This window comes from Hyperolius riggenbachi, chromosome 9, assembly GCF_040937935.1.
Source record: "Hyperolius riggenbachi isolate aHypRig1 chromosome 9, aHypRig1.pri, whole genome shotgun sequence".
NCBI classification, from domain to species: Eukaryota; Metazoa; Chordata; class Amphibia; order Anura; family Hyperoliidae; genus Hyperolius; species Hyperolius riggenbachi.
This window is the reverse complement of record NC_090654.1, coordinates 139,936,429-140,074,215: the sequence shown is the minus strand read 5'-3', so window position 1 is coordinate 140,074,215 and position 137,787 is coordinate 139,936,429. Positions and strand designations below refer to the sequence as shown.

The 137,787-nt window shown below is 45.6% G+C and overlaps 2 protein-coding genes across 6 annotated transcripts; one reads left to right on the top strand and one right to left on the bottom strand.

Annotated features, from left to right (window-relative positions):
* Window positions 1-35,512: 35,512 nt before the first annotated feature.
* On the bottom strand, window positions 35,513-108,675 carry LYSMD1 (LysM domain containing 1). Of its 3 annotated transcripts, XR_011023976.1 has the most exons (5): window positions 108,197-108,675; window positions 103,302-103,618; window positions 92,613-92,798; window positions 38,271-38,342; window positions 35,513-35,531 (listed from the first exon to the last, which is right to left on the bottom strand). XR_011023976.1 is itself a non-coding variant. In XM_068253584.1 (4 exons), exons 1-3 carry the CDS (start codon window positions 108,365-108,367, stop codon window positions 92,618-92,620), a joined length of 669 nt encoding a protein of 222 aa, XP_068109685.1. In that variant the 5' UTR covers window positions 108,368-108,675; the 3' UTR covers window positions 82,407-82,905; window positions 92,613-92,617. The 3 variants fall into 3 exon arrangements, 2 of the variants coding, with proteins under 2 accessions (XP_068109685.1, XP_068109684.1); XM_068253584.1 differs by lacking the exons at window positions 35,513-35,531; window positions 38,271-38,342 and adding an exon at window positions 82,407-82,905; XM_068253583.1 differs by lacking the exons at window positions 35,513-35,531; window positions 38,271-38,342 and having other exon boundaries at window positions 92,441-92,798; window positions 108,197-108,674.
* Window positions 108,676-108,730: 55 nt separating this feature from the next.
* Window positions 108,731-137,543, top strand: SCNM1 (sodium channel modifier 1). Of its 3 annotated transcripts, none has more exons than XM_068253580.1 (8): window positions 108,731-108,815; window positions 112,492-112,562; window positions 114,514-114,602; window positions 117,766-117,863; window positions 118,007-118,104; window positions 124,265-124,404; window positions 125,091-125,226; window positions 134,340-137,543. In XM_068253580.1, exons 1-8 carry the CDS (start codon window positions 108,765-108,767, stop codon window positions 134,434-134,436), a joined length of 780 nt encoding a protein of 259 aa, XP_068109681.1. In that variant the 5' UTR covers window positions 108,731-108,764; the 3' UTR covers window positions 134,437-137,543. The 3 variants fall into 3 exon arrangements, with proteins under 3 accessions (XP_068109681.1, XP_068109683.1, XP_068109682.1); XM_068253581.1 differs by lacking the exon at window positions 108,731-108,815 and adding an exon at window positions 113,515-113,618 and having other exon boundaries at window positions 112,501-112,562; XM_068253582.1 differs by lacking the exons at window positions 108,731-108,815; window positions 114,514-114,602 and adding an exon at window positions 108,825-109,224.
* Window positions 137,544-137,787: the final 244 nt, after the last annotated feature.

The window sequence follows — 137,787 nt, the reverse complement described above, 5'->3', positions numbered from 1 at the left end:
CCTCCCCCGCACATCTGTGCTGCTCCATTTGGCCTCAGATTCAACAGTCGGTGCATAAAAAATATACAGATTCAGTCTCAAAAAAGTATAAAAAGGTACAAATAGAAATCCTCACCATAGTCAGAGCATTCAAAAACAACCCTCCGCCTCCTTACATTGCAATGGAATACGTTGTCAGCCTGTTGGCTATGTCTGTACGGCCTCGGGCCAGCAATGTCGCCCAAAGGATTGGGTCCCAATCCCCGTCAGTTGACAACCTAGCATGTGTACGGGTCTTTACATTTACAGTGTGTTATAACCTAGCAGCCAGAGACATTTGCAGCGTGGTGTGTAAATATTGTTTCAGCTGCTGTCATCCTGACTAGGCCTCCAGGTACTTGTGGGAGCAGTTGCTTTGTGGAGAAGGCTGGTGAGCCTTAAGTAGGATGAGGAGGAGGGGCTATAGACAGCTGATGGAGTAAGTGTACTTTATAACTAAACATCAGATGGTGGATTCTATAAACATTGAATCCAAGCAACTCTGTTAAGACCCTCTCAATTAATGTTTGATCAGTTTTCCTATTTATTGATGTTAAGAGAAGTCCACTTTTTATCTAATTAAGAGTGCAGAAGTGTGTGGGGGGAGGCTTATGGGCATGAATGGTACATTGGTACATAGATAATGGCTTCATGTTCCTATTCTAACTTGTGCATTATTTGTTAAAGTGAAGCATGAACTATAAGAAGTTGTGTCCTGCCTAGCTCTGCAGGAAGGATGAAATAACTATTCTTTGCAAAGGGTACTGTTGGGATAACATAAGTCCCTTTCAATTCAAAAACAGGGGAAAACCTTTGGGAAAATAAACATTTTGACAAGTTTACTATTAAAGGATAGATTAACTTACAGAATGCAGTTATCCTAAATGCTTCCCTTAAAGCGGAACTGTAGATACAAAATAAACACATTGTTTCACTTACCTGGGGCTTCCCTAAGCCCCCAGCAGCCGTCCTGTCCCCCGCTGCTTCTCAACGAGCCTCCGTTCTCCCGCCGCCAGCTACTTTCGGTTTCGCCGCCGGGCCACTGCGCCTGCGCAGCTCTGGCCACGCGTATCCTTTCTTCGTGTTCCCCGCTATTGCAGAGGGGAACGCGAAGAAAGGATACGCTTGGCAGGGCTGCGCTGGCCTCAACTTACAAGTCGAGAGACAGAGCGGCGGCGGGGGAACGGAGACTCCTGGAGACTCGGCGCGGGACAGGACAGCTGCTGGGGGCTTGGGGAAGCCCCAGGTAAGTGAAACAATGTGTTTATTTTGTATCTACAGTTCCGCTATAACTTCCTGTATGCCAACGGTACCTGAGGCCACCTTGTATGCACCTAATGTTACTAGTAAATAAGTCATTTGGAACGCAGGGACCCATATGCAATTAACTTTTCCTCCTGAGATATCTCCTAGGAAATAATTTTAATATTCTCTTTAAAATAACATTTCAGCATTTTACAACTAAAAAACCCAAACGTTGGTGAAAAAATGTATTATCAAAATAATTTTGAGTATTTTCTTGTTTGCTGGTGGTTTAAAAGACATTTTATGATAAGTTGTGAAAATATCACCCGGTCAAAAACTCAGAAGAAAAAATGAATTGCATATGGGCCAAGGACACAGTTTACATTCAGCACTACACCTTCCTCTACTCACTAGGTGGTGGTGTGGATCTTCAAGGATGGTTTACTTTGTACTGAAAAATAGACCCACCAGCCTAGGTGAAGCAGTGACTCTGGATACAAAGTCCTGGCTTTTGGGATACCTCAGTTTGCAGTTGCAGATGTGGTGGAAGCAGGTACTAGGGGCCTGGGTGACATTCAGGGGGTTGTGGGAGCACTGTGGGTAACTGGGCTTTATGTACAGGGTTTTTTGTATGTATTTTTAAGAAAACCGCATGCTTCAAACTCCAGCTTGCTACGAATAATTTAAAGAGAAAATAATTTTTATCAAATCTTTTCTTGGCTTTGTTGTTGTATTAATGATAATTCTGTAGATTTATTTGAGAGAACTGTCCCTGTCATTTGTTCATTAACTGTTGACACTTTTTTAACCTGTGACACACATTTTTATGACAAATATTTTGTCCTCCTGTGTGATAATGAACATAATTCCCAGTGCTATAATAAACATTTCAGATGTATTTTGTAATCTTTCTGAGGCAAACAAAAGATGACACCAAAAATATTCTTTACAAACCTTCCCATCTTGTAAAGGCGAAACACGAAAAATTAGAATATCGTGCAACAGTCCATTTATTTCCGTAATCGGTGAAGAAGAGGCAAAACAGTGGAGGTGATGCCAGCAATTACTTTGACTTTTCAGACTTTGACTTTTATTAATTTTAGCTTCAGATTTGCTTTAATCTGAACACCTTTTCTTGTGTTATCCAGCCATTTGAAAAAAAAATCCTGCAGGTCACTTATACCTGTTGCTAACTCCCTTGTACTCCTACCTGCCTCCATTCTGATGACTCATGCTGTCTGTTTTCCACTTAGACACCATGCATCACCAGAAGGTAGGAATGATAAATGATTGCATGTGAGATAAGTTCAACTGTGACTTGACTACTCAGCAGTCGGTTTTAATTGCACGATTTTCATATAGATACATAAGACAAGGGAGAATATTTCCTGTGTAAAAAATAAAGTCTGTGCTTTTAAATGCGAATGTTTTTAGTACAGAAATGGTAAACACAGTTCATCATCACACCAGTAGTAGTTTCAAATGCACCGCATTTTTATTGTGCAATTATTTCACAGTTAGTTCCGACAATATTTTAGGGGGCCTTACAGGGTCCCCCTTTCTCAAGGCATGTGGTATTATACCACATGCCTTGAAAAAGGGGCACTCTGTGAGGCCTACAAATCAATTGTCAGCACTAACTGTGGAATAATTGCACAATAAAAGTGTGGTGCATTTTGAAACTACTATGGTGTGATGATGAACTGTGTTTACGATTGCTATGAAAAAGTGACTTTGCCATAGTTACCCCATCAAGCACCCAGAACTTGATGGTGTGCCTGCTTCACTGCAAAACTGTTAGTACAGAAATGGGCGATTAAACAATCCATATATGCCCATATTGTGCTGATAGAATGGCACATATTAGCATTAAACACCTTACAATGCCACATGAGGCACTTGTAAAATGATATGAGCCATTCATAGGTAAATATTCAGATATAAAAAAAGAGCAAGAACAAATAACAGGAAAAGAAAAGGGTTAAACAGTCAAAGGCAGGAAAGGGTTCCATCATACAAAATAAACCATAAAATGAAGGGCAATGTAATCTGCATAGGAAATCTGAGGGTCCCAGGTTTTCTGGAAATGTTAGATCTAGTCATGACTGATGGCCAACATGTGTTCATGTATCATAATCTGATTCACTCTTTGTATAACAGTTGACACAGATTGTGGGGTTTCCACTGGGAGTCTACCGTGGCACACATTGCAATAAATTGATTTAAAGAGGACCGGAGGAGGGTTTGTGAAATCCTATTAGGACACAGAGGCATATTCTGTATACAATGACCAGCCTCTGTGTCCTTCTATATATAGTGTCATCACTGTAAGCCAATACCATTGGCTTACATTGATGGACAGTGTCAGGAACCAATGAAAGCGGGTCCTGACCTGTTCACACATCTCTGCTGTCATGGGGACAGCAGAGAGGGGGACCTGAGGCGATGGGAGAGCGGTGTGACCGGCGGATTATTGCGACGATTCGTCGGTAAGCTCAGTTTTACCATACAAGCAGTCTCTGGTCCTTAACCTTCCTGGCGGTAAGCCCGAGCTGAGCTCGGGCTATGCCGCGCAGGAGGATTTCTCAGGCCCTGCTGGGCCGATTTGCCAAATTATTTTTTTTGCAACACGCAGCTAGCACTTTGCTAGCTGCGTGTGCATTCCGATCGCTGCCGCTCCCAGCAGATTTGCCGCCGAACGCCGTGCCGCCGCCGCCCCCCACCCAGGGGTAAGCCCTCCAGGAAATCCCGATTTCCTGTTCAAAGATCGCCGGAGGCGATCGAAGCGGGTGGGGGGATGCCGCTGCACAGCGGCTATCATGTAGTGAGCCCTAGGCTCGCTACATGTTTTAAAAAAAAAATAATTAAAAACCGCTGCTGCGCTGCCGCCTGGCGGTTTCTAATAGACCGCCAGGAGGGTTAAGGGGGCAGAGACTGCTGGTACGGAAGTAGTTAAATAGCCGTTTAATTTTTATACAGTCAAAACTTACCTCACTTGGTTGGGGATCGAGTGTCTGGGGCTGAGAGAACAGCTCTCTTATGTGGCTGGCTGAGCATGCTGCTGCGAGTATTCCATCTTGGGAGGCTGTTTGGTTAAGTCTGAACAAGGCCGGGATCGTTTCTTCCAGCGGATACGTCCCTTTGTCAGCAGTATCATGCTTTCTCCCACCACAAGTCATTAATGGTCAGAGTGGCTCCAGAATGGGGGTAAGTCTGTGAAGCTGGTGTGTATGATCACTGCCAATGGAGACAGAGCTGACAGCATTTGCATACTTACACTATGATGTCGTGCATGTGCCCTCCAATGCCTGTGCTTTTAATTAAACTTCTGTTTAAGGATATAACAGTGGATTCCTATGCATATGCTATTTTAATGTGGGATTGTGCAAAGCTGGGGTAGGGCTTAAAATACCCAGACTATAGAGTATTAGTACAATCTTAATGTTTACATGCTAATTGTGAAGCTTTTAGGAAATCATTTAGTATAAAAATTAAAATATAGTTGGCAAACTAAATGTGACTGGATGTAATAAAATGCCATCTATAAACCTATCAACTGCAAAAAAAAAAAAAAAAAAAAAAAAAAAAAAAAAGGTTGGTTGTTGGGTATACACGTAAAACATACAGAGACACACAACAGTCCTACAAAAATACTGTATTCAAGTGGAGCAATAAGAATAGTTATTGGTAAAAATGATTTTTTTAAATTTGTTTTATTATAGAAAATATATCATACAAAATATTGCACAGGTTGAAGCACAGTTGTAAAATAGTAGCAGGTTACAGATATACATTGTGATAGTAGATTCACATGCAAATGGCAATTATTAGTCATTAGTCTTGGAGTCATAAATACAACTAAATATGCTTGATTACATAAATTAATCAGACATACTTGTACAACACTAAAATAGCAATTATACCATAAATAACCATATATTGCAAGTAAAAACCCTATAAATAGGGAAATAACCAAACTTCCATGACTATAAGTCATGAAAATAACATGAGCAACGGGCTCAAGTGGCCAGTTCGAGGGGAGGAGAGGACATACAGTGAGTTGAGATCACAGAGAAGGGGACAAGTGATCCACACTTTAATTGTAGTCTGGGAGTCTATCCAGTTCTGTCAGAGCTTGCTAAATTTTGCTGGGCACCTGTCATGAAAATACAGAACCTTCTCCAACTGTATTACTGCTAGAACTAGTGTTTTCCAATGTGAGATCTGTGGTAAATCAGGAGAGTGCTCATTGGTAAATTTAACAACAAACAATAATAACAATAACACAATTACCACTTTGGGCCATGTGGTGGTGGTTCTAGTCAATAGGCATAGGAAATGTGATGTTGCTGAAGGCCAAAAGATGCCAAGGAAAGCCTTGAAGGAATGAGGACCTTTCACCGGTGAGCATTTACTGCATTACTATGCAATACTTCCGTACAGTGCGAGTTGGCAGAGCAAACATACAAACCAGGGCACAGAAGACACACAAAGAGAGCAGTGGAAGCATATGGGGTTCAGGAGACCCACAAAGGAGGCAGGAGAAGCACATGGGGCACAGATGAGGTACAGAAAGGGCAGAGGAAGCACATTGGGCACAGGCACATGTATAATACTATATAAATGTGCCTGTTCCAGTTTACATACAGTACATATTCTAATTAAGATCAATCCTACAGTCCCTAACTCATTCATGACCTGAGGACCAAATGTAGAGCGAAAGTAGCAATGTATGTTTTGTAAACCTTTTCACCAGGGTTGCTCGAATGTACCCAAATTCGATTTGAGTACATTCGAATCCGGGTCAAATCCGGATTCGGCCATGATTACGACCATAGAATTTGATTCCAATTCGAGCCATGATCACGAACTGAATTCGGATAACGAGTTGTGATCATGAATTCAAATGGCCTCTTGTTTTTTTTTTTAAAGGGCAAGCGCATATAATTTTTTTTCTGTATTTGTTTGTTTATTCTTCTTCACTGGCACCTGGGTTCCTCCTCCTTCCTCCTTCTTCCTCCTCCTCCTTCATCCTCCTTCTTCTTCTTCTCCTCCTTCACTCTTCTTCTTCTTCTCCTCCTTCACTCTTCTTCTTCTTCTCCTCCTTCACTCTTCTTCTTCTTCTCCTTCACTTTGCTTCTCCTCCTTCACTCTGCTTCTTCTCCTCCTTCATCCTCCTTCTTCACCCTCCTCCTCCTTCGCCCTTCTTCTTCTTCTCCTCCTTCACTCTTCTTCTCCTCCTCCTCCTTCACTCTTCTTCTCCTCCTCCTCCTTCACTCTTCTTCTCCTCCTCCTTCATCCTCCTCCTCCCTCCTTCACCCTTCTTCTTCTTTTCCTCCTTCACTCTTCTTCTTCTCCTCCTCCTCCTCCTCTCCCTCCTCCTTCATCCTCCTCCTTCACCCTTCTTCTTCTCCTCCTTCACTCTTCTTCTCCTTCACCCTCCTTCTTAATAGTTTTTTTGTTCATATTCTTCCTCTTGTACCCAACTTAATGTTTTTTCCTTTACAAAATTGTTTTAAAAATTTGTCTTCAACAGCATAGCTAAATTTGTGGCGTAATAGCTAGTGGCTCACCTCCTGGAACACAGACAGCAGGAGGTTAAATACAGCAGCAGGAGGAGGAGTGATGTGTGGCAGCAGGCAATGTAACAGGCCATGGTACCTAGCATTGGTACCACGGCTGTAATAAACACCATACAGCAGGAGTTTCCAGACAGCAGTCGTGAAGCCCACATTGTGTCCAATACACAACTGGGACAGCACAGTTTTCAACCCAGACACCTCAGAATATATTTTTTTTTACCAAAAAATGTAGCTATTGTAGTGGCGTAATAGCTAGTGGCGCATGGCAGCAACGCATAATTCTGTGGACCCTGGTGGTGGGAGGAGGTGGAGTGACGTTTGGCAGCAGGCAATGTAACGGGCCATGGCACCTAGCGGTGGTACCACAGCACCTACAGAAAAACCAGGCCACATTAGCAGGGGACTGAAGGTTGATGTTGTGAAAAAATAATTCCCAGGCACCTCATGTCCTCTCGCAGACAACAGGTGCCTGGAACGTACCTTGAATCCAGGCCTGGTTGATCTTCAAAAATGTGACAGAGGCGCTGGGCCAGACCTTGATCCTACGTAGTGTTCTCCAAATATTTTGCGGGATATTGACCCGTGAAACGCGGTGCACACTTGGAGATTGTTAAATAAATGTTACTGATGTTCTAGTAACGTCTCATAGTTCGATTATTTCTCGAGGGAGGTGAGTCCACCTACTTCCCCCCCCCCCCCCTTTTTAGACGGATTTTAATTATTTTATACTTTGTTGGCGCCTCTGTTCGTTTCCTTCATTAAAAAAATGTGAGTCTGTCCACGGACTCTGGGGACAGACGAGAGCGCTTCTCTGTGACCACGCCACCGGCCACACTGAAGCACCTCCTGGACAGCACGCTGGAAGGGGGGCAAGACAGGACTTCCAGGGCTTACAGCGCCAGCTCACTCCAGATCTGCAAGCGCTCGACCCAGTATTCCAAGGGGTCCACAGGCTCCTCGTCTGTGTCAAGTCCGCTGAAGGACCCCATGTAGTCAGCCATCATCCGGGTCAGGCGCTGGCTGTGACTTTGGGAGGAGGATGCTGCTGCACGCACCTCCTCTCTCGGCTGCTCTACCGTCATGTAGAGTGTCTTAGTCAGGGACGGCAGGTCTCCTGGGCGCCTGATGCTGCTGGCTGCAGGCACTGGCTGCTGTGCTGGCTGGACAGGGACTGAGGGGGTGGAAGGCTAGGGGAAGGCTTCCTCCAATACAAGGAACTGCTGCAACTCCCTTGTTCGCTGCTCAGTGTTTCCAGCAGGCAGGAACTGACCCACCTTTCCCTTCAGCCGTGGGTCCAGGATCATGTTGATGCAGGCGTCCTCCCGAGCTTGCATCTGTTTCACCCTGGGGTCTGTGCACAGGCACCGCAGCATATGCGGTGCTATGGGGAACGGGGTGGTCCATCCAGCAGATACATCAGGGTCAGTGGCCACAACGCCGCCGCCTCCAACATCTCAATATCCTGCGCAGAAGTGGACTGTGCAAGCGGCTGCTGTTCAAGTTGGATCAGGGCCTCCTCTCCCACATCTACCAGATCACAATGTGCCCTGTCCAGCAGACAAACGGCACCCATTGGCAGAGGGATGCCCACTCCTTGCTCACCAGGTTGGTTCCCTGCAGGAAGGGAGCCAACACCAAGCAGACCTGCTGCATCTGCCCCCACTGTGCGTTGGAGAGGAGCTGGAGTTTAGTGGTGCCGGCGAGGCTGCTATCAACGATGTGGCGGTTGACAGCCTTCCTCTGCTCAACCAGTCGCTCCAACATTGCCAGGGTGGAGTTCCAGCGAGTTGACACATCGATGATTAGCCGGTGTCATGGCAGGCCCTCGCGCTGCTGCATATCAGCCAGGTTTGCTGCGGCAGCTGCTGAGTGGTGGAAAGTGCGCACAATTTTCCTTGCCGCTTCCAAAAGATTGTCCATCCCCTGGTAGGTGCGCAGGAACTTCTGTACCCCCAGGTGCAAGACGTGGGCCAAGCAGGGGACGTGGGTCTAGTGTCCCCTGCTGATGGCAGCCAGCAGGTTTGCCGCATTGTCGGACACCACCAATCAGACTCTGAGGCATCTGGGGATCAGCCACGTCTTCTCCTGCTCCCTCAGGTAGCGGAGCAAGTTGCCTGCAGTCAAGCTGTTTTTCCCTACACTGACCATCTCCAGCAGCGCTTGGCAGTGGCGGGCCTTCACGCTGCTTTTGAGGTGAGGTCGCTTGGTGGTGGAAGCTGCTGCTTCTCACATGACCCTGTGTGGTGGCACCACATAGTGGGCTACTGGTGCCGCTGATGCGCCCGAGGAAGGACCTGCTGCTTCCTCGCTGGCGCATTCCACCAGGCTTACCCAGTGGGCCATGAAGTACAGGTAGCGGTCTGTCCCAAAACGGCTGCTCCATGGTGACGTGGATCCGCTCACTCACGGCGTGATAGAGCGAGCGGCCCACGTTCGCAATAGCAAAGCGGTGCAGTGCTGGGATCGCCGAGCGGGAGAAGTAGTGGCGGCTTGGGATTTGCCACTCCGGGATCCTGTACTGTAGGAGCGCTCTCATGTCACTTCCCTCCTGCACAAAGGAGTATGGCAGGAGCTGGGAGCACATGGCCCAGCAAGCAACTCGTTCAGCACTCGGATGGACTGGCTGCCCAGGGGGAGCAGTGTGTTTCTGTGCTCCTGCAGCTGATGCTGGATGAGCAGGAGGGTGGGATGCTGCTGCTGCTGAAGGCTGTGCAGTGGCTGTCTTGCTCTGACCACTGCCTGCGCCACTGTCCCTCAGCCTCGCAAACTCAGTGTAGGCTTCGAAATGTTTACTCTGCAAGTGGGTCTGCAGGCATGAGGTACCCAACTTGTTCAGATCGCGACCTCTGCTCAGGCTGACACCGCAACTATGGAAAATGGCATGGGGTCTCATCGTCATTGCACACAGTGAAGTACCCCCAGACATGGAATTTTAACTTGCCCTTCTTGCTTGAGGGCTGAGGAGGTTTTTTGCCTTTGGACTTGGAGGGCTGTTTTTTTTTTTTTTACCTTTGCTTGGAGGTTTGGTGCGGGTGGTAGCGGCTGAAGCAGCAGGCTGTGGCTCCTGCCTTCCACGCCCTGTGCCAGCTGCCATGCCTCTGTTCCTGAGACGCCTCCTCCGATGACGAGCTGCCTTCACCTAACTGTGGTGGTGGCACATAGGGACGGTCCCCCACCTCATCATCATCATCCCCAAACATCTCCTCTGAGCCCCCAACCAAATCTTCTGCCCCAACATCCCCTTCACCAGGCCCCTCCTCCTCCTCATGAAGTTTTGGTTGTTGTGCGCCAACAACACACTCCTCCACCTCCTCCTCCTCCTCGCATGCCCCCATCATCTCCTTCTTAAACTGTTCCACAACATTCCTCAAAATGCTTGCGGTCCCTGGGGTGAAGAGTGAGCTCAGTGAGGGCAGGCTGGTCGCTGAGGTCGACGTGACCTCAATCGGTGGTGGAGGCCTGCTGCGGACCGGAGTGCTGGTGGTGGCACTGGTCTCGCTGGTGCTGGAGGTCTGGCTGGAAATGGTGGCTTGCTGTTCCGCCATCATTTCCATGACAGCCTGTGCCTGATTCTCCGCAATGGGTCGGGGGCGATGACCCGTCTCAAAGATGGGCACAACACACTGCTGTTGTAAACTTTATTAAATAGTCTGGGTTGGTGGCGAGTGACAAAAAAAAATTAAAGGTTTTTTTTTTTTTTTAAATAGTAGTACTACTACTACTAGTAGTGTAGTCTACAGTAGTCGATAACTAACTAGTGTGACAGACAGTGATAATCAAAGTCTGTCACACACGGACGCAATCAATAGGGTCAGGCAGACGCCGGTCACAGATCACAACAGATGCTGGCCTGTAAAGTAACTATTACACAGTAGTGAAGCTGTAGTAGAGATGAAGCCGGCACCATCCGTTGTATTTTATTGCTCTTTTATTGTATTTAAAGCATCACAGCAAATAGGTAACGTTTCAAGGCTGCACGCCTCTTTGTCAAGCTATGCTAGTCAATCTCATGTCAAACAGAATCACATGGGTTTAAATAGTATGTATGGTTCAGCAGCAGCCAATAAAATTCAAACCATTTTCCTCCAATCATAATGGTCCTCCATAAATCGGACCTGATGGGGAACTACTTTGCTGCACTGCTATAGATACAGAGAAATTCAGTCCCTCCCTCCCTCCGACACCTGCCCACATTGGGTCTCTGCTCCCACTTCCCTTTGTCTGCCCCTCTCTCTGCGCATCATACTCCACATCCCCACCCTAAGCAGACCTGATGGGAGCCTCGCAGTGTGACGCAATAAGGGCAGCACCAAGTGCCGTCCTCATGCGTCTAGGCGGACATGCGGGGATGTAAGCGGCAGGCACCTGATGTTAAACACGGAAGCCGGAGCGGGTAGCCAATGAGCTGGAACCACATACCTGGATGCGACGAGAACATCACATCATACATATTAATTAGTGTGACCAAATAAAGGCATACTCTCTCCTGAGCACATGGCTAATCAGCATAGATAAAGAAAGCATATTTGTCTCGGATGCAATGTTATCGTCGCATCAAGTGCTCAAAACAAATGTGACCAGGAGAGGGCACACATCCTCTTCAGAACACAAAGCCAATCCAAAGCAAATAAACAAACATGTTCTCCCCTCAGCTGCAATGCACATATATCAGAAAAATACACAAATCATCCATCTGACAATATAAACCATAAAAGGAGCACAGGGGAAAGATAGCAGAGAGGAGGTACAGATTTTACTATCTAAATAAAGACAAGTGAACATGCTTCACTTTTTGATATGTTTCACTGCTAGATTAGTGGTTAGTTTCTCTCCTGTTGGGGCACGTCACCGCCGTAGGAGAGTCTATTAGGGATCATTTGTGCACGCCTTATGCTGAAGCTAACGCCCCCTTTACTGTACCTGTTTTGAATGCAAGGTGTGTAACCTGCCCGTTAGTCGAGCTCTGCATACTTCTGCAGGTAGTCAATTCAGGTGCAGCGTCTGTTTGGAAGCGCTGCCATTTCCTTCTGCTGTACAAGTCTTACTACTAGTGATGATAAAGTGGGCTTAATCAAAAAGTAGGACTCAGCAAAGGAGTAAGTCACAAAATTGAGGGGAGGAAAGGAGGGGACGGGAAAGGAAACGAAGGGGGAGGGGGTGGAGAGGGAAGGAAGGGAAAGGGAATTACAAAAAAGGTAGCAGTTCAAGTTCTCTATTGAGGCCTCTCGGCTCCATTGTGTCCAACCTCTTTATCCAGTAGGCCTCCCTCCAAAGTAATTTCTTAACCCGGTCCCCACCCCTTCTCAATGGTCCCACCAGCTCTATCACCATAAATCTGAGCTGACTAACATGATGACCAGTTTGGGCAAAATGATATGCCACTGCCTGATCTGGTAATTGCTCTCTAATAGCGTGTTTGTGTGAGGACAGACGTTTCTTACGTTTCTGTGTAGTCTGTCCAACATACAATAGGCCACATGGGCATTTTGTACAGCAGAAGGAAATGGCAGCGCTTCCAAATAGACGATGCACCTGAATTGACTACCTGCACAAGTATGCAGAGCTCGAAAAACGGGCAGCTTACACACCTTGCATTCAAAACAGGTACAGTAAAGGAGGGCATTAGCTTCAGCATAAGTTGTGCACAAATTATCCCTACTAGACCTACGGTGGTGACGGGCCCCCACGGGAGAGAACCTAACCACTAGTGTAACAGTTAAGCATATCAAATAGTGAAGCATGTTCAAACAGTGAAAATTATCCAATCAAAGGGTTAAAACCTCAAACTAATGTAACAGTGAAGCATATCCAACAGTGAACCCTAGCTAGTCTAAAATTAAAAACCTAATCCTTACCTGGTGCAGCTAGTCATAAATGGTATACACATTTGTTCAAAAGACTAGCTAGGGTTCACTGTTGAATATGCTTCACTGTTACATTACATCCAGGCACAACTCTTATCCCTACAGCTAAGTTAAAAGCCGGGGTTTTAGTTCACAGAAGAATGCATTCTTATGCTTAGTCACCTATACTGCGCAGAAGTACCCAGGTAAACATAGGTGTCCTAACTCTGGCCCTGTAACATGCATAGTGCAGACATGCAAACACATTCATTGCATCAAACCTATCAATGGATTAGGAGCACACATCCTGATGTCCTCTCCTGGGACAGACAGTGCATCTTACCAATCGCACAAGGGAGCTAATGTTATGTGTCCATGTGCACCATGCACATACACCAGCATAAGCTGTGTGCATGCTAAAAAAACACATACAGGGGAAGGAGTATAGGTGACTAAGCATAAGAATGCATTCTTCTGTGAACTAAAACCCCGGCTTTTAACTTAGCTGTAGGGATAACAGTTGTGCCTGGATGAGTGAATCTGTGAATGCATTTGTTTGAACATTTGCATGCGAGAGTGCGAAATGTTAATAGATTTTTGCTGTTTTCTAGCCACACCCCCTTCAGCACCTCCCTTTCCCCAATAACTTATTTAATGTCCTAACTAGAGGCGATGTGCCTGGATATATGTATTTTTTTCTTGTTACTGACCCCTGTGGCTAGGGTCTAATTCAGTGCACTCCCTCCTTCCCCTGTATGTGTTTGTCAGCATTCCTTTAGAGATTTCGCCAGTACATCCTAGGCTGGCTTCAGCATGTAGTGTTGGGCATAGCTGCCTTCAAAGCAGTTGACCTGGGTTCGATTCCTTGCCAATATATGTAAGCTGGCTTTTGACATCCTACACATCCCTGGAAGACAAGATGAGGGAGGAGGGGAGGAAGAAATACACTCCCTGATTTATGTATACACATGCAAGATGTTATAAAGTAGTTTAGGCCTGCAATTTAGCATTGAATGTGATGTCTGCCCTTAAAACACTGCTTTGCGTCAAAACCACATTTTTTTCAGCGACTTTTGACGTCTATCCCACTCAACCATGTCTCCCTCCAGGTGTTAGACCTCTTGAAACATCTTTTCCATCACTTTTCTGGCCAGCATAATTTTTTCTGATTTTCCAAGTTCGCCTCCCCATTGAAGTTTATTGCGGTTTGTGAAAGTTCGCGCAAACCGAACTTTAGCAGTAGGTTCGCGAACCTAAAATCGGAGGTTTGGGCCATGTCTGCTTACCTTGGGAGGGAGAAGCCTCTGGATCCTAAAGAGACTTATCCAGTCATCCTCAGCAGAGGGGATCCAGCACTGGCTCCCCCAAAAATCCCCTTGTCTGTGCTTGTCATGAGCCCTGCACAGGTGTAGTATCAGCTTCCCCACGGGCTGAGCCTAATCGGGTCTACTTTACTGTGCAGGTGCAGATGGCTCAACCCTGTACAGTAAAGCACTCCCGATCCGTCTATGAAATTTCTGCTGGAGCCTGAGCGGAAAGCTGCCAGCGTAAATACAGCTAAGCCCCTGTTATCCAGAACTCAGGCAACCATAAGTCTCAACTAACCGGTATGTCTGAGGGGGATAACGGGAACAGTGATTTGGGGGGTTTGCAGGGCATTGTAGGGTAGAAACTACTTACTAAGCCTCTAGGCGCCATCTTCTACCCATCCTGCAGCTCCCTTAAGCTTTCTGACGTCCATGCATGGCTCATGACCTGATGTGGGTCAGGTGACGCGCTGGGAACCGTACACAGAGGATGTTGGAAAGCTGCTGGGAGCTACAGGAAGTGTAGAAGTGTGCCTGGAGGCTCTGTAAGTCTTTTCTGCTGTGGGGGGTGGGGTAGGTTTGTGCTTTCTTTAGCTGGTCACTCGAGCAACCGGCAAGCACACATATCCAGCATCAGGCAGTCCCCGCCTGTGCTGGATACTGGGGACTTTGCTGTATTATGGTGGCCGTTTTTCCAGGGGAACCAGCGCTGGATCAGGGCTGCAGAGGAAGACGGGATTTTTTTTTTATTTTTTTTTTAAGTAAAGTCACAGGTGTACGTTAAGTTCCTTTCACACTATGGGTTGTATGCAATAAACTGCCTTTAGCAGAATAAAGTGCGTAAAGTCTCTTACCGCAGGATGAGTAGAGAAGAATGAAATAAATAACATCCAATGTTCTACTCTACTCTACTGTTGCAAACTACAGAGGCGGAAGAGTCTCAATCTTCTAACTGTAATATTAAATACTTAACGCAGGAAGAAGTGAAGGCAAGACTAAATAAATTAAAAATAGACAAGGCACCTGGCCCGGATGGCATGCATCCTCGGGTCCTAAGGGAATTAAGTTCAGTTATAGCTAAACCCCTTTATCTTATTTTTTGTGACTCTCTTGCAACTGGCAGAGTCCCAGTGGATTGGCGTACAGCCCACGTTTTCCCATTATTTAAGAAGGGCAAAAAAATCAGATCCAGGAAATTATAGACATGTAAGCTTAACATCAGTTGTATACAAACTATTTGAGGGGTTACTAAGAGATACTATACATGACTTCATAGTAGAAAATAATCTTATTTCTCAGCATCAACATGGGTTTACTAAAGACAGGTCCTGTTTGACTAACATGCTCAGCTTTTATGAGGTAGTGAATGCTAATATGGATATTGGGAATGCTGTAGATGTGATATACTTGGACTTTGCAAAGGCCTTCGACACTGTTCCCCACAAAAGTCTGGTGCAAAAGCTGAGGATGCAAGGACTGGGGAAGAGTCTGTGTTCATGGATAGGGAACTGGCTAATGGACAGAAAACAAAGAGTTGTGGTCAATGGGTCGTACTCAAAATGGTAGACTGTTGGCAGTGGGGTCCCACAGGGGTCTGTTCTGGGTCCAGTGCTCTTCAATTTATTTATTAATGACCTAGTAGATGCAGTAGTGAGCAATGTTGCTATTTTTGCAGATGATACATAATTGTGCAGAATCGTCAACTCTCAGGAAGATAGTGTCATATTGCAACAAAATCTGGATAGGATGGCTATATGGGCACATACATGGCAGATGAAATTCAACGTTGACAAATGTAAAGTCATGCATTTTATTTTGGACGTACTAATGGACTAGCACCATACAAAATAAATGGGATACAGTTGGGGACATCAAACTTGGAGAAGGACTTAGGAGTACTCATTGACAACAAGTTAAATAATCGTACTCGATGCCAAGCAGCTGCAGCTAAAGCTAACAAAATTTTGGGATGCATTAAAAGGGAAATAAAAACTCGAGATGCGAGCATAATATTGCCCCTGTTTAACTCTCTAGTAAGGCCACATCTGGAATATGGAATTCAGTTCTGGGCACCACATTACAAAAAAGATATTGCAGTTTTAGAGCAGGTGCAGAGGCGAGCAACAAAATTGATACGTGGGATGGAAGGTCTCACTTATCAAGAAAGGTTAGATAAACTGGGTTTATTTAGTCTAGAGAAAAGACGCCTTAGAGGGGATCTAATTAACATGTATAAATACATCAGAGGGCAATATAATAGCTTGGCGGATGAGCTTTTTGTCCCTAGGCCTTCTCAAAGGACTAGAGGACATTGTCACAGACCGCGAGCCGGTCTGCGGGTGGGGTAAATCGATCAGCGTCAGAAATCCTCTTACACGGTCATTTGTTCATCACGAAGGGTAACCCGCATTCGCAATTTGATGAACTGACTCGCGAAGGGAGCGTTCTGATACCAACCGAATCACTCCACACACATATACAATTCAAAGATCTGCCACCAAGCGAGTTACACAGCCCGCTACTGTAATTTTACTAGGACTTCGAGAACGCTATATTAACCCTTAGCAGTATGCAAGAATCTGGGTCAGATCGTTATGTCTGGGCCGGGTTCTCGCATACGGGTTAATAAATGTGTACTTCTATTAAACACAGGGTAGCGAGTTCAGGAGAATAGGTACGATTGTGTATGTTCAGCAACAGGTCATAACCGCTAAACGATTTTTAAACGTTTAATAACACAAATGCATTACATACAGTTATATACACCTATTAACATATAAAACACAGAGCTTAAAAATAAAAGGAATAAAACAGAAAGTTCTTACTTAGTTAGCTGAGCAGTCCATTTGAAGCATGAAGAAAATAGTCCAGTTTAAACGTAGGCATTCAGCTTAAAAGTCCTTTGTACACAACATGCGCCCGGTTCTTCCGTGAGCACATGTCTGGACTTCCCTAGTCGATGTAAATTGAAGAACTGGGAGGAGTTCCTTGCAAACGCTTTTTACTGACCAGAGTTTTGGGGCGGTCACTACCTGGAAAATAGGTGTGTTTGAGGCAGGGTTACCTCCTAGCAGTCCGGTTACCACCCACAGACTTGGAGCAAGGAATGTACCAATTATTAATAATTTGTGTAATTCCGCCCCAGATGGGTGCATCGCAGATCCGAGACCATATTCATAAGCAGCATGCGACTCTGTATTAAATGAGACTATACACGCCTAGTCTAACGAATTTGCTCTACGCATGCCGGATAAAGCGGTTTCTCAATTGATTCCTGATAGCTAGAGAATGATAATTCATGTGAATTATAGAACTGATTTCTGGGTATCAGGAAATGTGTTTGTTGTCTTTCTGTGCCAAACCCATCTTGAATTATTAATAAAGTAAAGGTTCTCATTGTGTGAAGCTATGAGCTTGGAGGGAAATGTGAGTCTCAACCAGTTTGAGCTGGTTTGGTGGAACATGAGCTATGTGACCAAATGTCTGCTGTCCAGGTGGTCTGGCCACGTGTGAATTCTTTCCTGACCTGAACAGGATGTGGGGGGAAGGTTACTGTTCTCAGTAAGAGAGAGGGAAATTGACATCTATTGTGCATTTACCCAAGACTGACAGGGACTGCGCACGACTATTGCGAAAATCGCTGGCGTTTACGCGCACGACTTTCGCAATATCCGTCACATCTCTCCCCTACCAGACGGACGCACAGAGTGGGTCTGCATGACCCGCTCTACGCGGCGCTTAGCTACTGAACGGGTTCTCGACTTCTTATCTGACTGCCCGTTAGACAACTCACCAGAAGCGTAAGGCCTCATGGTCCGGTGTGTCCCAGTGTCCGCTTTGCGGACGGTGCGAGGCACACCAACAGGCTTACCTCTAAAGGCCTGGCTGGGTTTGCATAGCGCTTCCTGTAAGGGAGAGAGTCGTTGGCTGACATCCGGGTCACTTCCTGACTCTCGGGTGTCAGCCTGCGAATCTGGAAGCAGCGTAGCATACCCCTGCTCTAACTGACTACACCTTGGCACAACATTTTGGTCAGCACAACCTAGGTGAACATTAGAGCACAATTTTAAAAACGAATTTGCCTTCACCTGGGTGGCGAGGCTTGCCCCTTCTCCAGGAAGGATAGAGGGTGGAGCTGTGGGCAGTTTTGCACTGGGTTGCTTCTGCAAGGGGAAGACATGCAAGGGTGAGACAGGGAAGGAACGGCCTGTCTCCACCAGCTGTTTGTTAACAGCAGACAATGGTGGAGCACTCTGGCTGTCATAGCAGGAGGGGAGGTCTAGGCCCCCAGCTGCCTGCTCTGACACCTGGCCTGCTTCCACTGCCCTGGACGGATATGACCCAGGCAAAACAAGACTGTTACCTCTTAGATTAGAGACTGTCACATTTAAACATACATCATTTTTAGCACTGTGAGATTCCGCATGAAAGCTATTAGCAACATCTGGTACAACATTAACATCACAGTTACGTTCATTTTTCACATGTACACAGGTATCTGGAACAACAGTGACAGGTTTAGAGTCAGACAAACCGTGACTAGACAGCTGTCCATTAGAAACAGGTACCGCTTCCTTCCCTCCTTCCCTAGGAGGGCTAGGTACCATTACCCTGGCTGCCTCCCTCTGTCCCACCCCAAGCTTGTACAGTACCTGAGTGGGTCCAGACTGGCAATCCGGGGTGTTGATCACAGGTTCATAAAAGGATCGTAGGGTGCCAAGATCGGTGCCCAACAGCACAGGCACTGGGATGTCATCTGTCACCCCCACAACTTTTGACTGGCGTCCCCTTCCCCAATCGAGAACAACACGAGCTTTGGCGATGCGTGCGCGTGCGCCACCAACTCCCAAAAGTGTGACATGCTCATTAGGCAGGAAATTCTCCCTGGCTACAAGATGAGAGCGAACCAAGGTAAGCTCTGCGCCTGTGTCGCGGAAACCAACAGCGATCTGGTCGTTAACTTCCACGACTTGATGATTTCCGGAAAGTCGAGGATTTGCTGCTCCCATGACGAGGTAGGCGTGTGCAGTAGAGGATGCGCTAGCCACTTCTGCGCTAGGCTCTGGAGACGGCGTCCTCACCTCGGGGCAGGCAGACTTGAGGTGTCCTCGCTGTCCACAGTGGTAACACTTCGGAACATATGTGGCATCAGGCGGATGAGTAGCAGGTGCAGCATCCGGCCTCTGTGGCTGTGGGACCCGATTCCCACGGTTAGCAGGGGGAGGAGAGCTGGGTTGCATAGGTCTCCCCCCTCTCCAGCTCTGGGCTGGAGGTTTGCGGCTGTCTGGCACACGGGTGGCCACAAAAGTGTCTGCAAGTTCTGCGGCAGCTTTGGCGGATTCAGGCTTCCGCTCCAAGACAAACTGCCGGACATCTGGAGTGCAGCAGTTCAGCAACTGCTCCTGCACGATGAGGTCCTCCAGACCTTGGTGAGAGTCTTTTTTGAGGCCCCGCGACCACTGCCGGAACACGGTCAGCAGGCGACTCTCCAGGTCGGTGTAAGAGTCGGTGTGGCCTTTCTGCAGGGAGCGAAACTTTTTGCGATAGACCTCTGGGGTCAACTGGTATTTGGCGATAATTGCAGCTTTTATCGCCTCATAGTCATTGTCCTTGTCAGCGGGTAAGTCCACAAACGCCTCAAGCGCTTTGTCCCGCAAGTTGGGTGTCAGATATCTCGTCCACTGCTCCTGGGGCAGATGATGCTGACGACAAGTCTTTTCAAAGGAGTGTAAATAAGTGTCCGGGTCGGTTCCCTTCTCCATTTCTGGGAATTTAAACTTTGGAGTCCCAAGCGGGCCTGCTGTGGGCCGGGGTTCCGGAGCACTTTGCGAGGGATTTTGGCCTTGCGCTCGCAGGTTGGCCATTTCAAGGTCATGTCTGCGTGCGGCTGCTCTCTCCTCTCTTTCCGCTTCTCTCTCAGCAAGCCAGCGGCGCTCTGCCCGTTCCGCTTCTCGCTCTGAGGCTTCCATTTCCGCCTGGCGCTGGCGTTCTGCACGGTCAGCATTTTCCCTGACAATCTGCATGTACAGCTCAGGATTTGTCTCCAACAGCCTTTGTAATCCAGGTTGCATTCCAGCATCAGGAACACAGAACAGGTTGGCATGGGCGGGCTCCTGCCGGCCACCATGCTCCTCAGCAGTTACAGCAACCGGTTCAGCCGCGGTACCGTTTTCCTCTGGGTCTGGAAGTGGGTTGCTTTGCTCCAACCGCTCACTTTCCTCTGCCCCAGTTACAGCACCGTCTGAACCAGGAGTGTGCTCTCCCAGCATCTGCTCCGGCTGGGTATTCAGTCGCAACAAGTCCTCGATCAATTGCGATTTCTTTTTTCTATACGTCATAATGCCTTTTTCCTCACACAAGTTTACTAGGTCTGCCACTGACATTTTCTTGTATCTTGCTGCAGCCATTTTTGCCAAATAAAAGATAGGATAGGAAAAGAGATTGGGGGGAACTCTGTGCTACACGTTTAGTCTATATAAATGGTAATGCACCGGTTATCGACCACAGATTTTTGATCTGTTCTGGCAGGTTAATCAAATAACGTTGCCGTTGATGTTCTGAACATACACAAATCCCAAAAAGCTGCCAAACAAATGTCACAGACCGCGAGCCGGTCTGCGGGTGGGGTAAATCGATCAGCGTCAGAAATCCTCTTACACGGTCATTTGTTCATCACGAAGGGTAACCCGCATTCGCAATTTGATGAACTGACTCGCGAAGGGAGCGTTCTGATACCAACCGAATCACTCCACACACATATACAATTCAAAGATCTGCCACCAAGCGAGTTACACAGCCCGCTACTGTAATTTTACTAGGACTTCGAGAACGCTATATTAACCCTTAGCAGTATGCAAGAATCTGGGTCAGATCGTTATGTCTGGGCCGGGTTCTCGCATACGGGTTAATAAATATGTACTTCTATTAAACACAGGGTAGCGAGTTCAGGAGAATAGGTACGATTGTGTATGTTCAGCAACAGGTCATAACCGCTGTACAGGACCACTTGGACAGGTCCTGGATGGACGGTACATTTCTCCTGCCTGTATTGTTTGGTCTCAGTGAATCCTGTCTGTATCCGGAAATGAGTCCAGGATTTTTGATTAGCAACCAAGGTTGCTATCTTTGATAGCAGTTTCAGGGCTGGACTCAGGAGTGAGAAGGATGGAATGGGTGGGCCGCTCACTCCACCCGGATACAGACCAGATTTTCCTAAATGCCCAGCAGGAAGGACGGTAATAAGTCAGGTGCAGACCTGTGCACTCTGGCTGAGTGTGTGCAGCAGTGAACTGCAAGCCTGTGTGTGTGCTGCAAGCCTCTGTGTGTGCAGCAGGACTACACCCCTATCTGGAGTAATATTCACAGCTTTCCGTGAGGAAACAAGGCTGGACTGTGCAGAATTTCTGGACTTTCTTTACCTGTGGACTATATGTTTGCTGTGGACACTTGGATGCTCTCCTGTGGCTGAAGTAAGCCTCTCTTTCTGTGATGTTTCATGCTGATTAATGAAGCCTATTTGTTGAGCATTCAATAAATAAACTGTGTGCTTTGAACTGACCGTCTCCTGCGTGCTGGCTGTGCAGAGGCGGGACAAGGTCCTCCAGCACCCAAGGCTGAGACACCAAAGTGCGCCCCTCCATCCCTGCCACCCCAGCTGTCACACACTGATTGCTATTAGACTAAGAGGTGCCACAGGGCCCACAACCTCCCCAACACCTTAATATCTAGTTATCTGGTTTGCAGTCACTGCTATGTATGTCCTTTTCTTATTTCGTTCTGCTTCAAACACAATTAGGAATGACAGTTGAATGAATTGTGCGCCCCCTCCTACACTGCGCCCTGAGGCTGGAGCCTCTCCAGCCTATGCCTCGGCCCGGCCCTGTGGCTGTGAGTCCCAGTCCCCCTGAATATCACAACTGGTGCTCGGATGCGGGCAGCAGCACTGCAGTGGGGAAACAGTTCACATTTACGTTTAAAAAGTGACATTTAAAGGGCCAGACACTCATTATGGAAGAGTTGGTTCGGCAGCTTGCAGTGACCTCAGTACAGCTGCAGCAAAGCATGCTGGCCCAGCAGCAAGCCACAGAGGCACAGTTAACGGCCCTCAGAGAAGCTACATCCGCCCAAGCCACTGCCTTGCGGGAGTCCACAGAGGCACAGTCTAAAGCACTTGCTGAAGCTATGCAACAGCTTGCTCAAAGCCGAGAACCTGCTGCTGTTGTTCCTAGCAACCAGGCTATAATGAGGGCCAGCCATTTTTTACAAAAACTGACATCTACAGATGATGTGGAAGCTTTCCTGATGACCTTTGAAAGGACTGCAGAGCGGGAAGGTTGGCCAAAAGACAAGTGGGCTGGTCTGATTGCACCTTTTCTGACTGGGGATCCGCAAAAGGCCTACTATGACCTCTCCCCTACAGATGCGCTGAACTATGATCGGCTGAAAGCAGAGATTCTCGCCCGACTGGGAGTAACCACAGCGGTCAGAGCGCAGAGAGTGTACGGATGGAGATATCGTTCCAACCTTCCACCTCGGTCGCAGATGCATGATCTTATACAACTAGCTACGAAGTGGCTGCAGCCTGAGCTACTGACGGGACCCCAGATGGTGGAACGGTTTGTGGTTGACCGGTACTTGCGATCCCTTCCAGTTGAGCTGCAGCGGTGGGTTAGTCATGGAGACCCTAAAACCGCAGACCAACTAATCGAGATGGTTGAGAGATACACAGTCGTGGAGGATCTATTGTCGACAGCTGGCAGTCGGGGTCCAGATGCAAGTCGGAGAGCAAGATCTTCCCTGTCTGAAAGATTCACTTTGCGGAACCCTGGAACCAGCGTTGAAAAGTCAAGTGATGTGTCTTCATTGTCTCCTCGAAAGCCGCAACCAGCAGCAGCTGCCCCGCAAAGGCGAGATCCCCTTCAATGCTGGCGATGTTCTGCCTGGGGCCACACTAGGGCTCAGTGCCCACTACAGGAGGAACCTATGCAGTGTGGAGTAACACGAAGAGTGTCATTCTTTGCCCAGGAGGTCTGCATTGCTTCTCCTGGAAATGTCCAGGAGTGTTTTGAGTGCCTGGTTTATGTGAATGAGGCCCCTGCCAGGGCTTTGCTGGACTCTGGCAGTATGGTAACACTGGTACAAGCTGGGGTAATCGCAGAGGTGGAAACTGCTGGGAAACCTCTCAGAGTGGTTTGCATCCATGGAGATACTAGAGACTACCCTGTTGTGCCAGTTTCCATCACCACCTGCTGCGGAACAATCGCCCACAGCGTCGGAGTGGTAAGAAACCTGGTCTGCCAGGTAATTTTGGGGCGTGACTTTCCAATGTTTTGGGAACTGTGGAAAAGGGTACGGGAGGGATTGTCTTGTGATGTGAAAAATGACAATGTTCCCGAACTCTTACAAGTTGAGGCTGACAGGCAGCCATCTGGTCAGAGTGTCCCTGAAAATTTAAATACAAGTATTGTAGCTGGAGATGAAAATGTTCCTGATAGTTCAGGTTGTCTAGAGAGGATGGAATGTTCCCCATTACAGGTCATGCTTGGGGAAGATGATGTGGAAACATTTAATAATACGGTGGATTCTGACCTGGATGTATCAAGGGGAGAATTTAGCACCGCTCAGATGCGGGATCCCACTTTTATGAATGTTAGATCTCAGGTTTCTGTAATTGATGGTGTACCCCAGGAATCCGGAGCTGAGGGCCGGTTTCCCCATTTTTCAATTAATGGAGGCTTATTGTATCGGGTTGTCAAGGTTCGTGAGGAGATTGTGGAACAACTGTTAGTACCCCAACCATTCCGGCGCATGGTGTTAGATCTGGCTCACAATGATGCATTGGGGGGCCATTTGGGGGCTGAGAAAACGGAGGCACGTATAACTGACCGATTTTACTGGCCAGGGCTGAAAGCAGATGTCAAGAGGTATTGTGCTTCCTGTCCCACCTGCCAGTTAACTGCCCCCGTATCACATTTTCGCAGCCCTTTGGTGCCCCTGCCCATTATTGAGGTGCCTTTTGAACGTATTGCCATGGATATAGTGGGACCACTGGTAAAGTCTGCCAGGGGTCATCAATATATCCTGGTAATACTGGACTACGCTACTCGCTACCCGGAAGCGGTTCCCTTGAGAAAAACCTCGTCCAAGGCAATTGCTCGTGAGTTATTTAATATGTTTACCAGGACAGGTTTCCCTAAGGAGATCCTTACAGATCAAGGTACTCCATTTATGTCAAAGGTGATGACCGATCTATGCAGACTGTTTCAGATCAAGCAGTTGAGGACTTCTGTCTACCATCCTCAGACTGACGGTCTGGTAGAGCGGTTCAATAAAACTCTAAAGATGATGTTGAAAAAGGTGGTACAGCAAGATGGAAAGGACTGGGATTGTTTGCTTCCCGCTGTGTTGTTTGCCATTCGGGAAGTCCCACAGGCCTCCACAGGGTTCTCACCATTTGAGTTGGTGTATGGACGGAGACCTCGGGGACTGCTTGATCTGGTGAAGGAGACGTGGGAGAGTGAGACCAGCCCCCACAAAAGTGTTGTTGAGTATGTGACTCAGTTACAGGAACGGATTTCTAAAGTGATGCCTCTGGTTAAAGAACACATCTTGCATGCCCAAGAAGCACAAAGCAGGGTATATAATCGGTCAGCCCGGGTAAGAGATTTCCAGCCTGGGGACAGAGTGGTGGTACTGATACCGACTGTGGAGAGCAAATTCTTGGCCAGATGGCAGGGTCCATATGAAATAGTTGAGAAGATTGGGGATGTAAACTATAAGGTCCACCAACCTGGGAGACGAAAACCATATCAGATTTACCATGTCAATTTGTTAAAACCCTGGAAAGAGAGAGAGTCCATGTCTGCCATGGTGGGCATGAGTATAAAGTCCCAGGTCGATGTAAGTTGTGTAAAAATAGCGCCCACCCTTTCCAGATCACAGACCCAACAAACCAAAGAGTTCCTTCAGAGAAATCGGGAATTGTTTTCTGAGTTGCCTGGCCTCACTAATCTGATAGAGCATGATATTGTCACTGACCCCAGGGTAAAGGTGTTTGTAAAACCCTACCGTATTCCAGAAGCCCGTAGAAAAGCTGTTTCAGAGGAGATAAAAAGGATGTTGGAGTTGGATGTCATTGAGGAATCGCAGAGCGAATGGTCGAGTCCAATTGTATTGGTACCAAAGCCTAACGGGACTCTGCGATTCTGCAATGACTTCCGGAAACTAAATGAAGTCTCTAAATTTGATGGGTATCCTATGCCAAGAGTTGATGAGCTGATCGAAAGGTTAGGCCCTGCCCGGTATATAACCACTCTGGACTTGACAAAAGGGTACTGGCAGATTCCCCTGGCCAGAGCGGCCCGGGAAAAGACTGCATTTTCCACTCCAGAAGGTCAGTTTCAGTATAAACGAATGCCATTTGGATTACAGACTGCTCCAGCCACCTTTCAGAGAGTCATGGACAAACTGTTGCGTCCACACCAAAATTATGCGTCGGTTTATTTAGATGACATAGTTATTTTTAGCATGGATTGGGAGTCTCACCTCCCAAAATTACAGGCAGTGCTGGATTCTTTAAAAAAAGGAGGCTTCACGTTGAATCCAGAGAAGTGTGCGATCGGGATGGAGGAAGCTAAGTATCTTGGATACATCGTTGGTCGAGGGTTGGTAAAACCCCAGGTGAACAAGATAGAGGCAATTCAGAACTGGCCCCGCCCCCTCACGAAAAAACAAGTTCGGGCATTCCTGGGAATTGTGGGTTATTACCGAAGGTTTGTTCCCGATTTTTCCACTATCGCCGCTCCCCTGTCTGACCTAACGAAAGGGCGAAAACCGGTCATGATTGACTGGAATGCAGATGCAGAAAAAGCATTTTTGGAATTAAAATCTGCATTATGTCACCATCCTGTGTTGGTAGCGCCTGATTTTTCTCGGGAGTTTGTCGTTCAGACTGACGCTTCTGATGTTGGGGTTGGAGCAGTTCTGTCACAGGTGATTGAGGGAGAGGAACATCCGGTAGTTTTTCTCAGCCGAAAATTGACAGCTGCTGAGAGAAACTATGCGGTCGTGGAGAGGGAATGTCTGGCCATAAAGTGGGCGCTAGACTCTCTGCAATATTACCTTTTGGGGAGAAAATTTAGGTTGGTCTCAGATCATGCTCCTCTATCGTGGATGAGGAGAAATAAGACCACCAATGCCCGGGTCACACGATGGTTTCTCTCTCTCCAGGAATTCAATTTTGTGGTGGAACACAGGCCAGGCAAGGTACACCAGAATGCAGATGCCCTTTCCAGGGTGCATTGTTTGGGGTCTTATGGTGCCTCCACCCCCATGGGGTTGAGGCAGAGGGGGGGGATATGTACAGGACCACTTGGACAGGTCCTGGATGGACGGTACATTTCTCCTGCCTGTATTGTTTGGTCTCAGTGAATCCTGTCTGTATCCGGAAATGAGTCCAGGATTTTTGATTAGCAACCAAGGTTGCTATCTTTGATAGCAGTTTCAGGGCTGGACTCAGGAGTGAGAAGGATGGAATGGGTGGGCCGCTCACTCCACCCGGATACAGACCAGATTTTCCTACCTGCCCAGCAGGAAGGCCGGTAATAAGTCAGGTGCAGACCTGTGCACTCTGGCTGAGTGTGTGCAGCAGTGAACTGCAAGCCTGTGTGTGTGCTGCAAGCCTCTGTGTGTGCAGCAGGACTACACCCCTATCTGGAGTAATATTCACAGCTTTCCGTGAGGAAACAAGGCTGGACTGTGCAGAATTTCTGGACTTTCTTTACCTGTGGACTATATGTTTGCTGTGGACACTTGGATGCTCTCCTGTGGCTGAAGTAAGCCTCTCTTTCTGTGATGTTTCATGCTGATTAATGAAGCCTATTTGTTGAGCATTCAATAAATGAACTGTGTGCTTTGAACTGACCGTCTCCTGCGTGCTGGCTGTGAGTCCCAGTCCCCCTGAATATCACACCGCTAAACGATTTTTAAACGTTTAATAACACAAATGCATTACATACAGTTATATACACCTATTAACATATAAAACACAGAGCTTAAAAATAAAAGGAATAAAACAGAAAGTTCTTACTTAGTTAGCTGAGCAGTCCATTTGAAGCATGAAGAAAATAGTCCAGTTTAAACGTAGGCATTCAGCTTAAAAGTCCTTTGTACACAACATGCGCCCGGTTCTTCCGTGAGCACATGTCTGGACTTCCCTATTCGATGTAAATTGAAGAACTGGGAGGAGTTCCTTGCAAACGCTTTTTACTGACCAGAGTTTTGGGGCGGTCACTACCTGGAAAATAGGTGTGTTTGAGGCAGGGTTACCTCCTAGCAGTCCGGTTACCACCCACAGACTTGGAGCAAGGAATGTACCAATTATTAATAATTTGTGTAATTCCGCCCCAGATGGGTGCATCGCAGATCCGAGACCATATTCATAAGCAGCATGCGACTCTGTATTAAATGAGACTATACACGCCTAGTCTAACGAATTTGCTCTACGCATGCCGGATAAAGCGGTTTCTCAATTGATTCCTGATAGCTAGAGAATGATAATTCATGTGAATTATAGAACTGATTTCTGGGTATCAGGAAATGTGTTTGTTGTCTTTCTGTGCCAAACCCATCTTGAATTATTAATAAAAGTAAAGGTTCTCATTGTGTGAAGCTATGAGCTTGGAGGGAAATGTGAGTCTCAACCAGTTTGAGCTGGTTTGGTGGAACATGAGCTATGTGACCAAATGTCTGCTGTCCAGGTGGTCTGGCCACGTGTGAATTCTTTCCTGACCTGAACAGGATGTGGGGGGAAGGTTACTGTTCTCAGTAAGAGAGAGGGAAATTGACATCTATTGTGCATTTACCCAAGACTGACAGGGACTGCGCACGACTATTGCGAAAATCGCTGGCGTTTACGCGCACGACTTTCGCAATATCCGTCACAGACATGATCTGCGCATGGAGGAAAAACGTTTTAGCCATTTATTTAGGAAAGGGTTCTTTACAGTAAGAGTGATTAAGATGTGGAATTCATTGCCACAGGAAGTCGTTATGGCAAACTCTATACCTGCATTTAAAGCGGGCTTAGATGCTTTCCTTGCGTTGAAAGACATCCAGGGCTACAATTACTAGGTAATGCCTAATGATGTTGATCCAGGGATTTTATCTGATTGCCATCTGGAGTTGGGAAGGAATTTTTCCCTTTAGGGGCTAATTGGACCATGCCTTGTAAGGGTTTTTTCGCCTTTCTCTGGATCAACAGGGATATGTGAGGGAGCAGGCTGGTGTTGTACTTTATACTGGTTGAACTCGATGGACGTATGTCTTTTTTCAACCAAAATAACTATGTAACTATGTACTCGTGCACGTAATTCTGCTTAGTTTATTGTGTATTGGTATACGCAGTTTATTGCATATACCTCTGTCTGTTACAGTGCATCGTGGCGCAACGATCAATATAATTGCATTGAAAAGCAATGCAATTCAATGGGGCCTTTTGACACTTGTAGTATTGCGGTGTGATGAGGCCCAACGGGACAATGCACTACATGCAAAGCGTTACCAGGCGACGCACGTGGTGTCTATGGGCTGTATGTTGCACTGAACAGGTCACAAATGTAGGCTGGATGCACAAAGCAACATACACAGGACTTGATTCACTAAACCATGATAACTGATATCACGGTCGCGCTAGCGTTTTGCGCGCACTTTAACGTGTGTAACGTTTTTTGTGTGCAATCAAATTTCCGTGATTGCGCATGAAAATTTGCGATTGTGCGTGAAAACCGTTACGCATGTTATAATGTGTTCAATACGCTAGCGCAACCGTGATATCAGTTATCATGGTTTAGTGAATAAAGACCATAGTGTGAAAGGAGCCTTAGAGGGTTACCCTTCCCAGCTCCCAAGATGTAAATCTGGCACTACTATCTCTCTATCTTACCTCTAATTCTAGTTCTCTGTCTGTTTCATATCTATCATTAGGAGTGTTTATTGTGGCAAGTTATGGAACACTAAGTGTCATTTTACACTTAAAGGGAACTTAAACTGAGAGGGATATGGATTTTTCCTTTTAAACAAAACCAGTTGCCTGGCAGTCCTGCTGATCTCTTTAGCTGCAGTAGTGGCTGAATCACAACCCCGAAACAAGCATGCAGCTAATCCAGTCTGACTTCAGTCAGAGCACCTGATCTGCATGCTTGTTGAGGGGCTGTGGCTGAAAGTATTAGAGACACAGGACCAGCAGGGGAGTCAGGCAAATGGTATTATTTAAAAAGGAAAAATATATACCCTTCTCAGTTTAGGTTCCCTTTAATCAGTTGATAGGCGTTTTTTTTTCTTCTTCTCCATAGCAGTGCATTATGAAAAATCTTTCAGTTAGGGTATATTTCCACTATACACAGATTGGATGCAGAAAAACTGACTCCAATGAAAGCCTATGGGCCTGTTTCCACTAAACGCAATTTTTCTGATGCAGATTTTCCCATATGCATTCATTGGAGTCAGTTTTTCTGCATCCATTCTGCATCAATTCTGCGTGTAGTGGAAATAGGCCCTTAACGCGTACAGTGTGAACTGTGCCATAAGGAAAAATGAGCATTACTTTGAAAATCAGTTGTCTTTTCAGTTATAACTGAGAGCAACTGATTAAGTGTAAAAGGACCCTAACTGAAAACAGACAAAGTAAAGAATGCTGTTTTGGCAAAGACTTTAAATTGAAACAAGATGGCTGACAGTTGAGTAACTATGAGCAGAGTAAACAGATGAGCCTGACAGGATCCTCAGACAAATTGCTTTGTCATGTCGGACTGTAGAATAATCTATAGACATAAAGACCAAGCTTTGAAGGGTATATTACATTCATAGATCAAGACCTTGTGCCTGGAGACCTAGCTAATCTCTGTTTAATAGAAGTGTGGTACTTTTAGCTCCACAGTAGCCATCTTGGGAGTCCACCTCTCCCAGCACTGCCCTACCATCATGATAAATATTTAATAAACAACCTCCATTACAGTTGAAGGGAAATCAATGTACAAAGACAGATGGGTTATAAAAACAGTACTGAAAATACGTAAATAAATCAAAGTTACTGCTGTGTATGAGGGCAGCAGCACCTAACAGTACAGAGTAGTTCAGTGCCACAGGGCTTCCGTACAGATGTAGCGGCATAAAATATATGGCACTCAGGAACTAAAATATCAATGCAGTGATTTAGCTGAAGTCAATATTAGCCTGTATATTTTCATAGTTTATGTGATGTCATGAAAGCCATTGATGTTACTAAAAACATGTTTATTATTGTGTACTCACAAAGAGTCAGTTTTCTTAAAGGCCACATCCACCCAAAGTGGATATTTGTTTTACAGCTGGTTTCTGTAACGATTGTGGAATTCTCTCCGTGGTCAGTGCACAGGATGCGTGCTGACACTGCGGAAATCCTCTACAAGCGTATAATCTGAGAGAACCCAGCAAGAGGTGCAATGCACCTGTAGAGGGGAATTCCTGCCGACAGATGGAGCCGTGGAGTGCAGAGGAACAGATCCTCTGCACAGCCACAGATGCCATGATAGGAATTGTACGAGAGAAACCAAATGAGAACGCAATCGCAAGAGCTGCGATTGCCAATGTCTGTGCACCAATCCAGTCGCCAACCCGCGATGGTGAACACACAACAGCAGAAACAAAGTAGGAACGCAATCGCGAGAGAAGCGATTGCCAGAAGCGACACAAGACTGAGCAAGACAGAGCACGAGAGTAGCAAAGGCACAGCAAACAACAATGAGACGACAAGGAAAATAACAAACGCTAGTTAAACGCGAACACCGCACTAATTCGCAACAGCGAATGCGTTTACGGCGCGGTCTCCGCACGATAAGCGCAACAGAGACAAGCACGCCACCCTAACTAACCAACGCCACACAAACACGAAACAAGGAACGCTAACGCTTGCTTAACGGTTACCCCACCGAGCCTACAGCAAGCGTTCGTATCAGACAAGACAGAGAGAAGGAGCAGCCAGCAGCAACCGCAACTCTGGCCTACACTCCCAGACAGAGTACAAAAGGAACCACCGCTGCTACCGCTAGAGCGAGTGTGATCCAGACAGACAAACGAACAGAAACAGGAATAGGTCAAATAAGATCCACCACTCTTCCGCCAGAGCGAGTGCGATCTAGGTTCAGAGACAGGACAGGAAGGATCCACTGCTCTTTCCGCCAGAGCGAGTGTGAACCAAGTAGGGAAGCAGAGTTAGCAGGATGCACTGCTCTTTCCACCAGAGCAAGTGTGATCCAAGTACAGAAACAGAGCTTAGCAGGATCCACTGCTCTTTCCGCCAGAGCAAGTGTGATCCAAGTTCTGGAACAAATGATTCACCATCGCCTACCGCTGGCGACAGTGCAATCGCAAGGACAAACAGAAGACAGAACAGGCAATACAAATAATACAACCTGACTGCACTAGAGGAATGCCTAATGTAGTCCCCAGGAATACTCTAAGATAATCTTTAGCAAACAATAGCAAGGCTGACACTCCAGGAGTGTATTAACAAACCATCATGACCAGCAAAGGATTGTGGGAGAACACGGCTTTTATACTGCCAGCCTTTAAAGGAGGCAGGTAGGCGATTTGCATAACGAATGTATGCAAATTCCTCAGCAGCAGAACAGGTCTGAAACCTGCAAAGCAAAGACCGGTCTCTCTTCCAGAGACCTGCAGCCCACAGACTTGAGGAATGGTGAAACAGCTGTCTGCCTGTGCAGCCAGCTGAGCGGATCATTACAGTTTCATTTAGACTTAATCGCTAATTAACTTTGCATGTCATTCAAGGACTGTGGTTACTCAGCCGTGGATGGTCAATGAGATGCTATTTTAATGTCAGTTGTATGCAGCTTGGAAATAGGCAAATGCCCTTCCTGCCACTTGGGATTGGCCCAGTCTCAAGCTGCATACCGTTTTCTAATGATGTTGATGGAAGAAAAAAACAGAAAACTGAGCTCAACCCATAATTGTGAAAGGGAAACCTAAGGTGAGAGGAATATGGAAGCTGACATATTTTGCCTGATTGTTCTGCTGATCCTCAGCCAGGGGTGTAACTAGAAATCACTGGGCCCCCCTGTGAAACTTTGAATGGGGCCCCCTCCCGCCAACCCACCCCCGCTTTCTGCACAACTAAACTGAGAACCAATGTTATTCAATTGGCTAGAGCATGTTTTGCCCATGCAGATAAAAACTGACAGCAGTGAAGGATTGCAGGCATTTTCTCTGTCAATTACATTAGTTGTGATAAAACGTGCATGTTTTCACTCATACAGACACACATGGTGTACAGAAAACGCACACGGAAAACTGACAGACGAGAGTGCTCCTAGCTGCAGCTTATTACACTCGCTCTGTCCATCTCTGATGGAACAGAACTGGCTCTGCAGACTTCTCCAGCATCACTACAGAACACAGCACTTGGGGAGGGGTAGAGAGGTTTTGGGCTGGGCGCTGTACAGAGGAGCCTGCTGCACACTGAATAGGGACTATCTACAAATCTCTGTCTACAACACTTTGTATGATTTGTTATCAGTAGCTGAGCAGATGCAGTCATTAGAACAGTTGTGCAGAGAATAGAAAAGTTTTACTCTCTGTACCCTTAGTTGTCAGTCTCTCAGGAGGGGGCCCCCTGTGGCTTCTGGGCCCCCCTGCGGCTGCATCCCTTGCAGGGTCTATTGTTACGCCCCTGTCCTCAGCCTCTCATACCTTTACTTTTACCAGAGACACTGAACAAGCATGCAGACCAAGTGTTTCTGCCAAAAATCTGACAAGATTAGCTGCATGCTTGTTTCAGGTGTATGATTAAGACACTATAGATGGTGGAATGATCAGTGGGACAGCCAGTGTGAAGTTCTCCTGTAGGCGAGTCCAACTCTGGCCAGGCTTCTCTTCCCGAATCTATATAGAGTATGTCACAAAAGTGTATACACTGCTCACATGTTTATCCACTTCACCACGGAGGGGTTTTACTCCTTGAACACCAGAGCAATTTTCACCTTTCAGCGCCCCTTCCATTCATTCGTCTATAACTTTATTATTACTTATCGCAATGAAATGAACTATATCTTGTTTTTTTCGCCACCAATTAGGCTTTCTTTGGGTCGGACATTATGACAAGAATTATTTTATTCTAAATGTGTTGTAATGGGAAAATAGGAAAAAATGTGGGAAAACATTATTATTTTTCAGTTTTCGGCCATTATAGTTTTTAAATAATGCATGCTACTGTAATTAAAACCCATGAAATGTATTTGCCCATTTGTCCCGGTTATAAAACCGTTTATATTATGTCCCTATCACAATGTTTGGCGCCAATATTTTATTTGGAAATAAAGGTGCATTTTTTTCAGTTTATTGTGTAATTGTGTAATTACACAATTTATTGTGTAAAACTAATGTATTTGTATCTGTAAAATGCTTTAGAGTGTAGTTTTACTACTTGGCCACAAGATGGCCACAGTGAGTTTGTTGTCATGCGACCTGTAAGCGTCCGGAAGGACGCTTACAGGAAGCAGTACGAGGCTGGAAAAATCACAATGATCGCGCTGTTTCTAATAGAAGCAGCAGATCATTGTGGGGGCTTAGATCAACGAACGGGAATGGATTTTCCCGTTCATTGATCTCCAAGCGAGCGGCGGAATTGTGTAATTGTGTAATTGTGTAATTACACAATTTATTGTGTAAAACTAATGTATTTGTATATGTAAAATGCTTTAGAGTGTAGTTTTACTACTTAGCCACAAGATGGCCACAGTGAGTTTGTTGTCATGCGACCTGTAAGCGTCCAGAAGGACGCTTACAGGAAGCAGTACGAGGCTGGAAAAATCACAATGATCGCGCTGTTTCTAATAGAAACAGCAGATCATTGCGGGGGCTTAGATCAACGAACGGGAATGGATTTTCCCGTTCATTGATCTCCAAGCGAGCGGCGGGAGCGCACGCACGAGCGGCGGGAGCGCGGACAGCGGCGGTAGCGCGGGAGGTACGGATTTTTCCGTCCCTTGGTTTTTTAGAGGGGGGAAAAAGGGACGGAGAAATTCGTACCGCGGGGGGTAAAGTGGTTATACATATTTTATCATATCTTTTCATGGGACAACAGTGAAGATATGACACTTTGATACAATGAAAAGTTGTCTGTGTACAGCTTGTATAACAGTGCAAATTTGCTATTCCTTTAAAATAACTCCACACACAACCATTCATGTATCAACTGCTGGCAACAAAAGTGAGTACACCCCTAAATGCAGAATGTCAAATATCTGCCAAAAGTTTTGGTATTTTACAGTGCATCGTGAGTATTCAGAGCACATCACTTTTTCCACATCTTGTTAGTCTTATTCTAAAATGGATTAAATTCATTTTTTTCCTCAGCATTCTACGCTCAACACCCCATAATGATAATGTGAAAAAAGTTTGGTTGATATTGTTGCAAATTTATTAAAAATAGAACATTGAGGAAGCACAGGTACATATCTATTCATAGCCTTTGCCATAAAGCTCAAAATTTAGCTCAGTTGCATCCTGTTTTCCCTGATAATCCTTAAGATGTTTCTTCAGCTTAACTGGAGTACACCTGTGGTAAATTGGACATGATTTGAAAAGGCACATGTTTGTCTATATAAGATCCCACAGTTGATAGTTCATGTCAGAGCACAAACTAAGCATGAAGTCAAAGGAATTGTCTATAGACCTCCAAAACAGGATTGCCTTTTGAGGAACAAATCCGTGGAAGGTTACATAACAATTTCTGCTGCTTTAAAGGTCCCAATGAGCACAGTGGCCTCCATCATCCATAAATGGAAGAAGTACAAAACCACCAGGACTCTTCCTAAAGCTGGCCAGTCATCTAAACCCAGCGATCAGGGAGAAGGGCCTTAGTTAGAAAGGTGACAGAGAGTTCCTCTGTGGAGAGAGAACCTTCCAGAAATCCACCAATCAGGCGTGTATGGTAGAGTGGTCATCGGAAGCCACTCCTTAGGAAAAAGCACATGACAGCGTGCCTGGAGTTTGCCAAAAGGCACCCGAAGGACACTCAGAGCATTAGAATGAAAAATTCTCTGGTCTGTTGAGACAAAGATTGAACTCTTTGCAAATGCCAGGCATCATGTTTGGAGGAAAACAGGTACTGCTCATCACCAGGCCAATACCATTCCATTATGCATGATGTTGGTGGCCGAATCATGCTGTGGGGATTTCAGTGGCAGGAACTAGGAGACTATTCAGGATAAAGAGAAAGATGACTGCAGCAATGTACAAAGACATCCTGGATGAAAACCTTCTCCAGAGCCCTCTTAAACTCAGACTGGGGTGACGGTTCATCTTTCAGCAGGACTACGACCCTAAGCATCCAACCAAAATATTAAAGGAGTGGCTTCAGGACAATTCTGAATGCTCTTGAGTGGCTAGCCAGACTTGAATTTGATTGAACATCTCTGGAGAGATCTTAAAATGGCTGTGCATCGACGCCTCTCATGCAACCTGATGGAGCTTGTGAGGTGCTGCAAAGAGAAACTGGTGATAAATATGATGCCGGCACCATCCATAGTAATTTTCTGCTCTTTTATTATCATAGAAGCATTACAGCAAGCCCAAGCAATGTTTCAAGGCTAAGCGCCTCTTTGATTTTCAAAAGGTTTTTATTATTTTCTTTTAACAAGGTAAACAGGATTATCAACAGGAACATGGCATGTTGGCAAGAGTTTTGCCCGGTAACAATATCACATAAAAAATAAACCAAAACAGTCAATGTAACTGATATAAACAATAGTGGTCTTAAACCGTGGAGCAACTCATGTTACCATGTATAACAGAAGAAAGCCAAGTCAGAACTGAGAGCGAGAGGAGTGGACAGAAAGGGAAAAAAAGATGCACAGCTAATAAAGTTTATGTAATCTGAAGGTTAATAACCAGCTCTGCAATTGACTGTATCTGGAGCACACTGCAGGTAAGACCATTTGTGGTTTAATCCTCCCTGCTGCATTTTTTGGTGCCAGTGCTTTTTTTCTCTCCAATTTTAATAACCAGCTATCTGGAATTTGTGCTATGGTCAAAGGTCAGTAGGGGAAGAGATACCGATAGATATAGGAGGAAACCGGTACCGTACCGGTGGAGGTTTGCCCTATGCAGTGGGCTAAACCTTGCTCAAGACAAAGCTTATGGGTAAAGTGGAGGGGAAAGAGAGAAAGAAAATGAGATAGTTGAAGAGAGAGAGTGGTAGCAAAGGCCTAGGGGGGTCCATCTCACAGCCTGGTCACCAATGTGTCCTCCATGGTAGGGTGTTGTAATTGTATTCAGGGTTCACAGGTTCTCTCAAACTTTTTATGGTGATCTTTTAGAATACTGGTTAGTTTCTCATTGATCATATAGGAATCCAGTCTAGTTTTAACCTCATTAAAATTGACGACAGGTTTCTTCCAATTTCTGGCAATAGTCATGGTAGCTGACGAGATAAAGGAAGCTAGTTTATTCTGCAGATTAGTTAGTGAGTCTATTTTCTGATGCAGAAGCGCCTGCCAAGGGTTTTTAGGAATAGACTTGCGGAAAAGGGCCGCTAAAGTTTGTACACCTGGCCCCCAAATCTGATAAGTCGTGGACAATACCACCAGGTGTGTAACATATTACCAGGCACTCTACAACCCCTGAAGCAAAAAGGGTTAGCTGAAGAAAAGATCTTAGCTATTCTAGTGGAGACCAAGTACCATCTGGTCATGATTTTGTAGGCTGCTTCCACTGTATGGAGGTTAGTGGAGCAACTGGAAACATCCCCATATATTAATCCAGTGTTCCCTATCCCTGTGATTTGACAAGTCAGCCTCGCAACTAGTGACATAGGTATGCTGTACTGGTCGTTCAGGACAAGTAACAAAGGAGTAGATTGTGAAAATTAGGCCTCGAGTATTGGGACGGCAAAGACAAATGTTCTCATATGGAGTAAGATTTTGTGATATATTTTTATTCTGAGTAAGTGACGTGATCCAGTGCTTAATCTGGAGATATCTAAAAAATTCTCTCTGAGGAGCTTGGAACTTCTCTTGGAGGTCAGGCCACGTGTACCGTATTTTCCATCATATAAGACGCACTTTTTCTCCCCAAAAATGGTGAGAAAAAGTCCCTGCGTCTTATACGATGAATACAGGGAATCCCCGACTAACGAAGGACCGCCGATAGGATTCCCTGCATTGGCCCTGTTATGTTGCTCTGGCCCCAGTATGTTGCTCTGCCCCTGCTGCCCCGGCATGCTCGCATGTTCCTGCTGCCCCTCCCCGTGTCTCTTGCTCTCGAGTACGGTATGTTGTGCTGCCCCCCGTGTATATGCTGCACTGCCTCTGCATACCTGTATGTTTCTCTGCCCCCCTGTATACCGATGAATAAGTGGCAGTAAGTGGCTAACCTCCTTCAAAGTTCCTGCAGTGACAGCAGACTTTCATGTCCCGTGCGGCTCCCCGTAGTGAAGGCTTCTGCTGTTCGTGTCATTAGCAGAAGCTTTCACTACGGGGAGCCGTGTGGGATATGAAAGTCTGCTGTCACTGCGGGAACTTTGAAGGAGGTTAGCCACTTACTGCCACTTATTCATCCGTATACGGGGGGGGGGGGGGGGGGTGCAGAGGATCATACAGGTATGAAGAGGCAGTGCAGCATAAACACAGGGGGGGAGGCAGCGCAACATACTGTACTCGGGAGCGAAAGACACGAGGGGCAGCAGGAACATGCGGGGGCAGCATACGTGTAGGGGGCAGAGCAACATACTGGGGCAGGGGCAGCATACATGGAGGGGGCAGAGCAACATACTGGGGGCAGTGCAGCATTCATGGAGGAGGCAGAGCAACATACTGGGGGCAGCACAGCATACATGGAGGAGGCAGGGGAACATGCGGGGGCAAGCGCAGCATACACAGGGTAGTGGGAGACACTGGGGACAGACACAATGGGATCAGAAGATACACATGGGAATATAAGGGGATACACTGGGGACATATGGTGGACAGAAGGGGACACTCTGAAGACAGAAGAGGACACACTGGTGACAGAAGGGAATGCACTGGTGACAGAAGGGAGTACATGGGGGGCCGAATAGAGCACATGGGGGACACAATCATTAGTAGAGAACATCTGCAAGACGCTCCTGGAATATGGATGCTCCAGGTTTAGAATATTTTTTTCCCCTGGTTTTTGCCCTCTAAACCTGGGTGCGTCTTATATTCCAGAGCGTCTTATACGGCGAAAAATATGGTAAATACCTCTATGCGTAAGAAGATGGGTCACCTGTGTCAGGCCGTGATCTGTCCACCAAGAGAATGCTTTCGGGTTGTCTAGGCCGGGAGGAAAAAGAGGATTGTGAGTCAATGGTAAAAGGGACAAATGGGTAGATTGTAGAATTTGGCACTATATTGAATCGTGTCCCAAATCCTCAAATTGTGTAGCAGAGGAGGACTGAGAGTAGAGGGTCGCATTTTATGTGGAAGCCAGAGGAGCATGCTGGGAAGAAGGGGGGGCTCAGTCAAGAATTTCAAGGAAGACCCATAGGGGTGTATCCTGGAATTGAAAAAGAAGTGTTAACTGGCAGATAGAGGCTGCTTGGTAATAGGAAGAAATCTGTGGAACCCCCAATCCACCGTCCCATTTATGAGCATACATTGTAGATCTTTTGACCCTCGGGCCTTTCTGACCCCATATAGAAAACATTATTTTATTCTGGAAAATGCGTAAGTAATGGTTAGGAACTATAATTGGCAAGGTCCAGAAAAGGTAAAGTAGCTTGGGAAGGTACTTCATCTTAATTGAGTTGATTTTGCCTAGCCAGGATATGGGAAATGTAGACCACTTATTTGATAAACCTGTTAATGACTTCAAAAGGGGGGGATAGTTCGCTGAGAAAAAGGAGGCATACGATGGAGTCAATGCAGGGGCGTCGCTAGCCCTATTTTGGGGGGGCACGTGCCCCCAATCTGTCCTGGGGTGCCACGGATCTCCGCCCGGCCGCCCCCTCTAGCAGCGGCTCCCTCCAGCTGCCGCCGCCGCGTCACTCAGACCTCAGGATCAGGCGGCGAGCCGGCGACCAATCGTGCGGGCGCTAGGACCCAGCGCCCGCACTGATATGCGGAAGTGACATCACTTCCGCATATCGAGCGGGTGCGTCCAGCGCCCGCTCTTACTGGTCGGGTCGCCGCTGATCCTGAGGTCTGCTACAAGGTAAGAGGGGTGGGGGGAGCGGCGGCGGCGGGGCCTCCCTGGCACTCACTCACTCCATAAAGGGGCTCCCTGGCACTCACTTATTTCCTAAAGGGGCTCCCCCTGGCACTCACTCACTCTCTAAAGGGGCTCCCTAGCACTCACTCCCTAAAGGGGCTCCCCCTGGCACTCACTCCCTAAAGGGGCTCCCTGGCACTCACTCACTCCCTAAAGGGCCTCCCTGGCACTCACTCACTCCCTAAAGGGGCTCCCTGGCACTCACTCACTCCCTAAAGGGGCTCCCCCTGGCACTCACTCACTCCCTAAAGGGGCTCCCTGGCACTCACTCACTCCCTAAAGGGGCTCCTTGGCACTCACTCACTCCCTAAAGGGGCTCCCTGGCACTCACTCACTCCCTAAAGGGGCTCCCTGGCACTCATTCACTCCCTAAAGGGGCTCCCTGGCACTCACTCACTCCCTAAAGGGGCTCCCTGGCACTCACTCCCTAAAGGGGCTCCCCCTGGCACTCCCTAAAGGGGCTCCCTGGCACTCACTCACTCCCTAAAGGGGCTCCCTGGCACTCACTCACTCCCTAAAGGGGCTCCCTGGCACTCACTCACTCCCTAAAGGGAGCCCTGGCACTCACTCACTCCCTAAAGGGGCTCCCTGGCGCTCACTCACTCCCTAAAGGGCCTCCATGCACTCACTCACTCCCTAAAGGGGCTCCCTGGCACTCACTCACTCCCTAAAGGGGCTCCCTGGCACTCACTCCCTAAAGGGGCTCCCTGGCACTCACTCACTCCCTAAAGGGGCTCCCCCTGGCACTCACTCACTCACTCCCTAAAGGGGCTCCCTGGCACTCACTCACTCACTCCCTAAAGGGGCTCCCTGGCACTCACTCACTCCCTAAAGGGGCTCCCTGGCACTCACTCACTCCCTAAAGGGGCTCCCTGGCACTCACTCACTGCCTGAAGGGGCTCCCTGGCACTCACTCAATACCTAAAGGGGCTCCCTGTCACTCACTCACTGCCTGAAGGGGCTCCCTGGCACTCACTCACTGCCTAAAGGGCTCCCTGTCACTCACTCACTGCCTGAAGGGGCTCCCTGGCACTCACTCACTACCTAAAGGGCCTCCCTGTCACTCACTCACTGCCTGAAGGGGCTCCCTGGCACTCACTCACTGCCTGAAGGGGCTCCCTGGCACTCACTCACTGCCTGAAGGGGCTCCCTGGCACTCACTCACTACCTAAAGGGCCTCCCTGTCACTCACTCACTGCCTGAAGGGGCTCCTGAGTCCCTGGCACTCACTCACTGCCTAAAGGGGCTCCCTGGCACTCACTCACTGCTTAAAGGGGCTCCCTGGCACTCACTCACTGCCTAAAGGGGCTCCCTGGCACTCACTCACTACCTAAAGGGGCTCCCTGTCACTCACTATCGGGGTCCCTGTCACTCACTACCTAACTGGAGGCGCCTGTCACTCACTAGCTAACCTGGGGGTCCCTGTCACTCACTACCTAACTTGGGGGGCTACCATATTAAGGGGGCATTCTGCCTATTTATGTGAAATGCTGTCTATTTATGTGCCTCATGACTGCTGAATTTGTCTTGTTGGGAACCTTATGATTTGTTGGGGGCCTCAAGATTGCTGAATTTGTCTTGTTGGGGGCCTCATGATTTGTTGGGGGCCTCATGATTGCTGAATTTGTCTTGTTGGGGGCCTCATGATTTGTTGGGGGGCCTCATGATTGCTGAATGTTTCTTGTTGGGGGCCTCATGATTTGTTGGAGGCCTCATGATTGCTGAATTTGTCTTGTTGGGGGCCTCATGATTGCTGAATTTGTCTTGTTGAGGGTCACATGATTGCTAAATGCGAGACTATGGGAAAAGCTGAATCCTTATCATATGAGACAATAGCATTAAACCTACTTTTTTAGCTTTTTAAAACAGAAAATAAAACTGGGAGGTTCTAAAAAAATAAATACATTTTTCAGGAGTAGGATGGATGAAATTGTTTATCTTCACAGTTTATTTTCAACTTGGATTTTCCATAATGTTCATGTATGAGTTAAAACGTTTGTACAGTATTTAGTTTAAATTGCGGTTGCCACTTTGCGATAGATAAGTGACTTTTGGATTGCAGTTTGGGCACTCGGCCTCCAAAAGGTTCGCCACCACTGTCATAATCTAATGTCCCACCATTGCTAGGTTCATGTAAATTTGTCTCCACCCGGCCGTTACCACACCTATATTCTGGTCCATGGCCCACCCATTTTTCGGTGCGGCACGATAAGCACGCCACACAACATGATCCTCATATTTTTGGCACGCTAGCTGCAGTGTGCTGAATTCTGCTGCCTACAGTATGTACAGTATACGCTGTTCTCTAGTGCCTGCACTGTGTGCGGATTTACCTCCAGTGTGTACAGTGTAAGGTGTTACTCTGTGCCTTTACTGATTGTAAACCAGCTATATTGTATGCTGATCCCTGCTACTTTCAGTATGTACAGTATTAGCTGTAAAGCCTGGTACACACATATAATTTTGATTAGCCAATTTTAGCTCTGTTCATAAAATTAATTGCCTGTTGGCTCACTTACTGCACGGGGGTGGTAAAATTGGGGGTCAGTGATTGACCAATCAAAATTGTATGTGCGTATACATCTTTGATCTATGCCTATACTGATTGTAAATTATCCAAATAAAGGACAGGGGGCTCCATCCAATATTTCGATGGGCAAGCCCGTTATCTGTAGCTTACACCGCTGCTAAGTTCATGTACATTTGGCCCCACCCATGGCCACGCCCACTCACCTCATGGCCACGCCCATTTTTTTTGCAGCGGCGCATATACCTCCCCGTCTGGTGCCCACAGGTGCCCCCGAATCGATCTCCAAGGACCCTAGAAACGCCACTGAGTCAATGTCACACCCAGATAAGGGAATGCTTGTACCCATTGGAAGGGGCTATGCTCTTTAAGGGCTGTGTAGCATTGTGGATCTAGGGAAATGTTCATGGCCTTAGATTTAGCTGTATTCATTCTTAAGCCTGATATCTTTGCAAACTTGTCAAAGGCTGCTAAAGCGTTAGGAATGGAAACATGAGGTTGGGTGAGAAAGAGTAGGGTGTCATCAGCAAAAAGTAATAGCTTATGGTGAATACCCGCTCCCTCTCCCTATCGAGAAGCTTTCTGAGCTATGACCTAGGTGTCTCACGACCGCTGATGGGTGTGAATAGATTCCCTCAATCCAGTTTAGGAAGTTTGCATCAAAGCCCCATTTGAGAAGGGTATGTTTAAGGTATGTCCAGGAGAGGGTATCAAAGGCTTTTAAAATGTCTAGTGATAAGGCCACTCCGGGAATTTTATGATGCTGCAAGTAATGAGTTGAAAGCACTGCTCGTCTGGTGCTATCTTCCGCTTGTCGCCCTGGAACAAACCCCACCTGGTCCCTATGGATGAGGGAACGAAACCATTTATTTAACCAGAGAGCCAAAATTTTACCTAATAACTTAAAATCAATGTTGATTAAGGAAATTGGGCGAAACTGATGGGCTGCGTGATATTCTTGCTCTTCCTTGGGAATCATGGAAATTTGTGTCTTAAGCATGTTACGTGGGGGGAGCTTTCCTTCCCTGATTTCGTTAAAGCAGTTAGCGAGTGTTGGGGCAATTAGGTCTACTGTCTTCTTATAGTATTGGGCCGAAAAGCCATCTGGGCCAGGGGTCTTGTTAATTTTAAGGGTTTTGATAGCTGCTTGGACCTCGATAGATGTGATGGGGGCTCCGAGAAGGGTAGCAGTTTCTGGAGTGAGTCTGGGAAGGGAGACTAGATCTAAAAAGGCGTTGATGTCACTGTCTGTGGCTTCAGATGTGTTGGAGTATAAGTTAGAGAGAAATTTAGCGAAAATGTCCACTATCTTGCGGGGGTTAGCAGTGGCTTGGCCTGAAGGATCACATACTTTAAGAATATTAGGATAGAGAGGGCGGTTTTTTAGACTCCGTGCCAACAAAGTAAGAGGTTTATTGGCATTATAATAGAACATCTGTCTCCGCCATCGTGGTTGCCGCTCCACTTTATCAGTGAGTAAAAGATCAAGCTCTGATCGGACCAGTTCCCTAATTAATCTGTTAATGTGGGTAGGGGCCTGCTTCCATTTCTGCTCAGCCCTTTCTAGTCTGGAGGAAAGTTCCTCAATTTTCTGATTCCTCTGACGTTTAAGCTCAGATGCCATGCTAATCAGGAACCCTTTTATTGTCGCTTTGTGAGCTTCCCATAAAGTGAGGGAAGAGGACACAGAGCCTGTGTTCTCATCAAAGTATTCTTTGAGTCTATCTTTGAGGCGATGTAGGAGTTCTTCTTTAGTCAGCATAAAGTCATTAATACGCCAGAGGAATTCACTACGAAGGGGGAGTCAGATTGAGCAACAAATGGAGACAGGGGAGTGGTCAGACCAAGGAGTATTGTGTATTCGTGCTGCAGGGACTAGGTATAGGCAATATTGTTGGACAAAAATATGATCGATTCGGCTGAAGCTATCGTGGGCATGCGAATAAAAAGTGAAGTCTTTAGATGTAGAATGAAGTTTCCTCCATACATCAATAAAGCCGAACTTATCTAGGAGTTGTTTAATTTTGGTGTCCTGAATATCAGAGGCTTCAGTGGGGGAAGCAGAGGTAGTGTTCCTCTGCCTATCCAATTTAGGGTTAAATGTTGCGTTCCTGTCCCCGGTGACAATAAGCTGTCCAACCCCATGTTGTGTGAGGACTTGTAGGAAATGTGAGCAAAAATTGAATTGATGGGCATTTGGGGCATAGTAGGAGGCTATTGTGATGTCTAGATCGTAGAGGGAACCAATGAGGATGAGTGGTGAGAGGATGATGCCAGTGGGATCTGCCATTTGTTTAGTACAAATGAAGGGAGTTTGTCTCTTAAAAGCTATTATGACCCCTCGGACTCTGGTTCGTGCACAGGCGAAATACGCTGTTGGGAAATGTCGGCTCAGGTATTTTGGGCAGGAGGATTTAGCCAGCCTCGTTTCTTGCAGGCAAACCACGTCAGCATGACAAGAATTATAATAATTTAAAGCTTTCGACTGTTTATGAGGAGAGACAAAGCCCTGGACATTGTGAGATAGTATTTTAAGTGTAATAGCCATCATGGAGGAAAAAAAAGAAAAAAGAAAATGAAAGCTAGGACTGTCCAGACTGTGAGATGAAGGACCCAGAGAAAAGTAAAGGGGGAGAAGGAAGAGAAAGAAAAGCAAAGGCAGAGTTGGCAACCTCTCCTGAGAAGGGAGGCACCAGTAATGGTAAGGTACATGTAGTCAATTAATGGTCTAGTGACCATAGTGCTCATGTATGTTGACCCGTAAGGGGTCTGTATCAGGGAACACCTGATACGGATGGAGATCACAAAAAAAGGGGTTCCATAAGAGACTATGGGGAACGTGTCAGCTGACTGCCCCACCAGCTATGACAAAGCACTTAGGCAGCACAGGCATAATAATAAGTATTTCATAAAAATGTATAGTGAGAGATGGATAGGGGGGGGGGGGGGCATATAGTCAACCGCTGTACAGAAAGGAGAGAGCAGATGCCTATAAAGCCTAAGTATGAGCCCCTCGCGAAAATTGATGATGCCGCTTTAGGTGGAGTGTTGGGGGGGGGGGGGAGCAAAACTAGAGCCAGGGATAGAAGAGGACCAGGGGGGTTACCATATAAAAATATAAACACATTTGTGCCCATACATACAGATGTACATAAACATATTATATTATTGGGCTGAGAGCTGGGTCTAGGCAGCACATAAATATATTCATATAGAGGCATTCACTGGGTCTGGTATTCTGAGTAGAAATGTTTTAGGGTTCAAAGGACTATAGCACCATCTAGTGGCAAAAAGTATTCCTCGTACGAGAGATTGATGGATAGTTTACAAAAACAACCTATATGTGTTAGTACTACCCGCCAGGGCCGGCCTTAGGTTTCACGGCATCCTGAGAAAAACCTGATTTTCGTGCCCCCCTTCATCCTCTTCACGCGTGCGCACACACACACGCACACACAAACACAGGCCCATATGTAATTGACCTTTTCTCCTAAGATATCTCCTAGGACAGTGGTTCCAACCTTTTTGATGGCGTGACACATCACGCCAAATGCTCAGATCTCCGTGACACATCACATATGTATAATGGAATAAATACTATTATGGATGGAAAGAGTGCATTATCATACCTCCCAACTTTTTGAGATGAGATAAAGGGACACTTAAGCCACGCCCCTGCCACACCCTCACCACGCCTCTAGTCCCGCATACCATAAAGATTTCATAAGAAAAATGTTGTTTTATAAATCAAACCACACTGGTCCTTTCTATCCTGGCTCATTTTCCTTCATATTAACATTTTAAAATTAGTATTCTATCAATTTAAAGGATGGGAATAAAGTTTAGAGTCAATCAAACACATTTTTAGTATAGAAATATATGTATTTACATAGAAAGATGGACAAATGAGGGTGAAAGAGAGACTGTCCCTCCAAAAAAGGGACAGTTGGGAGCTATGGTATATGTAGTCAGGTGTATATGTCCCCAGTATATGTAGCCTGAGGTATATGTCCCCAGTATATGTAGGCAGGGGTATATGTCCCAGTATATGTAGCCAGAGGCATTTGTCCCCAGTATATGTAGCCAGGTGTATATGTCCCCAGTATATATAGCCAGGGGTATAGGTCCCCAGTATATGTAGCCAGGGGTATAGGTCCCCAGTATATGTAGCCAGGTGTATAGGTCCCCAGTATATGTAGCCAGGGGTATATGTCCCCAGTATATGTAGCCAGGGGTATATGTCCCCAGTATATGTAGCCAGGGGTATATGTCCCCAGTATATGTAGCCAGGGGTATATGTGCCCAGTATATGTAGCCAGAGGTATATGTGCCCAGTATTAGTGTTGTCCGGATCATGAACGATTCGGATCTTTGATCCGAATCTATTTTGTGAGTCGAATCATCCGAATCATCAAAATGAGTGATTCGGACCGCAAAAGGGGCGGGGCCAGGAGCGACACGCCCCCTCTCAGCGGGCAGCGTAGTGGAAGCAGAGCAGAGATGGATCGCTGAGTTGGAGGGGACTCAGGGGAGCCAGCCTTGCAAGGACAGCCAGGTAGATGAGAGAGAGGGGACATGAGTGCCACTGCCAGATATGTGTAGAGCACACATACTGGCTATAATGTGCTGCTCATTATAGGCTGTCTGTTCCGTAGTTGTGCACAGTGAACACATTGGAAGCTTTTGGCTCAGCATAGCTCAGTAACTTTGCAGGCACTGTGATTGCAGCGTAATATGATCCTCCTGCACTCGGCACAGCTGCACTTATCTTTGGGGAATGCTTTCTTTCACTGTGTGATGTTTCCATTCAAGGTATACAGATTAACATGTAGGTGAAATATATGTAATATGATTGCAGCATGTGGGTATTGTGTGCAAGCAAACATTTCTGCTCTCTGCTTCCCTCCTCCCTTCTCTGTCCACTCCCTGCCCTCTGTGCATCTTCTCCCCTTCTCTGTGTGTCCACCCCCCCTCTCCTTCTCCTGCCCTGCTAGTCATTTCAACCCCCGAATGCTTCGGTAGTAAAATGATCCGAGATTCGGATCAAAGATCCGGATCTTTTCAATGATCCGATTCGAATCATCCGGATCATTGAAAAGATCCGAACTTCCCATCTCTACCCAGTATATGTAGCCAGGCACATTTATTGAATGCACAACATGACAATTGTTTCGGGGCCGCGGAGGGTCCCCTTCATCAGATAAGTGCAGACATATGTCTGCACTTATCTGATGAAGGGGACCCTCCGCGGCCCCGAAACAATTGTCATGTTGTGCATTCAATAAATGTGCTTGGGAACTTGATTGGTGTGCCGACCGACCTTGAATCGATTGTACTGAACTGATGTTGCTTCTACATCAAGGTTGTGCACCCAACTACTCACGGCAAGGTGTGCCTTTCCTAAATCTGTTACCGTATATGTAGCCAGGGGTATATGTGCCCAGTATATGTAGCCAGGGGGTATATGTCCCCAGTATATGTAGCCAGGGGTATATGTCCCCAGTATATGTAGCCAGGGGGTATATGTCCCCAGTATATGTAGCCAGGGGGTATATGTCCCCAGTATATGTAGCCAGGGGTTTATGTCCCCAGTAAATGTAGCCAGGGGTTTATGTCCCCAGTATATGTAGCCAGGGGTATGGGGCAGAAGAGGAAAGAAAGGATCGAGGCACCAGCCGCAAAACAGTGTACTAATGCGGCGGGGAGCAGAGCGGACATCACTCCTTCCTCCCTCTTCATCATGCCCCCCTCGTGAGTCCCCATCATGAAATGCAGAGATCGTGCGCAGCGGGCAGCGGGTGTTTAGTTTACATACCGTTCCAGCGGCCGGCTTCCTACTTCCTGTTTCGCGGAAACATGAAGTAGGAAGCCGGTCACCGAACAGTATGTAAACTAAACACCCGCTGGCCGCTGCGCAGGATCTCTGCATTTCATGATGGGGACTCACGAGGGGGGCATGATGAAGAGGGAGGAAGGAGTGATGTCCGCTCTGCTCCCCGCCGCATTAGTACACTGTTTTGCGGCTGGTGCCTCGATCCTTTCTTTCTCTCATCACGCCTCACCTCTGCCTGCCGGGACACAAGGGGGGGTAGCCCGGGACAGCGGGACCCCTCCCCCAACCCGTGACCGTCCCGACGAATCCGGGACGGTTGGGGACCCTGGCATTATCCTGAATATACTTAAAAATAAAGGCTACAACCTCTCAAGAATATTAACAAAAACAATCTGTGGGAGAGTTAGCTGCCCCCCCCCCCCAATTTAGAATGATAGCACAGCACTGACAATTTGCACCACGCGTTATAGCCGCAGTGCGCCCACTACCCGCCCCCCCAAATAAACGCCCTCAGACTCAGTATAGCCAGGTTTAGGCGCACCAAGTATAGGATCTCATGTGTAGGTGCCCTCAATATAGATTGTCAAGTATAGGTGCCCCCAGTAGAGGAAGTTAGTTTAAGGTCTCCATTGCCCCCATAGGTAGCCAGGCGTAGGAGCCTCCAGCATAGGTAGCCAGGTGTTAGTGCCCTCAGTAAAGGTAGCCAGCTATAGGTGCCCCCAGTATAGGAAATCAGGTGTAGGTGCCCTCAGTATAGGTAACCAGCTATAGGCGCCCCCTTGGAAGCCGGCGCCCTGAGCGACCGCTCCGGTCGCTCAGGTCAAAGGCCGGCTATGCTACCCGCAACCAGCTCCCATCGCTGACTTTAGGCATGTAACCCACCTGGTTATGGTTAAGTTTATGTGGTTTATGGTTATGTTTATGTGATGAAGTGATGTCTACTATGTTCTATGTCCTGATGCCTCTTACGTTTCTATGTATACGCCCTGTATCCATTGTGATGTCTCTTACGTTTCTATGTATACGCCCTGTATCCATTGTGCCAAGCCCAATTTCGGGCACAACCCAGTCATGCTTGCCGAAATAAAAGCGATTCTGATTCTGATCCCAGGTGTTGAGGGTCAACCTTTTAATGATAAAAACTCTCAGGATGGTTTAAGTAACAAAAATAGCATGTGCCTAGGTTACAAAGATGGGCTCATAGAGTTAGTATAAAAGAATAAGGGAGACATTTTCACAGAAAATATGGAGTATGGAGTGGATCCAGGTATTTTACAAAGAGGGGGAGAATCGTCGGGTTACATCGTCCCAAGCTGTGTGCCATGACCCCGCGACACTCGCTCTTTGTAATTGAAATTGTATGAGATTTTGGAGCTTAAGTTGAAACCAGCCATAAGGCATAGTGCCAATAAGAAAGCGAGTACAATTGGCGAATGATAACACAGCTCGGTCTAGCATGTCCAGGCAGAAAGGATCCATTTAGAGTAGGAGCATGAACAAAAGTCCTCAGCAGTATAACGTACAGTGCAGAGCATACAATGTAAATTAAGGGAAGGAGGGTAAGGAAGGCTCAGTGACGGAGGAACATTTATCATGCCCCATGATATAGACGAGGTAAGGACAGGGAGGAAGGGGGGAGAGGGGGAAGGTGAACCTGATTCATATTTGCACATCGTATACAAGTGTTTAACATACGTTAGCTCAATCAATGAAAGATAATACATCGCTCGCAGTAAAACATCTTCAACCTTAATGTAACCCTCAGAGGGAAAAGGACTAACATCAGGGCCGGATTTACAGCTCAGGAGCCTATAGGCACAAAACTCCTCCCCTTAACACAGACCACACCCTCCAATGCCACACCCCTTTTTCTTATTTTAAAAAAACCACACAATGTAATGTAGATATCCAGATAGGTAGGTGGGAGAGCCCAGCAGGTAGGTATAGAGGGCACAGAAAGAAGTCAGTGGGGGTAGGTAGGTGGGAAAATTCAGTAGGTAGGTATAGACAGCACAGAGAGAAGTCAGTCGGGATAGTTAGGTGCAGGGGCGTAACTAGAAATCACTGGGACCCCCTGCGAAAATTTGGATGCCCCCCCCCCCAATAGGTGCCAAATAATCGTAATGGGGCAGCGTTTCACTATAAAATAATTGTAATGGGGCAGTGTTTCACCATAAAATAATCATAATGCTGCAATGTTTCACCAGAAAATAATTGCAATGTGGGCAGCATTTCACCAGAAAATAATCGCAAGGGCTACCAGGGCTACGGGAAGATGGAGCCCGAAGCCCTGTACTGGAGACACAAATAGTCTCCAGTGCAGGGCTTCGGACGCCATCGTCCCGTAGCCCTGCTCTGCTTCCCGGAAGAGTGCTGCAGGCTAAGGGGAGCTGCGGGTAGCTGGGGAAAAAAACTGGCGCGGTGTCTATTAGACGCCGTGGCCAATTCAACACTTAAAGGGATACTGTAGGGGGGTCGGGGGAAAATGAGCTGAACTTACCCAGGGCTTCTAATGGTCCCCCGCAGACATCCTGTGTTGGCGCAGCCACTCACCGATGCTCCGGCCTCGCCTCCAGTTCACTTCTGGAATTTCTGACTTTAAAGTCAGAAAACCACTGCGCCTGCACGCCCGTGTCCTCGCTCCCGCTGATGTCACCAGGAGTGTACTGCGCAGACACAGACCATACTGGGCCTGCGCTGTGCGTTCTTGATGACATCAGCGGGATCGAGGACACGGCAACGCAGGCGCAGTGGTTTTCAGACTTTAAAGTCTGAAATTCCAGAAGTGAACTGGAGGCGGGGCCTAAGCATCGGTGAGTGGCTGCGCCAACACAGCATGTCTGCAGGGGACCGTTAGAAGCCCCGGGTAAGTTCAACTTATTTTCCCCTGGCCCCACTACAGTATCCCTTTAAGGAGTCCCTCAAACGGGCGGCAGCGCTCCGCCCGCACATGGCGCTTCTGCTGCTGGTAAAGAGAGCACATGCAGAGAGCAGTCAGTGGAAGGGTTAAAGCGGACCTGAACACAGAACTTCCGCTCTGCTCTAAAAGATACACAACAGCATCAGGGCTGTGAAGTTGGAGTCGGAGTCTAGGAGTCGGAGCAATTTTGGGAACCTGGAGTCGAAGGTTTCATAAACTGAGGAGTCGGAGTCGAAAGATTTTTGTACTAAATCCAAAGCCCTGAACAGCATAATAACCTTTAAAGATCCATTACAGCTGATACAAATCCTGCAATAACTCTGCTTTGTGTCTACTTCCTTCTTTCATGGAAGCAGACATAGGCTTAACATCCTGTGCTTTCAAATGATGCTTAAAGAAGTCAAACAGATAATGCTACCCCCAGTACTACTTACAGGGCTTCCTCCAGCCCCTCACAGCCGCTATCTCCCTCGCCGCAGCTCCGCGCTTCGCCGCTGGCTCCCGGTCCCTGACGGTGCCTTGCCAGCGTCCTCTACTGCGCCACTGTCAATCACCTCCACATGGTCCGGAGCGTACTGCGCAGGCGCAAAACTACTGAGCCTGCGCGGTACACCCCGGACCACGTGGAGGTGAATGACAGTGGCGCTCGCACAGGTGCAGTAGAGCACGACCTGGAGGTCTGGGACCAGCGACGGAGAGTGGAGCTGCAGTGAGGAACATAGTGGCTGGGAGGGGCTGGAGGAAGCCCTGGGTAAGTAGTACTGGGGGTAGCATTATCTGTTTGATTACTCCTTTAAAGAGACACTGAAGCGAAAAAAAAAATATGATATAGTGAATTGGTTGTGTACTGTGAATAATTACTAGAAGATTAGCAGCAAAGAAAATATCCTCATATTTTTATTTTCAGGTACACAGTGTTTTTTCTAACATTGCATCATTCTCTAATATGTGCAGATTACACAACACTCAGCATTCAAAATGATTCTTTCAGAGCAGTCTGTGAACTAATGACCTCTCCTCTGGCAGAGAAAAAGTAATTAGTTCACTTACAGTTGAGATAATAAAAGTCAGATAACAGCCCTCTCCACGACTTTGAAAGTCGTAGAGATTAATGGCTTTTTTGCATAGAGATAACAACTAGAGTTTCTTAACTCTTCCTGTACTAGAAACAATTAGACTGATATATCTGATCTTAATGTTTTATTTCTTAGCTGTACTACACATACAAATCATAATATCATCATTTTTTTTTTCGCTTCAGTGTCTCTTTAACTACAGTGACAGTCAGGTGACACGGGGAGAAATAACAACTTGTGATTAGACACAGATTAGCGTGAATTAGACTAAACTCTCGAATCAATACATATACTTCCCAACATTTTGAGATGAGAAAGAGTAACACTTAAGCCACGCCCCTGTCACATCCCTTATCACACCCCCGTCACACCCCTAGTCACGCATACCATAAAGATGTCCTAAGAAAAATATGTGGTTTTATAATTCAAACCACACTGGTCCTTTCTATCCTTGTTCATTTTCCTTCATATTAACATTTTAAAATTAGTAATATATCAATTTAAAGTATCTCCCCAGTATATGTAGCCAGGTGTATAGGTCTCTCCAGTATATGCAGCCAGGTGTATAGGTCTCCCCAGTATATGCAGCCAGGTGTATAGGTCTCCCCAGTATATGCAGCCAGGTGTATAGGTCTCCCCAGTGTATGTAGCTAGGTGTATAGGTCTCCCCACATTTGTAGCTAGGTGTATAGGTCTCCCCAGTATATGCAGCCAGGTGTATAGGTCTCCCCAGTATATGCAGCCAGGTGTATAGTTGTCCCTAGTATATGTAGCTAGGTGTATAGGTCTCCCCAGTATATGCAGCCAGGTGTATAGGTCTCCCCAGTATATGTAGCTGGGTGCATAGGTCTCCCCAGTATATGCAGCCAGGTGTATAGGTCTCCCCAGTATATGTAGCTAGGTGTATAGGTCTCCACAGTATATGCAGCCAGGTGTATAGGTGTCCCCAGTATATGCAGCCAGGTGTATAGGTCTCCCCAGTATATGCAGCCAGGTGTATAGGTGTCCCCAGTATATGTAGCCAGGTGTATAGGTGTCCCCAGTATATGTAGCCAGGTGTATAGGTGTCCCCAGTATATGTAGCCAGGTGTATAGGTGTCCCCAGTATATGCAGCTAGGTGTATAGGTCTCCCCAGTATATGCAGTCAGGTGTATAGGTGCCCCCAGGAAGGGAGGCAGCCAGTGAAAGGGAGCTGGTGGAAAAGTGGTGGAGAAGGGGGGGAAGTCTCCCCCCCCCCCCTTCCCTCACCTTGGTGCTACCTTTCCTGGCTCTCCCTTCCGGATCAATGTGTCTCCTCCGATGGCGCAGCGGCAGAGTGATAGCGGGCGGGGAGGACTTACCGATGTCCTTCCATCCGGCAGAGGGAGCTGTGATCTGTGCGCCGCTAGTCTGGTCTTGAGTAGACCAGACTTGCGGCGCACAGATCACAGCTCTCTCCGGAGGCTGCGTAACACCGGTATGTCCTCCCTACCCGCTGTCAGCCGATGCGCCATCGGAGTGAGACACATTAATCCAGAAGGGAGAGCCAGGAAAGGGAGCACCAAGGTGAGGGAAGGGGGGAAGTCTCCCCCCTTCTCCGCCACTTTGCCACCAGCTGGCTTTCACTGGCTGCCTCCCTTCCTGCGCAAACAGTCCGCCCCTGCATCTGACCCCCCAGCCAGCCGGTGTTCCAACATTTTAGCATACCCGACAAAATAGCATACAAATGCTACTGAGCATGTGCAAGGTCATGCAGGTCATTCATTAACCCCATAATGCCCATCAGCAGCATGAACCTTTGCAACCCCAGTTAGCTGCCTGGGTGCGGATGTGCAATCTCCACTATCCAAGTGTACATAGAGTTAGAGTAAAAAGTTGTCCGAGCGAAGCGAGGCAAGGGGCAAGGGGACACTGATTCTACTAAAAAACGGAAAATTGTATACTTACCTGACGGTAATTTTCATTTCCTGTACAAACTTCACGTCAGCATACTATGGGTCAGCCCCGCCCACTTGACCCCCTCAGGACATGTAACTATAAATTTTAAGATGGCTGCCTCAATCGGTGCTTTTTGTAACTAGGACCGGTCCCCGCCTTTAATAATTACATAAGAACGGGTGGGTAATCCCGTATGCTGACGTGGAGTTTGTACAGGAAAGGAAAATTACCGTCAAGTATACAATTTTCCGTTTTCCTATACAAATCCCCGTCAGCATACTATGGGATTTAACTATTACTTCTAGACAAAAGACTGGGTGGGAATCAATAGTGATGCTAGTATAACACTTTATTCATTCAAGTAAACTATTAAATCATACGTGACGCAGTTAGGACCTTTTTACCAAACTCTACAGTAGTTGCTGCTGTAGGGTCTACCTTGTAGTGGGTAATAAATGTATTAATAGACGACCAGTTGGCCGCCCTACAAATTGTTTCCGGGGAAACTCTGGCGTAGGCCGCCCATGAGGCAGATATCCCCCTGGTAGAATGAGCTCTGATTTCTTGTGGCGCTTCAACGCCCATTGCTCTGTATGCCACTCTAATAGCTTTCACCATCCAAGTGGCTATTGTCCTTGGTGATGCGGGATGCCCCTTTCTGTATCCTGTTGTAATTGTGAAGAGTCTATTGGTTTTCCGTAGTTCCTCAGTACGTTGCAAGTATGTGGATAACAGAGACGGAATGTCCAGTGATTTAGGGTATTGCATTGATTCGTCTACGAAAGTAGGTAAGTTCCATTCCTGGCTGAAGTGATAAGTGGTTACCACTTTAGGTATAAACTCCTGCACGGGTCGTAAGGTTATTCTGTCCTGAAAGAACTGCAGAAATGATTCCGTGCAGGCTAAAGACTGTATCTCGGAGCTGCGCCGAGCAGATGTGATGGCTATAAGGAAAGTGATCTTTATGGTGAGGTTGTCCAGTGAACAGTCCTGTAATGGCTCAAATGGTGGCTGCGACAGGCCCTGTAGAACCAAAGGCATATCCCACTGCGGGTATAGATTTTTCCTCGCAGGTCTAAACTTAGCTACTGCTTTTATGAACTGTATAATTAAAGGTTCTGCGGACCATCTTTTATCTGTTAATGACGAGACCGCTGAGATATGTACTTTTAGTGTGTTCAATCCCAACCCCAAGTCTAGGCCCTGTTGTAGGAAGTATAAAATATCCGTGACCTTAGGGTTGTACGGATCCACCTCTTTTTAGGTCATTTTTTCAATGTACTTAAACCATATTCTATGGTATGTGGTGTTGGTGGAATTTTTCCTTGCCTTGATTAGAGTGTTAACTACCTCCTCTGTGCATCCTTTCGCTAACAGTTTTTGCTTCTCAGCTTCCAGGCCATCAAAGAGAGTACTGCTAGATTTGGATGTACTAGCTCCCCCTGTGTTAGTAGCCTCTCCCGGTATGGAAGAGGAATCGGTGGTGCGATTGATAACTCGCGTAGAAGCGGGTACCAAGGCCGGCGAGGCCAGTTCGGAATTATCGCCAGTACCACCGTTTTCTCGTGCTGTATTCTCATCAGTAGATGGTAGATTAGTGGTGTTGGTGGGAAGGCATATGCAAGGGTGGCATTCCAATCTGTTGTTAATGCATCCCACCCCACAGCCTCCCTGAATCTGTAACAGGAGATGAATCGACTGCATTTTGTGTTGCGTGGTGTCACCATGAGGTCTATTTGGGGTTGCCCCCACACTCTGCATATCGAATTGAATACTTCCCTGTCCAATGACCACTCGTTGTTGTCGTACCTGTATCTGCTGAGGCTGTCCACTATCACATTTTGGATCCCTGGGATGTGTATTGCTTGTAGGTGAGGTAAGTTCTCTTGCACCCAAATCATAATGGGACTTACCTCTCTCAATAGGGTTTGGCTGCGTGTGCCCCCCTGATTTTGTATATAGGCTACTGCCGCTGTGTTGTCCATTTTCAGGAGTACACACCTCCCTCGTATTATTTTGGCGAAGTACTTTAGCGCACTGAAGGCTGCTCTCAGTTCCAATATGTTTGCCGATACGTCCCCGGACGGAAAAGACCAATGTCCCTGGGCGTATTGTTGTTTAAGATGTGCTCCCCAGCCCCTTTGACTCGCGTTGGTTGTCAGAATCAATGGAGTTGGTTTCTGGAGTCTGTGGCAATTCTCCAGATTGGTCGGGTTCATCCACCATTCCATCTGGGCTTTCGCTATGGGCTGAATTGTTATTATCTGTTGCATACTCCTGCCATCCCATACTTCGAGGAAATTCTTTTGGACTAGTCTGGTATTCCACATTGCCCATCTCACCATCGGGATTGTAGACGTCATGGTCCCCAAAATTTTCAGCCACTCCCTTGATTTCAGACTGTTTCTGTCGTGTACTGCCCCTATTCTGGAGATTATATTGTCGACTTTGTCTTGCGGAAGTTTCACTGAATTCTGATGCGTATTGATCTCTGCCCCTAAAAATATTATCGACTGGGACGGTGTTAGACTGCTCTTCTTCCAGTTGATTAACCAGCCGAATTGTTGTAGCGTCTGAAGAAGAATTGACTTGTGTTGCAACGCTAACTGTCGTGAGGCCGCTATTAACAATATATCGTCCAGATAAGCATGGACTTTCTCCCTCAAAAGCGCCACTATTGCTACCAGTACCTTCGTGAATGTTCTGGGGGCCGTAGATATCCCGAATGGCAAGACCTTGAATTGGAAGTGCTGTGACCCTATTGCAAACCTTAGATATTTCTGGTATGAATCGAGTATTGGGATGTGCAGGTAGGCGTCTGCCAGGTCCACTGATATTAGCCAGTCTTCCACCTGGATTGAGGGTAGTATCGTTTGCAGCGACTCCATTTTGAATGATTCTAATTTTATTTGGATGTTCAGAAGTCTCAAGTCCAATACTGGACGTAGCTCCCCGTTCTTCTTGGTTACAAAGAAGAGCGGGGAGTAAAATCCTGCAAACTCCTGGTGTTGCGGGACCCTGATTACTGCCTCCTTGTCTAGTAATTCGTTTACATATTGGAAGAGAATTCCTCTGCGTTCCTTTGAGTTGGGTATTCTGGTTGACTGGAAATTATCTGATGGGGGTTCCTGTTTGAAAGCCCATACGTGACCTCTGTGTATTGTATCGAGAACCCACTGATCTACTATTAATTCCGCCCACACTTTAAAGTATTTGGTAAGTCTTGCCCCCACTTTCTCCGCGTGGACGGGCGTAACTTCAGAAAGATTTGGGGGCTTGGGAAGCTGAAGAATTGACTCTCTGCTTACTATATTTTAAGACATTGGCCTGGCCTGCGCGCCATTGTCTACGAAAATTCCTGCCTCCTCGATTTGAGTTAAAGTCCCTTGAGCGTGACTGGTAGTTTCCTCTGCCTAACCCTGCACTTTGTCTTCTCGGACGGCGATCTTGAGGGAGTAATCCCGACCTACCACCGGTGACTCTACTAATTGCTGAGTCGAGTTTAGTACCGAAAAGATTTCGCCCGAACGGTATCTTACACCATGTCGATTTAGAATTAGCGTCCGCCGACCATGGCTTGAGCCATAGTGCGCGTTTCGAGGTTACGGAATGTAAAATACCCCGAGCGGAAGAACGCATGATATCGAAAGACGCCTCACCGATAAAATCCACCGCTACTCGAAAATCCTCTAATGCTAGCACCAGTGATTCTCTATCTTGGCCTCCCAGGATAGCTCCCTCAAGATTCTCCGTCCACGACTTCATTGCTTTTGCAACTGAGGTTAAGGCTACTGCCGGACGGCAGGCACCGCCCACATCCGTATACACTTTCTTTAAATCCTGATCTATCTTTCTTTCCATAACGTCCTTGAATGGCACTGAATCCTCGGCTGGTAGGGTCATGTGTCTAGCCAGACGAGCTACCGATGCGTCCACTACTGGTAAGTTTTCTAATTGTTGTAGTAATTCCCCCTCTAGCGGGTAAAGCTTTTTAAACCTGTTACCTAACGGGACCTTTTTCTCCAGTTTGGACCATTCCTCCTTAAACAAATCCATTACTTCCTGCATAACCGGAAAAGTTGGGCCGGACTTTCGTAGGTGGGGATAGTAACACTTGGATTTAATGGGAGGTTCCAATTGATCTTCCCACTGAATAGCTTCCTTAATGGAAGGAGTTATGAGGGCAAAATCAAATCCCATGCTAATACCGCCCTCTTCGGATTGTTCGTCCTGATAAACTATGGGATCATCTTCATCATATACTACGGATGTAGATGTAGAGGCTGCCTGCTCCAAAAGAGTTTGTTGCACAATTTCTTTTACAAGTGATGGCAAGTCGGGGCTGGGGGCATTCTTCTCCTTAGGTAACGTGTAAAAGCAGTCCCCACATACTAGTTTTCCTGGTAGCGGATAGTCTCCGCATGCCCAGCAATAAATTTTGTTTTTATCTGGTAACTGTCTCTTCCTCGTGTCTGTGCCCGAGGATGATTTCCTACTTGACCCCGAAGATGATTTATGAGTGTTTGTGGGTTTAGGGGTTCCCCTAGAAGTACCCGCCTCCTGAGGTCTAAAGAAAAAAACAAAGAAACAAACAATGCTACTATCAGTACTGAACCACTCTTTTCCTACCTATACTTACAATGCTAACAACTCTTACCCATCATTATCAGGCTGGTCTGTACTATGTTGGGCCTCCGATTCCATCCCGGCCACTGTGCATCAACCTATAAAAAGTATACACTACTTAGTATGTATATACAGAAGCAGGAGTTGTATATGCATCCATGAAGCATAATAAAACAAACCTGCAAACTCTACCTCCTGGGCACGGCTGAACAGGCGCTTCACTGACTTTACTGTGTAAGTAAACAAAATAAAGCATATCACATACCCCTACAGTAAACAGACGTTCCAGCAATTGGGTTTTAAAAAATATGAAAGGATGGGAGTTCGTGTTCTCCCCCTACCTCCTTCGCCCGCTCTCCACTGCTCGCCGTTCAGCGCTGTTCCTGTCGCTGGCCCCAGATTAAATATCGTGGGTAGCGTCTTCCGGGTGTCACTGCGCATGCGTGTGACGTCCTTATGTCATGCGTCCATGCTCTGGGGCGCACAGCTTCTCCGATTAGCTTCCTGTTTACATGCTGCCGACCTCCAGGTTCCAGTACGCATGCGCATGGCATCCGTGCGTGAACCACGCCTCCAGAGCGGCGCTTTGGTACGCAGAAAGTTCCTTATGGAACGCATAGTCCAGCGATGCTCCCCGCCGTCTAATATACAATTTGACCCGACGGAATGCACCTAGCCGGCCACGAACAAGCAGGAGGTTAGGTCAGCCACCCCACAGACCAGCAGAAGGGGGGCCCCCCACTAAAACACTCATTTAGAGGTTATACAAGTGGGGGCCTCACTCAGGAGAGTGGCAGAACCTGAGTGGCGGCTGCAGGAAATCAGCCAGGTAAGAGTAAAAGAAAAAGCCATATAACTGTATATTCCTTGGATCTTTCTTCCTTCTTTAAAATTTGTCCTGAGGGAATCCGGACAGGTGAAAAAAAGCACCGATTGAGGCAGCCATCTTAAAATTTATAGTTACATGTCCTGAGGGGGTCAAGTGCGCGGGGCTGACCCATAGTATGCTGACAGGGATTTGTATAGGAAAGGGGTATATCACTTTAAATGTATGCTGTTTTGTCAATGTATGATAGTTAGTTGGAACACCGGGACACTGGGGGGTCATAGCGGGATAGCGGGAGAGCCCTCCCAAATCGTGTCAGTCCCGACGAAAATGGGACGGTTGGGGACCATGAATACATACCGTGCACTTCTACATGTTTTCCTTCTGTCCTGTTCACGAGTTCAGATACAGGCAGGAAGTGCTCCTAGGAGTCGGAGGGGGCAGAGCCGCAGAAACTTCAAGTCCCTCTGCTCCCAACTGTGCCGCGCGGCTCCAGACAGCGGCTGAGGGGAACTTGGGGCAGAAGAAAGCCATGCAGAGGAGACCGAATGGGATCCGGAGGAGCGGCGGCCGCGCAACACCCTCGGCGGTAACAGGGATGATGCACACCCCTCCATGCGTTCCAGGCAGCTAACATCACTCCGGAGCAGCGCCCCCTGCATCCTCTCCATGGTTACACACAGCGTGACATGGAGAGGATGCAGGGGGCGCTGCTGAGGAGTGACATCAGCGCTGGGTCTGGAATGCAGGAACCTTCATTTTACATGTGCCGCTATCCCAAGGATGGAGCCGCTACCTGCTGCGCTGCCATATTTTTTTAACAAAGGGAGGGAGGAAGAGAAAGAGGCATATTGGGTGGGCAGTGTTCCGCCCGCCCCTCACAAACGGCTCCGCCCCTAGCCATGAGCCTACAGTGCCTAATGGTAAATCCGGCCCTGACTAACATGCTGACCCCAAAAACCGCCCCAAGTGGAAACGGCATACAATGTTACCCCACAATTATGATAACCAGGAGTGCCCATCAGTGTGCCGAGAAGCCAAATCAGATCCAGGTTGCCCGTTTTAAAGAAGGGGAGATTGACATGAAAAATACAGTCATAAACCGGGAAAAGATGGCGGGAGATTCAAATCTTGCACGGGCATTTTGAATAGTCTAAAGCACGGGAAGTTCGCATCTGGAGTCTTTAATCTTGAAAAAAACAAGTTAAAAAGTTCCAAACAAATAATGAATAATAATTTAAAAAAAGTGAAAAAAGAGATGCGTATAGATGTCCACATGGTTAACAGAATGGGCAGTCAAACTAATTAAAAGTCAAATAACATCAAAAGGGGGGTTAACCTGAAGCAATGCGGGGTAAAGCAGATAGCCTAACATGTTCATAACCGATAGCGATAAAGGCAATTCATGGGTCTTTGATTGTGAATAGATAGCGCTCCGCTTCAATTGTCTGTATATCTATGGAGGGTCTTACCCAACCTTGAAGTGAAAAGTGGATCTTGATAACGGAAAAGATGGGATCCAGTCCTCTTCACAAGGAGTAAAAGTAATTCACGCAAAGCGGAACATCATGGCGGTGCAGAGATCGCGGTGCAGAGATCTCGGTGTTGTTGGACGATCTCGGAGAGGCTCTGGTTGAAGCTTTGGGTGAGGTATCTTGGCGCCATGTGTCTTGTAGGGTAGGCAATTTCTGGTTCTGTGCCTTGGAGGGAGGACGCAGGGGCGTAACAATAGACCCTGCAAGGGATTCCTCCGCAGGGGGGAACCAGAAGCCTCAGGGGGCCCCGTGGGGGAAAAAGTTTGAGAGACTGAGAAGCAACTAAGGGCATGGAGAGAAAACTTATTCTACTCTCATACCATTGATATGTTGACTGCATGTGTCCACTACACAGATAAGGAATCATACACACTTTGGAATTTGTACACTGTCCCTGCTCCCTAGGGTTCGTAAAAAACATCTGTCTCACACTGCAGCAGTTCTGATTACTTCATGTACAATATTACAAACAAAGGAGTTACAGTTGGAAAAAAAGTTGTAGACTGTCCCTCAGAAGAGATTCCTAGATTCTTATCTCACACATACAGGCTAGTGACCTTATGGTGTCTAATTACTGGACAAAGTGGAATGGGTAAGATTGATGTCGGACTGACTGTCGCTGCCTCATTGAGAGCTTGTTGTCTTGTCTCATACTGAGATTGAGTCTAAGATCCTGTAATAACAGTATCAATCAGTGACATTCTGAATGCTTTGCCAAAGTTACAGTGAATATATCTTATGTTCAGCATGTCATTATTCTTCCTCCATATAGCATGTGTTCTGTCTCATGTAGTAAAATAATACAGCTGTGTTTGTATGTATGTACTGGGAACAGAGCTGCGACAAGTCCTTGTCGGCTGCAAGGGGCTGGAGGAAGCCCCAGGTAAGTAGATCTGGGGGTAGCATAGAATGCCTGACATTTCCTTTAAGTCTAAAGGTGGCCATACATGGTACAATTTTTCTTTTTTTTTTTTCGATTAGATAATTTAGTTCGATTATTTCGTTAGATCAAATATAAAGATTTTTCTATCATGTCCGATCTGATTTTTCTCGAAAAAACAGGATAATCGTTCAAATTTCTTGATCGAAAAAAAAAATATTTTCAACTTTCATTTGATTCGATCATTTAGATAGAATAAACGGGATAATCAAACGTTTTATTGTACCATGTATGGCCACCATAAGTGTTTTTCTCTGCATGGGGAAAACACATTGGTCCTCAGTTTTCCTGTGCAGAAAGCGAGGGGGGTGGGGGGCCCCTTCCAAAGTTTCACAAGGGGGTCCAGTGATGTCTAGTTACGCCCCTGCGAGGACTGTTGGGATCCGATGGGAGAAGTAGTTGCAGGCGCTCCAGAAGCTGCTGTGCCTCGTCGGTTGTGGAGACTGCATGCGAGCGGCCAGCGGCAATGAAGATTAACTTGAAGGGGAAGCCCCATTTGTATTTAATGCCATGAGATGTGAGAGTCATTGTGTATGGTTTTATGGCTCGCCTCTTTAGAATCCTAGGAGCTAGATCTGCGTAGATTTGGTATTGGAAACCTTGAAATGACAGGGGTTCGTTGTCTTTCGCTGCCTGTAAGATGACCTCCTTTGTTCTGTAGAAGGTAAATTTGATTATAACATCTCTCGGAGAGCCATCCGCCATTTTGGGGCCCAGAGCCCGGTTAATCCGGTCAAACTCGAGGCGCTCGATGGGTATAGCTGGGACCAGCTCCTGAAACATAGCTGTGGCAGTTGTTCAGGTCCTCAATGGTTTCCGGGAGCCCGCGGATTCTGAGGTTGCTCTGGCAGGAGCAATTCTCGGAATCTTCCAGGTGAAATTTAGTCTCGACTAGCTCTGATTTTACTTCAGTCAGCTCCTTATCATGCACATTAAGGACAGTAGAGGCCTTATCAACTTTCTCTAGTTCTCCCATGTGGCTCGCCAGCTCTCGAATCTCCTTCTTAAGCTGCTGTGCAATTCTGTTAGCCACTGTGTCGAGCTCTCTGTGAAGCATCGTTTTGAATTTGTCCAGGAGGAGGGAGTCTTTGGATGTCCAACCCGCCGCTTCAGTAGGGCCTCCCGACCCTCGTGGGGTGTTCTTGGAGCGTTTATTTTGCGATCGAGGGTAGGAGGCGACCGTGATTCCGGAGCATGAGGAGGCCGAGGACGCCATGCTGTCCTGTCCCCGACGGCATCTATTGCTCGAGCTGGCGTGGAGGGCGAGTCGTCCCGTTTATCATTTGAGGTGCAGCCCATCGGTGCTTCGGGGTAAGCTCTAGGTCTGCAGGGGTAAGCCGGAGTGTTGGGGTGCCTGTAGCTGTAGATCTTTGGCAAAGGCAGTCAGCAGTGCAGAGCGCAGCTAGAAAGAAGCCATCTCTCAAGCGCGCCAGCCACGCCAGGCTAAGCACCTCTTTGTCAAGCTAAAAGCAAAGAGGAATGGGTGAAACAGGCCAAAGATAGGTGTGCTAAGCTTGTGGCATCATATTCAAAAAAAAGACTTGGGGCTGTAATTGCTGCCAAAGGTGTATCAACAAAGTATTGTGCAAAGGCTGTGAATACTTATGTACATGTGATTTCTCCGTTTTTTTATTTGTAATACACTTGCCAAAACCTCAACTAAACTTTTTTTCACGTTGTCATTATGGGGTGTTGTGTGTAGAATTCTGAGGAAAAATTGAATTAAATCAATTTTGGAATAAGGCTGTAACATAACAAAATGTGAAAAAAGTGATGCGCTGTGCCAATGAATACTTTTTGGATGCGCTGTATGTATCCACCATTATTTTCCTGCACCACCTTAACTCTTCTGGCCATGGAGTTCACTAGAGCTTCACAGGTTGCCACTAGAATCCTCTTCCACTCCTTCATGATGAAGCTGGTGGATGAAAAGCTATGTACCCACCTGTAAATTTTCCCAATGATTTTCCCAACGACCGGCGATTTTTACAGAAACGTCACCAGGTGGGTACAGAAGCACAATTGCGAACACCGCATATCGTCCCGTGGTGACTAAAGACCAACCTGGCGGATTGGATGTTTCAGATCCCCGACGACACCACGCAAAGTACCGCATTCACTGGAGGTCTCACTCACTCTGCCGTGTACGCTGCGTGACCTCGCACTTAAACTGCCGTCAGGAAGAGGCGTCGCTAGTGACCGTCGTCAAGGGGATGTCGCAGGACCCGTTGAGGGGTGAGTACGCAGCTTTAGAGACCTTGCGCTCCACCGCCTTGTTTAAAAATGCCTCGCAGGTGCTTAATAGAGTTTATGTCTGAATAAATGCTTGGCCAGTTCAGCATCTTTACCACCAGTGAACTCTATGGCCAATACTTCCTCTCTGCCCATGCTCAGGAATGCCCCCTCCACTCGCCTCTAATAGTTCCAATGTGCAAAGCGCGCTGGGGAGCTGCACTGTGTGCGGTCTTGTGATAATTTAGGTCAGAATGATAGTGTGCTCATAGCTGTATTTGCACTCTGCACATAGGAACTATTTGGCGGGGGATTTCGGTTTTGTCGGTTTTGTAATGTGGTCGGGACACTTATCAGAAGTTTTTTCAGATAGATGGTCCGATCTGATTTCAATCGTTTTTCTGATCGATTTTCTAATAGAAGTGAATGGAAATCGATCAGAAAAACAATCGGAAAAACTTGGAAAGTGAATCTGCCCCAAAAAAACTCATCGTGTATTTCCAGCATCAGGCGCCCATACATTGGCTCTAAGTTAGCCAATAAATGGTATCATCCTGATTCAAAACTTCATACATTGGCAGATTCTGCAGTAGATTTGTACAGAGAGGGATGTATTGCTGCCACACTTCTGCACACAGATTTCCAATATATTTCAGCATGAAATATGTGCAACCAACCTTTGCCGGCCGGGCCCCTCTGGTCTCCCCCATGTAATGTGTACTCCACTGGACCTGTAGTGAGTATTGTTGTTTTGGCTCATCCGTTCACCATAGGACTTGCTCCTGTGCTCAAGTCTTTCACCAGTGACGTGGGATCACGGGGTAAAAGCACACTGGCACTAATTAAGAGAAGACACAGGACACAAGAAAAGGCACGCTGGTGACAGGTGAGCCAAAACTAAACTGCAACACTTGCCACAGATGGGGTGGGGAGGTACACATTACACAAGGTAGAGACCAACCAGGCGTCAGTTAGTCTACTGCTGCACACCTGACTAAGTTCTTTCGAGCGAGATCTTTCTAGTATGTTGTATTGATCATTTCGAGCGGTTTCTGGACAGATTCGTTGCAGAATCGATCTTTGACAGATTCGATCATCATGAAATCTACGGGATGGAAATGCCACAAACCAAATGATGTATGGGCACCTTTAGTGTTTCTTTATTTTAGTTTGCGGAGGGGGGAAAAAAGGATATGGTGAGATAATTCACAAGAAATATTTTTGTGAATCAGCCTCCTGTAAAAAATGCTGTAAATATTTTGAAAAGCAGACACTATTTATAAAAAAAATCTATTACACCCCTTCAGAAAGCTTTTCTAAAAGCATTGCTTGGTACTCAAGTAAAAAATACACATTACAACATGTCCCTGAAATATTTATTTTAGCAGTTTTGATACAAGGCTCATTTTTGGCTTTGCTCCCATTCTGTAACATGTGGCATATCTCTATCAGCTGTTTGTTACTTTAGGATTAGAGTTTAAAGTTCAATACAGAAAACAGACAATTGAGGAATTAATATATAATGCTAATTACAACAGAGAGAAAATGTGTGCATCAACCAAGTGAACCTGACAAATCTGGCTTTGCAAATTTGGCCCATTGGCTAATCACGAGACATTGCTCATGCAAATATGTATTTGCCTTCGCATGCCTAAATATGCAGGGTCAAAAACCAAAAACCGCAAAACAATTGCCCTGTGGGAATTAGTTCATGCTACATAGCACTATCCAGGGGCGCCACGAGAAGGCTTCCCATTGCCCCCATACAACCGGGGGCCGCGGGGGTCCCAGGCTCTCTCACCGCCTGGAACCCACACAGCGGCACCCCGGAGGTAGAGGCTGGGGGTGCAGGCAATCTCCCCAGCGTGGCCAGCGCCGGGAAGAGCCGCCCGCACACACCTCCCAAGATTAAAAACAGGTACTTACCTTAACATCCATTGCGTTCTGCTATATGTGCATGACCTGGGCGCGACACATAAGGGGAGGACAGGCGCAAATAGCCTGCTCCAGGGCTCTCACCTCCTAAAACAAGCCATTCACCACTTGCCTCCAAAGAAAAGAAAATGCAATGCTAATTACAACAGAGAGAAAATGTGTGCATCAACCAAGTGAACCTGACAAATCTGGCTTTGCAAATTTGGCCTATTGGCTAATCACGAGACATTGCTCATGCAAATATGCATTTGCTTTCGCATGCCTAAATATGCAGGGTCAAAAACCGCAAAACAATTGCCCTGCGGGAATTAGTTCATGCTACATAGCACTATCCAGGGGCGCCACGAGGAGGCTTCCCATTGCCCCCTAATTGGGGGCATTGGGAAGCCTCCCCGTGGCGCTCCTATGTAGCATGAAATAATTCCCGCAGGGCAACCGCTTCGCGGTATTAGTTTTTGACCCTGCAAAGTTTGGCATGCGAAAGCAAATGCATTTTTGCATGAGCAATGCCTCATGATAAGCCAATTTAGCCAGATTTGCACAGCCAGACTTGTAAGGGTTAAGCTTGGTGTTGAGCACGCATACATTTTCTTGTAGTAAGCATTTTGCAATCTCTACCCTTTGGAGGCAGGTGGTGGATGTCTTGCTCTAGGTGGTGTGAGCCCTGGAGTGGACTGTCTGTGCCTGTTTCCCCCCCCCCCTTCTGGAGTGATGTGTGCGAGCCAGCCCTGAGCCCTCAGCTTGGGGTGACCCATACTTCATTCCTTTCCCATGCAGTGCCCCCAAGTTTATGCGCAGTAGCAGAACGCAATGGACGTTAATGTAAGTGCCTGTTTTTAATTTTTGGGAGGTTGGTGCGGATCCCCCCCCCCCCGGCGCTGGTCACGCTTGGGGGGGTCGTCCGCTCCACCCAGCCTCCCCCTCCGGGGTAACACTGTGGTCCCTAGGCAGTGAGAGAGCCTGGGGCCCCGCAGTCCCCCCGGTTGTATGGGGGCATTGGGAAGCCTCCCCGTGGCGCTCCTGGATAGTGCTATGTAGCATGAACTAATTCCCGCAGGGCAACCGCTTGGCGGTATTAGTTTTTGACCCTGCAAAGTTTGGCATGCGAAAGCAAATGCATTTTTGCATGAGCAATGCCTCATGATAAGCTAATTTAGTGTAAATATCGAAGAAAGAAGCGGGTTGGCACTACTTAATGAGCGGGTGCTCTGCAGTGGTCCTTCACTGATCCCTCTTCCAGCTGAGCGTGCTCTGGTAACAAGATATATATTGTGGCATGAAGACAAAACGTGAAGAAAACCGGCACTGCTGCAAGCTGACTTTAATAAAGCATCAGATTGTAGTACAAAGTTATGCAGTGTGGCATATCGCGGTGCTGCAACAGTACAGTAGTATAACGTTCATAAGGGATACCTTGTGATGTGGTGGGTGCCGGGTGGTTCTATGCCTGACGGCCGTTTCGCGCACGTCTGCGCATCTACGGAGGCTACGAAGTGGGGAGGGCGGGCTACTGTAATTTGTAACCCAATGTACGTAGCGGTGGTGTTCCGCCCGTTTGCTCCGCCCTTCAACTTCCTCCTCTAGCTAGAAGACGGCTGGGACGCAAGGCGTCCCCGCAGCGTCTGACGTCGTGGCGGCGGATGCGTACTGAGTCAATCGCTCAGTCTAGCGTCCATTACGCTTAGCCGCACGCCTTAGACACAGTCAGGGCCGATCTGGCGCCATCTTGTGTCTTAAATTGAGAAGGCATCTCCAATGAGGCATCAGGGGACAGAAAGTGCAGTGCAAAGAAAGAATAGGGAAAATCAGCGCGAGGAAGGTGGAATATAGGGAAAAGGTAAAAGTTATGAAAAGGAAATTAAAGTGCCCTTGTTGCATCATTGTAGGATGCTGCCCAAATAGCAGCAATTACGCATGTGAGATATATGCATCGTGAAATTAGGTAGCAAAATGCCACTAGACATCTGTTTAGCTAAAAAAGGGAGGGGGAAGGTGATTAAAATCAAAATCAAAACAGGGTTGGTTGTCTATTGTGACAGCCCCATTGGGATGGCACAAAAAGGCAACCAAAACCCTCTTGGGGAGATATGAACGGAAAAGTAGACGCAAATAAGGGACAATAAATACATTGGTTATAACTTAATGTGGAACTAAAGGGAAAAAGGAATATCAAAGATACTCTATAGGGACATATCAGGACCACGAAGCCAGTCTGGTATCACATCCCAAAGGTTCACAAGTCCCGGACTAGCCCTCCTGGTCGGCCCATTGTCTCTGGCATTGGGTCGGTAACGGAGAGACTGTCCAGGTATCTGGACCACATCCTCAGGCCCCTCATGGGGGAAATTCCCTCCCACCTTTTCGACACGGTAGATGTTTTAAGAGGCCTAGAGGACCTCACGTGGTACGAAGGCGATTTACTGGCGACGATCGACGTCGAGAGTCTATACAGCCGCATACCCCATAACCTGGGAGTGCAAGCCGTGAGACTGTTTTTGGACAGAACTGATAAAAGTGATGTATGGAAGACATATGTGTGTGAATGTCTTACATTTGTTCTGACACACAATGCCTTCCTGTTTGACAAAAAGTGGTATTGGCAGGTGTCGGGCACCGCCATGGGCACAGCAGTCTCCTGTACCTATGCCAACTTGTTTTTGGCATGGTGGGAGGAGCTGCATATCCACTCGACGTGCAACCCTTTTAGGCAGCAACTTAGGATGTGGTCCAGATACGTGGACGACGTCCTTGTTTTCTGGTCCGGGACTTGTGAATCCTTCTCTGAGTTCTTGGAATACATTAATCAGAATGAATGCAACATGGCATTCACAGCCACCATCAGCCATGAGAGGGTGGCCTTCCTGGATTTAGAATTGGAGGTGGATAATGACAAGTTAATACCCAGAGGATACAGAAAACCCACCGCATCCAATTCTCTGTTGCACAGATCCAGTTTCCACCCCAGGCACGTGACCAAGGCATTACCCTACAGCCAGTTCCTCAGACTTCGACGGAACAACGCGAGCGACGAGGAATTTCGCCGCCAGTCTGGGGAGCTGGGGTCTAGGCTAATTGCCAGGGGCTACGAAGAAGAGTTAATCCAAGAGGCTTTCAGAAAAGCTTTATCCCAGGACAGACGGAACCTCCTTCAGAGAAGGACAATTAAGAGGAGACAGGAACAGAAAAGAACTCCCTTTTCCTTTGAATACACCATCATGTCGGATGCCATTAAAGAATCCATAGTCAAACATTGGGACATCTTGACAAAGGATGCAAGCCTTAAACCATTGACAAAAGATGGCCCCCTGTTCTCATTTAAAAGATCTCCAACCATTGGATCAATAGTAAGCAAAAGCGAATTCAGCTCACCCGATGGGAGTGGCTGGCTACGCAGGGGCCAACCGCAGGGCAACCACAAATGCGGTCGATGTAAGTCATGTAAGCAAATGGTCACGGGTACAAATGTACAGATAGGACCAGTTCGACAACGAGTGCGTGCATTTGTTACATGCAAGACAAGATTTGTGGTTTATGCCCTGTGGTGCCCCTGCGGTAGATTCTATATTGGAGAGACCACTAGGACTCTAGGGGAAAGATTCCGAGAACACTACAACTCAATAAGCTCTGGCAAGGGATCACCCAGAGTAATAGAACACATAAGAGACAATCATGATAGTGACCCCAATGCACTTTCATTTGCGGGCCTACTACAGGTCCTACCATCTATTAGAGGAGGGGACAGAGAAAAGAAACTGAAACGAGAAGAGGTCCTGTTGATTTTAAGGACTAATGCCATGGGCCCCTTAGGCCTGAACGATTATACAGACCTATCATGTTTCCTAGATCCCTAATTATGCATGATGCCATCTAGAGGTCCTGATATGTCCCTATAGAGTATCTTTGATATTCCTTTTTCCCTTTAGTTCCACATTAAGTTATAACCAATGTATTTATTGTCCCTTATTTGCGTCTACTTTTCCGTTCATATCTCCCCAAGAGGGTTTTGGTTGCCTTTTTGTGCCATCCCAATGGGGCTGTCACAATAGACAACCAACCCTGTTTTGATTTTGATTTTAATCACCTTCCCCCTCCCTTTTTTAGCTAAACAGATGTCTAGTGGCATTTTGCTACCTAATTTCACGATGCATATATCTCACATGCGTAATTGCTGCTATTTGGGCAGCATCCTACAATGATGCAACAAGGGCACTTTAATTTCCTTTTCATAACTTTTACCTTTTCCCTATATTCCACCTTCCTCGCGCTGATTTTCCCTATTCTTTCTTTGCACTGCACTTTCTGTCCCCTGATGCCTCATTGGAGATGCCTTCTCAATTTAAGACACAAGATGGCGCCAGATCGGCCCTGACTGTGTCTAAGGCGTGCGGCTAAGCGTAATGGACGCTAGACTGAGCGATTGACTCAGTACGCATCCGCCGCCACGACGTCAGACGCTGCGGGGACGCCTTGCGTCCCAGCCGTCTTCTAGCTAGAGGAGGAAGTTGAAGGGCGGAGCAAACGGGCGGAACACCACCGCTACGTACATTGGGTTACAAATTACAGTAGCCCGCCCTCCCCACTTCGTAGCCTCCGTAGATGCGCAGACGTGCGCGAAACGGCCGTCAGGCATAGAACCACCCGGCACCCACCACATCACAAGGTATCCCTTATGAACGTTATACTACTGTACTGTTGCAGCACCGCGATATGCCACACTGCATAACTTTGTACTACAATCTGATGCTTTATTAAAGTCAGCTTGCAGCAGTGCCGGTTTTCTTCACGTTTTGTCTTCATGCCACAATAAGCTAATTTAGCCAGATTTGCACAGCCAGACTTGTAAGGGTTAAGCTTGGTGTTGAGTACGCATAAATTTTCTTGTAGTAAGAATTAATATATAACACAGTAACTATTTTAAGTGCTTTAGTAATGAGGAACATTATTATTTTCTTGGATATTAAATTTACTTTCAAGAGAACTAGACTTAACTCAGCTTTAAGGCATAAAGTGAACTTAGGACGTGTAGTATATATGCTAGTGCAAACCCAAATTGACTGAACAATTATGTACCCTGTAGAGATCTGAAAATTATGTAAATGCCCATGTGCTTCCCCTATTTCAGAAGTCTTTGTGGCCCATACTCACGGGCTACAATTGTCGCCACAACACGCGGCGCGTGCGTGTTGCGGCGACAGGTCACCCGTGAGTATGCACCGTCGCACGGGCGCGCACCCCGAACTGTCGCCCGTCGCTGATATCGCCAGGCGATTGAAAGTTTCAATCGCATGGCGATTGTCGCCGCCGCACCTCCGCCGCCGCACGGGCGCGCACCCCGAACTGTCGCCCGTCGCTGATGTCGCCAGGCGATTGAAAGTTTCAATCGCCTGGCGATTGTCGCCGCCGCACCTCCGCCGCAGCTGTCGCTAGTCCGCGTGAGTACGCGGACTAGAGACAGCAACCTCCATTGAGGTATACAGAGCTTCTGGCAGGGGAGGAGGAACGTCGGCGACAGCTTCCGTCGCACCGCTGGTCTCTTACGCGTGTGTACGCCCTGGCGAGGAGCTGTCGCCGGGCTGTCGCCCACACGCTCACGTGTGCTGGCGACAGGCAACTTTTGCTGCCCGTGAGTATGGGCCATCACACACACTGCAAGAAAGCCAAGTTGGTGTATGGTGATGTGCCAGGTTGACCCTGACAAACCCATGAATGCAAGGCAAGCCCATGGCTGCCTGTAGATGCATTTACTTATAGATCTGTATTGTACACATTAGGGGCTTGATTCACAAAAGCGTGATAATGCTTATCACGCTGGCGCTAGCGTTTTGCACGCGAAATAATATTTTTTTTTTGCGCAAATGCAAACGTTTTTGTGCAAAATTCTATTATGCGCATTCTAACATGCGCAAAAAGCTGCCGCCGGCGTGATAAGCATTATCATGCTTTTGTGAATCAAGCCCCGTGTGTGATGAGTAGCCTGAGAACACACAGGTATGGAAAATACTGCTGTTAAGCCCTGCACACATGTACAAGTAATGGCACCCACAGTGATGGAAACTTGATGTCTCTGTTCAAGACTGAGTGCTGTACAGACGCATCAATAACCTCAGCCCAGTTTACGACCACCCTGAACGCTAGTGGGAGGGTGGGCGCAGTGATGGAGGGGGGAGTCGCGGCCACACTGGTACCTAGCTGCAGTGAGGGGGGCCCTACTTCTCCCTTCCTGCCTCTCCCCAGGGCTCCCCTCCATCACTACATACGGCACCTACCTGGCTGCACCTATACCTAGTTTAACTATTCTGGCTGCACCTATACCTAGCTAGCCTATACGAGTGGTCTGCAAACTCATTTATCAAAAGAGCCAAAATCAGCAGTTAAATGATTAAGATTTCTTTGATAGCCAAGAGTTGGTACACAGGTACACCTTCAACTTATATAATAAGAACAGATAGGAACTGTAAAAATAAACCATGTAGATCCCTGCTAGTTCTTGTCCCATGCAAGCTGAATAATGGCGACTGTCCAACCGTTCGGCAGTGTACTAGCTATGATGGAACCTGAAACCCCTAGTAGTGCCCAGCCGCTTACATCCAACCACTGCAAGTGATTCCGATTCAGATTCCGCTTTTTAATCAGTTTTTACATCCTATTCAGATTCCGATTTGCAGTGTGCAGGGAGCCAGCTGCAAATCGGAATCTGAATCGGATGTAAAAACTGATTAAAAAGCGGAATCTGAATCGGAATCGCGTGCAGTGTGCAAGAGGCCTAAGAGCTACATGTACAGGCAGTAACAGCCCGGGTAGCGTGCCATTACATCCCACTGCTGCGGATTCTGCTGGCAGAGTCTGGGACTAGTCTGGAGGAGGCACTGAAAATCTGCACAGTGCAGTACAGCCTGGGTCACTGGGTCGCTCTAAAGAGCCACATACGGCTCCAGAGCTCAGATTCTTAACCCTGCCCTATACTAAGGCCACCTATTCCTAGCTAACCACACAGCGGCACCCCGGAGGTAGAGGCTGGGGGTGCAGGCAATCTCCCCAGCGTGGCCAGCGCCGGGAAGAGCCGCCCGCACACACCTCCCAAGATTAAAAACAGGTGCTTACCTTAACATCCATTGCGTTCTGCTATATGTGCATGACCTGGGCGCGACACATAAGGGGAGGACAGGCGCAAATAGCCTGCTCCAGGGCTCTCACCGCCTAAAACAAGCCATTCACCACTTGCCTCCAAAGAAAAGAAAATGCAATGCTAATTACAACAGAGAGAAAATGTGTGCATCAACCAAGTGAACCTGACAAATCTGGCTTTGCAAATTTGGCCTATTGGCTAATCACGAGACATTGCTCATGCAAATATGCATTTGCTTTCGCATGCCTAAATATGCAGGGTCAAAAACCGCAAAACAATTGCCCTGCGGGAATTAGTTCATGCTACATAGCACTATCCAGGGGCGCCACGAGGAGGCTTCCCATTGCCCCCTAATTGGGGGCATTGGGAAGCCTCCCCGTGGCGCTCCTGGATAGTGCTATGTAGCATGAAATAATTCCCGCAGGGCAACCGCTTCGCGGTATTAGTTTTTGACCCTGCAAAGTTTGGCATGCGAAAGCAAATGCATTTTTGCATGAGCAATGCCTCATGATAAGCCAATTTAGCCAGATTTGCACAGCCAGACTTGTAAGGGTTAAGCTTGGTGTTGAGCACGCAAACATTTTCTTGTAGTAAGCATTTTGCAATCTCTACCCTTTGGAGGCAGGTGGTGGATGTCTTGCTCTAGGTGGTGTGAGCCCTGGAGTGGACTGTCTGTGCCTGTTTCCCCCCCCCCCCCCTTCTGGAGTGATGTGTGCGAGCCAGCCCTGAGCCCTCAGCTTGGGGTGACCCATACTTAATTCCTTTCCCATGCAGTGCCCCCAAGTTTATGCGCAGTAGCAGAACGCAATGGACGTTAATGTAAGTGCCTGTTTTTAATTTTTGGGAGGTTGGTGCGGATCCCCCCCCCCCCCCCCCGGCGCTGGTCACGCTTGGGGGGGTCGTCCGCTCCACCCAGCCTCCCCCTCTGGGGTAACACTGTGGTCCCTAGGCAGTGAGAGAGCCTGGGGCCCCGCAGTCCCCCCGGTTGTATGGGGGCATTGGGAAGCCTCCCCGTGGCGCTCCTGGATAGTGCTATGTAGCATGAACTAATTCCCGCAGGGCAACCGCTTGGCGGTATTAGTTTTTGACCCTGCAAAGTTTGGCATGCGAAAGCAAATGCATTTTTGCATGAGCAATGCCTCATGATAAGCTAATTTAGCCAGATTTGCACAGCCAGACTTGTAAGGGTTAAGCTTGGTGTTGAGTACGCATACATTTTCTTGTAGTAAGAATTAATATATAACACAGTAACTATTTTAAGTGCTTTAGTAATGAGGAACATTATTATTTTCTTGGATATTAAATTTACTTTCAAGAGAACTAGACTTAACTCAGCTTTAAGAGAGGCCTAAGAGCTACATGTACAGGCAGTAACAGCCCGGGTAGCGTGCCATTACATCCCACTGCTGCGGATTCTGCTGGCAGAGTCTGGGACTAGTCTGGAGGAGGCACTGAAAATCTGCACAGTGCAGTACAGCCTGGGTCACTGGGTCGCTCTAAAGAGCCACATACGGCTCCAGAGCTCAGATTCTTAACCCTGCCCTATACTAAGGCCACCTATTCCTAGCTAACCAATGCTAGCAGCACATACACCTAGCTTACCTATACTGGGGGCACACCTTTACCTTGATAACCTATACTGGCTGAACCTATACCTAGCCAGCCTTTGCTGATGGCACCTATACCAAACTAACCTACACTGGTGGCACTTATAACTAACTAACCTATAATGAGGGCACCTACACCTGGCTACCTATACAGGGGACACCTATTTGTGTCTCTCTATACTGGAGGCACCTATTTCTGGCTACCTATACTGGGGACACCTATGCCTAGCAACCTATACTAGGGGCACCCATGTCTGGCTACCTATACTGGGAGAACCTATGCCTAACTACCTATACTGGGAGCGCCTACGTCTGGCTACCTATACTGGAAGTAACTACACTGGCTATCTATACCGGCGACACCCATACCTGACTACTTATACTGGAGGTGTAGTGTAGGTTTGCCAGTTCACCGGGGGGCAGGAGGCGCAATTTTAACACCCTCACCCTGGGTGCAATTTTTCCTAGAAACTGCCCTGACTAATGTAGGGGCTACTGGGGTGTCTGTTGCTATGGAAGGGGCTTGAAGGAGCTACTTCTGACAGGTGTGTTGAGAAGGAGAACAACATGTTTGGAGTTTGGCTTTCATCACCGATATCAGGGGGCTTTTGTACACTTGCTAGATTCTCAGACCTTAACAGCCAAGTTTAATCCAGCATGTGTACCTAGCGTACGACCTGATCTGTAGATAACAGATTTTAAGTAAACAAGGAGGTACACCAGCATTCCTGGTGTACTTGTTAAGACTAAAGATAATCAGTTAATTCCGACTTGCATGCAACTGGGACTGGAACTGTGCCAATAAAAATTGTCAGGAAGTGTATCTGATTGACCTGGTTCCAAACTGCATACATTTTGCAAAGTAGTCGGGTTTATTATCATCTCACGGACCGTCAATAGTAAAGACTGCTGAAAAAGGGGAAAAACATGTAAACAAAAGGCAATCAGGGGTGATTAAAGGACAAACCAGGTGATATGTGACATGAGATAGCCTGAAAGTGTTAAAAATCAGGTATGAAAGTGAGTGCTTCTGTCCGGGTTGGGACTGGGTCAGACTATAACATAACCCTCACTGATAAGTAATTACAGCCATAAAACACTTTCCTGTCAGTAAATGGTTTCTGAGAGCAGGAAAGAGATAAAAAGGGTAAATAATTCATAGATTTGAGCTCTGACATACTTCAATGAAGGTGTCATTGAGCAGAGACAATGAAACAGTAAAAACTTAAAAACTAGATTTAAATATAAAATAAAACTGTGGGATATCTAAAAAAAAAGTCATTTTTAGGAGAAGAAGGGTAGATCCAATTGTTTTTCTAATCAGTTTATTTTCACCTCGGATGTCCTTTAATAAAATCTAGCTTTTCTTACCTAGGTCGTCTTCTAGCCCCTAGAGGTCCCTGGCCGCAGCTCTGGTCTTCTCCCGGGTCAACAATGTACACATGCACATAACCGCACATGCACAAAAGACGCCGACTCATCAGGTGACAGCGAAACTTCAGAGGCTGCCAGCAACACCCGGGAGAAGACCGGAGCTGCAGTGAGAGACGTAACCTCTAGGGGTTAGAAAAGGTAAAAAAAAAAAAAGTTCGATTTTATTAATCACCTCGGATATCCTTTAAAGAGTAACTGTCAGGCTGCAGAAGCTAATTTAAACCTCTATTCTCCTGTGTTAAACAGTTTAGAAGGAAGCCCAAAAGCCATTAGTGAAGATAAAAATCTCAGTTACCTTTGATGTGTGCTTATCAGCAAGTCTGTTATAGACCCATAAGGACGCAAGCCGCATACTAAACTGCAAAGCATTCTGGGGCCCTCCCCTCGGCTGCTAATGAGACGTTACAGAAGCTTCTAATCAGTCCAGCGCGTAGCACTGATAAATCTCGGGGCAGAGTACTCTGCAGGAGTCAGCTATTGTTCCTAGCCACATGGCTCATTAATATTCACTGCACACTGTGTTGTTCAAGTAGGAGCTTATCTGTGATCAGGAAGCAGGCAGGACATGACGACACATTTGACAGAAAAACATGGAGCCTGCCATGAGCATCTATCTCTGCATATACTATATACAAATTCTGTGAAATCCAAATGTGGACAGTGAAATGCATATGTAATGTAAGTACAGCCAATCTTTAGCTACTGATATATGTGTTTATTTTCTCTGAGACCTTATACCTAACAGCTCCTCTTTAAGGAGGAACTTTAAGCCAGGGATAATAAAAAAAAAGAATCAGTTTTACTCACCTGGGGCTTCTACCAGCCCCCTGCAGCCGCCCCATGCCCTTGCAGTCATTCACAGATCCTCCTGTCCCCCGCCGCCAGCTAGTTTATTTTTCGCCAACAGGCTTACTGCGCCTGCACAAGCCACGCGTCTCCTTCTTCACATTCCTGTCCGCAATAGCATCTTGCACAGGATGCTATTGCAGACAGGAATGCAAAGAAGCATGGCCAGGCCTGTGGGCGAAACAAATCTAGCTGGGGGCGGGGGACAGGAGGATCCGTGAGTGACTGTAAGGGCATGGGACAGCTGCAGGGGGCTGACAGAAGCCCGAGGTGAGTAAAACTGATTTTTTTTATCCCTAGCTTAAAGAGACACTGAAGCGGAAAAAAAATATGATATAATAAATTGGTTGTGTACTATTAATAATTACTAGAAGTTTAGCAGCAAAGAAAATATTCTTATATTTTTATTTTCAGGTATATCGTGTTTTTTCTAACATTGCATCATTCTATAATATGTGCAAATTACACAACACTCAGCATTCAAAATGATTCTTTCAGAGCAGTCTGTGAACTAATGACCTCTCCTCTGGCAGAGGAAAAGTAAATAGTCCAGGAACAGTTGAGATAATAAAAGTCAGATAACAGCCCTCTCCACGACTTTGAAAGTCGCAGAGCTTAATTGCTTTTTTGCATAGAGATAACAACTGGAGTTTCTTAACTCTTCCTGTACTGGAAACAATTAGATTGATGTATCTGTATTTCTTAGCTGTACTACACATACAAATCATAATATCATAATTTTTTTTCGCTTCAGTGTCTCTTTAAGTATTCCTTTAAGTACACCTGTAACTTTTAAAATTAAAGTTACAAATGTACTTCTGTGTAAAGTCTCTGGATGGTGCAGAGGGTTGCTCTAGCCACTGTGAGTCCTCTGCTGCATTATTCATTCTTATTGATGAGTTGCAGGTAGTCTGTGCTTACTTACATACCTTTTAATACAGATTCTCTTGCTGTAACATTTTCTGAGTCACTCACTCATCTGGAACAAGTATGCTAATCATAAAATTACAATATTCAACTTACAAGCTTGTTTCAAGTAAACCATAGAGAAAGAATTATAAATGGAAAATTAGCCTGACGGATAGGCAAGAAATAATAGGGTTTGGCAATGGCAGCCTCCAAATATCTTTCATACTATGTTTTGAATAGACCAGTCCTAAACTGATTGCTGAAGCATGTACCGTATATACCGAGTATAAGCCGACCCCCCAACTTTTACCTTAAAAACAGGGAAAAATTAGTGTCCTGAGTATAAGCAGGGGGGTAGGAAATGCAGCAGGTATATTAAGGTGTAATCAGAGTAGGGAAACAGTTTAAGGATTAGCACTATGCAATTCACATATAGGGTTGTTTATTGCCAGCATAGCATCAACTAAAAGCTAACAAGATGGATGAAGGATTGACCCTGCATGTATTCAGAGAGTTTAGCCTGTTTTATTCCCCATCATAAGTGTTTAATCACAAGTTGTAAGTTGATCTGTTCCGTGGGTCCTCTGACTGCCACGGCAGAGATGGCAGATAAACTCATTTGCAAGCACAGGCTGTTAACAATATATCTGCTTCCATGCATCAGGAAGTAAACACTGCACATACAAGTAACATGCTGGTCCCCCCCCCCCAGTCATAACTTAATACCAGTGTCTCCCCCCTCCCAGAGTGCCTCCTCTATCAAATGCCGGTGAGCTTGTGCGGGTAATTTGTGAATTGTGCCAGCCGAAATGCACTGCAACTGATGTGACAGATCCCCGTGTCTCCAATCCCCATCCCCCTCATTGGCATAGGCTACATGGTGTACACAGCGGGAGCGGGAGTCTTCACTCACCCGTCCTCGCCGGCAGAGCGGAGCAGTAAAGTATATGCCTGCTCTCTGTCCCCCATTAGAACACGCTGATCGGAAATAGCAGGAGCGGGAGCTTTTCACTCATCGTTCCTCGCCGGCATAATTCCCCTGCATGCCTCCAATGGACTCGCTCCTATGACGTCAGGCAGTGGCGAGACGCCACCAGAGGGCGTCATAGGAGCGAGTCCATTGGAGGCATGCAGGGGAATTCTGCCGGCGAGGAACGGTGAGTGAAAAGCTCCCGCTCCTGCTATTCACAGATCAGCGTATGGTAATGGGGGACAGAGAGCAGGCATATACTTTACTGCTCCACTCTGCCAGCGAGGACGGGTGAGTGAAGATTCCCGCTATGCACCATGTAGCCTATGCCAATGAGGGGGGTGGGGTTTAAAGACATGGGTTCGGTCACGCAATTAACTAGTTAACCGCACAAGCTGACCGGCATTTGATAGAGGAGGCACTTCGGGAGGGGCGACACTGGCACTAAGTTAAAGAGAACCCGAGGTGGGTTTGAAGAATATTATCTGCATACAGAGGCTGGATCTGCCTATACAGCCCAGCCTTTGTTGCTATCCCAAACCCCCCTAAGGTCCCCCTGCACTCTGCAATCCCTCATAAATCACAGCCATGCTGCTGACAAACAGCTTGTCAGAGCTGGCTGTGTTTATCTCTATAGTGTCAGTCTGCTGCTCTCCCCGCCTCCTGCAAAACTCCAGTCCCCGCCTGCATCCCTTCCCTCCCTGCTGATTGGAGGGAAGGGACGGGGCAGGGACCGGAGCTATGCAGGAGGCAGGGGAGCAGCTGAGACTGACACTACAGATGTAAACACAGCCTCACAGCATGGCTGTGATTTATGAGGGATTGCAGAGTGCAGGGGGACCTTAGTGGGGTTTGGGATAGCAACAGAGGCTGGGCTGTATAGGCAGATCCAGCCTCTGTATGCAGATAACATTCTTTAAACACACCTCGGGTTCTCTTTAAGACTCAAGTATAGGCCGAGACCCCCACTTTTGGGAACATTTTTTGGTCCCAAAAGCTCGGCTTATACTCGAGGATATACGGTACATATAAATTACACTAAGCAGGCATCTAAAGTCTACCTGCATAATCCCTGCATAGCACAAAGAATACAAAAGTGCATATTTAATACAATATTAACTAGCAAAATCATACAAATTGGCAAAGAAGGCTTCTCTGTTCTATGCAAAACTAAAAAAAAAAAAAAAAAACACAACAAAAAAAAAAACCGAAAACACGAAAACCCTGGGATTGACGTCTCCTATAAAAGATGCATGTACTCGTACAACTACTGCATAATACAATATTGATTGTGCTGCCTATTTTTTTTTTTTTTTTTTTACATGTGCTACGCTTAATAGTATATTGTAATCAGTCTCATCATTGTTTTGCATGTCCATTTCTGTACTTCAGTCAATGGAATAAAAATGGATTCCAGAGAAAAATGATCAGAACAAATATACATATTTAGTAGTCGGAGGTCTTTTGATAATCCAGAGGCTTCCAAAATCATCCTACAGTCCACCATTTTAGAGCAGGGTTCCTCAAAACCCATTAGACAAAAGCTTGTCAAATAGATTTCTCTCTCATGGCTGTGCTCCTGCCATGGATGAGTGCATCTGGACTGGGCATGTGCGAGAAAAGTCTGTGCATGCCCAGATAAACAAAGCGCTCATGCATGTAGGAAAAAAGCAGGGCTCCAGTGGCTTTGTTTTACCGGGCATGCACAGACCTTACTCATGCAAGCCCAGTCTAGATGTACTCATGGTGGGCTTGAGAGGGATCCAGGAAGCCTCTGGACCATCCAGAGGCTTCATACTACTGAGGAAAGTCTCAGTCTCTAACTTTTAAGTTTGTTTTAAAGGAAAGTTACAAATTTACATGCAGCTCTAAGATCACCTCACAAGGGCACATATCAATAATGATTTATAACTTCATTAGGGTAGTATGGGCCTTATTTTGCATAGCTATATTATAAGTTATATTACCTCTTTAATTACATACATTTGTTAAGGGCATATGTTGGTTTTAATACATTAGATTCATCGATGAATGTATAAGACGATTAAGAAGATGGCCAAAAGATATTTACAATGAAGTTTGTATAGCAGCAAAGATATCAATGTTTACCTAAGCGCTGTCTGTCAGCGCCGCTCCCCCGCCTCCTCCGCATCGGGGCTCCCCGCCCGTTTCCCTTCCCTCCAGCTGATAGTAGGGAAGTGACGCGGGCGGGTAGCGCCGATGCGGAGGAGGCGGGGGAGCGGCGCTGACTGACAGCGCATAGGTAAACATTGTGCTGGCGACGCGCTGCGTGTCGCCAGCACTGCGGGGGCTATAGCGGCGCGCAGGGGGGACATGGAGGCACACCATGGGGCAACGGAGGCTGGTCTTAGTGTGCACAACCAGCCTCTGTGCCCCATTAGCATAATAAATTCCCACCTCGGGTTCTCTTTAAAGAAATAATCTTAATGTCATTCAATTATGAAACAAACTACAATGAAAGACAGATGTTTGTGGGTGTGCAAAGACCAAATATATAAAATAAAAAACACAAATTGGCTTAAAGGGATACTGTAGGGGGGTCGGGGGAAAATGAGTTGAACTTACCTGGGGCTTCTAATGGTCCCCCGCAGACATCCTGTGCCCGCGCAGCCACTCACCGATGCTCCGGCCCCGCCTCCTGTTCACTTCTGGAATTTCAGACTTTAAAGTCTGAAAACCACTGCGCCTGCGTTGCCGTGTCCTCGCTCCCGCTGATGTCACCAGGAGTGTATAGCACAAGCCCAGTATGGTCTGTGCCTGCGCAGTACACTCCTGGTGACATCAGCAGGAGCGAGGACATGGCAACGCAAGCGCAGTGGTTTTCAGACTTTAAAGTCTGAAATTCCAGAAGTGAACCGGAGGCGGGGCCGGAGCATCGGTGAGTGGCTGCGCGGGCACAGGATGTCTGCGGGGGACCATTAGAAGCCCCAGGTAAGTTCAACTCATTTTCCCCCGACCCCCCCTACAGTATCCCTTGAAATTCTGGTAGCTATGTGAGGTAAATATTTTTTTTGTAGGTAAAATATCTCATGAGGTATTTTCCTCTTTTTTTTTTAAGCCTATCTGAAAAATTTTCCGAACATGAGGTAAAACATGAGGTAAATGCATAAAGTGAGGTAAAACATGAGGTATTTCAGTGGTAAGCATGCAGTAAATAATTAGTAGTCTTTAATTGTCTTAAGTTAGGATAGTCTTTGGAAGATGTAGCAACCTATGAAAAGTATAGGCATCCCTTCTAAAAACAAAAAACCAAAAAAAGTGCTAACACGCCCCCTAATTTCCATGAGAATAGCTATTTTCGGTAAAATTTATGCAAATTACCTCATGATTTACCTCATGAGATAAAACATGACTAAAACCTTGCTAAATGTCATTACCTCATGAGGTAAATTACCTCACGAGGTAATTTATTTGATAAGCCTACCAGAATTGTGGCCATTGTTATCTATGTGCTCAAATTTTTTTGGCTTTTAATTGAAAGCCATTTAGGACAGACTTGATCTTTTATTGTTTAGAAAGCTAGATAGAGTTACACAATTATTGTTATAATTGACCCTATCCGCTCAGTGGATCGTTCAGAAACAGCCTTATCAGTCTGCTGACAGACTGTACACACGCACTACTGTCGGAAGAACGACCGCCCAGTGGGAGGGTCTGATGGACCCGTCATTCTGTACAGTAGTGCGTGTGTACGCACCTTAACATCTAAAGTAGTGCTGCTAGGGATACCTTTAAGTGACAAGTAGTATAGTGCACGGAGTATTAAATAAATCAAAATGTTATGACCTGCCCAACTCCATTTTCATTTAGCAGAATTTATCAATCACTTCTGAGTGCATCAGAGTATTTAAGACTTCATTTTTACTCTACTCAAATTATCACATTTTCCAAAACTTGGTCATTATGTCCAAAAGTGTACTGTCAGCTATGTGGGTTACTTTCTGCAGGTAGAACAGAAACAGTATCATAGTCAGAATACAGGTATTCTTCTCCCAGAGAAGTGATGCCCATGAGAGTACAGAATGGAGGAACAAAAGTTTGTTGCGCTCTGTGAGAAAATACTACTGATGTAACTCAAGCTAGATCTAGCATTGCATGTGAACCCACAAAAGCGCTTTGGACCACCAGAGTAGCAAGGAGTACCAACAATAAAGCTTGAATTTATGAGAATAGCAAATCATTTTCTGAATTTGTAGCATGGGCTGTGATGGTATGCACAGCAATGCTGGAGATGGATTAAATGCACAGTAGCAGGTACTGGAGCAGTGGCAGTGTTGGTGGTGGTTTTGGAGCTGCACACAGTTCGAAAAAGTTCACAACCTGGTCTGGACTCTTCCTGCTGTACCTACCAAAGAATGTCCTTCAGGGAGTCAGGCAATGGGATGTTAACAGGGTTCATGACTTGATTAACTTGCCATGTTTCTCATGGGTGGAAAACCCTCCATGCCATCAGCCTGCTACAATTAAGTATGGTTTAGGTTCACAGCCTAAGATACCAAAGTCCCCGAGGGATGGTGGTCTTTGGGGGTTTGTGCCCTAGTTTTAACTCCTCAAACATACTAGTGCTGACTAGTTATAGTCATATGTCTAGGAGAACTCATGGAGAAGCATGGTATTTGTTTGATCAGCTGATAGTTTGCAAAGCTCTGATTTGCTGGGATTGCATCCTGCTTTAGCATATGATCATGACTAATAAATCAGATTTACATATCTATCACCTAACCAAACTGATCACATGCTTCTCCATTAGTTCTCCTAAACATGACCATCACTAGGACTGACTAATGCTGACCGCAGCAGTACAGATGCATAGAACAAAATTGTAAATTAAGAACATCACTAAAAATGGCAAAGGTCAGGGCATGTAGTATTCAAAGATGGCTAGGATGAAGCATGTTATCTAGATTATGACACAGACATAGGCCCATATGCAATTCATTTTTTCACCTGAGTTATCTCTTAGGAGATCATTTTCATCTTCACTTTAAATAAAGTTTCAGCATTTTACAATTTAAAAAGTACCCAAAAGGCACCAACAAATTTATTTTGAATATTTTCTTGCTTGTTGGGGGCTCAAAAGGCATTTTATGAAAAGTTATAAAAAATACCACCTAGGAGAAAACTAAAGGAGAAAAAGTTAATTGCATATGGGCTACAATGTTCAACCTCTTCAATCTCTCTACAGCTTAATCCAGAGGAAGGAAAAAGCCGTCCGTGTAAAATTTTCTCTCTGGATGGATCAAAGAATTACCATGCTACACCTATTGATTATAGCTTTGGATGTTCTTCAATGTAGAGAAGCATCCAAGGCCCTTTAAAGAGAGTCTGAAGCCAAAAAACAAACAAACAAAAAAAACAACTTTTTACTGGCTATTTATCTTCAGCAATAAGATCATAGCTGAAACACTGTATTCCCGTGGCAGAACAATGTGTTTATAGCCCCCAAATCCCTGGTTCAAAATTCGGGGATCGCTTCCAGTAGAGGCAGAGCTTTGCACAGTAGCTCGGCCGCTGCTTGCGTCAATCTCCACCGATCTCCGCCTCTCCCCGGCCCTCTCAGTCTTCTTTCACTAAGAGGGGCAGGGAGAGGCGGAGAACAGCGGAGATTGACGCGAGCAAGGCAGATCTACAGCACAAAGCGCTGCCTCCCCCAGGCAGCAAAATTTTGCCCCAGGATTTTGGGGGGTATAAAGACAACTTTACTTACGGTAACGTCTTTTCCAGTAGTCAGAAGTACAGCACCCCTGGATGAGACCTGTCTCCCTCCCCACCGTGGACAGGAACTGCAATAAAAAAGATTTTCATAACAGATAGGCAGCTGTATATATATGAGTAACTCACCCTAATGCCTCAGTTAATACAAAAGATGACACGGACTAAGATAATTACTTACATAATAGTTACTCCACCCAAAAAAAGGGCGGGTTGCAGGGGTGCTGTCCTTCTGACTACTGGAAAAGACGTTACCGTAAGTAAAGTTGTCTTTCCCAGAACGTCATTGGACAGCACCCCTGGATGAGACGATATACAAGATATTAGGCTTAGGGAGGGACCACTGCTTGCAACACTTTCCTTCCAAATGATAGGTCTGCTCCAGCAGATACATTCAGCCAATAGTGTTTTACAAAAGTGTTCTGATTCGACCAGGTAGCAGCTCTGCAGATCTGATCTATAGATGCCCCTGCCCTCTCTGCCCAGGAAGTTGATATTCCTCTTGTAGAATGTGCTCTGTTGGGAGTTTTCAACTGTTTCCCCTGAGTCTGATATGCCGATGTAATTGCCTGTTTAATCCATCGCGCTAAAGTCGCCTTTGAAGCTTTATTTCCTCTGTGTCTTCCAGCAAACAAAGTGAATATAGCTTCAGTTTTCCTCCAGGGAGCCGTTCTATCTAAGTAATGTAACAGACATCTCCTAACGTCAAGACAATGTAATTTCTTCTCTTTATCATTAGTAGGATTCTCACAAAAGGAGGGCAAGAAAATCTCTTGATTCCTGTGAAATGAAGAGACTACTTTAGGTAGAAAAGCCGCATCTGGGCGTAGTGTAATTCTATCTTTTCCGAGATGATACAGTAAGGCTCCTTAATAGATAATGACTGTAGCTCACCTATTCTTCTTGCTGAAGTTTTTGCCAATAGGAACACAGTTTTTAACGTAAGAAAACTTACACAACCCCTGTAATACAGTATTTAAGTTCCACGAGGGAACTCTGACTCTTATTAATGGTTTCAGTCTTTTCAAGGCCTGAAAAAAACGAATAATTAACTCCTCTTGAGCTAGTCCCCTTTCCAAAAAACCGCTGAGAGCGGAAACCTGGACCTTAAGTGTACTAACACTTAGACCCTTCTTATATCCGCTTTGCAGAAATTCTAATACTGATGTGAGTGAATTTGTGTCACAAGATCTCTCTGTACACCAACTGGTAAATACTCCCCAAGCTTTCTGGTATATTATACGAGTCACCTTCATCCTGCTCTGTATCAAAGTCTCTGATAGGCCATCTGAGAACCCTTTTGCTTTCAAGATGCCCCATTCAAGTTCCAAGCTGTAAGGTGTAGTCTTGCCGGATCCGGATGCCAAACTGGACCCTGCGATATCAGGTGTGGAAGAGGAGGAAAAACAATTGGATCTGAAACTGCTAATCTTATCAGTGACGTGAACCATGGCCTCTTTGGCCACAGCGGAGCTATTAAGATTATTTGGGCCTAATCCTGGATAATCTTCTTTATCTCCCGTGGTAATAGTGGAATTGGAGGAAAAGCGTACTACTTTGCTATCTTCCAACTGACAGTAAAGGCGTCCACCTTCCATGGAAGATCCTCTGGAAACAGAGCGCAGAATTGCAGACATTTCCTATTTATCCTCCTTGCAAAGAGGTCTACTTCCGTGTACCCCCACTGTAATGCCACTTGCTGGAATATTTCCTGATCCAGAGACCATTCGTTTGGATCCAGTTTTGTTCTGCTCAGGTAGTCTGCCACCTGGTTTGATGTCCCTTTTAAGTGTATCGCTGTCAAGGACCTGAGGTTTCTTTCTGCCCAAAACAGGATCTTTACTGTCCTTTTCCATAAGGTCTGACTCTTCGTGCCCCCCTGCCTGTTCAGAAAGGCTACCACACTCCTGTTGTCCATCTCTATTTTGACATGAGAGTCTGTGATCTGACGGCCGAACTGTTGTAAAGCTTGCCATACTGCTTCTAGTTCTCTGCTGTTTGAGGACTGTGAACTCATTACAACACTCCATTTTTCCTGTGCTGGTTGAGAATTGAATTGGGCTCCCCAACCCCACAAGCTGGCATCGGTTGTAATTGTATTTTGTTGTGGATAACTCCACAGACGACCTGGAGAAAGATGTGTCGGGTCCTGCCACCATAGAAGAGAAGCCTTTATACTGTGCGGAATCCTGATCTTTTTGTCCAGTGCCGCTAGAGACCTGTTCCAAGACTTCAGAATCCATGACTGCAGAAATCTTGCGTGGAACTGTCCCCACTGAATTGCCGGGAAGGAGGAAGTTAGAAGGCCTAGCACTGCCATAGCTTTCCTTAAAGATATGCTTCTTGCTCTCTGAAAAGACAAAACATTATTAAGAATAGCATTGATCTTCCTATCAGGTAAAAAACAGTTTTTCCTCCCTGGTAGAAATATTGAATCCTAAGAATTCTAATAGTTGAGAAGGGATCAGAGAAGACTTATCCCAATTAATTAGCCAACCTAGATCCTGGAGGAAGCACACGGTTTTAGAGACCTGATCACTAACCGAGGTGGCAGAAGAACCCCATAACAGGAAGTCATCTAAGTAACCAACAATATTGACCCGATCTAATCTGAGAAGGGCCAGTACTTCAGCCATAACCTTAGTAAATAACCATGGAGCTGAGGATAATCCGAAAGGTAAGGCAATAAACTGAAAGTGTCTTACCTTCCCTTCCATCCATACGGCAAACCTCGGGTACTGTTGACAAGATAGGTGGATTGGCAGATGTAGGTATGCATCCTTCAAGTCCAGGGATGCTAAATAGTCGTTCTTCTGCAAGAGATGAATTACAGATCGAATATTGTCCATTCTGAACTTCCTGTATTTTACTTCCAGATTTAGTGTCTTCAGATTTAGAATAAATCGATAACTTCCCTGAGGCTTTTTTACTAGGAAGACTGGGGAGTAAAATCCCTGTTCCCTTTGAATCCTTGGAACCTCTCGGATTACTCCTTTTTGAAGAAGTGATTTTACTTCTGAGTGGAGAGCTACTCTTAATGACTGATCTTTTGGGCAAGGAGTCAAGACAAAGTTGTGAGGGGGAGGACGTATGAACTCTATTTTGTAACCTTCTAATACGATATTCAGTAGCCACTGGTTTTTTAATATTTGTTGCCATTTCTCGAAGAAATGTGTAACTCTCCCCCCCACTGGGATGATGGCGTCATTGTTTATCTGTCTTTTTGGCGCTTGTAGTGCCAATACGTGGTCTTTGTTGTCTATACGAGGTCCATCTTTTATTTCTGGAAGACTTAGTTTCCGGCTCATTTTTCGAGGAGGGCCGAAATGGCCGCTTATTCTGAAATGGCCTCTTCCTCCTATATCTTCCCCATCTGATATTTCTTCCAATGCGGAAATCTCTCCCTCAGAAAGTTCTGAACCATCTGCCTCACTTTCTCCATTTCTCCTCGCCTCTGATGGCCCAGGACGTGGCGTAGGGACTGGAGAAGATAATATATTAACATTGGGCATCACAGGAGCAATACTTCTGGGACCAGGCATCTCCGCAGGACTAGCCTGATTTGACATAGCAGAGTCTTTAATTTCCCTGATAGCTGAAGACATTTCTGCCCGCATCCAGCCCATCAAATCCTTAAATATAACCGGGGATTCATCTTTAACCAGCTTATTTGTACAATCCTGACATAGCTTTTTAGAAGATGAAGATGATAAACGACTGGAACAAATGGCACATTTCTTCCCAGACTTGCTAGATCCACTAGATCCATGCTGACTGGACTGCGTAGCATATTTATCAGTTTTGTCATGTTTTTCATGCTTTTCAGGCTATAAAAAACAACAGACAAAAACCATCATTAGTATCCCCTCTAATATAGACACATACATATATATATACCCAGCATGATACCCTCAGTACTTGCCAGAGAGGGGTCTTGGGCAGGCCTGGCAGACTGCGCAGGAGCTGACCCAGAAGCGTCCTCCATGCTCACAAACCACCAGAGTGAGAAAGGGATTAACTTATAAATAAAGTTTTGTAAGTCACATGAGGGGCGGCATCTGCCGCTAAATTAAGATGTACCTTAATTTGCCAATTAGTCTCCCGCTGCGGCGCCTGCCGCCAAATGCATTGCTATAATCTAATTACCTAAGCGAATCAGCTGCAGCTGATTCGCAATCACCGCCGCGGCACCCTGCCGCTCACTGAGAGTCACGCTGGACGCCAATGCGTGACCACTTCCGGCTTGACCCGGAAGTTCCTTCTCCAAAGTGCGCCTGCGCGTATATTGCTGCTGCCTCCATCGGAGAAGCCTCCTTCACGCTGCAGGGCTCCGGCTGTTCACTGAACAGCGTTACCTGGAGCCCTGGAAGTCGCTGCCCCCGAACACCTGCCGTGGATGGCACCCTGGAGACCTCTCCCTCCGCATCCCGTCCGGGACAGGAAACTGAACTGAGGCATTAGGGTGAGTTACTCATATATATACAGCTGCCTATCTGTTATGCAAATCTCTTTTATTGCAGTTCCTGTCCACGGTGGGGAGGGAGACAGGTCTCATCCACGGGTGCTGTCCAATGACGTTCTGGGAAAGACATTGTTCTGCCGTGGGAATGTGGCGTTTCATCTATGATCTTATTGCTGAAGATAAATGGCCAGTAAAAAAAGAGTTATTTTTTATGGCCTCAGACTCTCTTTAAAGTGCAGATAGAGAATTTGCCATAACTAGCTCCTGAGGGAAGATATTCCTTTCCTTAACCACTCTTACTGTAAAGAAGCCCTTTCTAAAAACCAGTGATAAAATCTTCTGTCTGCCATAAATAATCCAGGCCATCTTTTCCTGTATAAAGCGGCCATAAAATATACAACCTCATCGCTAGTCAACAACCGATATCACCATGAATGGTTATTGTTGATCGGGGCTGATGGAAACACAATTTTTGTTCAATAAGATGTTTTTGTCTAATAGAATATCTAATTGGGCAAAAAGGTTGTATAGTGTATAACCAGCTAAAGACCTAGTACATTTTGTACAATTTGCATTTAACATCCCTAGCGTTCTGGACGAGCTAGGCTCGTCCAGAGACGCCGGAGGCCACCGCTCAGGCCCTGCTGGGCCGGTTTTAATAATCTTTTTTTTAAAACACGCAGCAAGCACTTTGCTTGCTGCGTGTCCTACCCGATCGCCGCCGCTCGCTGCCGATCCGCCGCGAAAGAGGGCCCCCCCCGCAGACCCTGTGCGCAGCCTGGCCAATCGCTGCCAGGCTGCGGGGAAGCCCTCAAGGAAATCCCGTTCAGAACGGGATTTCCTGACGGGCATAGGCGCCGGCAGCGATAAGAGGGGTGGGAGGGATACGGCGGGGAGGGGGGTATCATGTAGCTAAAAATGAGGTATTAAAAACCTAATCGAAACGCCCAGCAGGTTAAAGTGGATCTGAGATAAACTTTTACTCATTGCATAATTGTGTTCCTTTCATATAGTTTATAGGGCATTCCTCAAGCCAAATATTTTGTTTTGTTTTGATGTAATACTCTAATTCCTTATAAACTAAACAAGCCTCACCCACAGCTCCTTTTGTGCCTTGGCACTGTAGCAAGGGCTTATGGGAGCTCTGTCTGGGTAGGAGGAGGAGGAGGTTACTAGCCATTGATTTCAGAGGCAGAGGGGAGAAGGGTGGAGTAGATGGGACTGAATTTACACACAGGCAAGCTAATAGCATCTCCAGCCCTCAGCCTGTGACAATGTGACAAACAGGCTGCCCTCATTGTATCACAGGAATAAATAATCATAAACTTTTGAAGCTGTTTGCAGCTAGATATGCTGTGTAAACGATCTAAACTTTAGAGAAGATATATAGAGAAGTAACTTGTTATAGTTAGATTTTCATCTCAGATCCAATTTAAAGATCCCATTGGAGCAAGAGATCTGATCAATATTCAGGAATGACATTGATCGGATATGTAGTCCCCGACTTACAAATGCCCAACTTACGAGCAACCCGCTGATACGGCATGGATTCTGTGTTTCCAGGGGAACAAGTAAAAAAAATTACAATTAAATTTAAATTATCAATTGGACTTGTAGTTTTGAGAAAATCGATTTTAAAAAGTTCAAAGAAAAAATGGCTTTTAAATTGTATAAGCAGGTACAGAGGGCAGATGTGACACAGAGGGGGACACTGGAGGCCCAGGGGGGCACAGAGGAGGTACAGGGGACAGAGATGGCACAGTGTCCCGACTTAAGAACAGATTCAGGTTTAGAAAGAACCTACAGTCCCTATCTCATTCATTAACCAGGGACTACCTGTATAAGTTTGACGTTTTTTTCAAATATCGATTCTTTTTTTGACTGGAGGAAAAATGTTACCAGAATCTGATGTACATACGGAATGATGGCCTGTATTTGGATCAATATTTTCCAGCCTTTCCAATCTACTTCCAATCAAGAAAGAGATCCACTTAGCGGATCCGTCAAAATCAGCCTTATCAGCCAAACGACCGTTTGTACACACGCCCGATTAGACGTCCGAACGACCGGTCGTTTGGAAAAATCAGACGTGTGTATGTACCTTAACAGAAAATCTAACAGAAGATTGTATGGTGTGTACCTAGCATTAAACAACATTTTTGTCAAGGAAAAAACCTGTTGCCTGTCACTTACATCAGGAAAGATCATGTGACTAGGCAGATCTTTTGGTACTGCCATTAGTCATCAGCCATTCGTTGCTTATCTACACAAGACTTTTTGTCATCTCACTTTTTATTTTTATATATTATAGATTTTATAGATTTATAGTTCTATTTTCACATATACTTTGGAGTTTCTATTACCCAATGATTATTATCTATTACAGCTTGACAAATTAGCTTTTTATCCCTAGGACTGAAACTCATGGAGAAAGAAAATAATATGTTGCCTAATGTTTAGAAAGGGAAGGAGTACATCATAGTAAGAGTGAAATATCTTACCACATGATATAGTTAAAGAGAAACCGTGACCAAGAAATGAACTTCATCCCAATCAGTAGCTGGTACCCCCTTTCCCATGATAAGTCTTTACCCTTTTCACAAACGGATTATCAGGGGGCTCTGTATTGCTGATATTGTGGTAAAACCCCTCTCACAGTGGGATGTCAGGACCATGGTCCTTACAGTTTCCTGTCTGTGAACCTCATTGCATTGTGGGAAATAACAGCTGTTTACAGCTGGGTCCAACTGCCAAAAAAGCAAGCAGCATCTCCTTCCACTGACATCACTTGCCAGCAGTAAAAATGTCACCATGTGATAAATGTCAGAATTGAAATCAGAGGGAGGAAAGATTTTACAATGTGAAAACACTAACTAAATAATTTATACATAATTATTGTAAAAATGAAGCACTTTTTAAATTACATTATTTTCACTGGAGTTCCTCTTTAACACTACATGTGATTCCGATTTTTTATATGATCCGAATTTTTATTCCGAACGTAGCAGCATGTACTTTTTTCCAACCGCAATCAAAAATCGGATCGTATAAACATTTTTTTTTTAAATCGGAATCGCATGTAGTGTGCAAGAGGCCTAAGGTAAATTCTATACTTGCACTTAAAGGGGGCTGGGATGCTTCCCCAGCTATGATAGATAGGTGTGGGATGATAACTCTTTGATCCCTTCAAGAAGATAGTTTCTGACTTTTTGGCTTTTCTTTTTTTCTTAAAATGTATGTTTTGCAGAACATTTTAGTAAGAGGGCTTTTTGGTCCATTTTAGTCCCTTACACACTCCTACAAGTTCTGAGTCACCATGAGCTTGCTGGACGCCCTTGATCGAGGTGCAGTGAGGCTCAAGAGGTTGAACTTGAAAGACAGGCCTTTTTCCAACCTATATAACAATGTAACATGTACAATGGGGGCCAGGAGTTTTCAGATATCTCCAAAGGGGCAAAATGATTACTGCATCATAGCAGCACTATTGATTAGGTGGAAATTTGGGTTTTTAAGCATATTTCTTATTTGATTTTCATTTTCTCTCCAGTATCTATAAAACATGATGTATGAGATTTGAATGGGGTGGTCTTTTAAGACTACTACCTTCATGACAATGTCAACAAATCACACGGCTTATGGTTTTCCAATAATTAAAAAAAACAAAAAACTACTTTTCTTCAACAAAACTGCTGGGGATACATGAACGGATTCTCTAGAAAGTTTTTAAAGTAATGGGACATAAATATGACAAGACTGAACTATTCCAGGACCTCATCAGGACAGCTCAGTGCAGCTATGATACAGCAGGCAGCATATTAAAAACATTTACAAAAGAAGTCAGACAATTACAAAAAAAATACAAAAAAATTAAAACCCACATAGGTCAGAGCTTAAATATTTCATCCTCATGATCTCGGATAGCTGATGCACGAGTGGTTATTGTTAAGGGGATGGGCCCCAGGAGGGAGCGCTGCTGAGTTTGTGGGGAACTTTCTTGTGATTGGCCAGCACGAGGATTTTGGTAGCCTTCAACTGCACTTGGTGCTGTGTATTCCTCAGCGCCCCTGCAAGAGAAGAATAAGAAAGGAAAAGACTGGCATGAGTTTCAGAGGAGTGACACAACACAAGAAACGGATTGCATTTCAGGGGTTTAGCAAGGGCAGCACGGTGGCATAGTGGTTAGCATTCTCACTTAGTAATGCTGGGTATCTGCTGTGAATATGGGCCAGAACATTATCTGCATGGAGTTTGTATGTTCTACCCATGTTTCTGTGAGTTTCCTCTGGGCACTGTGGTTTCCTCCCACAACCCAAAAATATAGAGCTATGTTAATTCGCTTCCACAAAAACTAGGGAGTGGGCTACAGTTCAGGGTCAAGCTCTGTACAGATACAGCACTATTATTAGTATAGCCTGTAGGCTAGCGAAGCATTCTGCAGCTATGGCATTTATTTATAATGTGAAATCTCCTAGGAGAAAACTTCAATAAGGAGAAAAGTGAATTGGATGGGGCCCAATGTTTTTGTCCTACAGGAAGAAGCAAAGAGAACTAGATCTACACACTGGACATCCTGCTGTAACTGGACTTTATGTGGGCGGACCAGGACGGTTTTTCCATGATTGCGCGTGTTTACAGTGGCAGTGAAGGATACTTTACTTGTACTGTAGGCCTCACTGTATCGTCGTAATGCATATCTAAGCGCAGTGCGACTTTTCGGCAGCAACATACAAAGTGCAAAAGGACCTTAAATCGTGTGTTTACTAATCTGCATCATTCTGTCGGAGCACTGCAGAACTGCTGTGTAGATCATGCTTCTGCTGAAAAACATGAGGTGGCAGATATGTGTGTATGTGGTCAAAGGTTAATGGTTAACATTGCTTCTCACCCCTCTCTCAGCAGAGCGGCGCTTAGATTTGCCAGTGTTCAGGACAGCAATCTTATGTGCAAGGTGAGGCTGAGGGAACTATTGCCCCACTTTTCCTATTGAGGACACTCATGAGGGTCCCATCAAGCTCGCTGACTAATTTTTGAAGGCTAAGAAGTGATGCATTGTGGGAAACATCATATGCTCACTCCAACCTGCATAATTGCAAATACCTATGTTTTAAGAAGGCAAATCTCTGTATTGTATAGCATTTTAGCAATAGTAAGACGGCTTTTTGGTCCTTTTTAGCCCCTTACACACTTTTAGGAGTTTTGGTTCATGAGCTTTCTAGATGATTAGAGATGGCCCGAACAATTCGCCGGCGAACTTCGGTGGCTCGTATTCACAGTGAACCATGAACTTTTTTTCAAAAAAGTTTGGTTCGCATTTTTCCCATAGACTTTAATGCCCGCCGACTTTAGCGGTTAATAGCAAAGTCCCTTTACATAGTAAAAACACCAAATTTGCAGGGTATGTAGAAGAGGGCAGTGACTACAAGAGGAAAAAAATTCAAAAAGACCTTATAGTTTTCGAGAAAATCGATTTTAAATTTTAAATGTAAATTCTCCTTCTGACCGAGGGAAAATTAACCCCCACTGACTTTAGCGGTTAATAGCAAAGCCCCTTTAAAAGCTAGGAACATCAAAATTGCAGGGAATGTTAAGGGCTCTTTCACACTACAGGCAGCGGTGAAAGGCTAAAACGCTGCGTTTTGGCTGCAGGCGTTTTGAAGGCGTTTTAACGCCTCTACATTACAGTCAATTGTAATGAGAAACGCCGCGGTAGGCCCAGAAAAAGCGCCTGGGAGCGTTGAAACGCAACGCTCCAAAACGCAGCGTTTAGTGTGAATGGTAAAATGAAAGTCTATGGACTTTCTTTTACCTAGGAAAACGCCAACTTCGGCCTTGGCGTTAAAACGCCGAAAAAGCCCTCTGGTGTGAAAGGGCCCTAAGAAGAACAGTGGGAAAAAGAGAGAACTTATACTTTTTGAGAAAATGTATTTTAAAGTTTCAAAGAAAAAAGAGACGATTCATTAAAAAAGAACCGATTCATTAAAAAAGAACCGGCTCATTCATGAACCGTTAGTATAGCTTAGAATGCGTCCTGTGCAGGATGTATAGCTGCACGTCCTGTATGGACGTCCTGCATTGGGTGCACCAGGTGCCAGCCTAGGTGAGGGTGACAGGTGAAGCAGGTGGGGAGAGACAGCGGGAGCCGGCAGCTATGCGTCCCAAAGGACGCATTCTCTGCTATGTGGGGGGCGTCGGAGATCTTCAATCAACTTAATTGAACATCGCAAGATAAGAGCATACTGTATTCGTTGGATCGTTTACCGAGGATATTGATGTGGGAAAATTATTTTAAAGGTACAGGTAAGTATTTCTGGTTAATAAAGAACATTAAAGGATTTTTTTTTTGTGGTTGTGTTTTTATTTCATTTAACCCTTTGTGGAAATGGGTAAGGGGTACTTTGTACCCCTATACTCATCTCTCCTGGGAGGGGGGTGGGCATCTGGGGCCCCCTCTTAAAGGGGACTCCCAGATGCCACCATGAACCCCCCTCAGGGAGTCGTCGCCCCACCTCCTCCTAGGGCACCGGGGTTTGGGAAGAGCCCCTTGTCCAGGGATTGGACAAGGGCTCGGGGGGAGAGGGGAAGGCTTGGCCGCCCCTCTCCCCCAGAGCCCCCCCATACAATGGACCATGCGGGCTGGTATAGCTCAGGGTGCGAAGCCCCACGCGGCCAGGGCTCCGCATTCTGGCTATCCCAGCCTGCATGGGGGACAAGGGGTTACAGAGAGCTCGGTAGGTAGGACCCCACGTGGTTTTTATTTATTTATTTTTCCAGATTTCCCACACTCAGCACATAAAAATAAAAAAAATTAAATTAACTCACCAGCCCTGAGCCCCCTTAAACTCCATACAAAGCCTGAAAATTTGGAGTCGTTTAGCCATACCGTTCGGCAGAAACCTGCACTTTTTGTACCCTCAAAACCTAGGCCCCACTGAAAGCCTATGGGAGATTTTAGCACTTTTGCACCCCCATTACTGTGGTTTGCAGAGATGTAGGGAACCCAACGTTGGAGTGCAAGTACAACAATATGCCTTCTACCTGCATGCGACATGTCGTGAGCTTCAGACTTTGCTAACGGACATGGTGGCGATTTACGTTCGTCACCGGCATCATTGCCAAAAAAACAAGCTTACCAGTCCTGAGCCCCCTAAAAGTCCCTACAATGCCGAGTGTCAGCCTAGGTGAGGGTGACAGGTGAAGGCAGGTGGGGAGAGACAGTGGGAGCCGGCAGCTATAGGTCCTGCACAGGACGCATTCTAAGCTATACTAATGGTTCATGAATGAGACGGTTCTTTTTAATGAATCGGTTCTTTTTTAATGAATCGGCTCTTTTTTCTTTGAAACTTTAAAATCAATTTTCTTAAAAAGTATAAGGTCTTTTTCCACTGTTCTTCTTAACATTCCCATCAATTTTGGTGTTTCTAGCTTTTAAAGGGGCTTTGCTATTAACCGCTAAAGTCGGCAGGCGTTTAATTTTCCCACGGTCAGAAGGAGAATTTTAAAATCGATTTTCCCAGGTCTTTTTGGAAAATAAAATTTCCCTCTTGTAGTCACTGAAAAAACTCAGGTGTTAGACCCCTTGAAACATCTTTTCCATCACTTTTCTGGCCAGCATAAATGTTTCTAGTTTTCAAAGTTAGCCTCCCCATTGAAGTCTATTGCAGTTCGCAAAAGTTCCTGCGAACCGAACTTTTGAGGAAGCTCGCGAACCGAAAATGGCCATCTCTATGGATGACATGTAACTCTGGGTGTTTCAAGTCCTACTACATAGAGCCACATTAATCCATGCCATGCAATGATGAGGACAGACCAGTCTGAAAAAGTCTTTATGCATGTTGGATTATTGTGACTAAAACAATAAAGAATGGCATTGTAGCGGTTCCAGAGGTGCGTTTAGCTTTCAGTGACAACAAAGGGATGCTTTGCATATTCAGCAGTGATGCACTGTTGGAGACATCAAATGCTCACTCCAACCGGAATAATCGCAAAAACCTTCTGTTTTAAGAAGGCACATTTTTGTTTTGAAGGCTCTGTTTCCCTGGTGTCTCGGGTTAGCTGTCATATTACGTAACTGAGATGTTACTGTACACACTGAAGCAAGTGCTGTATGGAATAAGGCACTGCTGAAACTGCAGCAACTGCTATATCAACTTTACTTCTTATTATGAAATATGACGTCTGTGCTGCCCATTTCCTTCCTGACATCTCTGTCGCAAATAAAAACAGGAATCTATCAAAGTGAGCAGAGAAACACTTTTCTAAAAGCCAGATAGCTACAAAACCTACAGTTGCAGTGTCTAAAAAACTCAAAAGGACCTGTCACAAAAATAAACGCCACGTGAATCAATACGATGGCTGCAGTGTAATTCGTAAATAGGACTTCTTCATGATGAATAATACAAAGAATACAGGTTTTTTTTTAAACATGGACACAAATTGATCAGCATAACCCTCCCAGTGTCCTCTGCCTTCTCCCTTCTGAAAATACACAGACTGTGCACAGTCCATTCCCTGCATGCTTACTTAAAGTACCACTATCACAAAAAAATTTAAAATTAAAAATATATGTAAACATATACAAATAAGTTTGTTTCTCTCACATTAAAATGAGCTATAAATTACTTTTCTCCCATTTTGCTGTTACTTACAGTAGGCAGAAGAAATCTGACAGAACCGACAGGTTTTTGTCTAGTCCATCTCTAGACCCAAAAATGGTTCGGACACCGCTTTGCTGCACACACAGCGCACGAACCGCGCTGATATGAACCTTCTCATAGAGATTCATTGCACAAGCGTTTTGTGGGCGATTTTAAAAATCACCTGCGCTTGAAAAAAGGCCAAAAACGCCCTTAGTGTGAACGAGCCCTGAAAAACCCCCATGAGGAGATGAGCTAGTCCAAAACCTGTCAGTTCTGTCAGGTTTCTACTACCTACTGAAAATGACAGCATGATAGAAGAAAAGTAATTTATGGCTCATTTTACTCTGGAAGAAATGTACATCTTATTTGTATGTGTTTACATGTATTTTAAAATGTAACATTTTTCGCGATAGTGGTCTTTTAACAAAGCAGGAAAGCAGCTTAAGGATAGAATAATAACATAATATGAATGAAAATATGATTAGTATAATATAAAATGAAGGCAGAATCCAGTATTAAAACTGTATTTTTTAAATGCATTTAGAGCTGGTCCACACTAGACCCAGTTGCAGGACGGACACTGCAGTCCGGATCAGGGGAAGTACCCACCGTACTGCAAACTGATGAAAGTGCATCAGTTTTGCATCAGTTTCCGTTCAGGTTTTTCCCTGACAGAAAACGTCTCCATCATTAGGAAGGAGTGGGAGGATTTTTTTGGGCCAATCATAAAGCTCAGGCTATCCGTTTTAACATCCGTTTTTTGCCTGTGGAGCTGGAGATGCGTTTTCTCATTACTTTCACTACCCCTGCGTGTATCCGTGGTCCTGATCCGTTGCGTGAAAATGCAGCAGATCCGGACCTTCCGTTCAGGTTTTGAAAACGGATCCCCGCAAACGCAGACGGATCCGTTTTTTACTTGGGTGAGGCTGGCTGCTATTTTGAACATTAGTATCCGGGACTCCGTTTTTCATCAGGTTTGAAAAACGCAGCCACGGATACGTTTCCGGACCTAGTGTGGACCAGCTCTCAGTCACTTCTTCACTGAGCACATTACAAGCTTACATAGCGATTTTCTTTTTCAACTGTAATGCCTAGAATACACGAGTCGATCCGGCGGCTGATTAGCCGCCGGATCGACTCCCGCCGCGTCCCCGCACCTCCGCGGGGATCGATCCCCGCCGGCGCTTCCTTATCAGCGCTTGCTTCCCTGCCATAGGCGGGGATCGAGCGGGCGGGGGTCGGGCGGCTTGATCGGGCCAGCTGAATATTGTCAGCTGGCCGGATCAGCTGGTCGATACACGGTACAGAAACGTACCGTGTATCCCCAGCATAAGAGCCTTTTTTTACTAGACGCGGTGTAATCCCAAAAAGCTGGTCATAGACACTTTTCCAAGATTCTGGATATCACAGGGGCACTGTTAACATTGCAATCACGGTGCCCCTTTACCACCATGGTTAGGGCCTGTACACACTGCTGCGCTTGCGCTGCGCTTTTCAAATCACATGCGCTTTTTAATCGCAAGGTCTTTTGAAAAAGAATGAAGATCGTGAAGACCTGTACACACTGGTGCAATGCGCTTTTCCTATTCTCATGAAGGCTTGCGATTTAAAAATCGCATGCGATTTTAAAAGCGCGGCAGTGTGTACAGGCCCTTATTGTGTGTGTTACAATTTTTACAAATACACAATTGCACTACTTGCTACAATGCAACTTAGGTATAGTTTATGGGAGCACACAAAAAGTTACCAGGTGTGATTTTCTTGCAATTTCCCTATGTGGCATCCCCTCCTTCCCCCGAAAGATGCAATTACAGCACACAAATACCGATTGCACACAAAAATTATGATGCGATGAATGGTAAATCACATTTTCAAACTTATACAAATGGCGATCAGAATCACAGCGAGATTCCGATTTGCAGTGAAAAAGGATTCCAATTTATGGAAATCAGGTACATGTTGAACAATTACTTTTTCAAATGTTACCTGCATTGAAAACTGCATGTCTGCATATTAAGCAGTTCCAGAAATTAGAGCAGATGTAATGCTGAAAAGAGTTACAGCACACTCAAAGGGCTGGTGCACACCAGAGCGGTTCTGGCGCGTTTTTTTAAAATGCATGCAGGGGGCAAAACTGATGATGAAAGTTAATGGGAAAGTGCACACTAGAGCGGTTCGTTTTTTCCACAAACACAAACTCGGGGGCTGCAGCATTTTTGAGATTTCTGAGGCGTTTTTGCTTCAATCTTAAAGTATAGGAAAGTGGAAAACATATCCGAAAAACGATGTTTTCCAGGTGCTTTTGTTACAGAAGCTGTTCAGTAACAGCTTTACTGTAACAGTATTTGTAATCTGCTACACAAAAACGCTCCAAAAAACGTTAGGCATGTTTAGAAAACATGCCTAGAATTGCTCTGAAATCTGCTTCAAAATATTCTAGCGTTTTGCAGATCTGCTAGAGGTTTTTGGTGTGCACTGGGCCAAACTGACATATTTGAAATGAAATGAGTTAAACAAGGGTACATGTATTAACTAGAAGCGGGAAAAAATGGCGCAGGCCGCTAGTGGACAAAAAGGGCGCCGCCATTCACTCTCATAATAAATAACGTTTAATGGGCGCCGAGCAGGAAAAAAGGGCGCAGGACATAAATAACGTTTACAAACGGCGCCAGGAGATTTTTAATGATTTATAAGTGTGCTTGTGGTGATTTACGTTTATAAAATGCACCCGTGCCGAATAACGTTTATAAAAATACTAAACATATTTATCTTATTTAACTAATTAAAACATTATTTAAAGTTTTATCCCTTACTGTTTCGAAAACATTATTATTCACAAAATAAAGCGATCAGTACGTAACGTAAATTGCTAAATATTTTTTGCATCCACAATTAGTAAAACATTATTATCCACATAATAAAGCGGGGTCTTAGGTTTAGGCACCACCAGGGGGGTCTTAGGTTTAGGCACCAACAGGGGGGTCTTAGGTTTAGGCACCAACAGGGGGGTCTTAGGTTTAGGCACCAACAGGGGGGTCTTAGGTTTAGGCACCACCAGGGGGGGTCTTAGGTTTAGGCACCAACAGGGGGGTCTAGGGGTTAGGGGTAGGTACAGGGAGGGTTACTTAGGCACCAACAGGGGGGTCTTAGGTTTGGGCACCACCAGGGGGGTCTTAGGTTTAGGCACCAACAGGGGGGTCTAGGGGTTAGGGGTAGGTACAGGGAGGGTTACTTAGGCACCAACAGGGGGGGTCTTAGGTTTAGGCACCAACAGGGGGGTCTTAGGTTTAGGCACCACCAGGGGGGGTCTTAGGTTTAGGCACCAACAGGGGGGTCTTAGGTTTAGGCACCAACAGGGGGGTCTAGGGGTTAGGAATAGGTACAGGGAGGGTTCTGTGTAAGAGTAGGCTTAGGTATAGTTTTAGTAAAATTTTAGTAATAATTACTAATGTTTTACAACACTTATTACGAACGTAGTTATATTTATATCATCGTTATAAAGAATATTTTCAGATTTTATTATAAGAACAAACCATAGATGAAGGTTATTCACAATAATATACAATTATAACAATTAAACATATATTATTGTTTTTTTAATAAACGTAATTATAAGTTTAACTTTTGAAACAGGGAAGATTAACGTTTTCACAATTTCCGATTTCATAAACATTATTTAATGATTTATAAATTTGTTAAACATTATTTGTAAACGAAATATAGCACACTATTTTTATAAACGCTATTAAAAATTAATTGTTAATTAGTGTTTACACCCCGCGCCCTTTTTGTCCAGGCGCCCTTTTTGTACGTACGCGTATTAACTACCCTACTTAGAGCTTGCCCATGTTCACGTTTTTTTTTCTTTGGGGATGGGGGGGATTGCAATAGTTAACAGGCCAGTGTTTTTATCTAAGTAAAAGAGAGAGTCGTGAACAGTAAATATAAATTACACAAGTTTACCTGTACCATTTACCTGGCCATTCTGCAGATCCTTTGCCTATAATACTTTTAGCCATAGACCCTGAACAAGCATGCAGCAGATCAGTTGTTTCTGACATTTATGTCAAATCTGACAAGATTAGCTGCATGCTTGTTTCAGGAGTGTGAATCAGACACTACTGCAGCCAAATAGATCAGCTGGGCTACCAGGCAACTGGTATTGTTTAAAAGGAAATAAATATGGCAGTCTCCATATATTTATTGCTTCAGGTTCCCTTTAAAGCAGTGCTGGGAAGTAATGGTGGGCACACAGCATTTTAGACATTAATAGCTGTGTAATGAGTTATTCTGATGGAGTAGCACACTTACACTGTTATGCAAACTGTGCTCAAACTACTTTACATTGTTATCTGCAGAAAAGAGAAAAATGAAGGCACTCCTATGGTACAACACCTTTTATATACAGTATATGGCAATTTAGCTAAAGAAATGCATGTACAGTACAGGATAATAACAGTGCAAGGAAATCTCAGATCATCCATGCTCTACTCTTGTCAAATGTCCACCATGGCCGGGGGGAAGGGGGGAGCCAAGGCTCTGTGGAGTAGGGGTAAAGCTACGTCTACACGTAGCGATCCGGCGGCGATTTGGCTTATCAATCGAGCCGCTAATGCGGCTCGATTGATAAGATCCGACAGGTCGGATCTCGCCATCACCGATTCCCTGTTCGTTCCCCATGAGGGGACAATGGCAGGGAATCGAGCGGAAGATAAGCGGCGCCGGCGGGGACGAGGGTGGATCGAATCCGACGCACGCGCGGGAAAGCGAGGACGCTGCGGGCACGCGCAGGGAGGTGGAAGAGGCGATCCGGAGGCTAATCGAGACGCCGGATCGCTCCGTCTAGATGAGGCATTACATCTGCATGTGAGCTCCGTCTGCCCGTCAAGCTAGAAAAGGTTTTGACACAGCTAATTGTGTCTAAAGTAGACACAATTAGCAGTGTTGAGACTTTATCTTGCTTGACCAGCAGTCGGAACTCGCATGCAGAGGTCACACCTCCACTAAGCCTTGTCTGATGTTCCCCCCTCGCCATGGCTTTCTCTCTTCCCTTTTCTGCAGACACAAACCAAAACCACTATCGAGAGACAGTAGCTCTGGAAAGCACCCTCTCTCTTACCATCATGGGAAAGAAATTCTGGAGGATTTGATACACTGATCTTACATCCATTGTTTCCTGTCTCTGCACAGAGACTGCAAAAGAACTGTTTTTTTTTTTACTTTACATTGTATGAAATTGTCATATTTTTTGTGTTGTCCCATGAAAAGAAATAATTAAATATTTACAAAGATGTAATAGGTCTACTCACTTATATCGTCTGTAGATACTACAATAATCATTTGGAGTCTGTTTGAAAGTTCGCCATTTACTTTCAGTGTCCTTGCCCTGCAATGTGCTATACCAAACTACAAGTCGTCCCTGGGCTTTTTAAACTTCATTTTACTGAAATTTATAGTGTCAGATGGCTTCTTGCTCACAATTGTTACATTTCAGGTCAAATGTTACAATATTGTGATCTGTTTTTGCCCAAGTGTTCTTGAAGTTGCATCTAAATTACCAACTCAAGCAGAGCATTTCATCTGGTTGGTTTTGTTACCATTTGCATCAAATAGTAACTAAACCAACCAGAGTCTAGTAGTCTTGATAAAACTCTGTCACTTTTGCTAGAGGGAGTGCCAGTCTGCAACACTTTATTAGTCACTCACTTGGAACAAACATGCTGATCAGGAATACCTGATCCATATACTTGTGGCAAGCGAATGATGTAAAAAGTATTACAGAGGATCAAAATTTTGCCAGGTAATTTGTATTTCTTTAGAAACAGTTCAGCAATAGCACCACTCAATCATTTTCATGACAGGGGTACAGTAAGTGTTTGCAAGTGGTCTCAGCACTTCCTGCATGCTACGCCATAAAAACAGTAGACTTACAGGGAATCCACCTCTCGAATCTTCTTCACAGCGGCCCTCTTGGACACCCGGATCCTTGTGTCTAACTTGGTCATGAAATCTCTAGCTGAGACGTCGACCTTGTGGTTGGCATGCAATGCACTGCGCTGGGTGCTGCTCTTCTGCTCTTTGTCTGCCTGACAAGTCATTGACCCTTCACCAGTCTCACTGCCAACAGCCGAATCCTCTGTCCCACTAGATAATTCTGGGGGTTCAGCCAGAACAGGTATGCTAAGGTATTTTTTCTGGAAGATAGAGTCATTTGTGTACAGGCGGTTGGCTCGCTTGATCTGCTCCATCTACAGAGAAACAGCAACTTAAAGTGAATCTGTCATTTCACAAAAGTAGACAAAACTAACAATACTACAAGAAAGCAGCACACAGCACACTTGGAATATAAATGTGCCTACAATCAAAACCAGGCCCCCCAAGTGTCCCGGATCCTGCGGGACTGTTTTGATTTGGGGGGGCGCTCCCGCTATCCCGCGCCACCCCCCTTGTTTCCCGGCCGGGTGAACAGAGAGAGAATGCAATTTTTTTTTTTTTTTGGCCTCCTCTCTGCCAGGGCATACTTCTCCCCAGCCAAAGTGGCACCCTCCTCCACACCCACGGGCAACTTCCTACCCACCCACTAGCAACCCCTTCCTACCCACTGGCACCCACTTCCCCAAGCCAGGCAACCCCCTCCTACCCACTAGCACCTTTCTCCCCACCCACTAGTACCTTCCTCCCCACCCACTAGCTCCCCCCCCCAAACCACTGACACCCACCTCCCCAAACCAGGCAACTCCCTCCTACCCACTGGCACCCACCTCCCCACCCACTGGCACCAACCTCCCTACACACTGGCAACCCCCTCCTACCCACTGGCACTTTCCTCCCCACCCACTGGCAACCCCCTTCCACCCACTGGCACCCACTTCCCCACCTAAAGGCACCCTCCTCCCTGCCCATTGGCACCCTCCACCCTGCAAATTGGCACCCTCCACCCTTCTCCTTCCCACTGGCACCTTTCTCCCCCACCCAGTGGCACCCTCCTTTCCACCCACTGGCACCCTCCTCCCTCCCATTGTCACCCTCTTGCAAAAGCTGGGGTATGACTTTAGGCCACACAGGGGGTGTGGCTTAAGTGTCCCTCTTTCGCATCTTCAAATGTTGGGAGGAATGCAAAACTGATCTGTTTCACAGTGTGAACTGCTTTAAAGTGTGTGGGTACTAAATAACATGCTTACCTAAGAAGAGGGAAACCTCTGGATCCTAATGAGGCTTCCCTCGCTGTCCTCCCCATCGCAGAGTGCGGACCCCCAAAGATTACCAACAAGCCTTTGTCAGTAATCTTTGGAGGATCCGCGCACCTCTTCAAGCACAAATACGGCCGTGCCTGCACAGGTGCAGTTCAGGTTCTCTTTAAAAACATGTGGCATGTTGCTACTTCAATATACAATAGTTGCACTGAAGTGACAGCATAGCACAAGTATTTACACCCTTTGTGTTTACACATTTAGTGTATAAAATAATTTCTCAACAGTTCTCCAGCTTTAGAGAATCTTAGGATAAGTTCAAACTATGTGCATTGCATAATACCTGCGCTATGTCGGCACAAAAGAACACTACAACATGCACGTTATTTTACAGAGCATGATGAATTGTGATGTAACATTTGCACTGTAGATCACACTAGAAAAGTGAGTTAGAGTAACTTGGTCATTTTAAACACAGAAAAGTAAACATGCCCATTATTGTATGCGGAGCAGTGCTTTTCGGCGCTGCTAGATTTGGGCGCAGACGGCACCACCATAGGCTACAATAGGAATCACAACTGAGCAGCGCTCAGTGAGTAACGTCGGCGCCGTCAGAAGACAGAGCCAAGGTTGCTTAAAAAACACAATAATTCTGCCTCCAGCAATCGCTGGAAGCCGAATTATATCATTCCCCCACTATTCATGGCGGCCTGGAGGGGGAATAGTAATTAATACGGCCCGGACTTGTGCAAAAGCAGGATCAGCTATATACCGGCTGTATCCTGCGCCCAAGTCTCCCGCGCTGATTTCAAATGTATGCATTGCATGGGCAGTGCATTCAGAATCAGCAATGCAGCGTGCAGCAATGTGCATAGTGCATATGCACCAAAGGGCTCAGACACACTATAAGCGCTTTTCTGAGCGTTTGCGATTGCTGAGTGCTTTCTGAGCACTTTTAAAAAAAATTGCTCCCATTCACTTGCATTAAAATCGCGGTAAAAATCACATAAAAATCGTCACGAACGCATACATTTTTACATGTCTGCGATTTTACGCAATCGCTGCGATTCTTATGCAAGTGAATGAGAGTGATTTTTTAAAAGTGCTCAGCAATCGCAAACGCTCAGAAAAGCACTTATATTGTGTGAGCCCTTTAAAGGGAAGGTCCAAGCAAAAAAAAAAAATGAGTTTTACTTACCTGGGGCTTCTACCAGCCCCATGTAGCCATCCTGTGCCCTTGTAGTCACTCACTGCTGCTCCAGTCCCCCGCTGGCAGCTTTCTGACCTCGGAGGTCTGGGCCACATTGCATAAATTTTTACGCATTCCAGCTAGTGCAGGAACAAAAATTTACGCGTTGCACCACTAACGCGTAAAAATGTATGCGTTAATGTTCCTGCACTAGCGGGAATGTGTAAAAATGTACGCAATTCGGCCCTGACCTCCGAGGTCAGAAAGCTGCCAGCGGGGGACTGGAGCAGCAGTGAGTGACTACGAGGGCACAGGATGGCTGCATGGGGTTGGTAGAAGCCCCAGGTAAGTGAAACTCATTTTTTTTTTTTTGCTTGAACCTTCCCTTTAAAAGAGTATTTGAGGTGAACCTCGGGTACAAAACCATATAATTACCTAAAAAGAGGGAAGCCTCTGGATCGTATAGAGGCTTCCCACACCATCCTCTGGTCCCCTGTCGCCGAGTACGGACCGCCAGAATAAAACAAGGGCTTTTGGGTGCTAACTTCACTCTCCAGGCATAAGCATAGCCGTACAGCCACGCCTGCGCAGTAAGCCAGAGACGCTCCTTCTAGAGGGGCTCTGTGCTACTGTACAAGGCGCAGAAGGTGCAAAACGGCCAGACTCATGCCAGATGAGAAGCACTGCTCAATGTTAAGAAGAGTACCGGCGAGTGGCAGCAGGAACTAGAATTTCTCTTCAACCATTGAAAGAGAACCCGAGGTGTGTTTAAAGAATGTTGTCTGCATACAGAGACTGGATCTGCCTATACAGCCCAGCCTCTGTTGCTATCCCAAACCCCACTAAGGTCCCCCTGCACTCTGCAATCCCTCATAAATCACAGCCGTGCTGTGAGGCTGTGTTTACATCTGTAGTGTCAGTCTCAGCTGCTCCCCCGCCTCCTGCATAGCTCCGGTCCCTGCCCTTGTCCCTTCCCTCCAATCAGCAGAGGGAAGGGATGCAGGCGGGGATTGGAGTTCTGCAGGAGGCGGGGAGAGCAGCAGACTGACACTATAGAGATTAGAGATGGGAAGTTCGGAACTTTTCAATGATCCGGATGATTCGAATCGGATCATTGAAGAGATCCGGATGTTTGATCCGAATCTCGGATCATTTTACTACCGAAGCATTCGGGGGTGAAATGAATAGCAGGACAGGTCTTTCCCTGCTGTGGACAGGAGAAGGGGAGGGGGTGTACACACAGAGAAAGGGAGAAGATGGACAGAGGGCAGGGAGTGGACAGAGGAGGGACGAGCAGAAATGTTTGCCCACAATACCCACATGCTGCAATCATATGCTTTACATATATTTCACCTATATGCTCATCTGTATACTTTAAAAGCAAACGTGCACAGTGAAAGAAAGCATTCCACAAAGCATTCCCAGAAGATAAGTGCAGCTGTTTAGAGCGAGGGCAGGAGCATCATATTGCCTTTCAATCACAGTGTGCCTGCAAAGTTACTGAGCTGTGCTGAGCCAAAAGCTTCCAATGTGTTCACTGTGCACAACTACGGAACAGACAGCCTATAATGAGCAGCACGTTATAGCCAGTATGTGTGCTCTACACATATCTGGCAGTGGCACCCATGTCCCCTCTCTCATCTACCTGTCTCCCTGCAATGCTGCCTCCCATCCAACAGAGCGATCCATCTCTGTCGCTCCTTGCCCCGCCCTTTTTTCGATCCAAATCACTCATTTTGATGATTCGGATGATTCGACTCACAAAATAGATTCGGATCAAAGATCTGAATCGTTCATGATCCGGACAACACTAATAGAGATAAACACAGCCAGCTCTGACAAGCTGTTTGTCAGCAGCGTGGCTGTGATTTATGAGGGATTGCAGAGTGCAGGGGGACCTTAGGGGGGTTTGGGATAGCAACAGAGGCTGCGCTGTATAGGCAGATCCAGCCTCTGTATGCAGATAATATTCTTCAAACCCACCTCGGGTATTCTTGAAGCTCAGTGCATTCTAGTTGTAATGATTGCTGCACATGTGGAAAGTTTTGCCAGTACGACTAAATGATCAATATGGCTACATCAAATAATGCTGTATTGATCTATATACCTTTGGAATTCCAACTCTAATCAATTCTTAGATTCAGAATGTATCTGAACCAGCTCACTCACTCATACTGCTTTCATTAAAGTAGAACAAGATCAGATTCCCTTCCAATTTAATCAGTATCCTCCAATGCACCAAGGTAGTTTATTTTTGCTTTGATGCCTCAAAATCAAATAAAAGTTAACTAAAACATAAGTGATCACATCTCACAGGTCCATTGATGCAATTGAAAAGATCCATGTGAAATAGTTATTGGTTTAGTTATCATGGCTACAGTTAACAGCATGCCACACAAAAACATGTCCCCAACTTCCAGAGTGCCACCAATCAATGCACTACTCACTGTGACTCCATATTTCAAGGCCAGTCCTTGCAGGGTGTCCCCTGGCTGCACCAGATGTTCCACCTTACGGATTCTGGCTGGTGAATACGGAGTCTGAACGAGACTACCATATGAACGAGTTCTAGTGCCTTGGAGCAGCCCAGAACCCCCTGTCCCTGTAGAAAATGCCATATCAGTACAGTGCACTCAGGTCACAATGGCTCCCCTTTTCTTCTATCACATGATATATGCTGTCTTTGATAATTCAATTTGGGGTTTACTCCTGCAAAACAAAACCCACTCAAAGTAATGGTACATGTTAGGCGTCACGTGACCCTGTAGAACTGGGGCGGTTCCATAGAGACAGCCCGACTGTGGCTATTCTAATGCACTGACAGCAACTGGCCAGAAGTGACAGCGCTGAGGCAGGCCGGGGTATGTAGTGTGTGTATGGCCCGCATCCGCTCTGACTACTGGGAAAGGAACTACACCTCCCAGAAAATGAGTCACGTGGTGTCTGAGGTAGTGCCACTGCATCTCCCGGCGTGCAGTGCGTGGCTACGCTACTACGGTAGCCGACTGAAGAATAATGTCATTCAAGCGTGAGGGGACCGATGGGAGTCAGTTGAACGTACTGAGGGTGAGGGTCCATACAGGATGGTTAAATTGTTGCTCATGGAAATACGTTTGTAGGGTAAAGGGAACCTGTGTAAAGTTATGGAGCCTGCCATATTTATGTTGCCTTACTCCCGACCAATGGGGATCAAGCAGGAAACACTACTTATGCCACCAACCAAATAGGCCCTGACGTGCAATTTTAGTGTCTATCTATTTAATGTATACCGGTAGTGTTTGCTGCTGCGTCTCCTATTACAAATTGGAGGTCACAACCAAATGGCAGAAAGCGTCCGTGGGTCATCTCAACTAAACATATTAATTTCCTTTTAAAGTACCCTTGAATTGGTGAAAGTGAATAAATCTCCGGGTGGACTAGATGACTTACTCCTGAGTGCCCAGATGCTGCTCATTGTCCTCACAGTGATCACCAGGTAAGGAACCAATGAAACTGGCTCCTTACCCATAGGAGGAAACTCAGCTGTCACATTGACAGCTGAATCTGCTGCTGCAGCAAACTGCTCTGGATTGCGAAAAGCCACGGCATAAAACCTATGACCCATCAGAGATGTACATTCTCAAGAGGTATAGATTCCTATTCTGCGGTCTCAAGCTAGTTAAAGTAACCTTGATCCAGGAGCAAGAACCATAAAGCACATATGGGCTAGATTACCATTTAGTGAGTGTCCTGGCGCTGCTTGTTGTCCTCGGGATCCCTGTTCCCCATTCCAGGTCCTCTAAATATTTGACAGGATCCTCCAGTCAAATATTTTTCAAAGAAGTTCTGCTTGGCAGTGGTAGTCGAGTCAGTGTATACAGCACAAGCAAACACTCGTCTATGAGCGTTTTCTTTCACTGTGCAGGCACAGTTAGAAACTCGCACCTGCGTAGCTTAAAATTCTCTTTGCAATGCTTAGAGTAATTTTTGGGGAGGAATGGTGGACCCTGAGGATAATGAGGAGCACCAGGACACTCACCAAATTAAAATCTAGCCCACCATTGGCTTCATACTAGGGCAGTTTGAGCAAATTTTGGGTACCTGGGCCCATATGAGATTAACTTTCTCTCCAGTGTTTTCTCCTAGGTGATATTTTCAGACTTGTCAATAAAATGCCTTTAATACCACCAGCAAACAAATATGAAAAATAATTTTGATGGTACTTTTTTCACCTACTGTTTGGTACTTTTTCCATCGCAAAGTGCTGAAAAGTTATTCTAAATTGAGGATAAAAAATTATCTCCTAGGAGAAAAAGGTAATTGCAGGAGTCTGTAGTTTCATAAACTGAGGAGTTGGAGTCTTGCTTCATACATTACAGTAGGTTTGTCCCCAGTTCACGGTTACCTTAAACAATACCAGTTGCCTGGCAATCTACTAATCTTTCTGACATCAGTAGTGTTTGAATGATACACCATAAACTAGCATGCAACTAATCTAGTCAGGAGCTAACTGTTAGTCGGAGTGTTAATGTCAAATTTTTTTGGGGTTCATGACAGCACCCTCTGTGTTCAGTAAGTCATAAACAAATAGGCTGGCACTTCTAAATGTATGGGTATTTGACACACAAGTTTCTTTGGATATTGATTGACAGACATGTATTGCTCTGATGAACCTGTGTCCTGTAACGTCGGCTTTGTATCTGCAACAATCAAATATGCATAGATTTGGAGTGACAGCCTGTTTGTTAATTGCCTAGCTAATCTAGTTAAGGCTCATACACACATCAGACTATAGTCTTTGGAAAATGAAAGATCACAGACCAATCTTACCACCCTTCATGTAGTATGAGAGCCATACTCTACACAGTATTTTCTATGGAGCTGAACTCCACATCAGAAAAAAATCTTTGCAAGATGCTGCACACACAGATGCTGTACAGACACAAAAGATCAGAATCTGCAAAAGATCTGTTCCTGCCAAAAATCCATTCCTGCAAATTGCAATGATAGTCTATGAGATCTGCAGATCATCATACACACATGATTTAACTGACCTTCATCTGCAGATCAAGCAATCATCCCCAGATCTGAAAATCCATCCTGGTGGATCTGATCTGCAGATGAATGTCAGTTAAATCATGTATGTACGATGATCTGCAGATCTCATAGACTATCATTGCAATTTGCAGGAATGGATTTTTAGCATCTCTTCATCAGGACTACCCTTCCTTACATTCCAGACCTAGCCATTCTCTTGTTCTTCACCTCAGCTGGACATATTCTATCCTGCTCTTGAGATTGATTATCCCTTACCTACCATTCCCTTGCCTTTCTTAATGGCTGAATGGGCAGGGTTCAGCATTTCCCTGTCTGAGAAGTCTTTTGAGTATAAATCTTATTTTGGTGGGCTTGGGGGCAGTTGCCATTTGAGACCTATTTTGAATTAAACAGGAGCTCTCTCCACTTCCGAGCTCCATATGTTCTTTCAATATGGTGCCTCCCTCAATAATGCTGTGTATGGCATCAAAATGAGGTGGGACATTCTTCCACATTGTATGCTCCATAAAGATACTTTCTCCATTCCTTGTACTGCTGAGGGAGAAGACATTGCAGCAGTATTGCTACCTGAATGACATGCAGCCTCATCACCAAGATCAGTTTGTCAAGATGCAACACACAACCATTCTATTCAAAATCGTGTAGCAGTAAATCTGAAAATGAAGAAAAGGGAGAGCCAATATAGTGTATCTACCTCAGGAGGGAGATAGATGTGAACAATGAATCGCACAAAAGTGTGCCACAGCAGTGGCCACCTCAAGCAGGTAGGTAGAACAACCCTGACACAGGTTTAAAAAACAATTGCTCCCTGTGGGATAGAACAAAATCAAGGAAAAAAACATCTGCACTTGGGGTGAAAACAACCCTGAGACTTAGGACCTATTTCTGCTACACCTGAATCTGGGCCTAATCTACAGCGTTTCCCCGCAGGGGGGAGAGGCGTGGAAAAGCTGCCTATCCCTTTCATGGCTTGCCGTCCAGATGCACTGCAAATCTGAATGGCATGCTGTGATTCGGGCTGCAGCTTTGCAGCAGAACAGGAGACGAGGCTGAATCAGAAACGGCTGCAGCTTCTACTGGAAATGAGTCCTTAAGTTTCAGCTGCACTAAAATGAAATAGAATTACCTCCGCTCAGGGTAAGCACTCAGACTGAGGCGCTTCTTTTAATATTTTCATGAAGCTGTGACCTAGTCCTGAGAAACATTACATTCTATAAGTGTTGAAATTTATGGGAACATTTTGTCTTCTGCTAGAGGAATTCCTTCTTGGATTGTGAAGCTTATTTAGAGAGTCTACAAATAAATTAGTCAGTCTATTCCCCTTGATATCTATGAGAAGATTACAGTGCTTTCACTGAAACCATGCTCACATTAGTGAGTGGGTCCACGTTACTGTGCAGGTGCCAGCATCTGAGCTACATGACGTAGGAGGACGGGGGAAGCCTCTTTAGGATCCAGAGGCTTTCCTCTCACGATGTGCCAGGGTTTTTTTTTGTTTTTAAAAGTCGCACGTTTACTTTAACCTGCCAATTATTTTTTACTTTTCTCAGGCATGTCCTGCCTCTTCAGGTTTCAAGTGTTGAAGGTTATGTGAAATGCAAGCAGAGCACATCTATCCATATCTGTGTATACCCTGCCTTAATTTGTGTTTTATAGCTACCCTGAAAATTACTGCTATGTTTTTTAGTTTTGTTTTTTGTTCCAGAAAAGGAGAGTTGCTGACTTGTTGGCCAACTACATTCCAGAAGATGAAGCTCTACTACTTAAGAATGGAAGGTGTGTTATTACCAAATACTGAAATCAGTGTTTTAGAATTTGATTTGACTTTGGTGTTAATTCAGTCCCGTGTCTAAAATGGTTGTTTATTTACATTGGAAAGTTTCAACAACAACCAGATTTGTGGTACACACATCCAATTTTGATTGGCCAATTTTACCATTTCTATGTAGTATGTGGGCAAACTGATTTTGAATACTGTACTATGAACATCTTGTGTAAGCTCTCATACTACATGGAGGTGGTGAAATTTGTCAATATTTGGCCAATCAAAATTGGATGTGTGTATAAGCTCTTTCTCCCACTGAGATCAAAGTGCATGATGTGTTTCAGATAGTAATTATTGGCAGGGAGGCATAGAGGAGAAAACCGACAGACTAAAGTATGTGGCCTTTCATACCTGGGATGGAGCTTTCTTGATTGAGTTTGGTAAGGAGTTTCAAGTGGATAGGATGACAGCTGTGAATAAAGTAAGGATTTAGATTGATCCCTCTGGGCAACAGCTTTTTTTAATTTTTTTTTATTTATTTTTTTTTAGCGGAGTTGTTCACACGGGAAAAAAAAGAAAATTCTGTGCAATTGTTTGTATGCAACTAGCATATTGGATAATTTCCTCCCCCTTCGCTTTCGATGTAAACATATGAAAAATTTTCCCTTTTTTGCACGTGTAGTCACGGATGCAAACGCATGCGTAATGAGTAAAGAATGCAGCAGACTCTCATATTACCTAATCTTTAGCCTCCAGACGTTGCTCATAGGCTTTTGAGTCTTTCCTGTTCCCTGGTCCTCTTCATATTCAACTGGCTCCCCTCTTTGAATCTCCTCCTTGAAGTCCGTCCGTCCCCTCCCCATTCCCCCTCTTCCCCAGCAGTGATAAATAATTCAGAAACAGTTATGCAAAGCAAAAGGAAGCTTTTTTTTTTTTTTTTTTCCCTTCACTGCGCATGTGCAGTTCAGAACCCTTATAGTAACTTCCAGGAGGCTGGACAGAAGCAAGAAACCTGAAATGGGATGGAACCTGAAGACCAGAAGCAGCCTCGGGAGGCAAAGGATTAGGTAATCTAGTTTACCATGGGCTTACAGCAAACCTGAAGCGAAAAAAAACTTGTGATATAATGAATTGTATGTGTAGTACAGATAATAAATAGAACATCAGTAGCAAAGAAAAGAGTTTCATGTTTTTATTTTCAGTTACCATATATAGCTTTTTCTTTTAGAACATAGCATCATTAGCACCATGCTGTCACAGTTGCAGTTTTAAAACCACACAGTCTTTTAATCAATAACACAAAGCAGAAATATAGACCCTTTGAACATTCCTGCAGTAAAACCTTATCTCAAGCTGCCTGTCATTGTTTCTTAGCTGTTTAAGTGCTTCAGAAAACAGCACTGTTTTCGACCCAGTTGGTCGAATAGCTCAGAGAAGCTCTTTTGCATAGATAATTACGTTTTTTTAAACTCTTCCTGTACTGGAAAACAATATGAGACTTACCTTTGCTACTAATGTTCTATTTCTTAGCTGTACTACATATACAATTAATTATTTCATATGTTTATTTTCGCTTCAGATTTGCTTTAGTTCATTTGTTTCTCCACCTCTTCAGGGGTGCTTTAAAAGATTTGATATGTAATTGGAAAATAAGATTAACTACTGCAATCACTAGATTCAACATTAATCAATGTTATCGTCTTTCCTGTTATGGGAGACTACCCATTGCCGAACATCATGATAAAACTGTGTACCCATTTCCATCTTTTGTTTATGCTGGTTATCAGAGCAGCTTCTGCAGGTGCAAACAGGAAATACTCCCACTGTATGGGGGAAGCTCTGCTTTATTTCTTCTTTGACAAAGTGATGTTTTCTGTTTTCACGCTTTTGTTAAATGACCTAAAATTTGTGAGCTGTGTATAGAAATCTAATTTTTTTCTGACATTGTGTGATTGGTTTCAGATATGCCTGCAGTGTGTGTCATCACAGACCTGTCTTCGACACCATTGACATCCTTTCTGTCCATCGCACTGGGAAAAAACATTTATCTTGTAAGGATTGATGTATGCAATTATATGTTTAACTGCTTTTCTGTCTCACGATGTAGATTATACCTCCAAATAAGTCCACTGGTGTGTTTTGGGACGTAGAATCTATGTCCTGAACTGTAAATGGCGGTGGCCGGCTATAGCGCGCACCACTATGCGTGTTTCTGAAGGTACCCACTCGGCACTGATTAGTGCATGTGTACATGTGTTCACAGAACTAATCAGATTGCCTCAAGAATGAATGATAACTGGTATAGCCAATAGCTACATTAATTCAGTGAAACACAAATCCCATATTCTATTGTTCCTATTTGTCTGTTACTTGTTTTTATTTATTGTTTTTGTGATCAGATCAGTTCCCATCTACTGATCATTTAGAATCAATAAAAGTCGGTATACAGCAGAGGAGGCGTACGCCACGCTGAAAATCACCAGCAGCAGGGAGGAAAAATCCAGCAGTGAGTTGCACAGCCATCATAAAAACAAGCCAAAGAGAATACTTCGCTATACAAGAGACTTAAATAGAAATAAATTACAGATTATTGTGAGAGTCGGCTGCCCATGCGTGGCGCTGGGTACGTGCATCCTTTATCACACTTCAGTGGCCAAAAGCATTCTGCGCATGTGCAGTAGCACTTCTTGCTTACATCGCATAGTGCTCCTGGCCATGGGAGCGCAGTAGAGGACGCATGGAGCAGTGTATCCAGCATTGGAAGGAGACACCGGCGGAATGGGGGAGGACAGCGAGGTACCTGGAAGACTTCAGGAGGCTGGAAGAAGCCCCGGATAAGTAAATGGGCAAATTTTGTTTTCTACTTTAGGTTTCCTTTAAGTATCCTTTAGTCCTAGTAGTGCCTTTGGAGATCTGTGGATCCTGTTACCTACTAATGTTTATACCTCTCCCCGAACCCTCCCCCCCAAACGCTTGATATACCTCTTGATAGCAATGGATGCCAGGGGGAGTGTGGGCTGAGAGGGAGGTGCCAGTCACTGCACTGATAGACTGTTGTGAAGGGTGATAGGGGTTTTTAGAGACACAAAGTGAGAAAAGTTGTAGACAACCGTTACTCACAGTATTACCCTGTGTGAGACTCTTTCCTTACTTAAAGTGACACTAAAGCGGAAAACAAAAACCCCTCATGATATAATGAATTGGACGTGTAATACGGATACTTCATAGAACATTAGTAGCAAAGAAAAGTCTGTTATATAGCTTTTTTTTATAACCTTATTCTTTTTTTAATTATTATTTAGTATTTATATATCGCCGACATCTTCTGCAGCACTGTGCAGAATATATTGTTTTGTCATTTAACTGTCCCTCAGAGGGGCTCACAATCTAATCCTTTCCATAGTCATTTGTCTATGTATGTATGGTGTAGTGTATGTATCATAGTCTGGGGCCACTTTTAGGGGGAAGTCAATTTACTTATCTGTAAGTTTTTTGGGGGGATGTGGGAGGAAACCGGGGCGCCCAGAGGAAACCCATGCAGACACGGGGAGAACATACAAACTCCATGGAGATGGTGCCCTGGCTGGGATTTGAACAGTGAGTTGGGCATGATAACCACTACGCCACAGTGCATCATTCTCTAATATTTGCAGTTTACAAACTTTACTCTGTATTTTAAACTATGAAACAGAGCAGAGCTAATGACCCTTTGAACTTCCCTGCAGTAAAATCTTAAACAAACAAGTAACAGTGAGTGACCGGTTTAGATAAGTGCTTCAGAAAACAGCACTGTAGCCGACCAAGCTTGGTCAGAGAGCTCAGAGAAGCTCTTTTGCATAGAGAACAAGTGAAGTTTCTTAAATATACTGGAAACAATATGCGACTTGTATCTTTGCTGCTAATGTTCTATTTCATATCTGTACTACACATACAAATCATGAACGGTTTATCATAAGTTTATTTTCACTTCAGATTCCCTTTTAAGTGTTTGTGATGACATTGTGATTGTGCATAGAGATTCAAAATAGATGGACATTCTGATATTTGCAGCATTAAGGTCATTGTATGAGCATGAAGCGCAGTGAGCTTTGAAATTATTTCATCATAAAACAAGAGTTGGCAGTGAGGTGCAATCTGACAACTCTGTCACTGCAGCCATGTGACAAAGATACAGGGCACAGGATAAACAAAGCTGGCTCACCGAAGTGCTCTAAGCTCCAAAAGTCCATCCATATACCATGTAAAATAGCAAGCAGCTGAGCACATCCAGTTAACCACTTAACAACCTCTGCCACGCTTATCTACGCCCCTTTAAAATTCACCTGAGTCACAGGGGCGTAGATAGGCAACTCCTGTTTATTTTCCTGCTGTGCGCGATCGCGTTCGCGTGCGCGATCGCGTGCGCGATCGCGTGCGCGATCGCGTCCGTGTGCATGCGGACGGGCATACGCGTCGGGCACCCGCTGGTCTGTGATTGGCTGATGTGAACATGTGTTCACAAAGCCAATGACAGTGCTTATTCATGCAGAATGTGTGTAAACATTGTATCAGTCACTATGCTGTTACAGTTACTGAGATCACTCTTGAGAGGATCTCAGATAACTAACACAGCATTAGTGACTGATCAGCATCAGTGAGGTTTTTTTTAAATAAATTATACCCCCATTAAGCCCATTAACCCTTGCCTCCCTTAAATGTGAAAATTGCTGTGGTTTTTAGGTGAAAAACCCTGTGGTAGAGAAGTGGTTAAAATGCCATTTATTTAAATAATTTTAAAGACCCTTGCATGCTTTAATTCTCTCTCTCTCTCTCTCTCTCTCTCTCTCTCTCTCTCTCTCTCTCTCTCTCTCTCTCTCTCTCTCTCTCATTATTTAAATAAATGGCGTTTTAACTGGATGTGCTCAGCTGCTTCCTCTTTTACGTGGCTAACGCTGTGAGTAAAAGTCTCTCAGATTGCAGAGGGGAGAGAACAGTAAGTAGTGGTGGTAGCTGAACTGATCAGAGTATTTGGGACAGTTTACTTTGTCATTGGTGCACTTATTAAGAATAGCACTTATTGCCACAGAACTAAGTGATCCAGCGATTACCTCCAGAAAGTATGTATCACACATACTTGCACTCACTTGAATGGCAATGTGTACAGTCCTACACATACAAGATTGCCTATACCCCAATCTTGTAGCTTATGTAATCTCACATGATCATCATTTCCAGGTCTACAGGGGTTCTATTGGAAGAAGACAGATTTCAAGAATGAGGTGCAAAAGAGGCAGCACCATGAATATGTGCGAGCAGAAGAGGCGGGAGAGCAGGTATTGTACCAACCCTGACTTGCTGGTAGAACATACTGTAGTTTATCATTACTGAAACTTCATGTCTTCAGAGTTCTCTGCTGATGAATGTAATATCTAGATGTTAAACGTATGCCTTTATGCCATCTCTCTCTATCCTGCAGACTCCAGCTCCAGCGCCACTGCTTGCCAAGACCAGAAAGATTACCCATCATGCTCTGCTGAAATCTGCCCCTTACAACAGCTGCTGCTCACGAAATGGGTATGTTTACAAAGAAGGATCTTACACCAAATAGGAAACTTAAGCTATTTGCCCTAAACCTGTATCAATGCAGCACATTTTTTAAAGTGGACCCGAACTCAGAACTCTCTCTGCTCTAAAAGATACAGAACAGCATAATAGCCTTTAAACAAAAAACATTTCTTTGTTACAACTGATACAAATCCTAAAATAAATCTGCAGTTTCTACTTCCTGATTTATGGGAGCAGACATATTGTTTACAGCTTGTGCTTTCAAATGGGCTTATCTGCCATAGACAGTCATGTGACACATGGGAAGGGTCAAATTACTAGTGATTAGACACAAATGAGGGGGGATTACACAGGCTAAACTCTCTAAGGACTTATTACTTGCACAGGGTGCATTTCTGTTACATTTTCCTTGTGTCCTGTGCAAGAGTTCAGGTCCACTTTAACCATAAACTGAGCCAGGTTTCCAGCTTAGAATTAAGTTAAGCGAGGTATCTCCTCTCCTTCATTTACAACGCCTGCTGAAACTCCTAACCTGACAGTCTCTGTTACAAACTTGGAGGAGAGGCTGCATACATCTGTGTGCAGAACCAGGGTACACAATTTGAATTATGGAAATGGAAACAAATGGGGAATTTCACTTTAAAGTATTAGGCTCGGTTCACATTGGATTTTAAAGCCAAATCAATCACGTAATGCGTATCCGGTTTCCGCTTCACCGGATCCGTACAGTTTCATTCACACTGGCTAAAGGATCCGTGAAAACAGATCTGATCTCCATTCAATTGGATCAGTTTTCACTTCGATCCGTGCACCTGAGCAGGGGGGTGAGGGAAGGTTAACCAGGCTTTTGTTCCTCCTTGCGTCACATGACTTCCACACTTCCTCCAACCCGGAAGGATAATGTTTGGTAGTCACGACGCGACGTGGGACGCAACAGACGAAAGCCGGGTAAGAAACCCTCCCTCACCCACCCGCTTTCACACTTGTGTCCCTCCCCAGACCCCCACACCCAGTGGAGCCTTCAGCATTTCAGTTACAAAATGGTTTGTGTATTGATGGCATAAAGGTTTTTGTACTAAAGTGGAGTTACTCCTTAAAGTGTACCTGAGATAGAAATAAAAAAAAATATACATACCTGGGGCCTCCTCCAGCCCCCTCCAGGCTGATCGCTCCCTTGCCATCCTCCTCCGCTGACTGGTTTGTCCACATCTGGCCCCAGATTCCAGTCAAGGCCAGTCATCAAGGGCGCAGTCCGGCCACACACACCCATCGCCGAGAGCGTTCTGCACCCTGCGCAGTAGTACTGTGCAGGTGCAGAACGCTCCCATTGCCAGGAACGCAGCCAGGCCACGCATGCACAGTTGGCCCTGGACCCTTGAAGGACTTTTGCCGGGGCCAATTGCAGAAGAACCAGGAGGCGGAGGAGGAGAGCGAGAGAGTGATAAGACTGGAGGAAGCCCCAGGTATGTATATTTTTTTTTTTTTTTTCCTGCCCCATCTCTGGTTCCCTTTAAAAGAGGGATTTGTGGTAGAACAGTAATTCTCATCCAAAAATATACATGACAAAAGTCAGTGTCGTTAACAACTTTGTATGTAAACATCCCACTTTATGTACAGATCTTGAGATATTCAGCAGTATTTGCAGTGAGCTCTGCCTAAGTTTATGGAGTCTCTGTAAGGAAATCATCTGTGTGTGAGCAATGTCTTCAGTCATCCTAGAATTCCAAGATTTCGGTTCCGATAATGTTTGCTCCTTGTGTCAGACGCATGCCAGTGGCAAGTTCCCATATACTTCAGAATTCATTTTTTTATCAATGATAGCAAGCCATCCAGGCCCAGATGCAGCAAACCAGACCCAAACTACCTTAAAAATTACAAACTGTTAATTTCTTTGTAAGTGGGTAAACTTACAAATTTAGCAGGAGATCAAATAGAGTATTTTTCAGAGTATAAGACACTTTTTCTTCCCCAAAACTGGTAACTAGTGGTGCAGATTGCACAGGGAAGCACTTGCCACATCCAGCACTGCTCTCCTCTCCCCCTCGCTCCAGTCCTATTTGTGTGGACACGCTCCTCTTCTCCCCTTCTCTTCCTGAAGCAGAGCCATTGGTACACTGCTGCTGCTATACAGCTCCTCCATACATCTGGCTTCCTTACTTCCTCATTAGTGGTTGTTACTGTAACCCCAGCTGCGCATGTGCACCAGGGTCACACATGAAGTGCGGCGCACGTGCACTGTTGGGATAAAGTAAGAGACCACATATACAGAAGTTTGGAGGAGCTGTATTGCGGCAGGCTGCTGCAGTGTACCAATGTACAGGGCTGTGGAGTCAGTACAAAAATCCACCGACTCCTCGGGTTAGGATTCCTCCGACTCCTCTAATTTGCGTATTACAATCTTGTTGATTGAAAGTATATAACCTGAAATGCATCTTTTAACTGCCAAAGCTTAGGAATTTTAAAAGACAACTAACTGAAGTGAGAGAGATATAGAGGCTGCCATATTTATTCCCTTTTAAACAATACCAGTTACCTGGATATCCGGCAGATCTTCTTCTTCTTCTTCTTCTAATACTTTTAGTCATAGACTAAAACTAGTCCTTGGTAAGAGTCCTTGTAGAAGGAACAAAGAACATCTATCAGGCCCTAGGCAAGGCTTTCTCAACCAGGGTTCCCTGGAACCCCAGGGTTCCTTGAGTACGCTGCAGGGGTTCCTTGGCATTTTCCCCCATCGTGAGGGAAGTATAATAGGGGGTACAGTGAAAAGAAGCACTAAATTGGAGGTTAGAATAATTATGAGCACATTAATAAAAAGCACTAGGATAAGGAGACCGTATAATGAGTGGCACTGTATTAGGGGGTAATGAAATAAACAGCCACACCTACTTTTAAAGACCATGTCTCCTGCAAAATAAATTCAGGGGTTCCTCAGGATCCAAAAATTATTTGCAGGGGTTCCCTGAGATCCAAAAATTATTCGCAGGGTTCCTCCAGGGTAAAAAAGTTGAGAAAGGCTGCCCTAGGCAATGTAACTGTGAGTACATGTAAAAGTGATGTGCAGGTACTCTGCAGGAGAATGAGGTGATTCTTCCTCTATTACACATTCTTCATGTACAATCTGAACCAGGTTTATGGATGATAGACAACACCTCTGTGTTCAATGTGCAGAACATTCTCAGTGGATTCCCTGCAGCTCTGTGGGGAGTGCAGATGTAGAGTATAGTACTACTGTGTAACAAAGTAAACCTGAGACAGATGAAATTAACCACTTGCCGACCAGGGGAATTTTCACTGATCGGTGCTGCGTGGGCTCTACAGCCCGCAGCACCGATCAGCAGTGCAGCAGGGTGATCAGACTACCCCCCTTTTTTCCCCACTAGGGGGATGTCCTGCTGGGGGGGTCTGATCGCCGCCGGCCATTAGTGGGTAGCGGGGGGGGCTCCTCAAAGCCCCCCTCCGCAGCGTTTTGTGTGCTCCCTCCCTCCCCTTACCTCCCTCTCCCTTCCTGGGCTGCGCAGGACGGATATCCGTCCTGCGCATTGTGGGATAGGCTTCAGCCTATCATATGCCGGCGATCCCCGGCCAATCAGAGGCCGGGGATCGCCGATCTGACTTACGGCGCTGCTGCGTAGCAGCGCCGTATCATGTAAACAGCGGGGATTTCTTCCCCGCCTGTTTACATTTTGCCGGCGAGCCGCTATCGGCGGCTCTCCGGCTGTTCACGGAGACACCCTCCGTGAACTGACATGGAAAGGCATCGAGCGGCCGTTTCTATGGTAACCCGCAGACGACCAGTTTACGCCAATCGGCGTTAGCTGGTCGTCAAGAGGTTAAAGTTTTATACGTACCTGGGTCTTCCTCCAGCCCCCTTTAGGCTAATCTCCGACACCTGGCTATTCTGCTATGAGTCCAGGTACTTGAGCCAGTCAGGCTTAGTGTGCATGCACACACTCCGCCACCAGGAGTGTACTACACCTGCGCAGCACTATTGCACAGGTGCAGAATGCACCTGGCTGTGGGAGCCGCACGCGGCCGGACTGCGCTGACTGGCTGAATTACTGGGACTTATAGCAGAAGATCCAGATGACGGAGGAGGACAACGAGGGACTGATTAGCATGAAGGGGGCTGGAGGAAGCCCCAGGTATGTTATAAAACTTTTTCTTTTTATCTGTCTCAGGTACCCTTTAATTTGTAGTCATCAAACCAAATTTTAACATATCAAATTATTTGATTTTATGAGCAAAAGTAGTGCATACATTTGCATAAACCAGCATCAACGCAGAATTATTTCCATCTCATTGACCATCTCTATTAGTGACACAGCTACACATCAGGCTTTATTCTTACAGCATAATGTTATTTAGTATATATGAGATTCTGTGTACACATCATATATACAGTCACAATCCGATATGTATACCTGACTCTAAAAATACGGGGACTGCTTTATTGCAGCGTATTCTTCTTTTATTGGTTAATTTCATCTGTATGTATATGTGTACACGCGCGCACACACACACACACACACACACACACACACACACACACACACACACACACACACACACACACACACACACACACACACACACACACACACACACACACACACACACACACACACACACACACACACACACACACACACACACACACACACACACACACACACACACACACACACACACATAGAGAAGTTTTCCACATTTTGTCACATTACTGCCACAAACATCAATCAATTTTATTGGAATTCCACATGAAAGACCAATACAAGGTGGTGTACACGTGAGAAGTGGAACGAAAATCATACATGATTCCAAATATTTTTTACAAATCAATAACTGCAAAGTGGGGTGTGCGTAATTATTCAGCCCCCTTTCGTCTGAGTGCAGTCAGTTGCCCATAGACATTGCCTGATGAGTGCTAATGACTAAATAGAGTGCACCTGTGTGTAATCTAATGTCAGTTATGGAGTATGGCACAACTGTAAACCTACCAAGACAAGGCCATCCACCTAAACTCACAGGCCAAACAAGGAGAGCGCTGATCAGAAATGCAGTCAAGAGGCCCATGGTGACTCTGGACAAGCTGCAGAGATCTACAGCTTAGGTGGGGGAATCTGTCTATAGAACAACTATTAGTCGTGCACTGCACAAAGTTGGCCTTTATGGAAGAGTGGCAAGAAGAAAGCCATTGTTAACAGAAAAGCATAAGAAGTCCCGTTTGCAGTATGCCACAAGTCATGTGGGGGACACAGCAAACGTGGAAGAAGGTGCTCTGGTTAGATGAGACCGAAATGGAACGGAAAACACTGCACATCACTCTGAACACACCATCCCCACTGTCAAATATGGTATATCTTGACTAATATCTGAGATATAGAACATTTTATCATATTTACTATTTTAATTACAGTTTATAATCATTAGGAGTCGGAGTCGGTGCATTTTTTTTTCTGACTCCAGGTACCCAGAAATTGCTCTGACTCCTTGACTCCGACTCCACAGCCCTGCCAATGTGTGGTGAGCTGCTGCAGGAAGAGAAGGGGAGAAGAGGAGCATGTCTACATGAAGAGAACCGGAGCAAGGGGCGGAGGAGTGCGGTGGCAGAATCAGGCACGGTACTGAAGTGTTAGTGGATTTCAGCGTAGTATACTGTTAGTGCAGTGTAGTGTAACTGGTGGGTGCGGCAGGGATTAGTGTAGCTTTGACACAGCTTGGGGGAAAGGTCCATAAGACTCCCCTGCACTAGAGTTGCACCAGGTTTAGTATTTTTTGTTCCCCCTAATTTTTGGCCTCTAAACCTAGGTGCATCTTATATTCCCAAAAATATGGTAATTATTTCTGCCACTGTACACTTTTTTTCTTTCCATCCCTTGGAAAAGAGAAGAAACCCTTCTAAGGCCTGGAACCCACTAGGAGCGCTTTTCTGAGTGCTTTGTGATTTAGAAAGCTCTTGCTAATGTAATGCTATTTGATAAAAATCCCCTGCAGCATTGTATTAGCAAGAGCTTTTTCAAATCTCTATCACTTAGAAAAGGCATCTAGTGTGTTTGAACCCTCATACAGGAAATTGACATGGCTTCTGTATGATTGAAGAATCTTGCATTGTTGTATTTTAATTATACACATTGGCATTTATGAAGTCTCTGTTTACCTTCAACTGTAGATCTGAAGATGCTGGTAAGAAGATCATCCCTCCTATACACAATCCTTCACAATTCCGGTCTTCAGAAATTAACCCTGCAGTTATTAGTCTTTCTGAATCAGGCAAATCACCCCAGCCAGAGCCTTGTGGGAGTTCTGCAGGTAAGTGGCATCAATTGGAATGAACAACAGAGAAATCCTTTTAAATCCATGGATTGAAATGCTGACCTTTTTTGGCAGAACGTCCGAGTACACTGAATAATTCATATTCCTATCTATCCTTCAGTAAAGCTCAAAATCTAATATCCTTACCATATAGCTCAGGACTGGTTTCTGGGGGAAGCCAATTAACCTACTAATGTTTTTGGCATGTGGGAGAAAACCGGAGTACCTACATGCAAATGTAGAGAGCATACCAATTCCATGCTGTGTTCTTGCCAGGTATTGAACCAGGGGTTACAGTGCTGCAAGGCAGGATTACAAGCCGCCATACTCCCATGTTCCGAATTGTTCTATAGGTTTTGCAAGAAAGTTAGGGAAAAAGGAGTCTTGAGTGTTTAACACCGCTACACCATAAGCAGAGCCAAGAGATTGTGTTCTGGTGAAACAGATCCTGCATGGCTGAGATAAGAGGAAGCAAAGCACAACTGAAATAGCTGAGGCCTTCTCTGATTGATACACAGAAACAGGATTTTATCAACATGAACACAATGAGATTTGCAGATTCACTGTGTTGTGTTATTCATACAAAGCTGTGATACTGTTTGTCATTTGTTTGATTGTGCGTAACTTTCCTAGAAACTCGCTTTGTCCAGGATAGGATTTATATGGTATATCTTCTCATTCAGGGGTACCTATAAATAAGAAGACCAAGAAAAGTATTAAGGACAAGAAGGCTGTGCAAAAGCGGGTGGATAAAGAGGCAACTTCCTGTGAGGACCCTGAAAAAAAGCGAGAGTTGAAGCACTACTTGTTTCTACGGAGGTGCGAGACTTGCTGTTGCTGGGATGCCAGTTGTTTCAATTACCAAGATGATTTTTTATTTTATTTTTTTTGCAAGATTTTTTTGGGGTGCTAGCATAAACCAGGTCCTTAGTCTCTCCCCAGGCCCTAGTCACCTGCCTAAGTTGCTTTGTAGATGGTCCTGGTTTGTGTGCATCCCTCTGTGCCTCCTTCTGTCACTTTTTGTCCCTCCCTCTGTCCCCTTGTCCCACTATATGTTCTCATCCTGCACTCCCCCAATCCAGTGTGTAAAGGCAGAGTATAGCGCAGCAGAAGCTGTGCTCTAACCTCCCCTCTGGAGTCCAGTGCTGTGTCTGTGCGACCATCCTGTCTGTTTTTTGCTCCCTCTGGTGCTGGCACCTTACTCTCCTCATGTCATGTGTAATCATGCTATATGCAGTAGGAGATGCTGGGCACTCCTACGCCTATTTGCATTTTGTTACAAATCCCCTTCCTGCATTACACCAGGTTAGTGTGTAAATGCAGAGGATAATGCAGCAGAAGCTGTGCTCTCACCTCTCCGCTGAAGTCCAGTGCTGTGCTTCCACCTGTCTACTGAGCAGTTGGGGTAGTGCAGAAAGGGGATTTGTAACAAAATGCAAAAGGATTGGTGGGTTGTTTGTATCTCAGGGACTCTGTATTATGCACCCTATACAGTACAGCACATGATTTGTATTCTTTAGCGTGTGTAGTGATTTTTTTTTGGGGGGGGGGGGGGGGTTGACTTGACACAGGACTTCTTGCCTGGAATTACAAAATGGCCAGAAACACCCCTGGTAAAATGAGCAGAAAGTGTATTTCACTAGTCCAGTTTTAAGCTGCATATAATTTGCATGCATGCTGATTATAAGAATCTCACTGATCATCTCTGTCAGTAGGATTTGCTGACACTGAAGACTTGCACAGAGTGAAACATTTATATCTGCATTCGCTAGAGGACTCTTTATCTTTATTAGGGTCTGAGCCCACTAACGCAGTTGTATCCGCTTTTCAGCAACAAATCAATGTTACAGATTCTGAAAAGCGGACACAACTGCGTTAGTGGGCTCAGACCCTTAGAGATGAGGTCTAAAATTTAACTTTTTCCCCCCTCTTCAAATTTCTAAACTGATGGAGCCTGAACCAGGACTTTGCACAGCTAATCAGATTTATGTGTAATATACACTCCCACAAAGATATATTTATTGCACTTTAATATATATTATAAGGTTTTATCAATTTTTATATTGCACCGTATTCATTTTTCATCACTGGGCAAATTATGCTCTTATTGTTTATTATTTTATTTTGGATTAGCATTTAACCACTTAAGGACCTAGGGCTTTCTACCCCTTAAGGACCGGCCACTTTTTTTCCATTCAGACCACTGCAGCTTTCACGGTTTATTGCTCGCTCATACAACCTACCACCTAAATGAATTTTGGCTCCTTTTCTTGTCACTAATGAAGCTTTCTTTTGGTGCTATTTGATTGCTCCTGCGATTTTTACTTTTTATTATATTCAGCAAAAAAGACATGAATTTTGGCAAAAAAATGATTTTTTTAACTTTCTGTGCTGACAGTTTTCAAATAAAGTAAAATTTCTGTATACATGCAGTGCGAAAAATGTGGACAAACATGTTTTTGATAAAAAAAAAACCATTCAGCGTATATTTATTGGTTTGGGTAAAAGTTGTAGCGTTTACAAACTATGGTGCAAAAAGTGAATTTTCCCATTTTCAAGCATCTATGACTTTTCTGACCCCCCTGTCATGTTTCATGAGGGGCTAGAATTCCAGGATAGTATAAATACCCCCCAAATGACCCCATTTTGGAAAGAAGACATCCCAAAGTATTCACTGAGAGGCATGGTGAGTTCATAGAAGATATTATTTTTTGTCACAAGTAAGCGGAAAATGACACTTTGTGACAAAAAAAAAAAGTTTCCATTTCTTCTAACTTGCGACAAAAAAAAATGAAATCTGCCACGGACTCACCATGCCCCTCTCTGAATACCTTGAAGGGTCTACTTTCCAAAATGGGGTCATTTGTGGGGTGTGTTTACTGTCCTGACATTTTGGGGGGTTCTAAATTGTAAGCACCCCTGTAAAGCCTAAAGGTGCTCATTGGACTTTGGACGGTATTGCCGTACTCAGGAGAAGTAGTATAATGTGTTTTGGGGTGTGTTTTTACACATACCCATGCTGGGTGGGAGAAATATCTCTGTAAATGACAATTTTTTAATTTTTTTTACACACAATTGTCCATTTACAGAGTTATTTCTCCCACCCAGCATGGGTATGTGTAAAAATACACCTCAAAACACATTATACTACTTCTCCCGAGTACGGCGATACCACATGTGTGGCACTTTTTTGCACCCTAACTGTGCTAAAGGGCCCAAAGTCCAATGAGTACCTTTAGGATTTCACCGGTCATTTTGCGGAATTTGATTTCCAGACTACTCCTCACGGTTTAGGGCCCCTAAAATGCCAGGGCAGTATAGGAACCCCACAAATGACCCCATTTTAGAAAGAAGACACCCCAAGGAGTATGGTGAGTTCATAGAAGATTTTATTTTTTGTCAAAAGTTACCGGAAAATTGATTTTTATTGTTTTTTTCACAAAGTGTCATTTTCCACTAACTTGTGACAAAAAATAAAATCTTCTATGAACTCACCATACTCCTAACGGAATACCTTGGGGTGTCTTCTTTCTAAAATGGGGTCATTTGTGGGGTTCCTATACTGCCCTGGCATTTTAGGGGCCCTAAACCGTGAGGAGTAGTCTGGAAATCAAATTCCGCAAAATGACCTGTGAAATCCTAAAGGTACTCATTGGACTTTGGGCCCTTTAGCGCAGTTAGGGTGCAAAAAAGTGCCACACATGTGGTATCGCCGTACTCGTAAGAAGTAGTACAATGTGTTTTGGGGTGTATTTTTACACATACCCATGCTGGGTGGGAGAAATAACTCTGTAAATGGACAATTGTGTGTAAAAAAATCAAGATTGTCATTTACAGAGGCATTTCTCCCACCCAGCATGGGTATGTGTAAAAATACACCTCAAAACACATTGCACTACTTCTCCTGAGTACGGCAATACCACATGTGTGGCACTTTTTTGCACCTTAACTGCGCTAAGGGGCCCAAAGTCCAATGAGTACCTTTAGGATTTCACAGGTCATTTTTGTTTCAAGACTACTCCTCACGGTTTAGGGCCCCTAAAATGCCAGGGCAGTATAGGAACCCCACTAATGACCCCATTTTAGAAAGAAGACACCCCAAGGTATTCCGTTAGGAGTATGGTGAGTTCATAGAAGTTTTTATTTTTTTGTCACAAGTTAGCGGAAAGTGATTTTAATTGTTTTTTTTCACAAAGTGTCATTTTCCGCTAACTTGTGACAAAAAATAAAATCTTCTATGAACTCACCATACTCCTAACGGAATACCTTTGGGTGTCTTCTTTCTAGAATGGGGTCATTTGTGGGGTTCCTATACTGCCCTGGCATTTTAGGGGCCCTAAACCGTGAGGAGTAGTCTTGAAACCAAATGTCGCAAAATGACCTGTGAAATCCTAAAGGTACTCATTGGACTTTGGGCCCCTTAGCGTACTTAGGGTGTAAAAAAGTGCCACACATGTGGTACCGCCGTACTCAGGAGAAGTAGTATAATGTGTTTTGGGGTGTATTTTTACACATACCCATGCTAAGTGGGAGAAATATCTCTGTAAATGACAATTGTTTGATTTTTTTACACACAATTGTCCATTTACATAGAAATTTCTCCCACCCAGCATGGGTATGTGTAAAAATACACCCCAAAACACATTATACTACTTTTCCTGAGTACGGCAGTACCCCACATGTGTGACACTTTTTTGCAGCCTAGGTGCGCTAAGGGGCCCAACTTCCTATTCACAGGTCATTTTGAGGCATTTGTTTTCTAGACTACTCCTCGCGGTTTAGGGCCCCTAAAATGCCAGGGCAGTATAGGAACCCCACAAGTGACCCCATTTTAGAAAGAAGACACCCCAAGGTATTCCGTTAGGTGTATGGCGAGTTCATAGAAGATTTTATTTTTTGTCACAAGTTAGTGGAAAATGACACTTTGTGAAAAAAAACCAATAAAAATCAATTTCCGCTAACTTTTGACAAAAAATAAAATCTTCTATGAACTCGTCATACACCTAACAGAATACCTTGGGGTGTCTTTTTTTCTAAAATGGGGTCACTTGTGGGGTTCCTATACCGCCCTGGCATTTTACGGGCCCAAAACCGTGAGTAGTCTGGAAACCAAATGTCTCAAAATGACTGGTCAGGGGTATAAGCATCTGCAAATTTTGATGACAGGTGGTCTATGAGGGGGCGAATTTTGTGGAACCGGTCATAAGCAGGGTGGCCTTTTAGATGACAGGTTGTATTGGGCCTGATCTGATGGATAGGAGTGCTAGGGGGGTGACAGGAGGTGATTGATGGGTGTCTCAGGGGGTGGTTAGAGGGGAAAATAGATGCAATCAATGCACTGGGGAGGTGAACGGAAGGGGGTCTGAGGGGGATCTGAGGGTTTGGCCGAGTGATCAGGAGCCCACACGGGGCAAATTAGGGCCTGATCTGATGGGTAGGTGTGCTAGGGGGTGACAGGTGGTGATTGATGGGTGTCTCAAGGTGTGATTAGAGGGGGGAATAGATGCAAGCAATGCACTGGCGAGGTGATCAGGGCTGGGGTCTGAGGGCATTCTGAGGGTGTGGGCGGGTGATTGAGTGCCCTAGGGGCAGATAGGGGTCTAATCTGATAGGTAGCAGTGACAGGGGGTGATTGATGGGTAATTAGTGGGTGTTTAGGGTAGAGAACAGATGTGAACACTGCACTTGGGAGGTGATCGGACGTCGGATCTGCGGGCGATCTAGTGGTGTGGGTGGGTGATCAGATTGCCCGCAAGGGGCAGGTTAGGGGCTGATTGATGGGTGGCAGTGACAGTGGGTGATTGATGGGTGGCAGTGACAGTGGGTGATTGATGGGTGGCAGTGACAGGGGGTGATTGATGGGTGGCAGTGACAGGGGGTGATTGATGGGTGATTGATAGGTGATTGACAGGTAATCAGTGGGTTATTACAGGGGAGAACAGATGTAAATATTGCACTGGCGAATTGATAAGGGGGGGTCTGAGGGCAATCTGAGCGTGTAGGCGGGTGATTGGGTGCCCGCAAGGGGCAGATTAGGGTCTGATCTGATGGGTAACAGTGACAGGTGGTGATAGCGGGTGATTGATGGGTAATTAGTGGGTGTTTAGAGGAGAGAATAGATGTAAACGCTGCGCTTGGGTGGTGATCTGATGTCGGATCTGCGGGCGATCTATTGGTGTGGGTGGGTGATCAGATTGCCCGCAAGGGGCAGGTTAGGGGCTGATTGTTGGGTGGCAGTGACAGGGGGTGATTGATGGGTGATAGGTGATTGGCAGGTGATTGACAGGTGACCCGTAGGGTATTACAGGGAAGAACAGATGTAATTAATGCACTGGCGAATTGATAAGGGGGGGGGGGGGGTCTGAGGGCAATCTGAGCGTGTGGGCGGGTGATTGGGTGCCCGCAAGGGGCAGATTAGGGTCTGATCTGATAGGTAAAAGTGACAGGTGGTGATAGGGGGTGATTGATGGGTGATTGATGGGTAATTAGTGGGTGTTTAGAGGAGAGAATAGATGTAAACAATGGATTTGGGAGGTGATCTGATGTCGGATCTGCGGGCGATCTATTGGTGTGGGGGGGGTGATCAGATTGCCCGCAAGGGGCAGGTTAGGGGCTGATTGATGGGTGGCAGTGACAGGGGGTGATTGACGGGTGATTGACAGGTGATTGACAGGTGATCAGGGGGGATAGATACATACAGTGTCTGGGGGGGGGGGGGTCTAGGGAGAATCTGAGGGGTGGGGGGTGATCAGGAGGGAGCAGGGGGCAGGGGGGGGATAAAAAAAAAATTGCGTTGACAGTTAGTGACAGGGAGTGATTGATGGGTGATTAGGGGGTGATTGGGTGCAAACATGGGTCTGGGGGGTGGGCAGGGGGGGGGTCTGATGGGTGCTGTGGGCGATCTGGGGCGGGGGGGGGGGGGAATCAGTGTGCTTGGTGCGACATAGGGTGGCTGCAGCCTGCCCTGGTGGTCCCTCGGACACTGGGACCACCAGGGCAGGAGGCAGCCTGTATAATACACTTTGTAAACATTACAAAGTGTATTATACACTTTGTATGCGGCGATCGTCGGGTTAACATCCCGCCGGCGCTTCCGTATGGCCGGCGGGATGTTGCGGCGGGTGAGCGGCGCCAGGCGGAGGCGGAGGATCGCGTCACGGATGACGCGATCGCTCCGCCCATGCCCCTACAAGGACCGCCGCCATTTGTCTATACGGCGGTCCTTGCGAGGTGCACTTCCCGGCCGCCAATTGTACATACGGAGGTCGGGAAGTGGTTAAAAATATATTTAATGACACTATTATCTTTGTGACACGTGTGTACATTATATTTGCAGAGGATAGATGCTTAGACCTGGGTTCCCTCCTGTGTAAAGAAATGCCTGGGTGGTCAAAAAGAGGGAATAGCTAAAAGTGTTTTGGCCACCTGGGGCAAATTAGGCCCACCACAGCTCCATGCCCCAGTTGTTTGACAATGCCCCCTCCCTCCCCCCCCCCCCCCCCCATCACATATAGTGATAGATAGATTCTAACGACAGACAGATAGTGACAGGTAGATTCTAATGACAGGCAGAAAGTGATGGGTGGATTCTAGTGAAAGGCAGATAATGATAGAAGCATTCTAATGGGCAGATGGTAGCTTGCATCATCTTGTCTACCTTATTCCTGCACATCCCCTGGATACTTGGTGGTTGCAGTGCTTTTTTCTCTGACTCTCCACCATATACTAAGCCTGCAACGCTGTCAGCGCTTTCTCCAGGTCAAGATAGGTGAGTCATAGTATGTGATGACAATGCTCACAGGTTGGGAAAAGAGCACTGTTACTGTGATGGAGGGACCTTTGCCTTAAAGGAATCATCAGGGAAAATGTACAAAATGAGATTTTCTCACCTGGGGCTTTCTCCAGCCCATGTTCCCTGACAACTCCTTTAACCTCCTCTCCGTTCATTTTTTTCTGGATTTCTGTGCAAAAAAGTGTTTGCTAATTTTCATAACCTTTTTTCCTGTAAGTTACAAAAATGTGTCAAGCAAGGTACTAATATACATTTTAAGTATAAAAAAAGCTTAAAACACATCATAACTAAATTTTAAAATGACTCACCAAATTCTCTCATCATTTACACTTCCAAGCTGCCGCTGCTCAACCTGCACTAATACGAAAGAAAAGGTAGCCCATACATCAAGCAATGATGGGCCGATTTGACCAAGAGACAAATCAAGAGACATAGGTAGTATAGTTGCCCCCAGTATAGGTAGTATAGTTGCCCCCAGTATAGCTAGTATGCCCAGTATAGTAGCATTGGTGCTTCAGTGGTAGAATTCTCGCCTGCCACGTGAGAGGCCCAGGTTCGATTCCCGGCCAATGCAAGGATTGTTTATGCAGTGGCTGGATAGTGTACTGGTTAAGGGCACTGCCTTTGACATGGGAAACTAGGGTTTGAATCCTGGCTAGGGTCAGTAACTATTCCATATGGAGTTCAAGGCAAGATTCCCTAACACTGCAGGGTGGCCTCTTGAGTGTGTCCCAGTGGCTGCAGCTCTTGAGCGCTTTGAGTCCGAAAGGAGAAAAGCGCTATACAAATGTTAGGATTATAGTTGCCCCAGTATAGCTAGTATAGTTGCCCCCAGTGTAGCTAGTATAGTTGCCCCCAGTATAGCTAGTATAGTTGCCCCAGTGTAGATAGTATAGTTGCCCCAGTGTAAGTAGTATAGTTGGCTCAGTATAGCTAGTATAGTTGCCCCCAGTATAGGTAGCATACTTGGCCCCTGTATGGGGGAAGCTTGGAAGTGGGGACAATAGCGGGGGGGGGGGGGGGGGGGGGGCAGGCAGACACCCCACCTCCCTCACGTGGGTCTCCTCCTCCTGGTGATTCCCCCTCCAGATATGCGGCGAGCAAGGAATTACCTGCTTCCTGCATTCCTGCGCTGCGTCATCGTCATGTGCCCTTGGTCTTACAGCCCACTGTTCCAACACTTGTTCCTTTAAACCTACTCTGGATGCATGTATGAGTGCATCCAGAGTGGGCATTGACAAGTAAGGTCCACACATGTAGAACAAAGCTGTTCGTGCACAGCCTTTTCCTTCACTTCGTTGTACAGGGCATGCACAGACATTACTGGAGGATGTCCAGTATGGATATGCTTGTACATGCCCAGAAGCAGGGACAGAAAAGTAGAGGGGCCTGTACATTAATACAGTATATAACTACCTCATATTGCTAAACACTTCACTCCAGGAACATCAGTCTCACTTCCTGTCTTTGCAGGAGGTGAATTGATCTCTACGAAATGAACAAGGCAGTAGAAAAAAGCCTTTTTTCCAGAGTGGGGAAGAGTAGAGACTTTTGTCAAGCGTTTTATTGATTTATTTATTTAATTTTTTTTTTTTGCTGTCCAAAGGTTTATATTACGGCTACGGAGATCACGAAGCGACAGTAAGGGAATTTTTTTCAGAGGGTGCACAGCAGTAAATACTCAAAACAGGTTCTAACGCCTTACCACTTAATCAAAAATTTTATTAATTTATTTTTCTGGAGTTAGCCTTTGAACATAGGGCCAGATCACCAGACCATACACTATATTTATATTCTTAATCTTTGCATTAGTTAATAGCAGCAGGACTTAGTACCTGATATCCACACATCACTGTACCTACTGCTTTGCTGCTACATACTGCTCTGCTGTTGCACTAATGTTTCTTAATGTACCGTCACCTTCGGCTCTAGACAGTAGCAGCTGAATTGATCTGTGTGTTATAAATACAAAGCGTGTGCGCGCACGCATAGACATAATGATTTATTTGGAGACCTGATTGGCTTTTTCGAGTAGCAAATGTTATTGTGGGTGTTTGTATTGCCTTTGCTGACAGGCTGAGCTGTGTGAGCACTGAGTATTATCTTCCTACTTGTTACATTTTATTCCTTTCCTCTGCAGCTCTGGCTGGATCCCAGATGGCACGGGGAAGTGGGTGAAAGATGAGAATGTTGAATTTGACTCTGATGAAGAGGAGCCTCCACCAATGCAACCTTAATGAGATCTCCATATTGTTAGTCCAATGTATCGCTATATCTGTTATACAGACCATTTGTACGGGAACTGCCAGCCCTCTGTTGTATAGAGAGTTTTATCTTCTAATACATCCTTATTATCCCAGAGACACAAAGATCACTAATACATTTTATATGTCCTGTATTTGAACATGTCGAATACAGCGCAGGAGATTTGGGCGCAGACGGCGCCACCATAGACCGTAATAGGAATTATTGTCATAGTGGCGCACTGTGAGTAACTTTGGCGCCATCAAAAGACGGAGCTAAAGTTACTTTAAAAACACTGTTTTACCTGCTAGTGGTGCTGCTCAATCAACAATTTATTGCTATATCTGAATTTGTTCATACTTGGGATAAGTGTGTGTGTGTGTGTGTGTGTGTGTGTGTGTGTGTGTGTGTGTGTGTGTGTGTGTGTGTGTGTTTAGCTCAAGATGTGATGATTGTAATGTTATCCTGCACAGACAACTCTGTTTAACCACTTCACCTCCAAAGGTTTTTCCTCTTAAAAAAACAAACAGAGCAATTTTCACTTGTCAGCGCTCCTTCCATTCATTCGCCTATAACTTTTAGTACTTATCACAATGAAAATGTATGGCACCAATATTTTATTTGGAAATAAAGGTGCATTTTTTTCAGTTTTGCGTCCATCCCTAATTACAAGCCCATACTTTATAAAGTAACAGTAATATACCCTCTTGATATACATATTAAAAAAAGTTCAGTCCCTAAGGTAACTATTTATGTTTTTGGTTTTTTTTATTAATTTGTATATTTATTTATTTTTATAAAATGTTTTGGGGCTAACTATTGGGGAGCATGGGAGGTAAGGGGTTCATTAAAAATGTTGTCTTTTAATGAAAAAAAAGTGTGTAGGTGTAATTTTACTATTTGGCCACAAGATGTCCTTGGGTATAACTTCCCTATGTGTAGTATTAGTATGCAAAGAGGAAGTAATGCATGGATGTGTAAGTATCGCTTTATTGTGAATGGCTTCGCCTTGTAATAGACGGCGGCGATCATTCACACAGGGAGTTAGAGCAATAATGAGAATTGTGTTCCCATTCATTGATCTCCTGTTTAACGTTTGGTGGTGGTAACGATCATGGGGCGGGGGGTGGCTGAGCAGGAAGGGACGTAGTAGCTACCTCCCTGTAAGGAGATATAGGATTTTGCAGGTAGTTGCTCGTACTGGGGAGGGGAAGTGGTTGAAATCGTTTAACTTAAAGTGTGTGTGTGTGTGTGTGTGTGTGTGTGTGTGTGTGTGTGTGTGTGTGTGTGTGTGTGTGTGTGTGTGTGTGTGCGCGCGCACACACACACTGGCTTGCAAAAGTATTCGGCCCCCTTGAAGTTTTCCACATTTTGTCATATTGCTGCCACAAACATGAATCAATTTTATTGGAATTCCACATGAAAGGCCAACACAAAAGCAGTGTACACGTGAGAAGTGGAACGAAAATCATACATGATTCCAAACATTTTTTACAAATCAATAACTGCAAAGTTATTGATTTGTGCATAATTATTCGGCCCCCTTTGATCTGCAGTCAGTTGCCTATAGACATTGCCTGATGAGTGCTAATGACTAAATAGAGTGCACCTGTGTGTAATCTAATGTCAGTACAAATACAGCTGCTCTATGAGGGCCTCAGAGGTTGTCTAAGAGAATATTGGGAGCAACAACACAGTGAAGTCCAAAGAACACACAAGACAGGTCAGGGATCAAGTTATTGAGAAATTTAAAGCAGGCTTAGGCTACAAAAATATTTCCAAAGCCTTTAACATCCCACGGAGCACTGTTCAAGCGATCATTCAGAAATGGAAGGAGTATGGCACAACTGTAAACCTACCAAGACAAGGCCATCCACCTAAACTTACAGGCCGAAAAAGGAGAGCGCTGATCAGAAATGCAGTCAAGAGGCCCATGGTGACTCTGGACGAGCTGCAGAGAACCACAGTTTAGGTGGGAGACTCTGTCCATAGGACAACTATTAGTCATGCACTGTACAAAGTTGGCCTTTATGGAAGAGTGGCAAGAAGAAAGGCATTGTTAACAGAAAGCATAAGAAGTCCCGTTTGCAGTTTGCCACAAGCCATGTGGGGGACACAGCAACCATGTGGAAGAAGGTGCTCTGGTCAGATGAGACCAAAATGGAACTTTTTGGCCAAAATGCAACCCGCTATGTGTGGCGGAAAACTGCACATCACTCTGAACAGACCATCCCCACTGTCAAATATGGTGGTGGCAGCATCATGCTCGGGAGGGAGGGGGGGGGGGGCGGTGCATCTCTTTAGCAGGGACAGGGAAGCTGGTCAGAGTTGATGGTAATGGAATGCTTTAAAACAAAACATATCTGTGTTAGAATGGCCCAGTCAAAGTCCAGATCTAAATCCAATCGAGAATCTGTGGCAAGATCTGAAAACTGCTGTTCACAAACGCTGTCCATCTAATCTGACTGAGCTGGAGCTGTTTTGCAGAGAAGAATGGGCAAGGATTTCAGTCTCTAGATGTGCTAGATGTGCAAAGCTGGTAGAGACATACCCTTAAAGACTGGCAGCTGTAATTGCAGCATAAGTTGGTTATACAAAGTATTGACTCAGGGGGCCGAATAATTACGCACACGCCACCAGTTTTTTATTTGTAAACAATGTTTGGAATCCTGTATGATTTTTGTTCCAATTCTCACGTGTACACCACTTTGTATTGGTCTTTCATGTGGAATTCCAATAAAATTGATGCATGTTTGTGGTAGTAATGTGACAAAATGTGAAAAACTTCAAGGGGGCCGAATAGAGAGAGATCTTTATATTGTTTTTTCCTTTAAACCTGTGTCCAACTTTTTATGGAGTAAGAATCAGCCCTGAGTCATAAATGTGTTTACACTATTGGCCAACATTGCTAGTTATGTGATATTAGTGACATGATTAGTGAGTACCAATTTATGACACAGGCCTGAATCTCGTTATATGAACAGATAGATGTAGGTTCATGTTAAAGTGACACTCCACTTTTGCTAAAAACAGGAAAAAATAAATGCTTTCTTCAAGCATAACAGCCTTGCATAATATCCAATAAAATATTTTTCCCCCACTCCTTATTGCCTGTGCAGTTATCCTACTTTCTTTTGTCGCAAAGGGTTGGGATCTTTCATTGCAATGGATGTATTATATCAACCTCATTCACAGTGAGAAAACCTTCTCTCCTCTGCTTACAGTCAAACTGAGTCCTGCACAAAACCACTCTCAGCCCAGAGGTGCTCATATTGTTTGAGATTTCTGCCATTGAGGCATGATATTTAATGAAGTGGGCCAGTCCCGCAAAAATGTGTTGTTTA

Coding starts and splice junctions, on each gene's coding strand:
- LYSMD1 (XM_068253584.1), bottom strand. CDS start 108,367: ATGGCATTTTCTACAGGGACAGGGGGTTCTGGGCTGCTCCAAGGCACT. Junction 103,619..108,196: donor CCTTGAAATATGGAGTCACA/GTGAGTAGTGCA, acceptor GTTTCTCTGTAG/ATGGAGCAGATCAAGCGAGC. Junction 92,799..103,301: donor ATTCGAGAGGTGGATTCCCT/GTAAGTCTACTG, acceptor CTTCTCTTGCAG/GGGCGCTGAGGAATACACAG.
- SCNM1 (XM_068253580.1), top strand. CDS start 108,765: ATGTCATTCAAGCGTGAGGGGACCGATGGGAGTCAGTTGAACGTACTG. Junction 108,816..112,491: donor GTCAGTTGAACGTACTGAGG/GTGAGGGTCCAT, acceptor TTTTTGTTCCAG/AAAAGGAGAGTTGCTGACTT. Junction 112,563..114,513: donor CTACTACTTAAGAATGGAAG/GTGTGTTATTAC, acceptor GATTGGTTTCAG/ATATGCCTGCAGTGTGTGTC.